Here is a 128,967-nt window from a genome sequence, read left to right as displayed (position 1 = left end):
GTCTAGGAGATATTTACCGTGGAGCAGTAACAGAAAGCATTATCCTAGAGCAGATTTAGAGCAGTTTCAGGTGAGGACACTCAATTTCTATGTAGCTTTCTCAAAGCAGATGCTGAAACGTTTCCTGTCCTCTAATCTGCTTCATAACTTACAACTACTTGAAGCACTAGATCCATCTAATGTGCAGCAAGGAAATCCCCCATATCCTTGGCAATCAAATTTTCAAAGATAATTCAAGAAAGTGCCTATGAAGACCTGAACAAAGAATGGTGACAGCTGATTTCGTGTGAACTGCCAGGTCTGAGTGAAGCAGTGGAGGACCCTGAAACATTCTCGTATGCTGTTTCAACAGAAACAGGAGATTATTACTAAAATGAGTTGCAAGTGGGCACCACCAACAGAGGCACTGGAAGACGATGATTTGCATCTCTAGTCAAAGATAAGAAACCCTGTTCCACTGATATTGTAGATGCTGGATGCATGGGGGGGCCTCCTCCGTTTTGGAAATCGTCTGTTTAGAATTTTTTTGGCTCGTTTTTTTTTTTTTTTTTTTTTTTTGGCTCAAAGTCCCTTTGCACTAACCTTGTTTCTACTCATGCATTTGACGTAAATGTAATATTTGAAGATGTGTGTGTGTGTGTGTGTGTGTGTGTGTGTGTGTGTGTGTGTGTGTGTGTGTGTGCAACAAATTCTCTCTCTCTCTCTCTCTCTCTCTCTCTCTCTCTCTCTCTCTCTCTCTCTCTCTCTCTCTCTCTCTCTCTCTCTCTCTCTCTCTCTCTCTCTCTCTCTCTCTATATATATATATATATTTATCTTGTTCACTTTCCATTGGGTATATTTTGTCTGGATTTGGTATGTTTTGTTGGCCCGATTTGGTACGATCAACTAAATCCGATTGGTAACCCTAACCCTGGCGGCCCTCACTCGACAGCTCGTTATCCGCGTACATAAGTAGTTTCCCAAGTCCTCACCTCTTGTAGGCAGGGGGCGCAATCTTTTTGCAGTAGATTACTCCATACAAAACAAAGTTTGTAGGCACCGTATGTGTTGCTTTGGAGTGCCGTGGGCGGTAGGGCGGAGGTAAAGAAGCACTTAAGTGGAGAGTTTAAAGAATTAATCGCACCGAATTAATTACGAATATGTCACTGTGTTTTATTATCAGTTAAACAGCGACATCACTTCACTTAGTTTTAGAGTTTGTTTAGAGTTTGTGCGCACACTCATAGCTCTGAGTTCAACGGAAACCCTTCGGCAGGCTTGCTTGGTAGCACTCCTGCCTCACGCCCAGCCCGCTACTCAATCCTCGGGAAGGTGCTGCCGGCAAAAGCCAGCGGACCTAGACGTAACACCAGCTCCTCGTGATGAGTCTGTGTTAGGTGGCGACTTCTCAACAGATGTAAAACAATGGAAATTTCCACAATGGAAGTTCCTACACTACATGAACAAAAATTCTACCTATTCCTACCTTACCTACCTATCGGGTATATATATATATATATATACATATATATATATATATATATATATATATATATATATATATATATATATATATATATCAGGGTTGGAAAAACTCAGTTTTTTTTTTAGAATCGCCCGTTGGGTTTTATTATTATTCTTTTTTTTGAGGGTGGTATTTATTATTTTTTGGGGATTTTATTATTATTTTGTTTATTCTTCTTATTTATATGTAAATCAGTTTACATAAGCAATTAAAAAGTAGTTTAGAGTGAAACAAAAGATGCTAAGTGTTTTTTCTTATGTAGGAAGGGCATTAGCCAAAAGCAACAAAAATATGATACAAAAAAAAAAGGCCCACTGAGGTGCCAATCCCTATAAGTCAAAAGCGGTGAACTAAACTAAAGAATTATCTTGAAACCTCTCTTGAAAGAGTTCAAATCATAGGAATAAGGAAATACAAAAGCAGGAAAGGAGTTTACTAAAGAAAGGGATGAATGATTGAAAATATTGGTTAACTCTTGCGTTAGAGAGGTGGACAGAATAGGGGTGAGAGAAAGAAGAAAGTCTTGTGCAGCGAGGCCGCGGGAGGAGGGGAGGCATGCAGTTAGCAAGTTCAGAAGAGCAGTTAGCATGAAAATAGCGATAGTAGACAGCAAGAGATCCAACACTGCGGCGATTAGAGAGAGAGTCTGAAGACAGTCAGTTAGAGGAAATGAGTTCATAGCATGAAATGCTTTTCATTCCACCCTGTCGAGAAAAACGGTGAGTGGAGCTCCCCAAGACATGTGAAGCATACTCGATCCTTCGTGAATGGCTTCCTATAAGGCCCCTGTACAGAGTTAGAAGCTGGGGGGTGAGAAAACTGGCGGAGATGATTCAGAACCCTTAACTTCATAGAAATTGTTTCAGCTAGAGATGACATGTGAAGTTTCCAGTTTAGATTATAAATAAAGGACAGACCGAGGATGTTCATTGTAGAAGAGGGGGCAGTGGAGTGTCACTGAAGAAGGGATAGTTATCTGGAAGGTTGTGTTGAGTTGATAGATGAAGGAATTGAGTTTTTGAGGCATTGGATAATACTAGGTTTGCTCTGCCCCAATCAGAAATTTTAGAGATATCAGAAGTGAGGCGTTCTGTGGTTTCCCTGCGAGAAATATTTACTTCCTGAAAGATTGGACGACTACGAAAAGACGTGGAAAAGTGCAGGGTAGCATCATAAGCGTAGGAGTGAATAGGACAAGAAGTTTGGTTTAGAAGATCATTGATGAATAATGAGAAGAGAGTGGGTGACAGGACAGAACCCTGAGGAACACCACTATTAGTTGATTTAGAAGAACAGTGATTGTCTACCAGAGTAGCAAAAGAACGGTCAGAAAGGAAAGTTGGAATGAGGTTATAGAGAGAAGGATAGAAACCGTAGGAGGATAGTTTGAAAATCAAAGCTTTGCGCGAAACTCCATTAGAAGCTTTTGATATGCCTGAGCCAACAGCAAAAGTTTCACCAAAATCCCTAAAGGAAGATGACCAAGACTCAGTAAGGAAAGCCAGATCACCACGTAACCCATAATGGAGATCAGAGAGAAGGTTGTGAAGTGATGGATGTTAAAGAATCTTCCTGTTGAGGATAGACTTAAAACTTTATATAGGTAGGAAATCAAAGCAATTGGGCGATAGTTTGAGGGATTTGAACGCTCACCCTTTTTAGGAACAGGCTGAATGTAGGCGAACTTCAAGCAAACAAGGAAAGGTAGATGTTGACAGACAGAGTTGAAAGAATTTCACTAGGCAAGGTGCAAACATGGAGGTACAGTTTCGGAGAACAATAGGAGGTACCCCATCAGGTCCATAAGCTTTCCGAGGGTTTAGGCCAGCGAAGGCAAGGAAAACCACTGCGAAGGATTTTAATGGGTTGCATGAAGTACGAGTAGTTGGAGGATGGAGGAGAGGGAGCAACAAGTCCTGAATCATCCAAAGTAGAGTTTTTAACAAAGGTATGAGAAAAGAGTTCAGCTTTAGAAGTAGATGAGATGGCAGTGGTGCCATCTGTTTGAAATAAAAGAGAGGAAGATGAAGAAGCAACGTTATTGGAGATTTTTTGGCTAGGTGCCAGAAGTCACTAGGGAAGTTAGATCTCGAAAGATTTTGACCCGTTCTGTTACTGAAGAACAGGCACTTGTTTAGGTTATGCTGATACAGATTGGTCCGGTTGCACAAAGTCTGTGTTAACTTGTATTGTACAGGAAATTAACGGGTCAGGCTTGACTACTTTTACATTTTTTTATGTATATGTACATATATAGGGTTTATTTATCAATATGATATAGAATGAATTTTGATATGTATAATGTAAAAAAAAAAGTGTTTTTTTTATATGCCAATCCTGATATATATATATATATATATATATATATATATATATATATATATATATATATATATATATATATATATATATATATATATATATTTTTTTTTTTTCTTTCGACTCTTCGTCTAGTTTCCCTAGTCTGTCAGGGCTGAGACGGTGCCTCCTGACGAAGGACTTTGGATTTGGCATTTGGGAACAGTTACCCCGAGTGGATGCCCTTCCTACCCTCGGACCGTAGCCAGGATTCGAACCCGTGCGCCTGATGACCACTTGGCCCCCAAAGCGCGCGGTCCTACTGTACCATGGTGTCCCATATATATATATATATATATATATATATATATATATATATATATATATATATATATATATATATATATATATATATATATATATATATATATATATATATATATATATATATATATATATATATATATATATATATATATATATATATATATATATATATATATATATATATATATATATATATATATATATATATATATAGAGAGAGAGAGAGAGAGAGAGAGAGAGAGAGAGAGAGAGAGAGAGAGAGAGAGAGAGAGAGAGAGAGAGAGAGAGAGAGAGAGAGAGAGAGAGAGAGAGAGAGAGAGAGAGAGAGTAAAACAGGTTCCGAGTTATAGATGAAGTAAGCAGTGAATTAACTTCGTGAGTCTTTTCCTTGCCTTTGAACAATTTATCAGTACATTTAAATACCCGCCATATAACCCCAAGGAATGGGGAATTTTAATTAAGGACATCTCTTCAGTTGCTCACTTCTCATTCCTGATTTCAACACAGTTAAACGTTCTTTACTGAAATTACCACAAGCTCTGTATGATTCTCTAATCAAATTAAAATCCGATGACTTCATTATTATCGCTAAACCAGACAAGTGTCGTGGCACAGTTGTTATGAATAAAAAAGATTACCGCATGGAAGTTTAATAAATTTTAATAATATAATTAAGATAATCTTTCCATTACATTACCAAATTTGAAGACAAGCTAACTAGGCTTCTGAGACATCTCCTTAAACTGAAGGTTATCACTAAAGATATTTTTAACCACCTTTTCACGATTGGCTCGTCTGCAGGCATCATTTATGGCCTTCCGAAAACTCACAAAGTCGGCAACCCTATTAGACCCATTCTCAGCAGCATTAACACACTTAATTATTAATTAGCTAAATATTTCATGCCCATACTAGAACCACTAACGTCAAATAAGTTTAACTTTAAAAAAATCTCATGATTTCGTTAAAGAAATGAATAAATTAGAAGCTCATAATACTGCCATGGCTAGTTTTGATATTATCACTTTTCACTAATATTCCCCTTGATGAAACCATTCAAATCATTTGTGGTGAACTATTTAAGAACCATGACACCTTAATTATAATAGAAAAAAAATTAGCCTTGGCAATTAAAGACTCTCCCTTCTTTTTCAACAATAAACTATATGTCCAAGTTGACGGTGTGGCTATGGGTTCTTGCCTTGGCCCCACTCTTGTTAATGCTTTTTTGTCATCATGAAACCAAGTGAATTTAAATCTGTTTTACAGAAGATATGTTGATGACCCCTTTCTTCTATTTACACACTCTCAACACATCCCTAAATCTCTAAGTTATGTATTTAAACTCCAAACACCCTAATTTTGAATTAACGTGTGACACGGAAAACAATGATTTTATCCCGTTTCTGGATGCATTCGTTTCTGCTTTGCACTTCACATAACACTCCTCTAAATTGTCATATAACCGTTCTAAGTACTGTTCGCTGTTCACTGACTCTCTTTTCAAAAAAGACCAAATTGCCAACACCAAAGTACGAGTATGTAAATGCTCCCCAAACCATAACTGAATCTGGATGTTTTGCCGTTTTTACCGTGTATTTTTGGTCGTACCGGTCAGATCCTTTTGGTCTACGCACTCCTGCAAACTGTGTCCCAGATACTGTGAAAACACTTTCATCACTACACAGGACACAACGTATTTTCTCTATGGGCCACTAAATGTATTTCTTGGCAAAACTGAGCCTGTTTTCAATGTGCGTGAAAAGTGAAAAGTGAAAAGTGAGCAAAGGTTTCCTCGCGGGAGTGCGGGAAGGGAGATCAAGCTCTTTTCTACGGTAACGTGATACTGTCCTGCGAGACACATTACCCAGTAGACCTGAATTATTTTCTTTAGCTCACGTGCTGTACTTACAGGTCTAATACTAAAGTCACACTTCAACACAGTTAGTCCTTTTATTTACTTTTTTTTAGGCCAACCAGGTTTTGATAAGTGGGCTGGTACTGTATAATTTTTGGCGGCCCGGCATCGCTGCAGCCAGCGTTCAACAGTACTTTGACCACACCAGTCTGTTGTTGAATAACATTTGCGCCAATTCCGGCCTTATGTAAGGCGTAAATACGACTGATTTTGTCTTGAGTGATTTGTGATCGCATCGTCTCCAAGACAATGTCACTACCCACGACACACAGATCCCTGACCGTTAATCTGCAATGCCCCGCTGATGGCTCACGGAGCAAGCTGCCAAATAGGTGATTTTTTTTAAATAAGTTCCCGTTAGCCAGACAGGAGGGGTGAAATGACCTTGATCAAATGTTGCCACGCTGTGTGATAGCCGTCACTTTATAACTGATTTGAAAGATGAACACCTACGTCAAATGTTGACCAGCTGCCCCATGTCTAACCAAATAATTAAACCCACAAATCTACAGATGTGCGGCAAAGCACCACAGAGGCACTTGCAACCACATCCTTATACAATATTATAGTGTTTTCTTTCATGAAGGAATATTTTAAGTACCAACTCTGAAAAGACCTTATCAGACGAGCAGCTCAATCTCATGAAATAATAGCGTATATATCTCCCTTTACTATAGCAGACAGAGAGAGAGAGAGAGAGAGAGAGAGAGAGAGAGAGAGAGAGAGAGAGAGAGAGAGAGAGAGAGAGAGAGAGAGAGAGAGAGAGAGAGAGAGAGAGAGAAAACACTTGTACATTTAATGATATCCCTGAGCGGATTGATTAACATAAGAACATAAGAAATAAGGGAAGCTGCAAGAAGCGACCAGGCTTATACGTAGAAATATACCTACCTATTTCCATCTATTATCCCTATCCATAAACCCGTCTAATCTCTTAAAGCTCCCTAATGTCTCAGCACTAACAACATGATTACCGAGTCCGTTCCACTCATCTTTCACTCTATCTGAGAACCAGTTTCTTCTTGTCTCCTTCTTAAACCTAAATTTTTCAAGCTTGAACCCGTTATTTCTTGTTCTATCCTGGTTGCTGCTCCTAAGAATTTTGCTTACATCCCCCTTGTTATAACCCTTATACCACTTAAAGACTTCTATCAGGTCCCCTCTTAACATACGTCTCTAAAAAATATAGATTTATGAGCTTTTTAACAGCTTTAACAGCTTTTAACAGCTTTTTTTAACAGGCTTTCTCGTATCCTGTACCTACCAGAGTTTCATTGTTTAATGAGTACCTACTGTGTGTTTTCTCTACCTACGCTAAGTACTTTGCATTTGTTGATATTAAACTGCACTTGCCATCTGTCCGTCCATTCATTCATCCTATCTAAATTTGCCTGTAAGGCAATGGCATCCGATTCGGCAATGGCGATCCGAATGGCAGCTCTAATAACAGACTAGTTGTCAACAGCGCTGTACGATGGCAATATCTACACGCTGATAGGCTACTCTACACTAAAATCTGGCAGTCACTTGAGCGCCCTAATCCACCGCAGTCAGTCAGAGACGGACTGCAATAGAAGTGTCTGCGGTAAGCTCCACTGGCTTGTGTTCGCTTTGTGTCTGTCCCGCGTTGTTGCGTCTCACCCAGCTGGGGAACTGTGTGCCTGGACAGTGAGCTTGTGGTGATGCTGTGCCGTTTAAGAGATAGTCATATATATATATATATATATATATATATATATATATATATATATATATATATATATATATATATATATATATATATATATATATATATATATATATATATATATATATATATATATGAAAAGAATCATAACAAACACTTAATTGCTAAAGATGAGACGGTTGTGCCTACTGGAGGAGGCAGTAGACACCTGCCGAAACGATAATTACTCCCAGTCAGGTCTAAAGCACTGTTCAAGGGATGCTGTGAACTTATCATTAAACCCAGCTGTGACCTCACTGAACGTTTACCTTTGTGTCTCACAACACAAGGGGGCAGTCACAGCCAACTCTCTTCCTCCACACAAAACTACAAGCTCCTAATAACACACACACCCTACACTCAAAAATTTCAAAATTATCATGGCAACTCCTATACCAGCCTCGGAGTCCCCATCTGGGGAGGGGACCATAAATGTCTCCAGATCGGACTGCCTTTCTGTCGACGACTCTAAGTGTCTTGACATCCCCCTCAACTTTTTCTTCATTAACTTCCGCAACATTCGCGGTCTAAGATCTAATTTTCAATCTGTAGAACACCACCTCTCCTCTTCTAAACTTCATCTTCTTTTCCTCACTGAAACTCAGGTGTCTGAGGCAACTGACAGTAGCCCCTTTTCTGTTCCCTCCTACTTTCTCTATCCTCATTTTCGATCCAAAGCTGGATGCTGCGTTTATGTGCGCAATGACTTAACCTGCTCTCGTGCCCACGCTCTTGAATCTTCCGAGTTTTTCACCATCTGGCTACGACGACAGAGTCACTCTCAAACTAAATTTATCTGTGCTGTATACCTTTCACCTAACTCCACTGACTATAAGAAATTCTTTGACTACTTAACTTCCAAAGTGGAGCACATTCTGACCCTCGTCCCTTTTGCAGAGATCTCCATTATTAGAGACTTAAATGTTCACCACCAGCTTTGGCTTTCCTCTCCCTTCACTGACCATCCTGGTGAACTAGCCTTCAACTTTGCTATCCTCCACGACCTAGCGCTATTGGTGCAACACCCTACTCGTATTCCTGACCGTCTTGGAGATACGCCCAACATTCTTGACCTTTTCCTGGCCTCTAATCCTGCTTATGCTGTCACCCTTTCTTCTCCGTTGGGCTCCTCCGATCAAAATTTCTTATCTGTATCTTGTCCTATCGCTCCAATCCTTCCTCAGGATCCCACTACGCGAAAGTGCCTCTGGCATTGTGCCTCTGCTAGTTGGGGGGACCTGAGGAGGTATTTTGCTGATTTTCCTTGGAATGACTAGTGCTTCCGTGTCGGAGACCAGTCTTGGTGTGCTGAGCGCATAACAGAGGTGATACTGTCTGGCATGGAGGCGTACATTCCTCACTCTTTTTCTCGACCTAAACCTTCTAAACCTTGGTTTAACACAGCTTGTTCTCGTGCTATACATGATAGAGAGGTGGCCCACAAAAGGTACTTAAGCCTTCCATCACCAGAACCTCATTTACTTTATATTTCTGCCCGGAACCATGCGAAGTCTGTTCTCCAACTAGCCAAAAACTCCTTCAACATCTAACTCCCCTCGTGACTTCTGGCATCTAGCCAAAAATATCTCCAATAACTTTGCTTCTTCTTCTTTCCCTCCTTTATTTCAACCAGATGGCACCAGATGGCTGTCACATCTATTTCTAAAGCTGAACTCTTCGCTCAAACCTTAGCTAAAAACTCTACCTTGGACGATTCTGGGCTTATTCCTCCATCTCCTCCACCCTCTGACTACTTCATGCTACCTATTAAAATTCTTTGCAATGATGTTTTCCATGCCCTCGCTGGCCTAAACCCTCGGAAGGCTTATGGACCTGATGGGGGTTCCTCCTATTATTCTCCGAAACTGTGCCTCCGTGCTTGCACCTTGCCTAGTCAAACTCTTTCAGCTCTGTCTGTCAACATCTACCTTTCCTTCTTGCTGGAAGTTTGTCTACATTCAGCCTGTTCCTAAAAAGGGTGACGGTTCTAATTCCTCAAACTACCATCCTATTGCTTTAATGTCCAGTCTATCTAAAGTTTTTGAATCTATCCTCAACAGGAAGATTCTTAAACATCTATCACTTCACAACCTTCTATCTGATCGCCAGTATGGGTTCCGTCAAGGCCGCTCTACTGGTGATCTTCTGGCTTTCCTTACTGAGTCTTGGTCATCCTCTTTTAGAGATTTTGGTGAAACTTTTGCTGTTGCCTTGGACATATCAAAAGCTTTTGATAGAGTCTGGCACAAAACTTTGATTTCCAAACTACCCTCCTACGGTTTCTATCCTTCTCTCTGTAACTTCATCTCAAGTTTCCTTTCTGACCGTTCTATTGCTGGTGTGGTAGACGGTCACTGTTCTTCTCCTAAATCTATTGACAGTGGTGTTCCTCATGTTTCTGTCCTGTCACTCATTATCTTCTTATTATTCATTAATAATCTTTTAAACCAAACTTCTTGTCCTATCCACTCCTACGCTGGTGATACCACCCTACACTTTTCCACGTCTTTTCATAGACATCCAAACCTTCAGGAGATAAGCATTTCACTCAGGGAAGCCTCAGAACGCTTGACTTCTGATTTTTCTAAAATTTCTGATTGGAGCAGAGCAAACTTGGTATTGTTAAATGCCTCAAAAACTCAATTCCTCCATCTATCAAATCAACACAACCTTCCAGACAACTATCCCCTCTTCTTCAATGACACTCAACTGTCCCCCTCTTCTGCACTGAACATCCTCGGTCTGTCCTTTACTTATAATCTGAACTGGAAACTTCACATCTCATCTCTAGCTAAAACAGCTTCTATGAAGTTAGGTGTTCTGAGACGTCTCCGCCAGTTTTTCTCACGCCCCCCAGCTGCTAATTCTGTACAACGGCCTTATCCGTCCATGTATGGAGTATGCTTCACATGTCTGGGGGGGTTCCACTCATACTGCTCTTCTAGACCGTGGAATCAAAAGCTTTTCCTCTCATCAACTCCTCTCCTCTAACTGACTGTCTTGAGCCCCTCTCTCACCGCCGCAATGTTGCATATCTAGCTGTCTTCTACCGCTATTTTCATGCTAACTGTTCTTCTGATCTTGCTAACTGCATGCCTCCCCTCCTCCCGCGGCCTCACTTCTTTTTTCTCACTCCTATTCTGTCCACCTCTCTAACGCAAGAGTTAACCAGTAATCTCAATCATTCATCCCTTTCTCTGGTAAACTCTGGAACTCCCTGCCTGCTTCTGTATTTCCACCTTCCTATGACTTGAATTACTTCAAGAGGGAGGTTTCAAGACACTTACCCATCAGTTTTTGACCCTTTTATGGGACTGGAATTTCAGTGAGCATTTTTTTAATTGGATTTTTGTTGCCCTTGGCCAATGTTCCTCGTACTTAAAAAAAAAATATATATATATATATATATATATATATATATATATATATATATATATATATATATATATATATATATATATATATATATATATATATATATATATATATATATATATATATATATTAATGTTTTAATTAACTAGCGAGGGGCTACTGACCCCAGTGATTCAGATATCTGGCGTTGTTCGTTACGTGCCCAAGACACTGACCCTGTAGACTCAAAACATATAATGGTGATCTACGAATCTTGAAATATATTTTCCTTACCAGCTACATTTGTATTGTTTACATAATACCATAATCATTATTAATTTAGGCCTAATTCATTTTACAGATGAATACCAGCAAAAATGAGTTGGGGAAGGAACAGGTAGTTTTGAGCTGGCAAGGTTGTAAACCCTTGCCAACAATACCAGACAAGAACTTCGCTGTCTTCATGTTGGAAGCGATGGCGAAGGTAGTCGAGGGAGATGACGAAGCCATTGCCGTGGTGAGAATTTCAAACAGTTGGCTTATGTTATAATTGTACTGGTAAGAAAAACACGTAAGGTAAGGTAGTGTAAACATGACATTCAGTACTCTGCTTTTTCAGAGAGAATGATAATGTCAAGCTTCACAGGTTTTATTTTTGCCATGTTCTACCTTACCATTTCTGATAGAGGAGCTAGGTGAGGGGTATACAACATAGATAAATTTTGTTTGAGAAAGAGTCTGTAGTCGTAGCCAGATGGTGGAAAATTCGGAAGATTCAAGAGTGTGGGCACGAGAGCAGGTTAAGTGGTTGCGGACATAGACGCAACATGCAGCATTTGATTGCAAATGAGGATAGAGAAAGGAGGGAACAGAAAAGGCGCTACTGTCAGTTGCCTCAAACACCTGTGTTTCAGTGAGGAAAAGATGAGGTTTAGTAGATGAGAGGTGGTGTTCTAGAGATTTAAAATTAGATCGTAGATCGCGAATGTTGCAGAAGTTAATGAAAAGTTAAGGGGAATGTCAAGACACTTTTTTTTTTTTTTTTTTTATGTAGGAAGGATACTGGCCAAGGGCAACAAAAATCTAATAAAAAAAATGCCCACTGAAATGCCAGTCCCTAAAAGGGTCAAAGCAGTGGTCAAAAATTGGTGGATAAGTGTCTTGAAACCTCCCTCTTGAAGGAATTCAAGTCATAGGAAGGTGGAAATATAGAAGCAGGCAAGGAGTTCCAGAGTTTACCAGAGAAAGGGATGAATGATTGAGAATACTGGTTAACTCTTGCGTTAGAGAGGTGGACAGAATAGGAGTGAGAGAAAGAAGAAAGTCTTGTGCAGCGAGGCCGCGGAAGGAGGGGAGGCATGCAGTTAGCAAGATCAGAAGAGCAGTTAGCATGAAAATAGCGGTAGAAGACAGCTAGAGATGCAACATTGCGGCGGTGAGAAAGAGGCTGAAGACAGTCAGTTAGAGGAGAGGAGTTGATGAGAGGAAAAGCTTTTGATTCCACCCTGTCTAGAACAGCAGTATGAGTGGAACCCCCCCAGACATGTGAAGCATACTCCATACATGGACGGATAAGGCCCTTGTACAGAGTTAGCAGCTGCGGGGGTGAGAAAAACTGGCGGAGACGTCTCAGAACACCTAACTTCATGGAAGCTGTTTTAGCTAGAGATGAGATGTGAAGTTTCCAGTTCAGATTATAAGTAAAGGACAGACCGAGGATGTTCAGTGTAGAAGAGGGGGATAGTTGAGTGTCATTGAAGAAGAGGGGATAGTTGTCTGGAAGATTGTGTCGAGTTGATAGATGGAGGAATTGAGTTTTTGAGGCATTGAACAATACCAAGTTTGCTCTGCCCCAATCAGAAATTTTAGAAAGATCAGAAGTCAGGCGTTCTGTGGCTTCCCTGCGTGATATGTTTACCTCCTGAAGGGTTGGACGTCTATGAAAAGACGTGGAAAAGTGCAGGGTGGTATCATCAGCATAGGAGTGGATAGGACAAGAAGTTTGTTTTAGAAGATCATTAATGAATAATAAGAAGAGAGTGGGTGACAGGACAGAACCCTGAGGAACACCACTGTTAATAGATTTAGGAGAAGAACAGTGACCGTCTACCACAGCAGCAATAGAACGGTCAGAAAGGAAACTTGAGATGAAGTTACAGAGAGAAGGATAGAAACCGTAGGAGGGTAGTTTGGAAATCAAAGCTTTGTGCCAGACTCTATCAAAGGCTTTTGATATGTCCAAGGCAACAGCAAAAGTTTCACCAAAGTCTCTAAAAGAGGATGACCAAGACTCAGTAAGGAAAGCCAGAAGATCACCAGTCGAGCGGCCTTGACGGAACCCATACTGGCGATCAGATAGAAGGTTGTGAAGTGATAGATGTTTAAGAATCTTCCTGTTGAGGATAGATTCAAAAACTTTAGATAAGCAGGAAATTAAAGCAATAGAACGGTAGTTTGAGGGATTAGAGCGGTTGTTACCAGAAGAGCAGTCCTCAAATGAGGATTCCTAGTCTGGTGTAGGAATCGCCATGATGATTTTGAATTTTTGAGTAAAGGGTGTGTGTGTGTAATTAGTTTTGTGTGAAAGAAGAGAGTTGTCTTTAGATTGATTGATTTAATATATTTCGCCGCAACATCACGGTCATATGGCACCACTACAAACCTTTAAAAGTGACAAAGATTGCAGTTTTTAAAATATGGGTATTAAAAACTTATATTATAGGTATGGTAAAAGTGTTAAAAGACCACTATGAAAGAAAATATACAAAAAAGGAAATGGAAAAAGCCATATAAAAGTTTGTGATAAAAATGAGAGGGTTGGTATAGTAATGCTTTAGTTACTTTATTTCATTCAATTTAAATTTAGAGGGCACTGATGCCAATGACCCTGACCACTGTGTCTGGCATTGTTCGTTCCGTGCCCAAGACACTGACCCCACTGACCCAGATATTTGGCGCTGTTCGTTACATGCCCAAGACACTGACCCTGCTGACTCAGATATCTGGAAGGTCTCTTCCTCATCACGACAGCGGAAAAGATATCGCTCCTGCAACTCCACCAGACTGGGACACTCCACTAGAAAGTGTCGCACTGTAAGGGTAACTAATAAACAGTTATCACAAAATGGACTTCCCGGGACGTGAGGTAACCGTGAATGAGAGGTGTGTGACCCGTCCGGAGAGAGGCCAGTGCAGTCTCAGCGGCGCTCCTGCACATGGACATATGTCCATGAACGGAAAGTTACTTAAGTTATCTCACCCGTCTTAGTGGTGGCAATCAAATCTTCCTACCTGCCCTGCCAACATGAAAGAACTGCCATCCTCATACTGGAGAATAAGTCATGTAAGAGAATGGGGGTGGAAGCAGGAATTCGAGTTGCTGCCTCTTTAGCCAGTCTTCTCATTCCCCGGAACTCCAACTCCAATTTGCAGGGACCCAGGAAAATTTGACGTGGTAGCCTCTACGCTGTAAAAGGTAAAGCAACTAAAAAATCAATAAAACAAGTGGATGAAGGGAAGAAGGGCTAAAATGTTGAATAGCGGAAAGAATAGTGCGAGAGTCGCTAAAAAAAAAAAACAGTAAAATATGAGACGAGAATATTAAAAATAATTCTTAAGGCTTGGATAATTGTAGAAAGCCCTGCCATAAAAAGAGAACCAACACCGAGGAGGCTAGCGCCTCGAGTAAAGGAAGGAAAGAACACCAAATCCGATTTCATTGTCGGATTTTGATCCGTCCGTAAATACAGGAATTGAGTCAATGTGTGGAATAGTGTTCCAAGGATAGTGCACGAGGCTCAAAATCTGGTAAATTGTTCTTATAAAGAATAGATATCAGGGCCACAGAGAGAAATGTCTGGGAATTGTCAATAACCAACTCTAGGATATCTACATATCCTGTCAAATATAAGTCCCAAGAAACGAGTTTCCTCCACACAAATTCTTCTGTCATATAAATGGAAATCTGAACACCACAAAGGTGGTATGAATGTAAGACTATAGTTTCCGAAGCCGAGAAACGAAATCCCCGAGTTGCAGGCGAAATGCAACTTCCTCGCAATCAAAGGCATTCGGGCCACAGAAAGGGATTGACAAGTCATCGACATACAAGCTACCACAAACTCCTTCTGGAAGCACATCAGTGACACTTTTTATACTTACAGAAAAAAGGGCAACACTGAGTATACTTCCCTGTGGCACACCTCAAGTGGGAGAACTTCAGACAGAACGGCCCCAATCAATACCCTTAAAAAAAACGATGAGATAAAAACTACTGTATAAAAATAGGGAGTCGGCCACGGAGATCGAACTAGAACAGACAGTAAAATCCCGTGGCACCAACATGTGTCATATGCTTTCTCCAAATAAAAAAAATACTGTGATATCATAGTGCTTACTGGCGAATGCTTCATATATAGAAGATACTAGAGATAAAAGAGCATCAGACAAAGACAGCACATTTTCCTAAAAATATATTGAACAGGTGATAAGTAAGTCCCTCTCTCCAAATACCACATAAACGTGACATTTACCATCCTTGCCAGCAACATATAAATCCATGAAGTAAAGGAAATTGGACGCTAATTAGTGGCTAACTGATGATCTTTTCCAATCTTTATAATGGGAATAATTACATCTCAAGAGGATGAAAAATCGCCGATATTCCAAATAAAGTTATAGACGTCAAGTAAAAAGGTAAAAGCTTCATCGAACATGTGGGGTGAAAAAGGAATAATGGATGAATCATGGCACTAGGAAAAAGTTATGCGTAAAGAAAAATGGGACATTATAAGACTCTCCACCATGGGAGGCAAAATTGACGCCAAGCGATTTGCAACGTCAAAGATGAAGTGCCATAGGTGCAGTTGGATCCTTTCTGGAGACACTAGCAAAGAGCTCAGCAAGCAGTCGGACAGATGCAACTGTCGTAGCATCTGTCACCGTCCCTCAGTCATGGAACACAACAGCTGGAGGTGTAGAATACCCCCCACATATCTTGTGGACCCCATTGAAGACCTTGGTCATTGGAGAGTAAACTGTGATGGAGAAGACATAACTTCCAAGAATCCTGCCAAGACCTCTTTAAGGTGCGACGGGCACGGGCACGCGCTTGTCGAAAAGCCTCCAAGCAGTGGATATCTCCACGATGCCGTCAAAGGTGAGAAAAGGCAGCACGCTCTTCTCGAACAGCGCCTGTACAATCCCCATTCCACCAGGGAACAAAACGTTTAGGAAACCATTCAGAGGTCTTGGAGACGGACTGAAGAGCAGCGGAGTGTAAAAACATCAGTAAAGTATGTTGCAGCCTCATCACAATTTCTTATCTTACATACTGAGAGAGAGAGAGAGAGAGAGAGAGAGAGAGAGAGAGAGAGAGAGAGAGAGAGAGAGAGAGAGAGAGAGAGAGAGAGAGAGAGAGAGAGAGAGAGAGAGAGAGAGAATCTATTGTTGTGAAAGTACCGGTTTGACTATGGAAATGGGTCATGTCCCCCGAACTTAAAATCTCTAATCCTGTATCCTGGTGGATTAAGAGGAAAGTAAAAAAACTACGAGGGTTGACAGCGTCATCATCCCACAAAGGATTGTGACCACTGATTGAGTGATTGATTAATTAATTAAAGTTGGGGCGCCAGAACATCACGGTAATATGGCACCGCTACAAACCTTTAAAAGCAACAAAGATTACAGTTTAAAATGCTGATATTAAAAAGAAACAAAATTGTATAGTAAAAATGTTAAAACTACTAAAACAACATTGAAAAAGGAAATGGGAAGAAACTTAAAAAGCTTAATCGCTAAAAATGAGAGGGTTGGTATAGTAATGTTTCAATTAATTAGTTTGATTTTAAGGGGGTACTGACCGCAGTGACTCAGACCATTTTGTCTAGCAGTTGTTCGTCCCTTTCCCAAGACACTGACCCCATTGACCCAGGTATCTGGTGTTGTTCATTACCTGCCCAAGATACTGACCCAGGCCCCAAGATCCAGTGTTATTCGTTACGTGTTTTCCTCACTTGCCTCCATGTTTTGCCAGTGCAAGGATAAAGTTCTGCCCAATACTATATTACTGATAAAATTAATAGATTGATTGATTTAGCTTATGGCGCTGCAACATCCCAATATCGCGGTCATATGGCGCAGATACAAAAATAAAATAAACAAAAGTCAAAGTAAAAGACCAGCCGCAACATCGCAACATCGCGGTCATATGGCGCAGATACAAATATAAAATAAATAGAACAGTCAAAATTTGTTTAAAAGACCAGCCTTCTCCACAAACTTAAGAACCTCATGCCCAGGAAAAGAGCCCTCTCTCTCTAAGAATCAGTAACAACTGGAAAGTCCCACCCCCATTCAGACAACGGAGAAGATATCGCTCCCTCAGCTCCACCAGAGTGGGAAACTCCACTAGAAAGTGTCGCACTGTAAGGAGAACTAAGCAGTCATTACAAAATGGTTGGGTTTCCCAGGACACGGGGTAACCATGGGTGAGATGCGTTTGACCCGTCTGGAGACGAGCTAGTGCAGTCTTTGAGCGATGCTCCCGCACATGGACATACATCAATGGAGAAGTAAGAGAAGTAACCTCCCCCTTCTTCGTAGTGACAACCAAAGCTTCCCATCTGCTCTGCCAACTGGCATGAACTGCCACCCTTATGCTGGAATATAAGTCGTGAAATGGGATGGAGTTGAATTTTAAAGATTTTAAACTCTGGAGACGACCCATTTCCATAGTCAAACCTTTATAATATTAGATTTTTCTCTCTCAGTATCTCTAGTTCCTTTCTTGATGGGATGTTTTACCAGTTGGTGCTTCCTTAGCCAGCCTATCTGCTTTCTCGTTCTCCGGAATTCAACGTGTGCAAGGACCCAACAAAATCTGATGTGGTCACCCAGACGCTGCAAAAAGCAGAGCCACTCAAGAACCGGTAAAACAAGTGGATGAAGAGAAGAGGAACTAAAATGTTGAAAGGCAGAGAGAAAACTGCGGGAGTCACAAAAAATTGTAAAAGATGGGTTGTGAAGAACAAAATTAATCCTTAAAGCTAGGATAATGGCAGACAGCTCTTTTGTAAAACCTGGATCAACATTGGGGTGCCCAGCACCTTGACAGAATGATGAAGAATGATAACACCAAATCCGACCCCTGCATCAGATTGTGAGTCTAAATACAGGGACGGAGTCAGAATGTGCAAAACAGTGTTCTAAGAATAGTGCAAAAGAGTCACAATCCGGAAGCAAGTTCTTATTAGGAATAGCGCCACAGACAGAAACGTGGGAAAATTGCTGGTAACAAACTTTAGGAAATCGAGAGGAACATACAGAAAGGGAAGGCACATTTAATGCCACCATAACAGAAGCATCCCTGAAACCGAAAGGTGTAGGGAAACTTAAGCGAGAAACATATAGCTGAGAACGTTAATCGTGGGAATTTAATATACAAGAGACTGATTCAGGAAGACGTTGGACACGATACCAGCACCTCAACAAAAAGAACTGGCGACGCAAATCCAATGCAAGGACACCAGCATCCAGCTGTAAGCTAGAGATTGGGGATGAGCGGAACGCAACAGTTGCCAGGCGAATACCAGCGTGTTGCACCGAATCCAACACATGAAACCGAGCCTCAGTCTTAGACAAATGAGTTTAACAACCGTACTCCAATCTAGAAAGAACTGTAAGGAGTAACAGCACCTTCATACATGCTGCCTTTGTAGGGAGGACTCTAATCTCCATTTCTAGATACTTGGTAACGTGAATAAAATTTCGTCGACCTTTCCTACAGTATTCTACAAACCAGTAAGTGTAGGTAGGTGGCGAGCTTTGGAAGCACGTTCCTCAGCATCATCAAAGACATTAGGACAATAGTCATTTTCGCTGTCAGTTACATTGCTTAATCGAATGACTTAAGTAGTCAAGTTGTCTCTAAGATGCAGGTAATGTACTGCCTCAAGAGCATCTTTGGCAGCAATGTCAGAAGTAAATGTCACATAGCATCAATAAGACAATCGTATTTCAAACGGATACGGAGAACCGTTCCAAGGCTTGAGTGGATAGCACGATATGACATGGAAGCATAGACATTGATGATCACAAGAGGTCAAAACAAGAGTCAACAGCAGGTGGAGTACGAGCTCCTGCCTCCACATCACCATTATGAGCAGAGGGTGACATCTCAAGGGCCTTGTCGACCGCCCCTCGAGTTTTTATTTTTGTCCACATGTATATTATAAAAATAACGTGGCTCCAGGAGCCAAGTGAAATCGCCAACTGGGATTACGAGGGGAGCGGACGCTGGCTACTGTGAACAGGGTACCTCGTCCCCATGGGAGCCACTCACTTTAATAAAAAGTGGCCCCTCATGATTTGAATGTTTGTCCACGATGGAGCTAAGACCTCTCCCCCAACAACGCATCCCAGCCCAAACACCCAACCATCCAACACAGACTTCAAAAGGTGATCCTTTGGGTGAGTGGCACCGTCAACCCATACTGGGAGCCTAACCTTGGGAATCATTTAGTCTGGTCCCTCAGTGGCAACTTTGCTGGCATGTGTAGCCCTCTCCCCCTAAGGGCGGAGCAGGGGCCGAAGCCCCCTCTAGCCTCGTTCGCCAGGTCATAGGGACACGCAACCGCCTCCCCCCCCCACCACGACAAGGCGGTTTCCACTGGGAGGGATTGCAAACAGATGCAAACAGGAGTAAACCTAGAGATCAACACCCGGAGTTCCTCCCAGGAGGCACACAAACCGTGACAATTCCACTGCAGAATCTTGAATATTGTTATTTTGAAGGGATTTTCTGGGAGACCCTATAGAGAAGCTTTTCTTTGCCAACCTGACTAGATATCTTATTTGGGCGGCAAGGTTTATCTAGTCCTGCATTACTTGTAGGTGCAGAAACCTGGCATTGAGCAATCGGTGTGGGGATAGCTACCTGCTACCTGAAAAGACTGGAGGAGGAGGATTCCTCGACGAAGACGGTATGGTATCGCTCTTGGAAGAGAACATATTTGGAAGACGGGAAGACAAAACCTCTGGCAACCATTGAAGTCTCTCAATAAAAGAAGAGGGGAAAGAAGAGTATCTAAAAGGTTGTCATGTTCATTCCCTTTGATAGAAACACTGGGAGGCAAATACAAACTGTACAACGATTTAAAAACGATTTATAAAAACCTTAACAGTGACAACCTGCAGCAGCACGTGGATCTGTAAGTGGATAAAAAGAATATCATTGCGAACAAAGATGGCAGTGCCACCATGGTGGCCCTGACCAGGAATAGGAGTTGGGGAGAACGCACATACCCAGGACTAAAGTTAGTGGATTCTCCAAGGATTGTCTCTTGCAAATACAAATGGGAGAAAACCCAGGGATAAATACATGGAGTTCTTTCCAGAAGGCACACAAACCACGACAGTTCTACTGCAGAATCTTGAATATTACCCCCAGAGAAAAGCTTCACTTTGCCAATCTCACTATGTATCTTTCTTGGGCAGCAAGAGTTATTTGGACCTACATTGCTTGTAGCCACAGAAAGCTGAGATTGAGTAGCTTGTGTAGAGATAGCTACCCACAAATGAGTTTCTGAAACTCCTGAAAAGACCGGAGGAGGAGGAATCCTTGGCCTAGACGAATTGGTATCATTCCTGGAGGAGGACTGATTGGTAATATAGGTAGAGAAATCCTCCATATCCATTTTGGATGTAGAGAAATCACTTTGATTAATAACGTCATCTGAAGTTCCCAAAGGGATCTTTCTAGGGACTCAACAGGTCCCCGGGAACGTTTCTGGTGGGAGTGAGAAGGAAGCATGGAAAAGTTGTCAGTATGTGTCTGTGGAGGCTTAAGGTCTTGGGAGTCGTTCGTGTTTGGGAAGGTGTGGACTTCTGCAATGTGAGCTTTTGTACGAGGAGTCTGTAAGATATAGCTGGTGAAGATGCAGTGGAGGGCTTTGCTGAACACGAAGTGGAGGGCTTGGCGGAAGATGAAATGGAGGGCTCGTCTGAAGATGCAGAGGAGATAACACTTTCCAAAACAGGAAACTTGTTGCAGACGGAAACTGAAGGGAAGATATTCTCACAAAAACAGGATTGATTGATTTATGGCTGAAGAAGGCGGGAAGGTGTTACAGCCTTATTACCTGCAGTAGAGATAGAACTAAGATGGAGTGAGGAGGCGTATGTTTTTTTTCCACTATCCTTCCTGCCTGGCACTTCCTAGACTAATGAATTGAGAATTAGCCAATTTAAGGATGTCCTGTTCAAGACGGCACCTCCAACATAGTAGAGAACGTAGTGGATGAGCTTCCCAGCAGAAGAAGAAATCGCATTCATGAGTATGGTGTGAGTCAAAGGCAGAGCAGTGACCGAACAGGGGACTATTTGTACAGATGCTCCTCCCATGACCGAACTCGTAACATCGGTAACACTGCAATGGACAATCGATGAAAGCCTTTAATGGGAAAGAAAGTGGACCGATCTTGACATTCTCTGGGAGAGAAAAAAAAAAAAAAAACTGTCAGCATTGCCTCTGTCTAATCTTGGCCACTTGCTGAACATTATCAGGACGTAACTGAAGGATGTAATCTTCTGATAATTCGTACAGGTCCTGTTTGTAAATATGTCCTTAACAGTAACTGAATGTTCGCTGTGGCTTGAGGGATTCAAAGATCTCATCAGAAGAGCAAAGTAGATGGAGGAATATCATCGCCTGCGTGAAATATTCAGCCAGGATCGACACACCTTTATGGCATTTCTTAATGCTATTTGTAGGGAGCACTCCTATCTCCTTTTATAGATATTTAGCAGCGTGAATAAAGCTTCTTCGACCTTCTCTATAATACTCGGGAAACCAGCAAGGTGTTGGTGGGTGGTGAACATTGGGAGCACATTCTTCAGTATCATCAAAGACATTAGGACAATAATCATTTTCGCACTTAGGAGGAGGAAGTAGGCACCTGCCGAAACGAAAATTACTCCCCACTGAGGTCCAAAGCACTGGATCAGAAGGTTCTGTGAACTTATCATTAAAACAAGCTGTGACCTCACTGAACGTTTCCCTTTGTGTTTCACAACACAAGGGAGCAGTCACAGCCTGCCCTCTAATGAAAACTCTCTTCCTCCACACAAAACTACAAGCACCTAATAACACACACACACACACACACACACACACACACACACACACACACACACACCCTTCACTGAAAAATTCAAAATTATCATGGCGACTCCTACAACAGCCTCGGAGTCCCCATCTGGGAAGGGGACCACAAATGTCTCCACGTCGGACTGCTCTTCTGATAACGACCCTGTCTTGACAACTCCCTTTATTTTTTCTTCATTAATTACTGCAATATTCACGGTCTAAGATCTTATTTTCAGTCTGTAGAACACCACCTCTCCTCTTTTAAATCTCATCTTTTCCTCACTGAAACTCGCTACTAAATGAAACAACTACAGAGTCACTCTCAAACTAAACTTATCTGTGCTGTATACCTCTCATCTAACTCCTCTGACTATAAGAAATTTTTTGACTGCTTAACTTCCAAAATGAAGGATATTCTGACTCTCTTCTCTTTTGCAGAAATTCAATTTCAATCTCTTTTGCAGACTTCAATGCTCACCACCGGCTTTGGCTTTCCTCTCCCTTTATTGACCATCCTGGTGAACTAGCCTTCAACTTTGCTTTCCTCCACGACCTAGCGCAATTTGTGCAACACCCTACTCGTATTCCTGACAGTCTTTGAGATACGCCCAACATTCTTGAGCTTTTCCTGACCACTAATCCTTCTGCTTATGCTGTCACCCTCTCTTCTCCGTTGGGCTCCTCCGACCACAATCTCATATCTGTATCTTGTCCTATCGCTCCAATCCCTCCTCAAGTTCCCCCTAAGCGAAGGTGCCTCTGGCGTTTTGCCTCTGCTAGTTGGGGGACCTGAGGATGTATTTTTGCTGATTTTCCTTGGAATGACAACTGCTTCCGTGTCAGAGACTTGTCTTTATAACATAAACAGAGGTGATAGTGTCTGGCATGGAGGCGTACATTCCTCACTCTTTTTCTGGACCTAAATCTTCCAAACCTTGATTTAACACAGCTTGTTCTCGTGCTATACATGATAAAGAGGTGGTCCACAAAAGTTACTTAGACCTTCCATCACCAGAATATCAAGCACTTTATATTTCTGCCCGAAACCATGCCAAGTCTGTTTTCTTTTTCTTTCCCTCCTTTATTTCAACCAGATGGCATCACTCCTGGAAAATTATAGTTTGGGACCAAGGACAAGGCAAAAGTGAAATTTTTCTACTTAGTGTAATTATTCCCAATGAGGTCTCAAAAACTTTAGATAAGCAGGAAATTAAAGCAATAGGACGGTAGTTTGAGGGATTAGAGCGGTCACCCTTTTTAGGAACAGGTTGAATGTAGGCAAACTTCAAGCAAGAAGGAAAGGTAGATGTTGACAGACAGAGCTGAAAGAGTTTGACTAGGCAAGGTGCAAGCACGGAGGCACAGTTTCGGAGAACAATAGGAGGGACCCCATCAGGTCCAGAAGCCTTCCGAGGATTTAGGGTCAGCGAGGGCATGGAAAATATCATTACGAAGAATTTTAATAGGTAGCATGAAGTAGTCAGAGGGTGGAGGAGAGGGAGGAACAAGATCACAATCGTCCAAGGTAAAGTTTTTAGCAAAGATTTGAGCGAAGACTTCAGCTTTAGAAATAGATGTGATAGCAGCGGTGCCATCTGGTTGAAATAAAGGAGGGAAAGAAGAAGCAAAGTTATTGGAGATATTTTGGCTAGATGCCGGAACTCACGAGGGCAGTTAGATCTTGAAAGATTTTGACACTTTCTGTTAATGAAGGAGTTTTTTGCTTGTTGCAGAACAGACTTGGCATGGTTTTGGGCAGAAATATAAAGTGCATAAGATTCTGGTGATGGAAGGCTTAAGTACCTCTTGTGGGCCACCTCTCTGTCATCTATAGCAGGAGAACGAGCTGTGTAAAATCAAGGTTTGGAAGGTTTAGGTCGAGAAAAAGAATGAGGAATGTACGCCTCTGTGCCAGACACTATCACCTTTGTTATGCGTTCAGCACACAAAGACGGGTCTCTGACACGGAAGCAGTAGTCATTCCAAGGAAAATCAGCAAAATACCTCCTCAGGTCCCCCCAGCTAGCAGAAACAAAACGCCAGAGGCACCTTCGCTTAGGGGATCCTGAGGAGGGATTGGAGCGATGGAACAAGATACAGATATGAGATTGTGGTCGGAGGAGCCCAACGGAGAAAAGAGGGTGACAGCATAAGCAGAAGACTTAGAGGTCAGGAAAAGGTCAAGAATGTTGGGCGTATCTCTAAGACGGTCAGGAATACGAGTAGGATGATGCACCAATTGCTCTAGGTCATGGAGGTTGCAAAGTTGAAGGCTAGTTCACCAGGATGGTCAGTGAAACGTCATGTGTGGATAAGATCTGCATGGTGGTTTGGCTACGGTTTTACGCTGCTACCCATTCCTAACGCAATCCTCCCCATTCATCCGGAAAAATAAATAAATAAACAAATAAATAAATAAATAAATACATAAATAAATAAATAAATAAATAAATAAATAAATAAAATTATATATATATATATATATATATATATATATATATATATATATATATATATATATATATATATATATATATATATATATATATATATATATATATAATATATTTTTGTTGGAGATCCAAGCAAATAAAATGGCAGGCACACTTCGCTAGGAGTGGAAGACCTCGAAAAAAGTTCCAGACGTCAGTCACAAACCTAGGCGTAGAAAAAAATAAAATAAATTGCAAGCACCCTAGGTAAAAGGTAACCCTAGGTAACCTAAGGTAAAAAATATCTGCAAAATCCTAGATAACATCAAGGTGAATTCCTTTAATAGCAATCAAAATAATCTCAGGTAACTCAGCAATCTCAGGTAACTCAGGTAATTCAGTTTCTCAACGCCACACAACCGTGTAGCCAAAACAACAGCAAAAATAACACTGATATGTACTTAACACAAGTAAATAAATCAAAGAAGAATCCCTCCTATGAATACGGAACAACGAAAATATAAAACAATGTCAAGAAAAAAAAAATCGTTCACCTGGTTATCAAATAATCATCGCAGTGCAACATAGCTCAGCAAAATACAAAATTCAATAAAAAGAAAAAAATCACCCAAAATACTCTTAGAGGCAACAGAGGCAACTAGCAGAAAAAGTAAGTAGCCTATCAAATACTCATCCCAGCTATGGGTGCAACATAGCTCAGCAAAAAAAATAAAAAAAAATAAATAAAATAAATAAAAAAAATCGGTTAGTAATTACCTGAAGAACCCTCAGACAACACAAAAGCAGGTAGCAAAATAGGCAGCCTATTAAATACTCATCCCAACTATGGGTGCAACATAGCTCAGCAAAAATTTAAAAGTACCGTTAATAATCACCCAAAGAACCCTCAGCCTCAGATATTACAGAAGCAGGTAGCAAAAAGTGAATAGCCTATCCAAATATGGGTGCAACATAGCTCAGAAAAAAATAAAAAAAGTTGTCATCCAAAAGCACTCTCAGGTAACACAGAGGCAGGTAGCAAGAAACTAGGTAGCCTAAGATAGAATAACTGAGGCATTCCCTCGCCCCTAAATATAAATCCAGTGTAAATATATATATATATATATATATATATATATATATATATATATATATATATATATATATATATATATATATATATATATATATATATATATATATATATATATATATATATATATATATATATATATATATATATATATATATATATATATATATATATATATATATATATATATATATATATATATATATATATATATATATATATATATATATATATATATATATATATATATATATATATATATATATATATATATATATATATATATATATATATATATATATATATATATATATATATATATATATATATATATATATATATAAAATGGAGCAAGACCCTACTTTCAACTTCTATGAAAAAGTGACAGATTTATTTTTTGCTACAAAGAAAGAGAGAAGAATGCATTTCCTGTACAAATAGGCTAATATAATAAATGTTATTTTTATTTATTTATTTACTTTTTTAATATTTGTCCTTTTATATACTGCTAGGGCACATACGAGTATATTATATATATATATATATATATATATATATATATATATATATATATATATATATATATATATATATATATATATATATATATATATATTATACTCGTATGTGCCCTAGCAGTATATAAAAGGACAAATATTAAAAAAGTAAATAAATAAATAAAAATAACATTTATTATATTAGCCTATTTGTACAGGAAATGCATTCTTCTCTCTTTCTTTGTAGCAAAAAATAAATCTGTCACTTTTTCATAGAAGTTGAAAGTAGGGTCTTGCTCCATTTTGATGTCTTTCCTTTTCAATGGATATTAAAGCAAGTGACGAAAGTCTTTGATTTGTCATTCTATTTCTAGTGTAGGTCTTAATTCTTTTCAAAGCAGAAAATGACCTCTCCACAGAAACAGTTGTAGCAGGAACTGTCAAAATTATTTGCAACAACTTCACAGCTTCTGGGAATGTTGGAGTCAGTTCATTTTCAAATATAAAATCAAGCAAATTTGTAGCGGACTTATCTTGAAGCACCTGTGCATCGTAAGTTCCAGCTAAATCCGCTTTTGGTCTTATAATGTCGAAAAAGTTTCCGTAGTGCTTTTCTAAACATTCAAATGTATCTGAATCAACTTGACAAACAAGATTTTGAGACTTGTTTTTGTGAACTAATGAAATGAACTTCAAGTTTCTGAAATCAGCAAATCTTGCCTTCATGTTCTTCAGTATGTCATCCAAAATTACACCAAATAGTCTCATTTTTTTTCTTCTTTAGCGAAACTTGTCTTTCTTTCTTTCTTTCAGATTTTGACTTTTTCTCTACATTTTTTTTTCAAACTTTACGTACAATTCCTCGAAATTTTTGTGCATATCCTCCAGTAAATTTATCGTTTCATTAATCGTCTCATTGCAGTATGGAATATCTATCATATTGGTTTGTAAAACATTGAAGACTGTCAGTTTTTAATGAAATTTCATTATAAACCATCAGAAAATAGTATGTTGAGTCTTTTGTTAGACACTCATAAAACCCATTGCTTCTCACGAAAGTATCTGGATCCCACAAGACAGGATTACTGTTCATACTGTTGAATAGCTTGCAAAGGTCATCATGGTATTGTAAAATTGTTTGGATTAGTACTGAATTTGAACTCCATCTCGTTGGTGCTGCCTTTGGAATGCGTTTTCTCACTACCTCATCAAGAAATTGCGTTCGTTTTGTAGTGATGGAAGAAAAAGGCTAGTGCCTCACTGGTCTTGAAAAAGCTTGTACATTCAGGTATGAATTTTGCTGATTGAGATAGAAAAAAAAAAAACTTATGAGCATAGCAGTGGGTAAATAAAGCAGCTGGTGCCTTTTCTCTTACTTTAATTTTAACACCATTTAAATGGGATGCCATCAACATTGCCCCATCGTACGTCTGAGCTACAAGTTTCTCAACACAGTCGTACTTATCCAAATTTTTAAATATGCACTCTGTTACACCTGCAACAATTCTGTCTTTCAGAATGTCAAATCCTATAAATACTTCTTTGATATCAGAATCTAACACGTACCTCAATACTGTAGAGCACTGTGCTGTACATGAAATGTCTGTTGTTTCATCCACTATTATAGCAATGAATGAGGCTAGTGAGATTTCTTCTCTACTATTTTCTACAATCATGCCTACTGCTTCAATGAATCATTTTGTATCTTATTAGAAAGGCCAGAAAAAAAAAAAAAACATGAATTCTGTAAATGTTATGCCAATTTTTCATCAAATTTTGCAGTATAGTTCAGTAACTCAACATAGTTTCCACGATTTAATGATGATTTTTGTTCATTATCCCCTCGAAAAACAAGTTCTTGTTTAATCTGAGAACAAGTAGCACAAATCTTTTTTTTTTTTTATTATATCTCTGTTCTCTTTAATCTTTTCATAGTAAATTTCACTACTAACAGACTTCTGTTTATCTAAGAGCAAGTCAACTCGTGTAGTTCCAAATGTCTTCAGTGATATTTGGTTTTCGTAATGTGTAGCTGATCGTTAATGTTTATTTAAAGCATTGGGCAAATTATTCAAATCACGATATCCTTCTTTTACCCATACACTTCCACTAGATACAGAAAATAGCAAACAAAAGAGCCTTTTTGTAGTAGTGCAGCCACACAACCACTCTTTCTTACTGTACCAAGCAGTTTGAAACAGTTTAATAACTTTTGTCCCTTTCTGCTGTTTTAGCTCCTTAAGCTCTGGTGTTGGTCTGCCGTTTTTTTTTTTTTTTAATGTCTCTTCTCCATAAGTTAGTTTTCAAAAGGTCTTCAGATATTCAATATCCATTGTTGAAAGGGGGAAAAAAAGGTGTATAAATTTAAATGAGCTAGAACTAAAGACGAGAGAGAAAAAAAAAAAAAACATAAGAAAATAAGAACAGCAAAGGCACGCTACATAACTCTACGGGAGAAGGCAAGCGACTGAATGGAAGGCAGATTTGATTCTGCCTATATAGGGCATAAAGAAAACGGCATTGAAGGGGTGCATGCAGCACGTGGGCGACCCCACTACTAAGCGTAGCTTACATACTGAGATTTAAAGGCAGGGACGAATGATGCCTACCTAATCTTCAGGAAATATGAAATATTTTGCATTTATGCATAATAATTAGACAAACCGTCATAACTTTGCTGAAAAGATGCATATTGTGGCACAGAAGGAGAATGTAGCTGATCTATTTTATTCAGGTTAGGCACTGCCTGCCTTGCCTACCCAGACAACGTGCCTGATATATATATATATATATATATATATATATATATATATATATATATATATATATATATATATATATATATATATATATATATATATATATATATATATATATATATATTCAAACTTCTTAATAGTATTTGAGTCATCCTGGTTTGGGAGCGGCACCGAGTCACTAGCTCGTGCTTACAATGGCTGGAAAGCGACAAGGTCCCCGGGAAAAACCCCGAGTAGAAGTCAGGACATCGGTACTATATTTAAACACACTTATTTCTTATTCATGAATAACAGTTTATTTATTATCGGTAATGATTCTTTATGCTTAATTGTTGGTAAGGTTTCATTGAAACGCAAACCCATCTTTGTAAATAAGTTCCTCAAATAATGTTTTCCAGGTTTACTGGAAAGTCGAGATGAAATTTACAACATTCTTAATTTTCATATTAGAAGCAGAAACACTGAAAACGGATTTTGTACCACTCACATCTGAGACACGACAAATACAATACCACTGTGTGTGTGCCAGATGATGGACTTATCGAAGCCAAAGTCCGGGAATACCGAAAAGTAACTCATTTGTAGTAACCTCTTAAAAGTTGTTAATTTTTTTTCATGTTTTGCCGTTTTTCATGACAGACTAATATATTTTTATAGAACATGTTATAACCGACCTATTACCTACAAATATACCATATACATTATATCATACTGATGTCATATTATTTTTCATTGTATATAATTATTTGAATAGTGTATATATTCTATACATTGTTGTTTTCATTAAAATTATTCTTTTACCAATACATTATAAACAGGAATCAATTCTTACTATTACTTCCCATTATTATTATAACTTTTACTTACATTGCTTGCGTCAGCAAGTTTCCATTCCTTATTCTACATGTATAACTTGTAATTGCACAACAACGTATCTATGCATTCCATACAAAAGAATAATGCTGTTGACGTACTTAGTCATGTGAAAGTAGTAACATTTTTTTGTGAATACAAGAAATGAGACAGAAGATGCCCGCTTTAAGCAGTGAAGGAGTGACATGGGTGAGTGGTCCTAGCGGGCCCGACGGCGGGCACCATGGACACTCGCCGCGTGAAACATGTGGCTGAAACAAGCAATAAGACACACCAAACATCAGAATACCAACAAGACAACGGGGGAAAAGTAACAAGATAGCAAGACAGCTTGCCTACTTTTATTCTTCAATCTATATTTTGTACTTCTAAAAGTAATCCCCACCCCCATGCCAATGCCAAAAAGCAATCTTCTTCACTTTACCAAGAGATGCCATCATTACCAACAAGTGCCAGGAGGGCCGCCAAGATTCCTGCACTACAATCAAAAACCAAGAGGACCAGCAGCAGAACCAACGGCAGCAACAGCAGTGGCCTACAAATTAAGCATTTATTTATTTCCTTTTATTAGGAGGATTATATATAATTACGCGATACTCTAGCAATGTAACGGTTTGTTGAGTAATAAATCTACTCACATAGAGGGCATGATGCACGCCATGCGGCTAAGCGGTGCTAGTTGGGCAATAGTACACGCTGAGCTGCTAGACCAGGCTGAAGCCGTCTTTTCCCTCCTGCCACCAAATACCCTGAAGAAGGTGTGGGTGATTGGCGGCGCCGTGGACAAGCCAGCCATTGAAGACCTTGTGGGCCATGCTCCGATACCTCCAGTCACTCAGGTACTGTGGAAACAAAGTGAAGCTTCCATATACTGGAGCAGGTTGTAATTGGTGCATTTTATTTTTTTTATTGTTTTTGTCATGACAGAATTTGAATCCCAAAAACCTGAATTATGCTAATTAGGAAAATACTTTTAACAAAGCTTTTTTCAAAATTATGTTTCATTGAAATGTATTTCGTGTTACATATACGATTGCAATTAACTGGCAAGCGATAATAATTATCTTATAATATGTACTGCACCGCCTGTCTGAACGACTTTCTTTTTCTTACAAACATGAAGCAGTTAAAACAATAAAAGTTCCCTTTCTTTTATTAAAAGATATATGAAAAATATGCTTCCTTTATGCAAAGAGGTAGAAAAAATATATGTATATACATTTTTTTTTTTCATAATCAAAAGAACGTATTTACATTGCTTGTGTTACTAATGGTATAAATGTTTTCCACACAAGTTTTTCTCTGTACTTCATCTTTCCTCACACGTAACTCGAACTTACTCCACGTATGCCCTCAGAGGCCTCATTTCTTTTACATTAAGTTACCGCTTCTCTTCTGCTCCCATATTCCGTTTGAGGTTCCACACTCTACTATCATAATACATCATGCTCTTCCATGGAACTTCCACATAACTTTCCTTTTCATTTAAACTTACTGCATCATCCATAGACTTAAACAACCATGCAGGTGTCATTCCTGTCTCACACCTTGACCCACCGAAGCATTTCGTTACCTCTCAGCTTAGTAAGAAGACCTGAGACGGTATATTTTTTTTTCTTATGACTGTCAGTTATGAGAAAAAATTATACCGTCTCAGGTCTTCTTACTTCCATATCAGAGATCCATCTCTGTGCGGAACACACAACATGTGGTTGTCCTTGGTAAAGAGACATACATTCTGCACCCTCTAATCCCAAAACTCGTAAATTTTGGTTCATTTAATCCTGCTCTTCAGGACAGAGAAGGCACACAAACGGTACCATAAGCTAACACCTGAAATTGATGCCATTTCATTTTTATGTCCAAAATCACACCAGGCCTGGCCTTGTAATTAATGCAACATCCTCCTCATTTTTCTGATCGTCTTGAAGATAGTCCCAACATTCTTGACCGCTTCCCAACCTTTTATCCTTCTGCTAATGTTGTCACACTGTCTTCTCCATGGGGCTCCTCCGATCACGATCTCGATAGTCCTGTCGTTGCAATTCCTCCTCAGGATTCCTCAAAGCGGAGGTGCCTCTGTAGTTTTGATTGTGCTATTTAGGCAATCCGAGAAGGTATTCTGATTTTCCTTGGAATGATTACTGCTTCTGTTTCAGAGACCCTTTTCTGTGTGCTGAACAAATAACAGAAGTGATGGTGTCTGGCATGGAAGCGTACCTACATTCCTCACTCTTCCTTTCCCTCTATACCTTCCAGCATTGGTTTAACTCAATACTCAATCTGTTGTCGTGCTGTATGTGATGGAGAGGCGGCCCAAAAACAGTATTTCAGCTTTCCATTACCTGAAATTCATGCGCTTCCTAAATCATACCAAGTGTGTTCTTCAAGTAGCCAAACACTCCTTCATCGATAGAATATGTCAAAATACCAACCAGGGGTAAATTTACCTTTTGGGGTTAAAAAAAAAAAATTTTGTAAAATGAGAGAGAGAGAGAGAGAGAGAGAGAGAGAGAGAGAGAGAGAGAGAGAGAGAGAGAGAGAGAATGTTAATAATGTGTGTGTGTGTGTGTGTGTGTGTGTGTGTGTGTGTGTGTGTGTGTGTGTGTGTGTGTGTGTGTGTGTGTGTGTGTGTGTGTGTGTGTGTGTGTTACGAAGAGGAATGTTTTTTTTTTTTTTTTTTTTTTTGTATGTAATGGAGAAATACATCAAGCCGAGGGGGCTAATGACGGAGGAAAGGTTGAGAATCCTTGCTCTATTTCAACCTGATAGTACCACTGCCATCTCATCTATCTCTAAAGCTGAGCTCTTTGCTCAAACCTTTGCTTAAAAAAAAAAAAAAAAAAAACTGCCCTGAATGATTCAAGGCATGTTCCTCCCTCTCTTATATCCTTTGATTACTTTACGTCTCCCATTAATATTTTCCATGCCCTCGCTAGCCTTAAACCTCGGACGGCTTACTCGTATGTACCTGATGGAGTTCCTCTAATTGTCCTTCGAACTGTGCCTCCATGCTTGTACCTTGCTTAGTCAAACTCTTCCAACTATGTCAAGATCTACCTTTCTTTCTAGCAGGAAGTTTGCCTACATTCAGCTTGTTCCAAAAAAGGGTGACCGCTTTAATCCCTCAAATTAGCGTCCTATTGCCTGTTACTATTATTGCCTATTACTGCCTATTCATGCCTGTCAAGTTTTTAATCTATCCTCGGCAGTAAGATTCTTAAATATTGGTTAGTTCACGATCTTATATCTGATCGCCGGCATGGGTTCTCTTGAGACCGCTCTACTCGTGAATTTTGATCAGCGAAACTTTCGCTGTTGCCTTAAACATAAAGGCATTTGGTAGTCTAGTACAAAGCTTTGAATTCCAAACTACCCTCCTACGGCTTCTATTCTTCTCTCTGTAACTTGACCTCAAGTTCCCTTTCTGACCGTTCTGTTGCTGGTGTGCTTACTGTCCTTGACTCTATTGACGAGTGTTGTTCCTCAGGGCTCTATTCTTTCTATTCTCTGTTCCATTCTATTATTATTAAGCCAATTTTTTTGTCCTATCCACTCCTATGCTGATGATACCACCCTGCTCTTTTCAAGTCTTTACATAGACATCCAAGCCATCAGAAATAATAATAAAAAAAAAAAACACTCAAGGAAGTCAGAGAACGCCTGACTTTAAAGCTCTCTATAATTTCTGGCTGAGGTAGGGCAAATGTTTTGTTGTTTAATGCTCCAAAAACTCAGTTCTTTCATCAATCACCTCGACACAACTTTCCATGTAACTATTCCCTCTTCAATGACACTCAACTGTTCCCCATTCTAAACTGAACATCATACATCTGTCCTTTGCTAGTAATCTCAACTAGAAACATCACAACTCCATGTCTGCTCAAAGCTTCTTCTATGAAATTAGCTTTTCTGAGTCATCTGCACCAGTTTTTTTTTTTTTTTTTTAATCCCCTTATCTGCTAATTTTGTGGAGGAGCTTTATCTGGCCATGTATGGAGCACACTTCACATATTTAGGGGATGCCCTCTCATACCTCTCTTCTAGACAGGGTGGAATCAAAAGCTTTTCCTTTTATCAACTCCTCTTCTATAAGTGACAGTCTTCAGCCTCTCTCTCATCGCGGCAATGTTGCATACCTTGCTATCTTCTACCGCCATTTTCACACTAACTGCTCTTCTGACATTGCCAACTGCATGCCTCCCCTCTTCTCGTGATCTCGCCGCGCAAGATGTCCTACGCTTACTCCCATTCTGTCCATCTCTCTCTTATGCAAAAGTTAACTATGGTTTGAAAATTTTGAATTGAGCGTTTAGGCGTTGTCCTTTCTGGGGATTCTCCAGCTTGCGATGTCGCCAGACCTTGTACTGGGCAATTATCAGATTAGAGCTTATGTGTTGCTAATAACCTCACTCCCCCCGCACCATCTCTCTCTCTCTCTCTCTCTCTCTCTCTCTCTCTCTCTCTCTCTCTCTCTCTCTCTCTCTCTCTCTCTCTCTCTCTCTCTCTCTCTCTCTCTTTCTACATGTACAATTTACATTTCATGCAAATTTCTTTCTTTCGGAGATCTATACTTACCTATGAATCATCAGAATTTGAGAAAAAATCTGACTGTCAGTTAGTCAGTCAAAACTGTTCTCTCTCTCTCTCTCTCTCTCTCTCTCTCTCTCTCTCTCTCTCTCTCTCTCTCTCTCTCTCTCTCTCTCTCTCTCTCTCTCTCTCTCTCTCTCTCTCTCTCTCTCTCTCTCTCTCTCTCTCCATTGTTAATTTCGTTTAAATGTGATAGATTTCCTTTAAGACACGATATTTCCCTTAAACTACGATGTTATATTTTTATTCTTTAGTTAACACTTTTTTCCACACCACCATCGAGGTAACAGTCAAGGAACGTTGGTGGTTTTAGCTGTTCAGGCAACAGTTCTTGAAGGGTCATGTAATGACCCGCTATTAGCTTTTTCTTCCAAAAAATACTTATTTACTGAATAAGTAAGCTCTTTTTCTCGGCTGTGGAGGTAACAAGAGAGAGAACGGGAGAGGTAGCTTCCATCCTGGCTGGCAGGGTGAGAGGAAGTGACCATGGATTAACACGCTCACTCTGACCATGTGACATGTACTCGGTCACATGGTCAGGCGTTGTCACATAGAGACGTGACAACGCCTGGAGGAAACGTTGCCAAGCATCGTGGTGTTTGCAAAAAAAAAAAAAATATATATATATATATATATATATATATATATATATATATATATATATATATATATATATATATATATATATATATATATATATATATATATATATATATATATAACACTAACTTGCCTTTTCTAGAGTATCACAGTGTATATATACACGATTTAATTTTGAGGTACGAAATATCTGACTTGAGGTGTGTCTTGATATAAGTGTGGCAACGCCGCAGCCCGGGGAATCCCCAGAAAATACAACGCCTAAACGCTCAATTCAAAATGGTCATAACATAGTATTCCCAATCATTCAATAATTTTTCTGGTATAATGTGAAACTTCCTGTCTGTTTTTTTATTTCATCCTTTTTATGACCTGAAGTCTTTCAAGAGGGAGGTTTCAAAACAATTATCCTCCAATTTTGGATGAACCTTTTCAAATTTGAGGATTGGCACTTTTTTTCTTTTGTGTTATCTGTTGCTTTGGGGCAGTGACTCATAAAAAAAAAATCTATATTGTCTTTTTTGTGATTTCTGTCCTCTAACGAAACATTCCTTTAATAAGTCTACTTCCACGACGTTCACAATTATAAAATGGGAACACAAGTGCTTTATATATATATATATATATATATATATATATATATATATATATATATATATATATATATATATATATATATATATATATATATATATATATATATATATATATATATATAAACTTCAATTTTAGTTTTGAGTTGAGATTTGAGTTGGAATGAGTGAGATTTGAGATTTGAGAGTTGAGATTTGAGTTGGAATGGTGCCAGCGGCACCATTCCAACTCAAATCTCAATGGGGGACGGTGAGGTAACAGCAGATGAGCGGGCGACAACAACAGTCTTTCCACCCTCACGACTAAACACACACACTAAATCAAGACCACTGGCTTCTGGGGCGTCTTGGAAGCTGTAGCGGTTATCAATTTGGGACAATTAAATTTGAAGTGTTTCGTACTTCTACAATAATAACACATGGGCTGCGCAGTATACCTGGGAGTGCTGTGTTGCATGCTTCCGTCTACATCGTGAGCTGGTTGGAGACTTATTACCTGCAGGGCTGACTCGCCCCGACTTATTACTGGAGCCACTACTATAATGTGGACTCCTAGACAAACTGGCGCCGGCCGCGCCACCAGACACATCACTAGCTGCACCTTGGCACAGGCCGGTGCACCAACACGTGGTCATCTGTCCACGTAGCCGCCTCCTCAAGGCTTTTCAAATCTTTTCTCTCGGAGCAGCGGCACTAATTCCTTCTCGGCCACATTATTAAACTGGTCCATTACCATGAGTTCCTTTAACTCACTTTAAGAGGTGACCTGCTCGCTAGCAATCCATTTCTCGAACGTTTCCTCCAGGAAGCGAGCGCACACTAAATAGGAGTCACTAGGCCTCTTCTTTCCTCCGTGGAACTGTAGCCTATACGTCTCTGGCCGCACTTCATATGCTCTCAGGATGTCAGCCTTAAACTCGTCAAAATCCTCCAAATTTTCTACTGACATCCTATCATAAACTTCCAAGGCCTTACCCTTCAACATATTAGCCACCAGGACAACCCACCTATCCTATGGCCAATCAAATTCTGAAGCTTTCTTCTCAAATCTCCTAAACTACTCCGTTACCTTCTTTTCATCGAACTCAAGAATCAACTTCAAGCTCCTCACCATCTGGCTTTCTACTGTATCCTCCTTAACTCCTTCTCTCCTCAAGCCATGAGGTGTATTAACTTCTATTCAACTCTTCTCCAACTCAAATATTCTATTTTTTCAGCGTCCTCCCTCTCATACATCTTCGTCTCCTTCTCCTCCTCAAGTAATCTGGCCTTCTCAATCTGAAGCCCCTTAACTTCCCTCTCGACTTCAAGCCTCCTGGCTTCTCTAGCCTCCTCAGTCATCAAATCTCCTTCAATCGGCTTGAGCTTCCAACTGGAGCCTTCTTAATTCTCTCTCCTTTTTCTCTCTAGCCTCCTGCACCTCCATTCTTCTCATTTCCAACTTGAATTTCATTTCCTCAGACATACCTTCGGTCTGGGAGAAGCCACCAACGCTGCGGTCAGGAATAACACGTTCGTGGACGCTGTGTGTGGGACTAGGTGTCCTCACACCGAACTGGGTCAAATTTACACACATACGAGTATATACGTATACCCGCCCACACTCTGCTCCCTGCACGCAAACTGAACACTTTACTTCTGAAAATTCTAATGACCAAACTGGGGGGGCTCGATGAATAATGACTATTGTCAAAAGCAACTCTTCTACTAAATACTGAGCGAGACTTAAATTGAATGGATAAGGGAAAGTAAGGAAATTTACGTAAGGAATATGAGTAACTGCGTGTATATTATCTTAGGAGCTTCAGGCTACAGGTAAAGAACTCGTATTAAGTCTCATCATCCTTGGGGTTGTCTCCCTTCTCATCTCTCTCTCTCTCTCTCTCTCTCTCTCTCTCTCTCTCTCTCTCTCTCTCTCTCTCTCTCTCTCTCTCTCCGTTCATTATGCTTTTCTCATTCATTCTTACTACTTTCTTCATTTTATATTGCATTATCTCGCTGAAGATAAAATATATATATATATATATATATATATATATATATATATATATATATATATATATATATATATATATATATATATATATATATATATATATATATATACGCAGTAGACACCTGCCGAAACGATAATTACTCCCAGTGAGGTCTAAAGCACTGTTCAAGGGGTGCTGTGAACTTATCATTAAACCCAGCTGTGACCTCACTGAACGTTTCCCTTTGTGTCTCACAACACAAGGGGACAGTCACAGCCTGCCCTCTAAAGACAACTCTCTTCCCCCACACAAAACTACAAGCACCTAATAACACACACACCCTTCACTCAAAAATCATCATGGCGACTCCTACACCAGCCTCGGAGTCCCCATCTGGGGAGGGGACCATAAATGTCCCCAGGTCGGACTGCCTTTCCGTCGACGACCCTAAGTGTCTTGACACCCCCCTCAACTTTTTCTTCATTAACTTCTGCAACATTCGCGGTCTAAGATCTAATTTTCAATCTGTAGAACACCACCTCTCCTCTTCTAAACCTCATCTTTTCCTCACTGAAACTCAGGTGTCTGAGGCAACTGACAGTAGCCCCTTTTCTGTTCCCTCCTACTTTCTCTATCCTCATTTTCGATCCAAAGCTGGATGCTGCGTTTATGTGCGCAATGACTTAACCTGCTCTCGTGCCCACGCTCTTGAATCTTCCGAGTTTTCCACCATCTGGCTACGACTACAGAGTCATTCTCATACTAAATTTATCTGTGCTGTATACCTCTCTCCTAACTCCTCTGACTATAAGAAATTCTTTGACTACTTAACTTCCAAAGTGGAGCACATTCTGACCCTCTTCCCTTTTGCAGAGATCTCCATTCTTGGAGACTTCAATGTTCACCACCAGCTTTGGCTTTCCTCTCCCTTCACTGACCATCCTGGTGAACTAGCCTACAACTTTGCTATCCTCCATGACCTAGAGCAATTGGTGCAACACCCTACTCGTATTCCTGACCGTCTTGGAGATACGCCCAACATTCTTGACCTTTTCCTGACCTCTAATCCTTCTGCTTATGCTGTCACCCTTTCTTCTCCGTTGGGCTCCTCCGATCACAATCTCATATCTTTATCTTGTCCTATCACTCCAATCCCTCCTCAGGATCCCCCTAAGCGAAGGTGCCTCTGGCGTTTTGCCTCTGCTAGTTGGGGGGACCTGAGGCGGTATTTTGCTGATTTTCCTTGGAATGACTACTGCTTCCGTGTCAGAGACCCGTCTTTGTGTGCTGAGCGCATAACAGGTGATAGTGTCTGGCAGGGAGACGTACATTCCTCACTCTTTTTCTCGTCCTAAACCTTCTAAACCTTGGTTTAACACAGCTTGTTCTCGTGCTATACATGATAGAGAGGTGGCCCACAAAAGGTACTTAAGCCTTCCATCACCAGAATCTCATGCACTTTATATTTCTGCCCGGAACCATGCCAAGTCTGTTCTCCAACTAGCCAAAAACTCCTTCATTAACAGAAAATGTCAAAACCTTTCAAGATCTAACTCCCCTCGTGATTTCTAGCATCTAGCCAAAAACATCTCCAATAACTTTGCTTCTTCTTCTTTCCCTCCTCTGCTTCAACCAGATGGCACCACTGCTATCACATCTATTTTTAAAGCTGAACTCTTTGCTCAAACCTTTGCTAAAAACCCTACCTTGGACGATTCTGGGCTTGTTCCTCCCTCTCCTCCCCCCTCTGACTACTTCATGCCACGTATTCAAATTCTTCGCAATGATGTTTTCCATGCCCTCGCTGGCCTAAACCCTCGGAAGGCTTATGGACCTGATGGGGTCCCTCCTATTGTTCTCCGAAACTGTGCCTCCGTGCTTGCACCTTGCCTAGTCAAACTCTTTCAGCTGTGTCTGTCAACATCTACCTTTCCTTCTTGCTGGAAGTTTGCCTACATTCAACCTGTTCCTAAAAAGGGTGACCGCTGTAATCCCTCAAACTACCGTCCTATTGCTTTAATTTCCTGCTTATCTAAAGTTTTTAAATCTATCCTCAACAGGAAGATTCTTAAACATCTATCACTTTACAACCTTCTATCTGATCACCAGTATGGGTTCCGTCAAGGCCGCTCTACTGGTGATCTTCTGGCTTTCCTTACTGCGTCTTGGTCATCCTCTTTCAGAGATTTTGGTGAAACTTTTGCTGTTGCCTTGGACATATCAAAAGCCTTTCATAGAGTCTGGCACAAAGTTTTGATTTCCAAACTACCCTCCTACGGTTTCTATCCTTCTCTCTGTAACTTCATCTCAAGTTTCCTTTCTGACCGTTCTATTGCTGCTGTGGTAGACGGTCACTGTTCTTCTCCTAAATCTATTAACAGTGGTGTTCCTCAGGGTTCTGTCCTGTCACCCACTCTCTTCTTATTATTCATTAATGATCTTCTAAACCAAACTTCTTGTCCTATCCACTCCTACGCTGATGATACCACCCTGCACTTTTCCACGTCTTTTCATAGACGTCCAACCCTTCAGGAGGTAAACATACCACGCAGGGAAGCCACAGAACGCCTGACTTCTGATCTTTCTAAAATTTCTGATTGGGGCAGAGCAAACTTGGTATTGTTCAATGCCTCAAAAACTCAATTCCTCCATCTATCAACTCGACACAACCTTCCAGACAACTATCCCCTCTTCTTCAATGACACTCAGCTGTCCCCCTCTTCTACACTGAACATCCTCGGTCTGTCCTTTACTTATAATCTGAACTGGAAACTTCACATCTCATCTCTAGCTAAAACAGCTTCTATGAAGTTAGGTGTTCTGTGACGTCTCCGCCAGTTTTTCTCACCCCCCAGCTGCTTACTCTTTACAAGGGCCTTATCCGTCCATGTATGGAGTATGCTTCACATGTCTGGGGGGGTTCCACTCATACTGCTCTTCTAGACAGGGTGGAATCAAAAGCTTTTCGTCTCATCAACTCCTCTCCTCTAACTGACTGTCTTCAGCCCCTCTCTCACCGCCGCAATTTTGCATATCTAGCTGTCTTCTACCGCTATTTTCATGGTAACTGCTCTTTTGATCTTGCTAACTGCATGCCTCCCATTCTTCCACGGCGTCGCTGCACAAGACTTTCTTCTTTCTCTCACCCCTATTCTGTCCACCTCTCTAACGCAAGAGTTAACCAGTATTCTCAATCATTCTTCCCTTTCTCTGGTAAACTCTGGAACTCCCTGCCTGCTTCTGTATTTCCACCTTCCTATGACTTGAATTCCTTCAAGAGGGAGGTTTCAAGACACTTATCCACCAATTTTTGACCACTGCTTTGACCCTTTTATGGGACTGGCATTTCAGTGGGCATTTTTTTTATTAGATTTTTGTTGCCCTTGGCCAATATCCTTCCTACATAAAAAAAAAAACATATAATATATATATATATATATATATATATATATATATATATATATATATATATATATATATATATATATATATATATATATATATATATATATATATATATATATATATATATATATATATATATATATATATATATATATATATATATATATATATATATATATATATATATATATATATATATATGCAATCTGAAATTTTGTTTTCATTAATATTATTTCACCTGAACCACTAAGCATTAATCCTTAATAGCCAACTTGATCTTTCCTCAGCTTGATGGTCTACATCCGGCCAGTGCTGTGGCACAAATGCCCTTCTCTTCTGGCACAACAGGATCACGGAAGGGAGTGATGATCTCACACTCCAACGAAGTTTCCAGGATGATAATGTTCAAGTAGGTTGTTGTGAAAGCGAAAATTAGAAATTGATTCAGTTCAGCAAAAAGCTGTTGCCAAAACTATGGTCTGGTAAGCATTTAGAGGGGCGTGGGTCAAGAGGAAATATGATAAAAAAAATCTTCAGATGGTAGCAAGGGATATAATAAGGGTGAAATAATCTTAGGGTAAATAATCCGGTTTACACTCATTTGGTACCGAGGCAGATGATATGTCATATACTTGTAGGCCTCAGATCAGATGATCCTCAAAACAGATCAGCCTAAGACCAAATAGTCCTCAGAATGTTTGGTACTCGAGATAGTTGTTACCCAGACCACATGGGACCCAAAATGTCTCTAGATCATTACCCGTTTACTGACATTCGTTCGTTATTCACATCAAGTGCAAGTACAGTAGTATACAAGTGTCCTGCGAGTTAAGGTGCATACTTCGGGATATGATTGTTCAAGTAATTGTAAGTCGAAAATACTCTATACACATATGCTGTGTTTCGCTTTATTTTGTGAAAAGTTAACGTGTAAGTTGTGTGTTGCGGGAACAGCTCGCTTGGGTGGGCCTCCGCCTCCTTCCCTTTCTTCTCGGTTCGCAACGTATTCAGCAGCGCAGGGCGACATTAAGTGATCATTATAACAGTATTATACACCAGGGGGTATTATATCTCAGATATATATGTGTTACTATTCATTATAATTGTTTTTCCCTAGACGTGGTTGTCGATCCTTTCACAGCTGAGAGTTAATTGTTAGACTATTTCCCTTGTCTGTGGATGAAACAAACTGGCAACCCCATTGTGACCTGGCATTACGGCCGTTGTTAAAAAGGGTGCATGAGTGAAAAGTGAACCTTGTAACCCATATTAATAAGCCCTGCACTCAGTCACAAGGTGACTATGGTCTGACCAGTTTGAATTAAGCGTTTAGGCGTTGTCCTTTCTGGGATTTCCCCTGCCTGCAGACCTGCCAAACGTTGTACTGGGCCAATATTAGTTTAGAGCGTATGTGTGGCTGATACCTCGGTCCCCACAGCTCTCTCTCTCTCTCTCTCTCTCTCTCTCTCTCTCTCTCTCTCTCTCTCTCTACATTGTCAGTTTCGTTTAAATGTGATAGGTTTCTATTTAGATATTATATTTCCCTTAGGTTTCCTTTTAGACTCACTGGAGGAAGCAGTAGACACCTGCCGAAACGATAATTACTGCCAGTGAGGTCTAAAGCACTGTTCAGGGGGTGCTGTGAACTTATCATTAAACCCAGCTGTGACCTCACTGAACGTTTCCCTTTGTGTCTCACAACACAAGGGGGCAGTCACAGCCTGCCCTCTAAAGACAACTCTCTTCCTCCACACAAAACTACAAGCACCTAATAACACACACACCCTTCACTCAAAAATCATCATGGCGACTCCTACACCAGCCTCGGAGTCCCCATCTGGGGAGGGGACCATAAATGTCCCCAGGCCGGACTGCCTTTCTGTCGACGACCCTAAGTGTCTTGACACCCCCCCTCAACTTTTTCTTCATTAACTTCTGCAACATTCGCGGTCTAAGATCTAATTTTCAATCTGTAGAACACCACCTCTCCTCTTCTAAACCTCATCTTCTTTTCCTCACTGAAACTCAGGTGTCTGAGCAACTGACAGTAGCCCCTTTTCTGTTCCCTCCTACTTTCTCTATCCTCATTTTCGATCCAAAGCTAGATGTTGCGTTTATGTGCGCAATGACTTAACCTGCTCTCGTGCCCACGCTCTTGAATCTTCCGAGTTTTCCACCATCTGGCTACGACTACAGAGTCACTCTCATACTAAATTTATCTGTGCTGTATACCTCTCACCTAACTCTTCTGACTATAAGAAATTCTTTGACTACTTAACTTCCAAAGTGGAGCACATTCTGACCCTCTTCCCTTTTGCAGAGATCTCCATTCTTGGAGACTTCAATGTTCACCACCAGCTTTGGCTTTCCTCTCCCTTCACTGACCATCCTGGTGAACTAGCCTACAACTTTGCTATCCTCCATGACCTAGAGCAATTGGTGCAACACCCTACTCGTATTCCTGACCGTCTTGGAGATACGCCCAACATTCTTGACCTTTTCCTGACCTCTAATCCTTCTGCTTATGCTGTCACCCTTTCTTCTCCGTTGGGCTCCTCCGATCACAATCTCATATCTTTATCTTGTCCTATCACTCCAATCCCTCCTCAGGATCCCCCTAAGCGAAGGTGCCTCTGGCGTTTTGCCTCTGCTAGTTGGGGGGACCTGAGGAGGTATTTTACTGATTTTCCTTGGAATGACTACTGCTTCCGTGTCAGAGACCCGTCTTTGTGTGCTGAGCGCATAACAGAGGTGATAGTGTCTGGCATGGAGGCATACATTCCTCACTCTTTTTCTCGTCCTAAACCTTCTAAACCTTGGTTTAACACAGCTTGTTCTCGTGCTATACATGATAGAGAGGTGGCCCAGAAGAGGTACTTAAGCCTTCCATCACCAGAATCTCATGCACTTTATATTTCTGCCCGGAACCATGCCAAGTCTGTTCTCCAACTAGCCAAAAACTCTTTCATTAACAGAAAATGTCAAAACCTTTCAAGATCTAACTCCCCTCGTGATTTCTGGCATCTAGCCAAAAACATCTCCAATAACTTTGCTTCTTCTTCTTTCCCTCCTCTATTTCAACCAGATGGCACCACTGCTATCACATCTATTTCTAAAGCTGAACTCTTCGCTCAAACCCTTGCTAAAAACTCTACCTTGGACGATTTTGGGCTTGTTCCTCCCTCTCCTCCCCCCTCTGACTACTTCATGCCACGTATTCAAATTCTTCGCAATGATGTTTTCCATGCCCTCGCTGGCCTAAACCCTTGGAAGGCTTATGGACCTGATGGGGTCCCTCCTATTGTTCTCCGAAACTGGGCCTCCATGCTTGCACCTTGCCTAGTCAAACTCTTTCAGCTCTGTCTGTCAACATCTACCTTTCCTTCTTGCTGGAAGTTTGCCTACATTCAATCTGTTCCTAAAAAGGGTGACCTTTCTAAGCCCTCAAACTACCGTCCTATTGCTTTAATTTCCTGCCTATCTAAAGTTTTTGAATCTATCCTCAACAGGAAGATTCTTAAACATCTATCACTTCATAACCTTCTATCTGATCGCCATTATGGGTTCCGTCAAGGCCGCTCTACTGGTGATCTTCTGGCTTTCCTTACTGCGTCTTGGTCATCCTCTTTTAGAGATTTTGGTGAAACTTTTGCTGTTGCCTTGGACATATCAAAAGCTTTTGATAGAGTCTGGCACAAAGCTTTGATTTCCAAACTACCCTCCTACGGTTTCTATCCTTCTCTCTGTAACTTTATCTCAAGTTTCCTTTCTGACCTTTCTATTGCTGCTGTGGTAAACGGTCACTGTTCTTCTCCTAAATCTATTAACAGTGGTGTTCCTCAGGGTTCTGTCCTGTCACCCACTCTCTTCTTATTATTCATTAATGATCTTCTAAACCAAACTTCTTGTCCTATCCACTCCTACGCTGATGATACCACCCTGCACTTTTCCACGTCTTTTCATAGACGTCCGACCCTTCAGGAGGTAAACATATCACGCAGGGAAGCCACAGAACGCCTGACTTCTGATCTTTCTAAAATTTCTGTTTGGGGCAGAGCAAACTTGGTATTGTTCAATGCCTCAAAAACTCAATTCCTCCATCTATCAACTCGACACAACCTTCCAGACAACTATCCCCTCTTCTTCAATGACACTCAGCTGTCCCCCTCTTCTACACTGAACATCCTCGGTCTGTCCTTTACTTATAATCTGAACTGGAAACTTCACATCTCATCTCTAGCTAAAACAGCTTCTATGAAGTTAGGTGTTCTGAGACGTCTCCGCCAGTTTTTCTCACCCCCCCAGCTGCTAACAATGTACAATTGCCTTATCCGTCCATGTATGGAGTATGCTTAATATGTCTGGGGGTTTCCACTCATACTGCTCTTCTAGACAGGGTGGAATCAAAAGCTTTTCGTCTCATCAACTCCTCTCCTCTAACTGACTGTCTTCAGCCTCTCTCTCACCGCCACAGTCTTGCATATCTAGCTGTCTTCTACCGCTATTTTCATGGTAACTGCTCTTCTGAACTTGCTAACTGCATTCCTCCCCTCCTTCCGCTGCCTCGCTACACAAGACTTTCTTCTTTCTCTCACCCCTATTCTGTCCACCTCTCTAACGCAAGAGTTAACCAGTATTCTCAATCATTCATCCCTTTCTCTGGTAAACTCTGGACCTCCCTGCCTGCTTCTGTATTTCCACCTTCCTATGACTTGAATTCCTTGAAGAGGGAGGTTTCAAGACACTTATTCATCAATTTTTGACCACTGCTTTGACCCTTTTGTGGGACTGGCATTTCAGTGGGCATTTTTTTTTTTGGATTTTTGTTGCCCTTGGCCAGTGTCCTTCCTACATAAAAAAAAAAAAGACATTACATTTCCCTTAAACTGTGAGATTATATTTTTATTCTTTAGTTACGACTTTTTTTTCCAAACCAACATCGAGGTAAAAGTCAAAACACGTTGGTGGCTTTTGTTGAGGGATTAAATAATGACCCCCCATTAGCCTTTTCATCCCCTGTGGAGGACTTGTGTGGACGAGAGCAAATGGAGAGGTAGCTTCCACCCAGGTTGGCGGCGCGAGAGGAAGTAACCATGGAATAACGCGGTCACTCTAACCATCTGTCTTCACTTGGTCACCCATGGAGATGTGACAACGCCTAGAGGAAACGTTGCCAAGTATTGTGGTGTTTGCCAAAAGACAATGCAAGTATAATTAAAAAAAAAATATTACACTAACTTGCCTTTTGCTTAGCATCACAGTATATATATTCTACAACTTTTAATTTTGAGGTAGGAAGTACCTGACATGATGAGTGACTTGACATAAGTGTGGGAGCGCCACAGGCCGGGAAATCCCCAGAAAGGACAATGCCTACATGCTCTTTTTAAAATGGAAGCTAGTCCAGGTGTGGAAGGTTTGTGAAGGGGCTGGGAACTGTGATCGTAACATTATATATATATATATATATATATATATATATATATATATATATATATATATATATATATATATATATATATATATATATATATATATATATATATATATATATATATATATATATATATATATATATATATATATATATATATATATATATATACACACACACACACACACACACACACACACACACACACACACATACTTATTATTTTAATGACATGCAGTGCTCTTTCTGTGTTGCAATATTTTGTCACTTTCCCTTCACCCCGTTACGAAATGCTGCAGGGATTACACTATTGGATTTTGCTGTGTGCCATCCCATGTAAGGATTATGGAACAAATAGCCTAGAGATGCAGCCGCATAGGTTGCTCATTCCAGTCTTAATACTTCACACAACTTATTTTCTACTATTAAGATGGCAAACCTTTCTAGTTGACAGAGTAGGTGTAGCAATCTTAACAATTATTAACATACTCGTATATATATATATATATATATATATATATATATATATATATATATATATATATATATATATATATATATATATATATATATATATATATATATATATATATATATATGAATATTCATCATTTAATACATCCATTCCAATGCGATGTGTTCACATATTCATCCCACGTGTGCCCATGGCCAGCCAGCCTATTCTATTTTTAACCCTTCTTCTTTACCTCTCAAGAGATTTCACACCCATTTCTAGTCCTTAGAGAAAATACCTGCGTTCGCTTCTGAGTAATTCCTTCTGATCATTGGCTAAAATATCTAGCTATCCCACTGGCTCCTCCACTTCATTTCTTGGCATTTCATTGGTCATTTATTCACCCCAAAACCTAAAATATGATCCACTTAGCTCAGATAGATATTGCCACATGGTGGCTAGCTCAGTCAGTCAGTCCCTATCTGGGAGTCAGTCACAAGAGCATTAGTTCCTCTCAGTTCAGTCATGAGTGATCAGTCTTGGTCTTTCACTCAGTTCCTGTCTGAGTCAGTCTTGAGAGACGCTGCTCAGTCATTACGTGCAGAAGTTCACATCACTTCAGAGAGAGTGTGTACTTTCTATTATTAAATCAAGAAGAATTCTCATCATTGTGTCTTTTACTTGCACACATCAACTACATCAACTTACTACCCACGACCTCAAAGCTACCAAAATACCAAGCTCACTACCCAGTGTTCCATGCTACGAACACAACAAGTATCTCATCTAAACCAGAAACAGTAGTGAAGTAATATCTAATCTCAGAACAAAGTGGTAATCACACAAATCCAGAACAGCAGTGAGCAGACAGATACCCAATACATAGGTAGGAAGCTAAACTGCCACCACGTTACTTCCTCGGGTGTCCGCCCTTGGACATATGTCCAGAAGCGCTCAGAGGCTGCATTGGCTTGTTTATAGTGTATGCAACCACTGTGTGATGACTTGTTCCCTTTCACTATGATACATTTCCTCATTATTATTATTAGTTTCTACTATTATTTCTATTATCATTATCATTATTATTATCATAATTACTCTTTTTTTTTCTTTTTTTTTCTTAGTTGCTTATAAGATTTTGTAGCTGAATTTCCTTCAACATTTTGTAGCTGCGCATTATGGCTGCGTTGTTGTGCTCTCTCTCTCTCTCTTTCTCTCTCTCTCTCTCTCTCTCTCTCTCTCTCTCTCTCTCTCTCTCTCTCTCTCTCCACAAAATTCTCTGGCACTGCTTTCATTCCTAAAACAGTTCCAACCTGTTGCTGGCTGCTGGCAACGATTACAAAGTCACTTTGAAATTAAATTTATCTATGCTGTATACCTCTCGCCTAACTCCTCTGACAATAAGAAATTCTATGACTACTTAACAGAGATCTGTCTCTGTGTGCCGAGCGCAAAACAGAAGTAACAGTGTCTTGCATGGAGGCGTACATTCCTCACTCTTTTTCTCGACCTAAACCTTCTAAACCTTGGTTTAACACAGCCTGTTATACACGATAACAAGACAAACTGTGCTACACATGATAGAGAGGTGGCCCACAAGAGGTACTTGAGCCTTCCATTACCAGAATCTCTTGCACTTTATAGTTCTGCCCGGAGCCATGCCAAGTATGTTCTCCAAATAACCAGAAACTCCTTCATTAACAGAAAGTGTCAAGATCTTTCAAGATCCAACTCCCCTCGTGACTTCTAGCATCTAGGCAAAAATATCTCCAATAACTTTGCTTCTTCTTCTTTCCTTCTTTTATTTCAACCAGATGGCACCACTGCTATCACATCTATCTCTAAAGCTGATCTCTTCGCTCAAACCTCTGCTAAAAACTCTACCTTGGACGATTCAGGGCTTGTTCTTCCCTCTTCTCCACCCTCTGACTACTTCATGCTACCTATTAAAATTCTACGCAATGATGTTTTTCATGCCCTAGCTGGCCTAAAAACTCAGAAGGCTTATGGACCTAATGGGATCCCTCCCATTGTTCTACGGAACTGCGGCTCCGTGCTTGCATCTAGCCTAATCAAACTCTTGCAACTGTCCGTCAACATCTACCTTTCTTTCTTCCTGGAAGTTTGCTTACATTCAGCCTGTTCCTAAAAATAATGACCGTTCTAATCCCTCAAACTACCGCTTTAATTTTCTGCCTATCTAACCTTTTTTTTTTTTTTTTTATTTATCCTCAACAGGAAGATTCTTAAACATCCATCACTTCACAAGCTTCTATCTGATCGTCAGTATGGGTTTCGTCAAGGACGCTCTACTGGTGATCTTCTGGCTTGCCTTACTGGGTCTTTGTCATTCTCTGTTGCCTAAGACATATCAAAAGTTTTTGGTAGAGTCTGGCACAAAGCTTTGATTTCCAAACTACCCTCCTACAGCTTTTAACCTTCTCTCTGTAACTTAATCTCAAGTTTCCTTTCTGATCGGTCTAATGCTGCTGTGGTAGACGGTCACTGTTCTCCTAAATCCATTAACAGTGGTGTTCTGTCTTGCCACTCACTCTCTCCCTATTATTCACCAGTGATCTAAACCAAACTTCTTGTACTACCCACTCCTACGCTGATGATACCACCCTGCACTTTTCCACGTCTTTTCATAGATGTCCAACTCTTCAGGAAGTAAACAGTTCATGCAGGGAAGCCATAGAACGCCTGACTTCTGTTCTCTCTAAACTTTCTGATTGGGGCCGAGCAAACTTGGTATAGTTCGATACCTTAAAAACTCAATTCCTCCATCTGTCAACTCAACACAACCTACCAGACAACCATCCCTTCTTCTTCATTGGCACTCAACTTTCCTCCTCTTCTACATTGAACATTCTCGGTCTATCCTTTAACTGGAAACTTCACATCTCATCTCAAGGTAAAACGGTTTCTATGAAGTTAGGCGTTATGAGACATCTCCGCCAGTTTTTCTCACCTCCCCTGCTGCTAACTCTGTACAAGGGTCTTATCCGTCTATGTATGGAGTGTGCTTCACATGTCTTGGGGGTTTCTCTCATACTGCTCTTTTAGACAGAGTTGAATAAAATTTTTTCCGTCTTATCAACTCCTCTCTTTTAAATGACTTTTCAGCCTCTATCCGAAATGCATGCCCCTCCCCCTCCTCCCATGGCATCGCTCCACAAGACTTTTTTCTTTCACCCCTATCCTGTCCACCTCTCTAATGCAAGAGTTAATCAGTATTCTCAATTATTTATTCCTTTCTTTGGTAAACTCTGGAACTCCCTGCATGCTTCTGTATTGACACATTCCTATGACTTAAATTCCTTGAAGAGGGAGGTTTCAGGACACTTATCCTTCATTTCTTGATTATCGCTTCGGACCCTATTCAGGGACTGGCATCTCAGTGGGCCTTTTTTTTTATTGTATTTTTGTTGCCCTTGGCCAGTGTATCTCCTGCATAAAAAAAAAAAAAAAAAACATGGTAGAATCAAAAGCTTTTCGTCTCATGAACTCTCCTCTAACTGATTGTCTTCAGCCTCTTTCTCATCGTCGCAATGTTGCATCTCTAGCTATGTTTTACCGCTATTTTCATGCTAACTGCTCTTCTGATCTTGCCAACTGCATGCCTCCCTCCTCCCGCGGCCTTGCTGCACAAGGCCTTCTTTCTCTCACTCCTATTCTGTCCAAGTCTCTAATACAAGAGTTATTCAGTATTGACAATCATTCATCCATTTCTCTAGTAAACTCTGGAACTGCTTCTGTATTTCCACCTTCCTATGACTTGAATTCCTTCAAGAGGGAGGTTTCAAGACACTTATCCTTCAATTTTTTTGCTACCGCTTCGGACACTGTGGGCTTTATTTTTATACTTAATTTTTACTGCCCTTGGCCGGTGTCCCTCCTACATAGAGAGAAAAAAAAAATCCTAAATGGCCTAAAAGGGCAATCTGGTGTAACATTTTTTTTTAATCGTTTTTTTTTTTTTGCAAACACGACAATACTTGGCAATGTTTCCTCCAGGCTTTGTCACGTCTCCATGGGTGAAACAATGAGTTCACACGGTCAGTAATCGTGTTAATCCACGGTCACTTCCTCTCGCCCCGCCAGCCAGGATGGAAGCTCGCTCTCGTCACCATAGCTGAGAAAAAGGGCTTACTTACTTTAGTAAATAAGTATTTTTTGCATAAAAAGGATAATAGGGGATCATTACTTGACCCCTCAAGAGCTGTTACCCGAACAGCGAAAACCACCAACGTGCTTTGACTTTTATTTTGATGGTGATGTGGAAAAAAACTCGTAACTAAAGAATAAAAACATAACATTATAGTTTAAGGAAAATATCATATCTAAAAGGAAACCAATCATAATTAAACTAAATTCACGAGAGACAGAGAGAGAGAGAGAGAGAGAGAGAGAGAGAGAGAGAGAGAGAGAGAGAGAGAGAGAGAGTAGTGTATGGGGAGAGTGGTTATCAGCGACACATAGCCTCTAATCTGATAACACTACGTAGCAAAATTTCACTTTTTCTTGTCCTTGGTCTCACACCATAATTTTCCAGTTATTTCCATCTAAACAAAATAGAAAAAAAGTTAATTTGATCCTAAAACTTTGCTTTTGTGTTTAGAACAATGAATTTACATTTTTGCCTTATTTCATTATAGTATGGGTTACTATTCGTTTTGATGTCAGGTAAAGACCTTTGCAAAATCTCAATTGCTTATCTAATTGCTTTTTAAATGTTGCTTGTAAGTTAAAACTGAAAAAAAAAAATATAAAGTGTTCGAAAGTTTTTAATTTTTATTTTAATAAGATCATTCTTGAACTGACCAGATCTAGCAAGAAATTTATTATATTTAGAAGAATTTGCTTATATTTCAGAAATGTTTTCATATCTTCCAGAATATTCTACCAGACACTTTTAGAAGTTTCTAGAACATTTTAGAACATTCTATTCAATGTAAATATTTCCAGAATATTCTAGAACTTCCCAGAATACATATGTAGAAGTATTAAAAATTTTCTAGAATCTACAAGAATTTTTTAGAATGATTCAGAATATTCTAAAGTAGGTTCATGAATATTCTAGAAAGACTGAGAACATTCTGAAACACATTCTAGAAAGACTTAAGAATATTCTAGAGTACTGATTGACAATATAAAAGTAGGGGCTTCTAGACCACCAATCAGTTCTGCTTTTGCTGCCTGAGAAGACACATCACAACAGGTGAAATGGCATCAAGAGGCTGCAATCACTCTCCAGATGCATTCTGCTACATATTTGATCAATTCGTCAAGACAAGAGTTCTCTGTGACAGCATTTGGAAAAATGGTGAAATTAAGCTATTCTAAAAGCAACAAAAACAAAGTTTGACAGGAATAATTGACATTTCCTATTGTTTTGTAATAAAAAGAGTTGGAAAGTAACACTTGCTTGTCAAAGACAAAAATCGTGTTACATAGTGTAATTGCCTAATACAAGGTTTGGCAGCGCCATAGGCCGGGAAATCACCGGAAAGAACAACGCCTAAACGCTCAATTCAAAATGGTCTGACCTTATCCCTGTCTTAGTCTGGCAAACCCTTGAACACTTTGCTTTATTGGGCTTTAATATCTACTGATGGAATGAGCTCCTCTTATAAGAAAAAAAACAAAAATCATATTAGTGACTCAAGCTTTCGGAACATGTATCAAGTAACTACCAGAGTGCCTATTATTTCGTTTGTTTGCGGCTGGATATTCTTCTATGCTTCTATGATTTTTTTTTTTTTTTCTAGAGAAAGTTTGGGTATAACATAAGCCATAGCATACTCGGATGTTTCGTGACAGGAGACGGAATATCCAAAACACTCTGTATTAGTGATCGAGGATTCTTGGCTTTCCGTTTTTGAGGACTTGCTACTTTTCAATCACATTATATACATACATACATATATATATATATATATATATATATATATATATATATATATATATATATATATATATATATATATATATATATATATATATATATATATATATATATATATATATTTTTTTTTTACGGCAACTGCAGTTATCTTGTGTATACATTTACGATCATCAACATTTGTTCTCCACAGATACTTGGCAGACGTTCAAGAGTGGTTGGGTACATCGGAGTCTACTAATTCAACTTGTCTTTTGGTGACGTCATTGAGCCACATATACTCGCACTACTTTCTTTTCGCCTCCTTGATGTTTGGCGGGAAGGTTGTCCTTTTACCTCATGTTAGCAACAACGCCATGTTGAGGACAATACAGGAACACCAGGTATGAAAATTACAATCCATTTATGAATCTTTACACAAACACGTCAACAATCAAAGCACAGTGTTTCTCTACATTGCAGAAACGCAGAACATAATATATCTAAGCAAATCCGATACATTTCGTCTACATATCAATATTATGATTTTGTTGTCTGGCTTGAAACAGAATACAGTAATAATCAGTTTCCTATTATAATGAACTCAAACAAAAACGTGGTGCCAGGAGAGCTGTCCACCACTCTCTTCACCCACACTAACCTTGCCAGAACACACTGTAAGCTTTATGACTTTACTCTTGAATTTTATGAATAAAAGACAATCTTGAATAATATTTTACTTTAAGATAATAAGGCAGTAAATATAACAAGATAAAATAATAATGAAGAAAACTTAATAAGGAGAGAAACACAGAATCAAGCAGGAAACTTTAGTTTATCAGTGGAAGGAATGAAAGACTGTAAATACTGGTTAACTCTTGCATTAGGGAGGAGACAGAACAGTGGTGAGAGAAGGTAGTCTTGTGGAGCGAGGTCGTGGGAGAAGGGAAGGCATATAATTAGACAGATCGGAAGAACAGTTACCGTGAAAATTCCGGTAGAACACACACACACACAAATAGATGCGACCTGTTAACATTTCATCCTCGCTCGTTTGGTATTGATCAACCATCATTTCGCTTTCTCGGCAGAGAACTCTTGTTTGGTTATCGACTGTTAGCTAGGTATGACGAAATCTGCTCTCAACCTCCGGGTACACTCCAGCAAGGGAGGAAACTCTTACCTCTCCAGCATTAGGAGCCTGCCCGCCCTTGGCAGTAACTCCTAGCATACCAGACACATCAGAAAAGGGATTAGACTGACAGCTCCTCTCAAGGTTGCCACTGACTGGAAACTGCTTATCCATACGTTATGTTCCTCATGGCCTATTGCAGGGCGTGAACACTACGAATCCAGGCACCTACTAGTCGCCAACAAATATCCAGAACCAATAGATCGTCACCCTGTTTAACCCACCTACAGGCAAGGGAGTATATCGAACGCCAACTGAATTCCTTAAGCTGAGAAAGAACTAATTAGCTTTGTGCTAGGGAGACAGTATAAACAACACACAGATTACGGTACAATACCCTGTTTTACAACCGCCCACAATAAAAAAAAATAATAAAATCACGTCCAATAAAGGACGTCCAATAAATACGCCCATGTCAGAAAACAGTTCACACGACACAGCCGGCGGAGCACAGGGAGAGGGCAGATAGCTGCAGTCTTGCCCCACTCAAGGATGTGGGTCTCAAGACCAGTAGCAGTTAATGAGGACACAACGTTCACAACACCTAGACACACAAAACCCACAACAGTACGCTGCAATTAAGGCCTGTCCAGACTGGGGTTCATGTTGCGCAACACATTGCCGCAACTTAATTTTCGTGTTGCATGTTGCTCGTGAGTGTTGCCCAAGGGAGTTGCTGCTTTTTGGCATTTTTGCATCACGATGTGCGCAACAGTAGCTACCAGGATGTAATCAAAGAAGGATTGCTGCTTGCTTTCACACAAGCATAGGATAATTATGTACTTAATATTCGGAATACTGCCTTAATATATTATATTATTTACTAGAAAAATAAGATTGATATATAATTATAAGCTTAATCTAATTGATAACGTAAGTTTTCTGCAGTAATTTACAACAAATACTTACTTTTTTTTTATGAATGTTGACTGAGTGGCACTTTCCATGAAGTACTGAAGAATTCTACGAAAACCCAAGTATACACCAAAGAAAATGTTGAATTACTGGGAAAAGATGTGGCGATTTACAAGTATGCGGTGGAGGTTCAGAATATATATGTTGTATTAGAGACAGAAGTAAGTGATGATGGTCCTGAGGAGCAGTGGAACTTTTTGACAGGCGATATGACAGGGAGCACAAGAGGTTCTTCAAGATACCCGGCGAAGAAAGAAGAATCCATGGGTGACAAAAATAATTTTGAAGATGATGGAAGAGAGAAGACAGCTAAAAGGCCGAGACAAAGTCCAGTATGGGATTAAAAATAGAGATACATAGAAAATATAATAGAAAAAAGGAGCGGCTGGATGAACAGTGTGAGGAGGTGGAGGAACTATGCAGAATGCATCAACATTCGAGCTATGGGAAGATAAGGAAACTGACTCAAAGACGGAAAGGCGGTGCTGCAAAAAAGAAAGATGGAACAGAAGTGATGGAATCGGAGGAAGTTGGAAAAAAAAAAAAAAAGAGCGAATACGTAGGAGAGCTGTTTGATGATGAGACACTAGAGATGGATATGCATGGTGCGGCCAATGAAAAAGAAAGCCTACAAATTTTGGAGAGCGAATATGGGTAATGAAATATATGAAGAGAGGAAAGGCAGCAGGAAGCGATGGCTTTATGATTGAAATATTGAGAGCGGTTGGAGATATTGCATTACACAGTCCTGCCTGACACCTCTTCTAAACCAAACTTCTTGTCCTATCCACTCCTACGCTGATGATACCACCATGCACTTTTCCACGTCTTTTCATAGACGTCCAATCCTTCAGGAAATAAACATTTCACGCAGGAAAGCCTGACTTCTGATCTTTCTAAAATTTCTGATTGGGGCAGAGCAAGCTTGGTATTGTTCAATACCTCAAAAACTCAATTCCTCCATCTATCAATTCGACACAACCTTCCAGATAACTATCCCCTCTTCTTCAATGACACTCAACTGTCCCCCACTCTTCTACACTGAACATCCTCGGTCTGTTCTTTACTTATAATCTAAACTGGAAACTTCACATCTCATCTCTAGCTAAAACAGCTTCTATGAAGTTAGGTGTTCTGAGACGTCTCCTCCAGTTTTTCTCACTTTACTTGCCAAGTCTAATAGGCTAGCAGTTTTTTTTTTTTTTTTTTTTTTGTATAATTAAAGTAAATAGTTCCCCATAAATGATCTTAATGATTTCATCAAAGAGAATATTTGTGAAAAGTGACTTAATATCAAAACTAGCCATGACATTATATATGAGCTTCTAAATTATATATTTCTCTGACGAAATCATATTTTTTAAGGTAAACTTATTTGACGTTAGTGGTTCTAGCATGAGGACGAAATATTTATCTAATTTATAATTAAATGTATTAATGGTGCTAAGAATGGGCCTAATAGGGTTGCCGACTTCATGAGTTTTTCTAAGGCCATAAAGTGGTTCGTCTCCAGGCATCCTTTATCTCCTTCCGAAAACTCACAAAATCGGCAACCCTATTAGGTCTATTGTTTGCACCATTAATAAATTAGCTAAATATTTCGTCCTCATGTTAGAACTACTAACGTCAAATAAGTTTACCTTAAAAAAATCTTATGACTTCGTTGATGAAGCATCATCAATAATACTATCTACTATTTTTTAGAAAGCAAATTTAGTCACCCTTCCTCTAATGACACACAACAAATACATAAAATTACCTTACTATGATCATCTTAGTTCTACTATTTGAGACTCACAACCATACTTAAAGCACAATATCCTCACACCATTTAATTCAGACAGTATTCTTATTGGACTTATCTCTAACATCATTTATGAATTTATTTGTTCGAGTTGCAAGACTCAATATATTGGGGATACCATGAGGAAACTAACACATAAGTGAACATAAAGTGAACGGTGAACAAAAGTGAACATAAAGGTTCTTCAATACGTATACAGAAACAGCTCATCCACCTTCTTCACCAATAAAAAAACATTCACATACAAAGGATCATCCGTTTTCGGAGGATTTTAGTATATTACATAAAGCTGACGCACATCCAGACGTTAAAATATTAGAAGCTATTTACATTAAACACCTGAAACCTGAATCAAATAACCACCTATCATGATCATAATTATATAATTTATAAACTCTGCTCGGAGCTTTGGGGATCCGGGTTCATAACTAATCTAATTCTTACACCGCCACTCTGTCGGTCCTCAACACAACACACGCGAGGGAACACAGTTTGTATACCTTTATTTTGCTTTATTTATTTATTTTTTTATTTATTTATGTTTATTTATTTATTTTATTTATTTATTTTTTTTTTTGTCAAGTATAAGTTGCTGCCGATAGGTTATTTTTTTTTTTTTTTTTTTTTTTTTTTTAATGCTTGCCTGCGTGTCCCCTTTTGCTTGGTATTTTATTTTTTATTTTGCCCCAAGTGTAATATTTTATGATTTTGTCTTTGTACTTATTTTTATTATTCTTTTCCTTTGTTTTTAGCCTGATGATGCCTTCTGTGAAGGTGATACGTTGCAGTTCTATAACTCGGAACTGTTCTAATATATATATATATATATATATATATATATATATATATATATATATATATATATATATATATATATATATATATATATATATATATATATATATATATATATATATATATATATATATATATATATATATATATATATATATATATATATATATATATATATATATATATATATATATATATATATATATATATATATATATATATATTTATTTATTTATTTATTTATTTATTTATTTATTTATTTATACTGTATTTGAGGGCATATAGGAAGCACCTTTTTCCCTAATTTTTGGCAAAAAAAAAAAAATACCCCTACATCCAATATGTAAAATTAAGACCCGTAGGCTAATCATCTCCCTGACGCTCACTAACCTAGCTTACGATCAGTACTTCTACCTAACCTTACTCCATGTATCATTATTTTATTCCTGGTATTATCATTATTATTATTATTATTATTATTATTATTATTATTATTATTATTATTACCAGTATTATTACTTTAAAACAAATTATCGTAAAAATGAAAGCAATCTAACCTGTGAGGCTGTGACACATGTTTATAAATATCAGCTGATCGGAACCCTGACGATGCTAGCAGCCATTTCACGATGATCATAACAAAACACACCAACACCCTCACCGTTATGGTAGCAGGAAGAAAAATATCGAGCTACACAATCTCCTACAAACTACAAGTGGTAGATTATGCCGAGGAGCATGGCAATAGAGCAGCAGCAAGGGTTTTTGGGCCACCACCTACGGAAAAAAAATATCCGTATCTGGAGACAGCAACACCAACTGAAGGGCGCAAAGAAAAGGTAAACATAACCTTCGTTGCCTAGCCCCACATTGAGGTTGACATAAAAACGTGGCTGATAAATGAGACAATTTCAAGAAGTGTTTCTATCAAAATGATAATTCATGAGGCCAGGAAAGTAGCAGAACAACGAGGAATACAGAACTTTGCAGGAACAGAAGGTTGGTGTTATAGGTTTATGAAACGGCAGGGTTTATCAATGCCTACAAAAACATCTGTTGCACAGCAAATACCTGCTGATTATGCGTTATTTGAAGTCAATGATTCCAGAAGTAGTGACGATGATGATAAAGACTTTTTTTGGGGTTTGAAGGTGATGAAGACTTTTCTGGTTATGAAGATGATTAAAGTGTTTCCGTATTTTCTTACTGTGTTTTGGTTTATGTTCAATTAGAGTGGTAGATTGTTTTTATGAGATGGATTCTGCTTTATTTATTGCTTTATGCATTGCTGGCTTTATTTTAGGTTTCAATGTTTTATTACTATTGTGATTGCTTTGTATGTCTGTACTACCAGCTTGTTTTTTTTAGGCTACACCAATAGCTAAGCTGTTTTTACAGTGTTTTCTGCTTTAGTTATTTTCATTTTTCTATTTGTTTTTATTTTTTTCATTTGGAATGTTTTACAATTACAATACTAATGAGATATTTTGCTTATGCTTGTTGCTTGTCTGTACTACCAACTTGTTTTTATACAGAAATGTTTTGTGCTTGTGTAATGTGCTGCTAAATTGCTTTCAACAATATGTGCTTAAATACACTGAAACATTTTTTTTTTTTTTTTCTGAATCTGACCTGTTGAGATAGGGATACGTCTTATATGTCCGTGCGTCCTATATGCCGTCAAATACAGTTTGTGTGCGTGTGTGTGTGTGTGTGTGTGTGTGTTATATATATATATATATATATATATATATATATATATATATATATATATATATATATATATATATATATATATATATATATATATATAAATATATATATTCTTTGATTATTAAATGTGAACCACAATGACCAGCAATGACTTTTCTACAGGTGACTTTGGCAATCTTTACACCACACCATCTGAAAATGATCGTAGAATCACCGGCCTGCCAGGAACATGACTTATCCTCCCTGAAACTCGTCACCAGTGCTGGAGCTTCCCTTTCAGAGTACGTTGTGAAGAATTTCAAAAACAAGGTGAGAAAAGACATAATAAATAATCTGCATTACATCAAGTGGGGCCGCTGTGTTATAGAGGGAGCACGAGGTATTTGGAGGCGAGGTGTTCTCAGGTGCACGGGTTCGAATCCTGACCACACTCAGAAGATTAGGGCATCCACTCAGGGTGCTCTCAAATGGAAAATCAAAAGTCCTTCTTCAAGAGGCACCATACTAGAATAGAGAAACTGGATGTAAAACCGAAAAAAATAGTAATAATATCAAGTAGATGCCCTATTAATATGTATGCTTCATTGCAAAACTTTGCTTTAATTTCCACATATATATATATATATATATATATATATATATATATATATATATATATATATATATATATATATATATATATATATATATATATATATATATATATATATATATATATATATATATATATATATATATATATATATATATATATATATATATATATATATATATATATAGGACCAGATACTGCCACCCCTCTTCCCCTCACAGCTGCCATTACAATCGGATCAGTTTTCCTAGATTAGCTTCTTCTAATGTGGGGCCCAAATCTAGGTACCTACTGGTCGCCAACAACTATCACCAACAGGGAAGCTGAGAAAGAATTAGACAAATGTTAGGAAGCACAGATAACACAGCAATCCACATATTGTGGTATAATATCCCATCGGACCACCACCCTCAGTAAGAAAACCATCTACACCCAATAAGATTATACACTCTTGCCATATAATAACCTATATATAATCTTAATGATTTCCCAGACAGACTTCCCCCTCCAAAATCCAGGGAGAAGCTAAACAACTGTAACCTGGTTCAAATATTATACAGTCGTCTAATGCCAGATGCGAGCCCAGACATTAGTAGCATTTAACAAGGACAACATACACGAACGCTCACACACACACACACACACACACACACACACACACACACACACACACACACACACACACATTGCACTTATGCGGAAAGGGAGAGAGATCAGGGGTTTGTTCCCATCCATACTCTGTACAAAGACAAAAAAGACGCCAAGACAAACATGAGACAAACTTATCTGCACATGGGAGTGACCGCTCACACAAGGTAGGAGTAAGGAGTTACTGGGCAGCTCACACCCTCTTAAACAATATGTAGACCCGCCCAGATTATGGCCTACCGTAGTGCCAAATAATAATAACTAATATAGTAAAGCACAGCACTTGTTATCCCACTCGTATGTATACCACAAGTATCACTCCCGATGGTATCCAATTCTGTCTCAATCGGTGGCTAGCTCGCTATTGGCTCCAACCGTCGCGCCGCACAGCCAGGGTTGCCAGACGTATGAGTAGCGAACTTGTTACGAAAAAGACAGAAAAGGACAAACGTAAATTATTCGGCTTGCAGTAAGTTTCCCTATCCTCTAATCCTTCTCCTTATTCTTTTCTCCATTGGTTTCCTCCAATTATTTGTATCTTGTCCTATCGCTCCAATCCCTACTCCGGATTCCCCCTAAGCGGAGATGCCTCTGGCATTTTGCCTCTGTTAATTGGGGGGACCTGAAGAGCTTTTTTGCTGATTTTTCCTTGGAATGACTACTGCTTCCGTGTCAGAAACCCGTCTCTGTGTGCTGAGCACATAATAAGAGGCCATAATGTCTGGCATGGAGGCATTCATTCCTCTTTTCTTTTTCTTTTTTTCTCGACCTACCTAAACCTTCCAAACCTTGGTTTAATACAGCTTGTGTTCGTGCTATACATGATAGAGAGGTGGCCTACAAAAGGTACTTGAGCCTTCCATCACCAGAATATCATGTGCTTTATATTTCTGTCCGGAACAATGCCAAGTTTGTTCTCCAACTACCCAAAACTCCTTCATTAGTAGAAAGTGTGAAAATCTTTCAAGATCTAACCCTCCTTGTGACTTCTGGCACCTAGCCAAAAAAACATCTCCAATAACTTTGCTTCTTCTGTTCCTCCTTTATTTCAAGCAGATGGCACCATTGTTATCTCATCTATCTCTAAAGCTGAACTCTTCGCTCAAACCTTTGCTGAAAACTCTACCTTGGACGATTCAGGGCTTGTCCCTCCTCCTCCACCCTCTGATTACTTTATGCTACCTATTAAAATTCTTCACAATGATGTTTTCTATGGCCTAAACTCTCGGAAGGCTTACGGACCTGATGGGGTCCCTCCGTGCTTGCACCTTGCCTAGTCATACTCAGTCTGTCAATATCTACCTTTCCTTCTTACTGTAAGTTTGCCTACATTCAGCCTATTCTTAAAAATGGTGCCCGTTTTAATGCCTCAAACTACCGTCCTTTAATCTCCTGTCTATCTAAAGTTTATTAATATATCCTCAACAGGAAGATTCTTAAACATCTATCACTTGACAACCTTCTATCTGATCGCCAGTATGGGTTCCGTCAAGGCCGCTCTACTGGTGATCTTCTGGCTTTCCTTACTGAGTCTTGGTTATCCTCTTTTAGAGATTTTGCTGTTGCCTAAGACATATCAAAAGCTATTGATGGAGTTTGGCACAAAGCTTTGATTTCCAAACTACCCTCGTATGGCTTCTATCCTTCTCTCTGCAACTTCATCTTAAGTTTCCTTTCTGACCGTTCTCTTGCTGCTATGTTAGACGGTCACTGTTCTTCTATCAAATCTATGAACAGTGCTGTCCTTCAGGGTTCTGTCCTGTCACCCACTCTTTTCCTGTTATTCATCAATGACCTAAACCAAACTTCTTGTCCTATCCACTCCGACGTTGATTATACAACACTGCACTTTTTCACACAGACATCCAACCCTTCAGGAAGAAAACAGTTCACACAGGGAAGCCACAGAAACGCCTACTTCTAATCTCTCTAAATTTTCTGATTGGGGCAGACCAAACTATGGTATTGTATGCTTCACATGTCTAGGCGAAGGTTCCACTCATATGCCACCTTGCTCTTCCTCTCCCATTACCTCTTACCATTCCTTTCCCACGCCTCTTTCCCCTTAATTTTCTCTATTTTCATCAACTTACTTTCCTGTTAATTACCTCTTCCATGTTCCTGGAACCCTGCGTTCTTTATTAGTTTCTACAAAGATTAAGTTTGTTTATAGAGTACTTGAGATTTCTGCTAGTGTACGTAAAAAATACAAGCTCTAAAGCAGACTATATCATCTATTAAATCAATAGAATTTTGTCCCAAAACTTGCTGCAAAATAATGAATATGACAACATATAGGGGCGCCAGCAGCAGCCCTGCTAAGGTCGATATACAGGCTAGAGCCAGCTCTTCCCCTTCTCTTGCTAATCTTACTAGTGGAAGATCATACTTTTCAGGTATGAGATACTTTACATAGTTCATTTTCATTGTTGTTTGGTCAATCCTTTAATCAATCTGGTTTATGGCCTCATGCAAGAGGTCACAACAGCTCTGTTTAATTGCTACTCTCCTTTCAGAATTGATGGTGCTAGATTTCAGATCATACTCAAATTTGTCTCCAAGTTTCTCATTGCTGAGTAACCTAATGCAGCTGCCGCTGGCGGTAATCTCTGTAAACTTTTTGGAGCAAAAACTTCCGTATTTCCTTCAGTTCTGCAAATAATTTTGTGGGATTTGGATGTGAAGCTTGAAAAGCAGCATTAATAATTTCAAAATTTAGAAGATAGGGCAGGCAAAAAAAGTTTGGTAAAGTCTGTTACTTTTATCAAGAAGCATTTTTTTCAGTAGTCTGGCAGTATAGTTTTGTCAACCACTGAGGAAAAATATGCCTTCATTTCTTCCCATCCAATTAAAATCTGTTAAATGCATTTTTCTCTTAAAAGCCCATGTGTTTTACCTGGGTTGACAAACTGCTCATGATTTGTTACTATTTTTTTTTATAGTTGCATAGATGTTCTTGTAATCTTCTCTGCAAAAACCTTACACTGAACCAGTGTGATATTTCAGTTATCACGTAGCTCTGGTTATATGGCCAAGAGTTAAACACTTTTCAACACACAAGGCCAGACTGTGACGTGCATTTAATGGATTTGATATCTCGATTGATATATTTGAATTGTGCTCACCAGCTAGATTATTTGCACTATCTGTTATGTGGGGTAGCGCTTGGAACAGGACAGCCAGGAAGTTGTAGGTTCTTTATAGAAACACGTACAGATTGTGGTTTCTATAATAAGGCCAGGAACAAACGAATAATACAATGACAGACCCTGAGGGCATGGCTATCTCGGAAGCACCAGCCAGACTGAGGATTACAGGGTTGCCAAGCGTACAATAAATGGAGGTACAATATGAAAGATGGTACGGCACTTTACATATCAACAACTCCCTCCACTCTTGTAGCACTGTCTCAAGCGGAACTCTTTTCTCTGAGCCCCTGGGAACGACGTGGAATTACTGGGGTAGTAACTGAACTGGACATACTTTTCTCGTCCAAGCAAGGGACCACAGGGATGTGGGGGAAGGGGTCGTCACTGCTGGGTGTCACTGGTCGCAGGAAACGGCGGTTGCGTTGCCAGACGCGTCCGCTAGGGAGACGTACCTCGTAGTCCCTGTTCCTGCTGCAGCTCATGACCACGCCAACCTTGTCCCAGCGGAGAAACGTCGGGTCCAGGATACGGACTGTGGCCCCAATTCTTTGCTTAGGGAGGATTCGGGCGTGCTGGTCATAGAAAGCCTGCACCTGGGCAGCTCGGGCGGCAGGGCGACGGTCGCAGATCTCCCGTCTTAGCCTGCCAGTCCGCGGAGGATTCCGGGTGGGCAGGGACGCAGGAGCGAAGAGGGCGGCCATACATATGTTGCGCAGGGGATCATCCTGTGAAGTTGGGAGCGTTGCGTGGCTCCAGAAGACCTCTGGCGAACTCTTCTGTGTCGATGTTGCCGGAGGGGGCTGTCTTCAGGATAAGGTGCTTCACTGACTTGACACCCGCCTCAGCGTGGCCGTTAGACTGGGGATAGTGCGGCGAGTTCACTACGTGGTGGACACCCCAGCGCTCCATGAAATTCTGGAAGTCGGCGCTGGCGGAATGGGAACCGCCATCGGTACGTAGGCGGAGGAGAACACCCACCTTCCGGAAGTAGTGGCAGAACATCTGGATGATGCGCGAGGCGGTGGTGTCCCCCCACACTGGACAACTGGAGTCCAGAGTGACGAGGAAGAACTTCCCAGCGAGTGTGAAGTTTGCGGAGACGGACTCAAAGGGCCTGGAGGGGTTGTCGTCACACCGGTTAACATGCTTGACCTTGTGAATTGGCTTCGGGAACTCCTGTGAGATGATAGCCAGTTCCTTGCAGTGGCCATAGGAGAGGAGTGGGATCTGGACGCCTTCGTGTACTTGAATCCGGACGACACAAGACCTCTGTCCGAGCCGTAAGATGGCTTGGAAGCATCCCAGGGCAGGTGCCATCTCTGAACCATCCGCCGTCAACGTGTGCACGGGAGGTAGAGGTTGTAGCCTGCTCCTGGGGATCTGTAGCATGCCGAGGTGTCGCTGGCCGATAACGGTGACGTCCGCGCCAGTGTCTGGCGGCATCTGGAGATGTGAAGTGGATCCTCCATGCGTTAGGTAAATACACACGGGCTTGGGAATCATGGCGTTAGACGCTCGACCGGGAGTCACACGGCGGCAGGAACTAGTTTTCTGGCTGTGATCCGTCTTTTTCGCTCGGCAGCACCTGTCGTAATGTCCAGTCTTCTTGAAGGAGCGACACTGGACTTCCTTGGCAGGGCACCTGGAAGTCCTTGCCCAATGACCCTTGCGTCCTCAGTTGTTGCAGGTACCGTCGGCGGCAGGGCACTGATCAGGCGCGTGCCGGCGGGAGCAACACTGGCAGGACTGGGTCGCCTCAACGGCTGGGGGCTTCCCTCGCTGTCCTAAAGGCACCTGCTGAAGTGAGGAGATGGCCTTGTCGCGTCGTTTCCCTTGCTTGTAAGCGGAGATGGAGCACAGCTAACTTGGCGACGACTGGATGGCGGATTTTGTGTTCCGGGGAGCTTCATATGAGCGGCAGCAGGTAACCACGTCCTGGAGAGGTGCTCCTGTGTCCAGAGAGATGAGACGTTGAATTAGTTCCTCCTCTCTGATGCCCATAAGCAAAACCATCTTCAGCTGGGTCTAAGCACAAGTCACTAGATCGCCTGAGCAAAAGTCGACCTCTTCAGCTAGGTTCTTCAGACGGACATAGAAGTCAGAAAAAGACTTGCCGGCCGCCTGTTTGCAACACGGGAGTTCACGGCGGCGTAGATCCTCGTTTCGTTGAGTTTTGAAGTGGGACTGCAACACGTCGAAGACATCTTTCACCGCTAACTGGGTGTTAGGTGCGATCCCGAGAATGTGTTCTAGAGTCCTTTGGACCTCCAAGAAAACGGACATCCGTAGCTGGATCAGTTGCTTTTCCCTGGGGAGTCGCTACAGGTCGATCATGACTGAGAAATCATGCCACCGGCGGCGCCATTGCCTGAACGTCTGGTAGGTGGCGTCGCCTTGCAGGATGGACGGACTCTGAGCCACAGGTTTGCCCGTAGGGGGCCGAACTGTAGACGTAGGAGTTACAGTCATGATGGTGGGTAGTGTAGCGGCTGTAGTGGCAACCGTGGCGGCAGCTGGAGTAACGACTGTAGTAACAACTGTGGCAGTGGGTAGAGTTGCGACTGTAGCGGCCGCTGTAACGGCAGCTGCAGTGACAGGTGTCGTAGCGACTATAACAACAGCTGTCACGGCGGGCGGAGTCGCTGCGAGACCGGCGAATGCAGGGTGATAGGCTGGGGCGAGAGGGCTGAGTGTTGACAAGTGGGTCAGGTGAGTAGGATGAAGACGGCAGGTGTTGAGTGGGAGAGAACAGTTGAGAACAGTCATCCCGACATGCGTGAGGAGCTGGGTGGGAGAGAGGCAGGAAAGAGTGGGGCAGGTGGGGGGTGAGTAGCGATGGCTCCAAGGGGAAGCCTTCCCGCGTGCCGTGGTCGTCTGATGACTCAATGCTGTTGTTTGGTGTCTCCGCACTCGGACGAAAGACGCGAATCCGACATAGTAATCTATGAGATCCGTGAACAGGCAGAAAGTGCCCCCACAAGCAAAAGAAAAACCCATGAGAGGCTGGGTCTTAGAGAAAAGGACAGTGTGTGTGTGTGTGTGTGTGATAGTACCTGGTAACTCGTTCGTCGGCAGCGCGGCCAGCGCCAGAGTATACTGCAGTCACCCGCTTAGAGCTTAACCTTGTGACATAACACTGGAGGCACACCAGGAATAGGGAGCGCTGCAGTCCGCGAGGCTGTGGCAAAAAAAAAAAGAAAAGTTCCTTGGCTCATAATACTCACTGTGCCATGTTATGTGGAGTAGCTGTCGGGACAGGACAGCCAGGAAGTTGCAGATTCTTTATAGAAACATGTACAGACTGTGATTTCTATATTAAGGTCAGGAACAAACGAATAATGCCGTGGCAGACCCTGAGCAGGTGGCTACCTCGGAAGCACCAGCCAGACTGAGGATTACAGGGTTGCCAAGCGTACAGTACGAGTAAATGGAGGTACAGTATGAAGCATGATACATTACATATCCACACCATCCAATCCCAACCAAACCAATGTTAATGTTGTTTGATTTGAAAAAATCGCTAATTGCATCAAACTCTGGCCAACAGGTATAATACCTAAGAAAGCAGTGAAAACTGTTCTTTCTTGGAAAAATACTTGGCATCCAAACATAAATATAAATATAATGTTGATGTACAGAAAAATAAATATCTTTAAAGAAAGGAAACGATAGAAGGAACGACGATTTATCTAAAGACAAAAAGGAAAAGAAGGAAGCACAGTGGGTCACATATGATATAAAGAAAGAATAAGCAAATAATTAAAATAGAGGGATGTATCAGACTACTAGATTCATATGGCACAAGGAAGGAATAAGAAAAACAAAAACAAAATTGAGAACACTGGATCTGCAGTAGCCGATTCATGCACAAAAAGCTTGTTGCAGTTTTATTATTATTATTATTATTATTATTATTATTATTATTATTATTATTGTTATTATTATTATTATTTATTTTGTTTTTTATTTATTATTATTTTTTTCATTTTATTTATTAATTAATTAATTAATTAATTAATTAATTAATTAATTAATTATTATTTTTTTTTTTTTGACGCGCGCTTTGCACTTTCATCGCCAAGGTTTGTGTTTAATAAACGGAAACGACACACGTTTGAAGATATTTCCCGCATCGAGACCCAATGATCAAACAATGACACCAAAATGCACCAAGTTACTTGATGTGGCTTACAGTTCACTGAGATGCGGTTGGCGGCGGGGCTTCTTTATTTCCATCGTTAACGTTTGTGGTCAATATATGAAGATTACACAAAATCACACACTCTTGTTTGGATAATTCTTTCGCATCAGGATCCGATGGCCAGACAAGGGGGAATCTCGACACTGCCTGAGCTTCGCCGCTAAAGTGATACGCGAGGGCCTGCTGACATATCTGGCTGGTACCCGAGGGACGAGTTTTAAACGCACCTATCTTGTTTTGGGCCATTTACACATACTCTACGCAGATCATGTATGGTTTAATACTGAAATGTTTATTTCATATTAAATAATCTAGCACACATTGTGTAAATAGGACAGAAAAGGACAGATTTCACTTTTTTTTTTCTTTGTGTGTGTGTGTGTGTGTGTGTGTGTGTGTGTGTGTGTGTGTGTGTGTGTGTGTGTGTGTGTGTGTGTGTGAAAACTCGAGGATAGCCGGATCTCAAAAAAGGGACAGAACTGGCAACCATGCGCCGCACACAAAAAACAGACGCGTCAGCCAACCTGATGTGGCAGAATAAAATGTCCGGGGTGTCCGAATCCCGTGTTGATTGCCAGACGTGCGTTGCATCACCCATTTACACCTGGCCGGTGTCCGACTCTTGAACACGCTAAACTGGTTTAGGCTAGGTTAAGTTAGGTTAGGATTAGGTTGGGCCAGGTTTAGACTCTCATGAATAGGAAAAATGAGTCTTAAAAATTGTTTGAAATCGTTACAATAATAATAATAATAGATAAATAACTTTGTAACATTAGACTAGGTTAAATTAGAACTAGGTTTGGTTAGGTTTATACCCTCATGAATAGGAAAGGTGTCTTAAAAACTGTTTGAAATCAATACAATGGTAATATTTAAGAAGTGAAAAAGAGAAATGATAATTAGCTACAACCGAACGATGACGAACATCAGCCGCAATCTTTTAATATTTCCTTAATAGCATCGAAATATTTCTGGTACTCAGTGATCTTGTAACATTATAATATTTGTGATACACTATTATTAGCGTTAACGTAAATGTTTGAGTATTAGGATAACGTGTAATTATAAAATCGAACTTCATACAAGGCATCGTGCTGAGTGATTCAAAATATCATAGTTTATCATACTGAACAACATCGCCCGCTTACATACAACCTTCCACTCGGACGCTTTTAGACCTCCTCACTGCATTCCGCTCCATGAACAAGTGTCACGGACATTTTATACTGCCACACAGGCCGTATTACTTCGAAAAGTACTTGATTCCGTCCTGGGAAGGCTAGCTCTGCCCCTTGCAGTGACATCGCATGTGACTGACTCCTCATTAACTGCTACCAATACTAATACTAATGCTTTTTTTTTTTTATTTATTTAGGAGGGACACCGGCCAACGGCATCAAAAAAAAAAAAAAAAAAAAAAAAAAAACACCTAGATGTCGGTCCCCGAATAGGGTCCGAACCGGTAGTAGAAAATTGAATGATAATTGTCTTGAAATTGAAAGAGTTTAAATCATAAGAAGGTGAAAATACAGAAGCAGGCAGGGCGTTCCAGAGTTTACCAAAGAAAGAGACGAATGACTGAGAATACCGGTTAACTCTTGCATTAGAGAGATGGACAGAATAAGGATGAGAGAAAGAAGAAAATCTTGTGCAGCGAGGCCGTGGGAGGAGAGGAGGCATGCAATTAGCAAAATCAGAAGAGCAGTTAGCATGAAAATAACAGTAAAAGATATTAAGAGATATAATATTACGGTGATGAGAAAGAGGCTGAAGACAATCAGTTGGAGAAGAGCAGTTGATGAGACGAAAAGCTTTAGATTCCACCCTGTCTAAAAGAGCGGTATGAATGGAACCCCCCAGACATGTGAAGCATACTCCATACATACACGGATAAGGCTCTTGTACAGAGTTAGGAGCTTGGGGGATGAGAAAAACTGGAGGAGATGTCTCAGAACCTCCTAACTTCATGGAAGCTGTTTTAGCTAGAGATGAGATGTGAAGTTTCCAGTTTAGATTATAAGGAAAGGACAGACCGAGGATGTTCAATGTAGAAAAGAGGGACAGTTGAGTGTCGTTTAAGAAGAGAGGATAATTGTCTGGAAGGTTGTGTTGAATTGGTGGAGGAATTCAGTTTTTGAGGCATTGAACAATACCAAGTTTGCTCTATCCAATCAAAAATTTTAAAGAGATCAGAACTTATGCGTTTTGTAGCTTCCTTGCATGAACTGTTTACTTCCTGAAGGGTTGGACGTCTAGGAAAAGATGTGGAGAAATGCAGGATGGTATCACCGGCATAGGAGTCGATAGGACAAGAAGTTTGGTTTAGAAGATCATTGATGAATGACCGTCTACCACAGCTAACAGCAATAGAACGGTCAGAAAGGAAACTTGAGATGAAGTTTCGGAGAGAAGGAGAGATAGAAGCCGTAGGAGGGTAGTTTGGAAATCAAAGCTTTGTGCCAGATTCTATCAAAAGTTTTTGATGTCTAAGGCAACAGCAAAAGTTTCACCAAAATCTCTAAAAGAGGATGAACAAGATTCAGTAAAGAAAGCCAGATCACCAGTAGAGCAGCCTTGATGGAACGCATACTGATGATCAGATAGAAGGTTATGAAGTGATAGATATTTAAAAATCTTCCTGTTGAGGATAGATTAAAAAACGTTAGATAGGCAGAAAATTAAAGCAATAGCACGGTAGTTTGAGAGATTAGTTTTAGGAACAGGCTGAATGTAGGCAAACTTCCAACAAGAAGGTAAATGTTGACTGACAGAGTTGAAAGAGTTTGAGTAGGCAAGGTGCAAGCACGAAGGCGCAGTTTCAGAGAATAATATGAGGGACCCCATCAGGTCCATACGCCTTCCGAGGATTTAGGCCAGCGAGGGCATGGAAAATAATATTGCGAAGAATTTTAATAGGTAGCATAAAGTAGTCAGAGGGTGGAGAGGGAGGAACAAGCCCTGAATCGTCCAAGGTAGAGCTTTTAGCAAAGGTTTGAGCGAAGAGTTCAGCTTTATAAATAGATGTGAAAGCAGCGGTGCAATCTGGTTGAAATAAAGAAGCAAAGTTATTGGAAATGTTTTTGGCTTGGTGCCAGAAGTCACGAGATGAGTTAGATCTTGAAAGATTTTGACACTTTCTATTAATGAAGGAATTTTTGGCTAGTTGGAGAACAGACTTGGCATAGTTCTGGGCAGAAATATAAAGTTCAAGTACCTTTTGTGGACCACCTCTCTATCATGTATAGCACGAGCATAGGCTGTGTTAAACCAAAGTTTGGAATGTTTAAGTCGAGAAAAAGAGTGAGGAATGTACGCCTCCATTTCCGACCCTATCACCTTTGTTATGCACTCGGCACACAGAGATGTGTCTCTGACATGGAAGCAGTAGTCATTCCAAGGAAAATAAGCAAAATACCTCCTCAGGTCCCCCCAACTAGCAGAGGCTAAACACCAGAGGCACCTCCATTTAGAAAAATCTTGAGGAGGGATTCGAGCAATAGGACGAGATACAGATATGAGATTGTGATCAGAGACACCCAATAGAGAAAATAGGGTAACAGCATAAGCAGAATGATTAGAGATTATGAAAAGGTCAAGAATGTTGGGCGTATGTCCAAGACGGTCAGGAATACGAGTAGGATGTTGCACCAATTGCTCTAGGTCGTGGAGGATAGCAAAGTTAAAGGCTAGTTCACCAGGATGGTCAATAAAGAGAGAGGAAAGCCAAAGCTGGTGGTGAACATTGAAGTCTTCAAGAAAGGATAGCTCAGCAAAATGGAATGTGCTCCACTCTGTAAGTTAACCAGTTAAAGAATTTCTTATTATCAGAGGAGTTAGGTGAGAGGTATAAAGCACAGATAAATTTAGTTTGAGAGAGACTTGAGTTTGAGAGTGAATTAAAAATGAGGATAGAGAAAGTAGGAGGAAACAGGAAAGGAGCTACTGTCGGTTGCCTCAGACACATGCGTTTCAGTAAGGAAAAGAAGATGAGGTGTAGTATAGGAAAGGTGGTTTTCTACAGGTTGAAAATTAGATCTAAGACCACGAATGTTACAGAAATTAATAAAGGAAAAGTTGACGGGGGTGTCAAGACACTTAAAGTCGATACCAGAAGAGCAGTCCGATCTCAGAGCAGTTCCGAGGCTGGTGTAGGAATCGCCATGATAATTCTGATTTTTGAGTGAAGGGTGTGTGTCTAATTAGGTACTTGTAGTTTTGTGTGAAGGGAGAGAGTTGTATTTAGAGGGCAGACTGTGACTACCCCCTTGTGTTGTGAGACATATAAAGAGAAACAAACGTTCAGTGAGATCACAGCTGGGTTTAATGATAAGTTCACAGCTCCCCCTGATCCAGTGCTTTAGACTTCACAGGAGGTAATTATCGTTTCGGCAGATGCCTACTGCTACTGTCTGCCTCTCTCTCTCTCTCTCTCTCTCTCTCTCTCTCTCTCTCTCTCTCTCTCTCTCTCTCTCTCTCTTTCTCCATGTCACACAGGCCCGCTCACTATGCGACAATAACATTTTAATAAGGAAAATTATATATATATATATATATATATATATATATATATATATATATATATATATATATATATATATATATATATATATATATATATATATATATATATATATATATATATATATATATATATATATATATATATATATATATATATATATATTAGCCTACAGAACTTTGTGGCCACAGACGCGCCAGGCTTAGCAGTCTCTCGCTTTCTTTTCTCTCTTTTTCTCGCTATTTCTCTGCTCTTTATTCTCGCTGTATGTACAGGGTGCAACACGAGTTTCTGGAAATACTGAAAGAGGTGAAAGAACGTGTAATTCTAAGTAGAAAATATTCTATACACAAATGCATTTTAAGGCTTTGTTTACTCGTCAGAGTTGAAAATGTATGGGACTCGCGGTGTAGCTATGAGGTGACGGACAGACAGTTGCGATGTCGCGGCCTCGGAGGTGCCACTTGGTCAAATTACGAATGGTTTAATCTTATTTTTTGAAAGCTGTGGAATATTACAGTATCTTATAACAAGACAAATGGTATTAAAAAGCATGTAATTTACCGATAAGCATTACACGCGGTAATTAGAAGTACTCCTGTAAAATGATACGTGGCATCATCACTCAGCTGTTTCCAAGATCGCTCGGACTCATTTTCTGTCCCCCCACCATCTCCTCCCTCAGTTCAGTGATATCAAATAGCATTTTACAGGAGTATTTTTAATCACCGCAATAATGTTGTCATTTAATGAACTCAGAAAGGTTGTGGTGGGGTGGTAACTTCACAACCCTTTGTTAAGGAGGAGAACACAGGATGTGTTGGTGGCCTCTGTGTCATGTGAGCTTCATTGGCAGATGAACAAATTCTTCTAACTGTTGCCTCACTCACGTTGGTGGCTTTTGCTGTTCGGGCAGCAGCTCTTGAGGGATCAAGTAATGGCCCCCTATTAGCCCTTTCTTTCAAAAAATACTCATTTACAGAGTAAATAAGCTCTTTTTCTCGGCTGTGGAGGTGACGAAAACGAGCAGGAGATGTAGTTTCCATCCTCGCTGGCGGCGCGAGAGGAAATGACCTATGGATTAACATGGTCAGTCTGATCGTGTGACCTCACTCGATCACCCATGAGAAGTGACAACGGTAGGAGGAAACGTTGTAGTGTCTGCCAAAAAAAAAAAAAAAAAAAAAAAAAAAAAAAAATTATGCAGGTATCATTAAAAAAAAAAAAAAAACATATATTACACTAACTTGCCTTTTTAGAGCATCACAATGTATATATATACTACGACATCATATAATTCTGAGGTAGGAAGCACCTGACATAAATTGTGTCTTGGTGTAAGTGTTGCAGCGTCACAGGCCGGGGAACCCCTGGAAAGGGCAACGCGCAAACGCTCAATTCAAAATGGTCAGACCATACCCAAAAACGTCTACCACAACTATTTCAACCTAATGGCACCACTGACATTTCATTTACCTCTAAAGCTGAAGTCTTCGTTCAAAACTTTGGTAAAAACTCTACCTTGGTTAATTCAGGGCTTCCTTCTCTCTTTCTATTATCATGGCTCCCAATAAGGTCGTTCACAATGATGTTTTCCAAGCCCTCGCTCTTAAGTCTTAACTCTTGGAAGGATTACCGTGGATATCATTGAATTGCGCGTTCCAGAATAAATGTCAGAGTACACTACCTTAAGGGATGCCTGCATTCCTTCAGGGTGTTCTTCAGATGTGTGGTCATTGACTACCACGCGCTGTGTTTTGTCGTGAAGGTAATCTTGGAGATGTAGTTGATCGCCACAGATCCCCAGGCTTCTACGCTTTGGAATGGTGTCTTGATGCCACACCTTACCAACTTGTTATGTTTAAAGTATGTGTTCTTGCAAATTTACATAGTTTACAAATTGGATCGTAGGGATAAATATCCTTGCTGATATCTATGTTTGATGGTGAAATGCAATTCTGTATTGTTGGAATCAACAATTTGACAGCAAAGAATTGTACGAGTGAACTGACAAATGTACTGTGGGGCAACACCACAGACATTTAATGAACGTGTTTACAAAGAAACGCCTGGAACTGGAAGATGCTTCGGTTCGGTGTTTTGGTGAATAATTTTTTCCTGCTACATAAAGAAATGTTATTTTTGTTATCGAAAGCAATAAAGAAGTGAGTATCTCCATGAGTGGGCTGCAGGCGTGGATTACTATAATGGGCTGGGTTACGTGAATGTGCAGATCGCTTAGCTTCTTATCAGTTTAATCAGCGAAGCAACAGCTTAACCAGGATGCTGGAACTGAAATAAGGTTGAAGATCGGTGGGTAGAATGTGACAGGAAATGATAATCCTGTACTAGACATATGATGAAGATAAACAACAGTTAATAAGCATTCTGTTAACTTTTATTTTTACTTCAGGTGGAGGCATTAGTATACAACTTATGGGGAATGACGGAAGTTGCCTGCTTTGGTATCGGCTGCATTGTTACACAGGACTGGAAAAGCCTTTGTATTGGAAAAGTCTTGCCCTTCTTCGAAGTTAAGGTATACAGTTTTTTCCATATTCAATAGATTGTTGAAAAGATCTTACAGTTAAATAAGTGAAATGATTATTGAATACTGTGTGTGTGTGTGTGTGTGTGTGTGTGTGTGTGTGTGTGTGTGTGTGTGTGTGTATGTGTGTGTGTGTGTGAGTTGTTCATCAGAATGATTGAATGACTGAATGTTTAAGAAAAAAAGGGAAGGCACCGCAACGTCATGGTCATATGGCGCCGCTACAAAATGTTCAAAACAACTAAAATGATATCAGAATAGAATTAATGAAGTTAACACCTGCAGGTAGTGGACCCAAGTAGCGGGCAGCTCTTGGGGACTGATGAGCCTGGAGAAATATGTGTGCGGAGCCCCACCACAATGATCGGCTACGCTAACAACTCGGCTGCTACCTCCTCCATGATAGATGCCGAAGGTTGGGTTCACACGGGTGATTACGGCTATTACGACAGCCAGGGATTGATCTACTTGACCGACAGAATTAAAGACCTCATCAAGGCTAAGTCATCTTTCCAGGTGAGGAAAAAATAAATGAATAAATAAATAAAATGAAAGTGATAATTTTTTTTATTTTTATTTTATCAACCAAGTTTATTTTTGTGTATGTGTTATTTTCATCATAAAATTTTCTTTTAAGAGAGAGAGAGAGAGAAAGAGAGAGAGAGAGAGAGAGAGAGAGAGAGAGAGAGAGAGAGAGAGAGAGAGAGAGAGAGAGAGAGAGAGATTCCAACCTCTTAGCAATAATTTGCAGGTACAGCCGTCTGAACTGGAGGATTTGCTGCTACAACACCCACATGTGGCTGAAGCTGCAGTGATTGGCGTGTGTCAGGATGACTTTGAGGAGGTGCCGCGGGCATTCGTGGTGCTGGAGCCTGAAGCTCCCGTCCAACCTGAGGTCCTCCATCGGTTTGTCAATGGTGAGGCAAGACATATCATTGATGTTTATAATGGCGCATGTAAAATATTCAATGAATTTTCATTTGTATAGAAAAAGGCAGTTGCAGAAAATACGAAATGAAATTATGTTACAAATGTTTTAAAAATTCATCAGCTATGTATCATTCATAATGGTGTATTAAGATAATGCATATTAGTGAACCACCAGTTAATGCTTAAGAAATCAGTAGATTCAGGAAAAGTGCCAGTAATGTGGAGGCAAACGAATGTAAACCTCATCTTTAAGAAAGGAGATAAAACGTCAATAGTGAACTACTGACCTGTTAGCTTTACCTAAATTTTAGGATAAATAATGCAGTCAGTAATTGCGAGGAATATTAGGGATCATTTACTTGAAGATAAGCTTGAGTCACAGCATGGCTTCATGAAGGGGGAAGTTATGCTTTTATGAACCTGTTGTTTTGTTTTTTTTATGGTAAAGTAGATGAGAATAGTTATGATATACTTTAGTAAGGCTTTCGACAAGGTAGCCTATCAAAGGCTCTTGAGGAAGGTTAGAACGCATGTGATAGATGGACAAGTGTTAAGCTAGATATGATCACCATAGCCAAGTAATAAAAGCAGATAAGAAAGGGATTCACCTTGTGTAAATTTACGCGTGTATGACCTATTCAACTCCCGGACGCATCATTGTGACGTCACGATAGGTTTCAAGGCTCCGCCCCAATGTTATGCTTTCTACTACTGAGAGATGATGTCACCGCGCGACATGTAGCACAACATAAGCTTATAATGTTTACATTAAGCTGATTTTTTTTTTCATTTCTTTATTGAAAATTCCTATTTATATTAATAACTTTTATTATGCTGTAATCCTATTATAAGTTTAGTTTACTGTACGTACTACTATCGTAGTCAAAATTTCTGAAACACTACGTCATTCCCAGGCATGTATCGTACATGTAAGGAAAGAAAACATGATAGGTGTGCAAATCATGTAAACATATTACTCAGCACGCATATTTCTCATCACTATTAAGAAACGAATCCTCATCATCATCGCTATCGTGGTTGGTAATGACAGCTTCTACAGTCTCGTGTATGTTGTTCACGGAAGTGACGTCATAACGACGTCCTGACACCTTCATACAGTGTCCCCATGAAAAATTAATTTCTTAATTACTTATTACATGAAAACTATGAAATGCTGAAGAATGAAATTTAGATGACAAATTAACAAAATATGGAAGTCTTTTTCAATATCTGATTTTTAACAGTAACATAATTACCAAGGTTGCTGTGTAGCTCGAATGATATGCTCATTATGAGCGCCGGCAGATTTTCTTTCAGAATTTCCACGATCTAAGTTCTAGCGAGTTCACTGTCTTTGAAATTGTTTGAAAATTTTCTTGATTGCTGGTATGGATGAGACATTTCTAAGACTAAAGTGTTTCCCATATTTTCGCTGAGTGTGTACTAATGATTTCGTCTCTGGATGCAATTTTACGATTTTCGAGCGTTGCTTGACTGAGAGTGTCAAAGTTGAGCCAAACTGATAATACTCATCGGGAAAAAAGAAAAAAAAAACGCTTCTCGATCCTAACCAGAAAGAAACAGACATCTTGTGAAACAACGTAAGAAGTGAATAAATAAAAAAATATATTTATTTATTTATTTATTTACTTTATTTATTTATTTATTTATTTTATTTATTTTTTTATTTATTTTTTTTGTGGGGGCACCCCGTATGTCCGGTGTGGGTTTCCTCGAGGTCTATCCAGAACTCGGGATCAGCGTATGCGTGAACAGCATGCCAGATGTATGGTTTGATACCTCATTTGCGCCCTGCCGTCACGGAGTGAGTATCCCCTCGATGCTCTGAGGATGAATTTGGTAGATGATATATTCAGATCATGGTTTCTTGCGACGGTTTGAATACTCAGATTCATTATTTTCGTGTCTGATGCTATTGTTCTTAAATTTTATGTCAGCTTTGTTGCCTCAATCTTCACCCTCTATTTGAGATCCAATTCCTTCCTATCTTTTTCTCAAACCTAAATTTTTCAAGCTTGAACCCTTTATTTCTTTTTCTATCCTGTTTACTAGTCCTAAGATCGCACGGGCTCGCTCCCCCCGCCTTCCTCGCTTCGATGGTGCCACGTAGTATTTTACAGGTGTACTTTTAATCACCGCAATAATGTTGCTGTATAATGTTTATCGGTGAATTACATGCTTTTAATACCATTTGTCTTGTTATAAGATATTGCAATATTCCACAGTTTGCAAAAAGTAAGATTAAATCATTTATAATTTGACCAAGTGGCACCTCCGAGGCTGCGACAATACAACTGTCTGTCTGTCACCTCATAGCTACACTCACAACACACCCACGAGTCCCATACATTTTCAACTCCTGACGGGTAAACAAAGCCTTGAAAATTCATATGTGTATATAACATTTTCTACATAGAATTACACGTTCTTTCACCTCTTTCAGTATTTGCAGAAACTCGCGTTACACCCTGTGTGTGTGTATATATATATATATATATATATATATATATATATATATATATATATATATATATATATATATATATATATATATATATATATATATATATATATATATATATATATATATGAGAGAGAGAGAGAGAGAGAGAGAGAGAGAGAGAGAGAGAGAGAGAGAGAGAGAGAGAGAGAGAGAGAGAGAGAGAGAGAATGTCAGTACCCCCACAGTCAGTATTTCTATTATATTTTTGCTTTTTTTCATCCCACAATTAACTGCAATTAACGTCGCCAGATTGCGTTCCTGACTTCAAGCAGCTGACCGGCGGGGTGTGGGTGGTGGAGGAGATCCCCAAAAACAGCACTGGCAAACCTCTGAAGCGACAACTCAAGGCTGGTCAAGTTACACAACTGGCATCCTGCTGATGATTACTACGCAATACCTTTGCTTTCGTGGAACTAAAAGTGAGGGTACGTGGGTGTTGCCAATTTCAATGACAAAATATTTTGTCTGTGTTTATCAATGTCCACTTTCTTACTTATTGAGTTTGTTCTTTAAAAAAAAAAAAAAAAAAAAAAAAAAAAAAAAAAAAAAAAAAAAAAAAAAAACTTTACTTCATTTATTTCAACTTCTAAATCATTTACGTCTAACTACAACATAAATATATTTTCAAATCTGTTCACAATCTTATCAATATAGGTTCTACAAAGTTCATTATCCACGTAATTCGATAGCTTAGATAGTATTTAGCATAGTTAATAGCAGTACATTGTATAAATATATACATAGTAATATGAGTAATTAATACACTAATATATTAAACATCTTTATATTAGTCAGCTGAATTGCACCATTACTTTAATCCCCACACTTACTTTTACAATCGTTTGTGTAAATGTTGAAAAGAACAGGTGACAACACATATCCCTGGGGAGCTCCTGTGCTTGTAACTATGATGTCAAAATTGATGTTAGATATGCTGACAAACTGTTCCCAATTTAAGAGGCAGTCTAGTATCCACAATATGAGATTACTGTTAACATTCACGGTTAACAATTTGTCAATTAGTAGGTGAGATTGAATGGTGTTGAAAGCGATAATGAATTACACGAATGTAAGAATGAAGTTTTTTAAGCTGGCTCGTTATTTCGTGACAGCATTTGTACACTTCTCCCAGATGAATAAACTGGTGTGGATCATTATACTCACTAACAAACCTCCACAAAATATGCTTAATGATTCCCCGAGCGGAGAAAGAGGATTCTAATTTTGTTACTGCACATCTTTACAACCCAATGTTTCGGCTGGCCCCTGGAGGGTACAACGATGATTTGGTCAGGAGCTCTTTTTGGTGTCCATCTCATATAAAAACTGCTATTTTAAGCTCGAAAATACCTACTACGTAACTTTTGACGGCTCATCTTTCTTATTTCATGACATTTCTTCGTCAGACCTACCTTTTTTGCCGTATTTTGCATATTTCGATTTTTTGGCATGTGAGCAGAAATTTCTGTCTAACAACTCTCGCCACTATCACCTCCTCACTACAGCTGGAGCTCGAGTTCGGAAAATGCACGAATTATTTGCCATAACTCATTTAATATACGGGATATATATATCAGACTCAGCAGTGACTATAGAATCAAGATACATATTGTAAAAACTTGACAAAACAAAAAAGAAATTGGTATTACGACGAATTAAACTATAAAGATGTAAAAAAATGTACGTAACATGTTTACTTATGCTCGCTATTTTCGAAAGTTAATCATTGAATGCTGAAATATATTATTACATTAAGTAGGAAAACTCGTGAACACGACAGTGTGATCAGAACGGAGATAAAGCTCCACATATTGAAAACACAGAGCCATTTATAGCAACATACCACACGCCGCAACCATCACGGCGACGCGACACTTGCCGTGATGGTTGGTGGTAGGGGAGGGTCCTTGGTAAGGGGGACGTGGCAGCGGCGACACAGCGGAAACCTTCCAGAACTGTATATACAGGGTGTAACGCGAGTTTCTGCAAATACTGAAAGAGGCGAAAGAACGTGTAATTCTAAGTAGAAAATGTTCTAGAGAGAGAGAGAGAGAGAGAGAGAGAGAGAGAGAGAGAGAGAGAGAGAGAGAGAGAGAGAGAGAGAGATGGTATAGATATAATTAGCTAGATAGATAGATGTGCATTTATGGGCAGGCTGGGATTAAAAAAATTGGTAGGCAAAATTCGTCTCACAATACCTCAGATTCCATCAATTAATTCCATTCAAACTTGTAATAAAAGTTTGTTGAAGAGAAGTGTATCAGAACAACCTCCATTACATGAAACACCTTTGCTTTTCTGAAGAAAAGTTACATATTTTCATTGTTCAGTTCTTTTCCTGGGTTTTTTTATTTGTTTATTTTATTTTTTTTATTTATTTACCAACATAACCCAGCCTCTCTAACCAAATTGGGGGTTTAAAAAGGACTAAGACAATCCTTTGTTGTAACATAACCCAACCTTCCTAGCCAAATTAGGCTTTAATCTTTTCACTGCGATATGCAACAATTCACAACACTAGAAACAATGTATGAAATCTTTATAAACATCTACAAGGAAAAGAAAAGAAAGGAAAATAGATTACGCAATTTGTAGCCTGTTTAATGGTTACAGATGGCAGCAGAGCAAGAAAACATGTCTCCCAATAGTTAACGAGCGAGGAAGGATCCACCAAATAGCAGTGAAAGGATTAAAGAGGACTAAGGCGATCTTTTGTTGTAACATTACAACGTTCGACCCGGTCTGCGACGAGTCTAACTAAACCCACCCTCACTCGCCATGTCAATGGTCGGGAAACGAGTACCTTGGGGGCAGGTGAATACAACCCTGACTTTCTAATATATGATCTAATCGTTGGCCCTGGCCATCGGTGTGTAAGACAACAGTCATCACATACTACCATTATAGGCATTGTTTCCAGGTGTGAGAGTCCGTTGACTATCCTGATTCATGACAATACAGAATATGCAGCCCTCCTTCAGCAATTTCCTACGCTCACAGAGCCTCTCCAGCAGCGAGAAACCACTTCCCACGCCGTACACCACCACACTGAGACAACTGGCCCATCAGTCTTCGCTCGGCAGCCTCCGTGCCGCAAAGGCAGAGTTCGATTCCCTACTAAAGGATGGAATTATACAAGCATCCGAGAGTTGTTGGGCGTCTCCTCCTCATATGGTGCCAAAGCCTTCAGGTAAGGAGTGGCGTGCATGTGGGGACTACAGAGCACTGAACAAAGTCACGGTGCCAGATAGATATCCAATCCCACATATTCAAGATTTCCATCTGAAGTTAAAAGGACAAACTATTTTTTTTTTTTCAAAAATTGATTTAGTGAGGGCCTTCCATCAGATACCAGTGCACCCACCAGACATACCTAAAACAGCTGACGCCACAACATTTGGATTATTTATTTATGAATTTTGGTTTACGTAATGCTGCACAGACCTTCCAACGACACATGGATCATATTTTGCGCGACATGAGATTTGCAACGGTGTGCATCGACGACATTCTTGTGGCATCAAACAGTAGGAAGAAACATCGCACTAACCTTCGGCATCTGCTGACACGCCTTTGAGACAACAATATCAAGATTCATCCAGCTAAGTGTGTTTTTGGAGTAGGGGCAGTGGATTTTCTTGGACATGAAATTAGTAAGGAAGTTATTTCCCCTGCTACAAAAAGTAGAAATTATTCGTCAGATTCCACAGCTAACTTCAGCGAGAAAGCTTCATCCCCAAAGCTGCAGAGAAGTCACACCTATTCCATAATCTCCTGAAAGGTCTTCCCCACAGATCTACATTTATGCTTAAATGGACGCAAGAGGCTGCAGCTACTTTCGCTACCATTAAAGAAGAAATAGCTCGGTTTCCTCACCTTACTTATCCGGATCCTGAAGCACAACTGTTTCTGACCACTGACGCCTCTTCTACAGCTGTCGGCGCGGTACTGCAGCAGACCAGCAAAGGCGAGGTATCTCCAATCGGTTTCTACTCTAAACGCCACCATGCTGCCCAAATCAAATATGCTGCGTTTGACCGAGAGCTGCTGGCAATATACATAGCTGTGCAACACTTAAAACACCTTCTGAAGGGTAGGCAGTTTTACATCCTCTGTGATAATAAATCCTGAACATTTGCTATGACACGCCCTTCAGACACCTACACTCCACGAGTGCAGCGACAGCTTTCATATATCTCTGAATTCACGACTGACATTTGTCATATTAGGGGAGTGGAGAATCCTGTGGTCGACGCTCTGTTGCGCTCCATCACTGCCATGACTCATTACCCACCGCTGCTTGAGTACCAACAAATCACTAACGCGCAAGAGACCGACGACGACCTAGTTGAGTTTAGAAGAAATCCTATGTCTTTAGAGCTTCATCCCTTCCAGGTTTCTGGTACATCCCTTCAGGTGTGGTGCGAAGTGTCAGGAAGAGTCATCCTGGAGTCAAAGCCACACGACGACTCAACTCGTCCTGTGGTGCGACCTCAGATTCGCTCTTGGACCCAGCAATGTATCTCCTGTTAGGCATTAAAGGTTCATCGTCATGTGAAGGCTCCATTGCAACCCTTTCCTTTACCAAGATGTAGGTTTCAGACGGTTCATGTGGATATTCTAGGTCCTTGGCCTCCATCTAGAGGACACAGGTATTTGCTAACTAGCACTGATTATTTCAGGCATTGCAACTCCAATGCCTGACATCTCTGCAGAATCGACAGCTTCAGCATGTCTCTGAGGATGGGTCTCTCACTTTGGCGCACCTAACACAGTCATAACTGACCGCGGTGCCCAGTTCGAATCCCACCTATGGCAGGAGGACTGCTTACCATCCACAGGCTAAAGATATGGTTGAAGGCTTTCATCGCCACCTCAAGGACGCCCTGAAAACTCATCCTTAACCGTTGACTCTTGTGATGCTCGCCCTTCGAATCACAACAAAATAAGATTTGCAAGTCCAGTAGAACTTAACTTCGGCCAGATCCTACCAGGGCAGTTCTCTGCAGCGATGAACAAAGAATAGTAATGACAAGTACGCATTTCTGGACTCTAAACGTCAGATCACTTCATAGATGTTCCCTACTCCACCTCGCCAGTCTGTATGTGAGAATAAAATGTAACATGTTATGATCAGAACTTCCAAGTGGGGTTTTCTTCACAACAGGGTAGGTGTCTTTTACATGCAAAACATAAGGTCTAGTGTGTTCTTTCCTCGGGTCGTGCATTTAATGTATTGCTCGTAGGAAGTTATTTGGTCGTGAAAATTACAGCCAGTAATTTAAACACTTTCATGGCTACTATTTTCAAATTTCTTGAAGCGGTTTGACAACAGTTCATCTGCTACTTCCATATTAATAGATGGAGGTACATATACACTGAAAATTAACAGGTACAGTATGAAACTCCCTGGGTAAATAACACGGTCGAAAGGACACAGCAATGTATTCTAGATCATCACATTAATGATACACACACACACACACACACACACACACACACACACACACACACACACACACACACACACACACACACACACACTTTTATATCTTGACACCTGGTTCAGGCCAATGAGCTTAGAGCCCAAAGTTTATTAACACAAGAATTACACACAGATGAAATAGTGACCTGAAACTTTCACACTAGCAAGATTGATGTCTATTTTACCACTCAGAGGGCATCTTAAAAATTCATTGTATGGTTTAATCATATCCACAATTCTAATTTAAGATTAAGAAATTTCGTGATATAAAAACTTTATTATGCAACAGACTTAATGTTCACTAAGTTTCATGTCTGGCAGACACACTCTTCATAAAAGTTGTGGATGATTCCCAGATGGTTCAGTAGGTGAATGGTACAGCTACGACCTATCCTGATACAAAGATTTATTGGTCAGTAATGTATAATAAGCTACCCTCTTAAAACTATTGAGCGTTTTACATAAAACCTTCCTTGGGTTCCTCCTTAACGCCTGTAGGATCAGTAAATTTCCAATAAAGCACAGGCAGAGATGACTTTGTGAACACACATTGCACTAATCTAGCATTAATCTACTGATTGATTTAAGCTGAGGCCGCAACATCGCGGTCATCTCGCGCCGCTGCAAACAACCAAGATTGATTGATTGGTTTAGGTTATGACATCGCTACAAAACTTTAAAAGCAACAAAGAGTGTAGATTAGAATAATTATATTAAAACAAAATTACAGGTACGGTAATAATGTTAAGAGATCACTAAAAGTAAACATAAAAAAGGAAATGGGATGAACCATCAAAACCTTAAGTGTTAAAAATGAGAAGGTAGGTATTTTAATGTATTAATTCAATTAATTTACAGAGCGTACTGACTTGACCCCACTGACCCAGACCACTGTGTCTAGCATTGTTCGTTGACATTGACCCCACTGACCCAGATATCTGGCGGTGTTCGTTTTATGCTTAAGTTTTATGCTACTGACCCAGATATCTGCCATTGTTCGTTAGTGGTATAGTAAAAACAGTCACTAAAATTCAAGCATATAAAAGGAAATAGGATTAATTAGTGAAAAATGAGGTTCTACAAATGGAGAAGGTTGGTATTTGAATATATTAATTTCAAGTGAGCGGTATTTGGAGTGGAAGCGCTGTATCAAGGAATTAATGCTGTGGAGAGCTGTGCCACAGCCGAAGTCAAGCTCGAATGCCCGCCAGTGACTGCGGAGGCGCTGGTGAGCGGAGGACCTGCCAGTGACGAGAGTAAATTTCCCCCTCGGAAATTAATTAGAATGACCTGGCAGGTGGTGTGACCCCCGTGCTGCAAATTAAGAAGGTTTCTATTTGAATATATTAATTTCAAGTGAGGGGTATGTGGAGTAGAAGTGATGTGCCCAGGGATTAGATTAACGCTTTGCCACGATAGTGAGATGTTCACTCCTTAACGGCAGAGCGCAAAAGAGACAACGAACCGTACATCTGGCATACTGTTCATGCATGCGCTGATCCCGTGTTCTGAATAAACATCAAGTGAACTTATACCGGTGTAGCGTCAAACACGGGACCTTTACAAATCCAGGAACAAAAGGGATCCCACGTGCATGCGTGGAATATTGCTGCCCTGCCAGTCGCTAGACCACAGAGCAGTGCGCTCGTCACTGTTGGTGAGTTTTCAGTTGCTCTCATCCTTTGGGGTGTACAAGCATCTCTACTGCGGTTAGGTTAGGTCAGGTCAGTTTAGGTTAGGTTAGTTTAGGTTAGGTTGGGTTAGGTTAATTTAGTTCTCTCTCTCTCTCTCTCTCTCTCTCTCTCTCTCTCTCTCTCTCTCTCTCTCTCTCTCTCTCTCTCTCTCTCTCTCTCTCTCTCTCTCTCTCTCTCTCTCTCTCTTATACTGATTCACATTCACTCATTCGCTCTCTCGCGCATTTTTTGCGCGAGAGAGCGAATCTTGACAGACAGAGCGAATGTTGACAGACAGAGCTGAAAAAGTTGGACTAGGCAAGGTGCAAGCACGGAGGCACAGTTTCGGAGAACAATAAGAGGGACCCCATCAGGTCCATAAGCCTTTCGAGGGCTTAGGCCAGCGAGGGCATGGAAAACATCATTGCGAAGAATTTTAATACGTGGCATGAAATAGTCGGAGGGTGGAGGAGAGGAAGGAACAAGCCCAGAATCGTCCAAGGTAGTGTTTTTAGCAAAGGTTTGAGCGAAGAGTTCAGCTTTAGAAATAGATGTGATAGCAGTGGTGCCATCTGGTTGAAATTGAGGAGGGAAAGAAGAAGCAAAGTTATTGGCTAGATGCCAGAAATCACGAGGGGAGTTAGATCTTGAAAGGTTTTGACATTTTCTGTTAATGAAAGAGTTTTTGGCTAGTTGGAGAACAGACTTGGCATGGTTCCGAGCAGAAATATAAAGTGCATGAGATTCTGGTGATGAAAGGCTTAAGTACCTTTTGTGGTCCACCTCTCTATCATGTATAGCACGAGAACAAGCTGTGTTAAACCAAGGTTTAGAAGGTTTAGGATGAGAAAAAGAGTGAGGAATGTACGCCTCCATGCCAGACACTATCACCTCTGGTATGCGCTCAGCACACAAAGACGGGTCTCTGACACGGAAGCAGTAGTCATTCCAAGGAAAATCAGCAAAATACCTCCTCAGGTCCCCCCAACTAGCAGAGGCAAAACGCCAGAGGCACCTTGGCTTAGGGGGATCCTGAGGAGGGATTCGAACGAGAGGACAAGATAAAGATATGAGATTGTGATCGGAGGAGCCCAACGGAGAAGAAAGGGTGACAGCATAAGCAGAAGGATTAGAGGTCAGGAAAAGGTCAAGAATGTTGGGCGTATCTCCAAGACGGTCAGGAATACGAGTAGGGTGTTGCACCAATTGCTCTAGGTCATGGAGGATAGCAAAGTTGTAGGCTAGTTCACCAGGATGACCAGTGAAGGGAGAGGAAAGCCAAAGCTGGTGGTGAACATTGAAGTCTCCAAGAATGGAGATTTCTGCAAAAGGGAAGAGGGTCAGAATGTGCTCCACTTTCGAAGTTAAGTAGTCAAAGAATTTCTTATAGTCAGAGGAGTTAGGTGAGAGGTACACAGCACAGATAAATTTAGTTTGAGAGTGACTCTGTAGTCGTAGCCAGATGGTGGAAAACTCGGAAGATTCAAGAGCGTGGGCACGGGAGCAGGTTAAGTCATTGCGCACATAAACGCAGCATCCAGCTTTGGATCGAAATTAGGATAGAGAAAGTAGGAGGGAACAGAAAAGCGGCTACTGTCAGTTGCCTCAGACACCTGAGTTTCAGTGAGGAAAAGAAGATGAGGTTTAAAAGGGGAGAGGTGGTTTTCTACAGATTGAAAATTAGATCTTGGGCCGCGAATGTTGCAGAAGTTAATGAAGAAAAAGTTGAGGGGGGTGTCAAGACACTTAGGGTCGTCGACAGAAAGGCAGTCCGACCTGGGAACATTTATGGTCCCCTCCCCAGATGGGGACTCCGAGGCTGGTGTAGGAGTCGCCATGATGATTTTAAATTTTTTAAGTGAAGGGTGTGTGTGTTATTAGGTGCTTGTAGTTTTGTGTGAGGGAAGAGCGTTGTCTTTAGAGGGCAGGCTGTGACTGCCCCCTTGTGTTGTGAGACACAAAGGGAAACGTTCAGTGAGGTCACAGCTGGGTTTAATGATAAGTTCACAGCAACCCCTGAACAGTGCTTTAGACCTCACTGGGAGTAATTATCGTTTCGTCAGGTGTCTACTGCCTCCTCCTCTTCATTGACTCCTTGAATGTCAACTACTTGTATCAATGTGGTAGAGAAGAGCTTGGTGTGCTAGCAGATAGATTTGGTGTTAAGTTGACTGCTAGGCTCAAGGATGACATGCAGAAAGAGTTCGTTACAATGTTGACAGAGAAAGGTTTGTTGTGTGTAGAGGAACAGCACGTCCATGAAAGTGGACAAAGTGAATTGGAAACAAATAGTACAGGAGTACGGTGGGAAATGTCCGGCAGTGAAAGGTACATATTGGACAAAATTAAATTAGAGGTGGAACTAAAGAAGGCAGAAGTGGAAACGAAAAGGTTAGAGAAGGGAGACGGTGATTTGAGACGGTGATTTGAGAGGTGAATCGGGGGATAAAAAGGCTTCACTTGTCCCTGGTTTTGTTGAAAGTGAGGCAGAGGACTTCTTTCTCCAATTCGAGAAGGTAGCAGAGTTGAGAGGTAGGCCAGTGGAAGAGTGGGCACTCTTAGTACAGATAAAATTGAAAGGAAAAGCCAGGGAAGCTTATAAGAACATAAGAACATAAGAAATAAGGGAAGCTGCAAGAAGCGACCAGGCTTACACGTGGCAGTCCCTGTATGAAACACTCCTACCTATTTCCATCTGTTATCCCCATCCATAAACTTGTCTAATCTTCTCTTAAAGCTCTCTAGTGTCCTAGCACTAACTACATGATTACTGAGTCCGTTCCACTCATCTACCACTCTATTCGAGAACCAATTTTTTCCTATCTCCTTCCTAAACCTAAATTTTTCAAGCTTGAACCCGTTATTTCTTGTTCTACCCTGGTTGCTGATCCTAAGAATTTTGCTTACATCTCCCTTGTTATAACCCTTATACCACTTAAAGACTTCTATCAGGTCCCCTCTTAACCTACGTCTCTCTAGAGAATGTAAATTTAACCGCTTCAACCTCGCTTCGTAAGGAATACTCCTCATCCCCTGTATCCTTTTAGTCATTCTCCTCTGTACTGATTCTAATAGACCTATATCTTTCCTGTAATGTGGGGACCAGAACTGCACAGCGTAGTCTAGATGAGGTCTGACCAGCGCCAAGTATAACTTTAATATTACTTCCGGCCTTCTACTTTTAACACTCCTAAAAATGAATCCTAGTACCCTATTTGCCTTGTTTCTGGCTTCTATGCATTGTTTCCCTAGACGGAGTTCAGAGCTTATATAATGGTCTAACTGTTGATGAGTGTAGAGACTATGCCGCTGTTAAGGAAGCAGTGTTATCAGCTGTACGTGTGGCTCCTGAGGTACATGGATTAAAGTTTAGGGCGGTAAATAAATAAATAAATTAATTAATAAAAATAAATAAATAAATAATTTAATTAATTAAATAAAAATAAAAATAGGAATAAAAAAGTAATTAATTGCACATCCCTGGAAATGGCTAGAAAGTACTCTGAAGTTGGATAAGTGACTCAAATCTGAGGATGTTAAAAATGTGGAGGACATGAAAGAGGTGATTTTGTTAGAGCATTTTAGGAACCAAATACATCCTAACATGAAGTATTAAATCATGAAAGCTGATATAAAGACCGTAATGGAAGGAGGACGTAAAGCTGACCAGCTTGAAGCAGCATATGGGGTATGTAGGAGGGATGTGGGAATCAAGGTAAATACGTCAAGTCAAAACTATTTCAAGGGAAGGTTTAATAGTGCACATGTGGCAGTGCAGCCAAATATAAATGCTAAGTTTGAAAGTAGTAACTGTTCTGTAAATTCAAGCAATATGCAAGGGCAAATACTGCGTCCTTCTTCCAAGCCGAGCAGCATTGTTGAGCACAACGTATAATGATTTACAAGGTAAAGCATCAATTAGGTGCTTTAACTGTGGGCATCCTGGTCACTTCAGTAGGGATTGTCAACAATCAAGTAAGGAAGCAAAATTTTCCTATTGTGGTCGTTTTGGCCATAAAGGATTTCATTGTCAGAACAGTAGTTTGGCAGGTAAGCCAAAGGAAGTGGCACTGAGTGTAATGAGGGAACCATGTTCAAGTGCTCCGGTTGATGTCAAAGTAGTGGGGAAATGTACTGCTGCTGTGGATTTTGAACCATTTATTACTCAAGGAATGATAAAAATTAGAGGGTGGTTCAGAGAAGGAAATAGCCATTTTAAGAGATACTCGTACAGCTGCAAATGTGAGTTTAGTGCTTCGAGATGTATTGGAATGGACAGAGATCTCTTTCACGGTAGAACAAATAGAGGTGAGATGCATTAACTCTATTGGTGTTGTGCTGGTCCATGGTTAGAGAACGGATTTGTCAGTGGAAGAGTTAAAGCAAGAGTTAAAGCAGGAGTGAGTAATAAGTTAGCGGTCAGTGGTGTACAAATGTTTCTAGGAAATGACCTAGCAGGTAAGAAAGTTGTTCCTGAAACAGGAGAGAGTCTACTGGTAAATGATAATTTTTGCCCTGAGATAAGTGAGGAGGACAAACTTGAGGAAAATGCTATATATCCAGCACGTGTTGTGACTAGAGCTAAGACTAGAAATAGAGACATGAAAGTGGCTAATGGTGAGGGAGAGGATAATGGTGATCTGGAGGAGAGCTTAGGTGTGTTGTTTGATCAGAAAGATGTGGATATGAAGGAGGTGGAAGATGTGAATGTGAAAGAGATGGAAAATAAGAGTCATTACGAGGTAGAGGTGTTGCCTGACGTGAGCAAAGGAGGAGTTGATTCAGGAGCAGAAACGGTACAGTAGCTTACAATCTCTGTGGAGCAGAGCTAAGATAGATAAAATAACTGCTTATTATGTCGGATATTATATAAAGAATGGAATGTTAATGAGAAATTGGAGGCCTATTGACAGTCCAACTGACAATATGTGGATGGTGAAAAGCAAATTATTGTACCTAAGGAGTATAGGACGAGGCTGATGGAGCTCGCTCATAGAAATGTTTGGTCTCGTCACCTGGGAGTGGCAAAAACATTAAAGAAAATTATTTGTCATTTCGGATCATCTGAAGATCCGCCACCCCACAGGGATCACCTGAAGATCCGCCACCCCAGATTGTCTCATCTGAAGATCCGCCACCCCAGACTCTCACTTGGTTAGGTTAGGTTAGGTTAGGTTAGGTTAGCCTAACCTAACCTAACCTAACCTAACAACATGAACGCATTAAAAAAACTGAGTGGATATAAAAAATGCAGAAAAAAGTTTACTTCATTAAAAGTATGGGATCACCTGAAGATCCGCCACCCCAGATTGTCTCACCTGAAGGTCTGCCACCCCGAGTGCGGCTGGGGTGGCGGATCTTCATGTGATCCGTCATTTCTTTTGGCCAGGAATAAACAAAGATATAGCAAACTATTGTAGAACGTGTCACACTTCCCAAATTACAGGGAAACCTAATCAGACAATTCCCCGAGCTCCGTTGCTCCCCGTGCCAGTAATGACTGACCCATTCAGCAAGGTGGTAATTGATTGTGTGGGGCCGTTACTTCGTACACGAAAAGGTAACCAGTATATACTGACAATCGTGTGCACAGCTACAAAATTTCCTGGGGCTATTCCTTTGAGAAGCATAAATAGTAATTGAGTAATTGTAAGGGAGCTGGTGAATTTTTTTTCTTGGGTTGGATTGCCATGTCATCCAGTCAGACCAGGGGAGTAATTTTACATCAAGGTTATTCAGGAATGTATTGAAAGCATTAAGCATCAACCAACAATTATCTAGTATTTATCCTTAATGGCAAGGATGCATAGAAAGATTTCACCACACTCAAAAAATGTACTGTGACGAGATGGATGGAGAGTGGGGTGAGGCATCACCGTTAGTTTAATTTGCTTTAGGGGATGCTGTAAATGAATCGACGGGATTTAGTCCTTTCGATCTGGTATATGGACACGAGGTGCGCGGTCCATTAATGATGTTAAAGGAAAAGTGGTTGGAAAATAATAAAGTATTCAGTGTATCCCGATATGTGAAAACTTTTAAGGAGAAACTAATGAAAGCAAACGAAATTGCTAGGAAGAACTTGCATGAGGTTCAGAATGAAATGAAGGGGTGGTACGACAGAAAGGCTAAAAAAAAGAGTATTTCAACCAGTTGACAGGGTATTAGTACAATTTCGTGTGTAGGGTAATCATCTGAAGGCTAGATACAGTGGACCCTGGATAGTGGAAAAGAAAATAAGCAATGCAAATTACTTGGTAAAAGAGCTCAAGATAGGCGGAAAAGTAATCAATTGTATCACATAAATATGATAAAGCCATATTATTGTCAGTGAGAAGAGAAACGAATGGAGGGTAATGAAAGACTTTGTGTAAGTGCAGTACAGTGTAGAGATGTAAATTATGATGAGGAATTTCTGATGAGTAAATGTGAAGGTCAAAGCCTGGAGAACTCGCAAGTCCTAGGTGACCTAACTGAGAAGTTAAAACACTTGAATCAGGATCAGATGTATGAAGTAGTGAAGATCATTAATGAGTTTAAATCTTTATTCGGTGATGTACCTAGAAGAACTGATATGATTGTTCATGATATAGAGGTAAATGATGCAAAGCCAGTTAAACAACATCCATACAGAGTAAACCCAGTTAAGAGATAGGATCATGAGGAGAGAGGTACAGTATATGCTTGATAATGACGTGATAGAGCCTAGCACCAGCCCTTGGAGCTCGCCCTGTGTTTTGGTGCCGAAGCCTGGAGGTGATGGTTACAGGTTTTGCACTGATTTTAGAAAAGTCAATGCTTTGATAAAAAGCGATTCGTATCCTATTCCACGAATCGATGATTGTATAGATCAGTTAGGAAATGCTAGGTTTGACAAAAAAAAAAAAAAAAAAATTGCTGAAAGGTTTCTGGCAGGTAGTAAAGATTATAGTAGTATTTGTTACAATGGACGGATTTCTTCAGTACAGGATCCTTCCGTTCGGGATGAAGAACAGTTCTAGTTCCTTTCAGAGATTTGTCAGTAATGTATTAAAGGATGTAGAGGAATGTGCTGTTTATATTCATGACAATTTTGTATTCTGATGATTGGGAAGAACATCTAGTTTTATTGAGGAAAGTGTTCCAGAAACTTGACAATGCAAATCTCTCTGTAAACTCAATTAAAACTGACTTTGTTAAAGCATATGTAGATTTCACTCCACGACTATTTACGAGTAACTGACGTCACCGGTAGCCAACGAGATGCCCGCGTCGCCAGTTCCACGTCAGTTCGCTGCTAGTCTCCACACAGTCCACACGACCTGCTGCTGCTGCTCTACACTGTGCGCAATTACTGCCGCTCGTTGATCAACTTGACTACTTTTCACCGGCTTTCTCCAAGGAGTCAGCCCGGTAAGCTACGGCAAGCTGTTAGCGCTATGGTGAATACACATATATGATCCAAGGACGTATATGTTGGCCTTTGTGTTAACCGGTTTTTCTCCGTTTTTCTAAACGAGTTATGTCGGATCGGGATAAGGCCCTGGGAACGCCACGGCGTCCCTCCTCGCCTGCTTCGGGAGGGAAACGATGTGAGAGGGACCCTCTGGAAGGCGATGTGTAGGAAGGTCTCCCGAGATAGTTGCAGTACGCAACCACCGGCCGCTGGTGCTTCACAGCAGTCAGTTGCTGGCCCGAGCCACGTCAACGATACGGCTGTCTCTCCATCGAGTGAAGGCAATTTAGACCGATTATCTACCCTGCTGAGTGCCCTGATTGACAAATTAAGACAAGCTTACAGCTCCTCCAGTGTCATCGGGGGCCGATTATAGCGGGTTCCTCGACTTCTCCCCCTTCTGATGACGAAGCAGCTGAAGCTTTCCCGTGTTTGCCCTATCCTGATCGCTAGACAACCTCGACCGGCTCACCGCCGCACAGCCAACAGGTGATACTGTGGTTGATACTGGCTTCCAGAAGGCTCTTTATGAGTTTGCTGGCCATGGTGAGGCTGGCTTCCATGGTGAGGAAGAAACAGGTGACCGCCTGGCTGGCATTCTTATTGGGAGTCTGCGACGTCGGCCTTCAGCTGACTGCGTGAGGCTCACATGTGATAAGATCAAGCTCCCGGGTAATGTACCCAACTTAAAGGTCCCAGCGACCAATCCTGCCATCACCAAGGCAATGAGTGTTGGTGGAAAACTGGTCGACACACTTCCTAATAAATTATTGACAAAGACACTGGTCCCAATTGCCTGTTGCATTAATGATATTGGAGATAAGGAAGATAAGCCCTTAACCTCCTACCTTGATGGTCTTAATAGTAGCCTGAGGCTGATATTGGAGATAAGAAAGATAAGCCCTTAACCTCCTACCTTGATGGTCTTAACAGCCTGAGGCTGCTAACTTCCGCTATTAACTTCATCAATCAGCTACGGAAAGAGGTTGCGCAGGCTCACGTGCATGACTCTGCCTTGGCAGAGCTCTGTAATTGGGACTGTGAAGTCGGCAAGGATTATTTGTTCACCTTTGATATCATAAAGAAACGTGAGGAAAACTTGGGAGGCCCAACTTCCCTCCTTACAAAGCTCCTGGGACCTCACCAGTTACCTAGACGACCTTACCCTCAGCAGTCAAGGCCACGTTACCAGGCAAGGCCATTTTTAGGCCAGAGGCCTCCCTAGGGGAGGGGGATGCCGAGACACAGAACTCCCCAGTGAGACTACCGTCGGTAACTCCCTTGTTAATGCCTTTGGTTAATACTCCTAATAATTTTTGTGGAGGAAAAATTTTTGTTGCTAGGTCGCAGTGGTATTGTCTCTCCTTAGATTAATGGATTCATGATGTGGTACATGGAAAATTTTTAGTTTTTGTGAATGTTCCCATACAGAGGATTTCACCGGTTCCTCTAAACTTGTCTCTTGCAGATCAAAAAGCCCTGGACTCTGCCATGTTGATGTTCTTGAGCACAAAATAGTAGAATTATGTGCCCCAGGGGATCGTGGTTTCCTTTCTAACCCTTTTCCTACCATTAAGAGAGATGGCACGCTAGAGTTCTTCTGAATTTGAAAGAACTTAATGATTATGTTGACCATGTACATTTTAAGATGGACACCCTTAAAGATCCTTTGATACCCTTTATCTACTAAGTTTCGCTTCACTTGTCTTCCACAGGGCTTGATCTCAGCGCCTCGCATTTTCACTAAACTGTTGAAACCTGTCCTCTCGCATCTTCGTAAACTTGGGATATTCGTGTCATGCTACTTGGATGATTGCATTTTCATTGCTGACTCTGCTGTTGCTTTACGATCTGATGTGTCTTACGCCCTGCATCTTTTTGACTCCTTAGGGCTCAGTCAATCCACACAAATCAGTACTAGAGCCTACCCAAGAGATTGAATTCCTTGGTGTGATATTAAACTCTGTTGACATGACTGCCACTTTGACACCCAGGAGAAAAGAGCACATTAATGCACAGGGTTTACTACAATTGAACAAAGATGTAGTTTCTTTGCTTGAGCTATCCTCTTTTATTGGTATGGCTGTAGCCTCTGACACCACTGTGAAGTTCGCCCCACTCAGGTATAAGTACTTAGAAATAACTCGTAACAGAGAACTCGCTCCCCATCATGGGAATTATAGTTCACCTGTTCTCTTGGACAATCATGCTCGGGACTTAACTGGTGGGTTAATAATATTGCTTCACAAACAAAGTCGTTTCGATCCTGTCCCCACTAACTAGAATTGTTTTGTGATGTTTCTCTGACTGGTTGGGTTGCAGTACTGGGGGATACCAGGACTGGTGGTCACTGGGCTCATGATGAATTGGATCACATCAATTGTTTGGAAATGAAAGCCATCCTAATGGATCTACAGTCCCTTTGCAAGGATTACAGGGGAACTCGTGTCCGCCTCCGTTCTGACAATGTCACTGCAATTGCCTGTTTAAATCGTTGTGGCAGAACTAAACTTAACCTTCATGTGATAGTAGAACAGATTTTTGAATGGGCTGTGTCAAGGGGTATTACTTCAACACAACATATACGTGGTCTACATAATATAGAGGCAGACAAAGAATCCCGAGTGAAAAACATGGATGCAGAATGGATGTTATGGCCCCATATTTTTCAAAGTCTTTCTCAACTCTATTACACACCTGAAGTTGATCTGTTTGCCACTCGCATAAATACTTAATTACCTGATTGTTTCCTTGAGGACTGATCCTTGTGCCATTCATACTAATGCTTTCACAATGACCTGGTCAAGTAAGAACTTTTACGCTTTCCCACCTTTCAGTATTATATTAAGAGTTCTCCAGAAAATCTGGGAAGACAAAGCTACAGTCATGATGATTCTACCACTATGGCCAACACAAGTCTGGTTCCCGACAGCCCTTCAGTTACTAGCTGCACCTCCTGTTCTCCTTCCCCGTCTTCCTCTAGTGCTGCCACAAAATCCCACTCTCGCACACCCTCGGGTTCGAGGGTTAATTTTAACAGCGATGATGGTATCAGGGAGTCGTACACAAGTCAAGGCCTTTCGTCAGAAGTTGCCAGCTTTCTGCTTAACTCCTGGAGGCCAAGCACAAGGATGCAGTATGGGTCGCATATCAGGAAATGGTTGTCTTTTTGTCTCTGCAGGAAAAACGAATATCTTTCAGTCATCTGTAACTGACTTTTTAGGATTTCTTTTTTTGCTGAATTTAAGAAGGAAACAGGTTGGACCTATAGTTCCATCAACACGATACGATCAGCCCGATCAGCTATCTCGGCAGTAACAAGTATTAATGGCCAACGGCAGGACAACATCCCTTGGTTGCCAGGTTTATGAAAGCGGTTTCCCAGGAGAGACCATCCTTGCCCCGCCACCACCTTGGATCATCTTAGATTACATAGTAGGCCTTAGGGCCAATGGGGAGATTTGTCTCTATTTCAGTTATCAAGGAAATTAACAATTCTTATTTATGTTACTGCTCTTCGGCCAAAGCGGCCAGACTTTGTATATGTTAGACATCAGGAGCATGACTGTTTCGGACAGTCGGGTCTCTTTCAGGATTGGCGATCCTCTTAAAAACTTCTAGGCCAGGGGAACATTTATCATAATTAGTTTTTGTAGCCTATCCCCCAGACAGAAGGTTGTGTGTTGTCACTTCGGTGGTGAGCTATCTCGAACGCACAAACAACAAGTGGGGTTCACTCACAGGTTTCGTTAGCATTGATTTTATGTCTAAGGCATTTTGACGTTTATGTAAGAGAAGCAGTGCATCCTGTGAAAGTATTTATTGATATAACCCTTTAGTCTTCTTAAGTAGGATGAAAAACTAGTCTTCTTAAGTAGGATGAAAACTCCAACTAGAGACTCGTGAGATGGTGCCTTTTGTTGCAGGAATATGATATTCTTGTTACGCATGTGAGAGGAAAGGAGAATGTAATCGCGGACGCCTTATCTGGTGTTCCGTGAAGCTGAAGACTCACACCTTTGTTTGGGAGAAGGTGTTACCACTAGGTCACCGTTCTTCCTAAATTGATGATGGTTATTTAGATTCAAGGACTCATGGTAAATTAACGAGGGTTCTCCTTATCAGTATTATCATTATTATAATTATCGGTATTAATTATAATTATCGGTATTAATTAAAGTGTCTGGTAATTAAAGTGTCTGGAATTAAAATTGTAATGGGCCATTTGGTGTTGTACTTGTTCTTTTACCTATGCTTCTGTTTGCACATTTTTGTATATTCAATATGTTCATTGTAGTGTATTTACTTTCTTCTGCGTGTCATTTGATAAAGGATTTTTTGGATTTTTTTTTTTTTTTATGTAGGAGGGACACTGGCCAAGGGCAACAAAAATCCAATAAAAAAAAAAAAGCCCACTGAGATGCCAGTCCCAGAATGGGGTCCAAAGCGGTAGTCAAAAATTGAAGGATAAGTGTCTCAAAACCTCCCTCTTGAAGGAATTCAAGTCATAGGAAGGTGGAAATACAAAAGCAGACAGGGAGTTCCAGAGTTTACCAGAGAAAGGAATGAATGATTGAGAATACTGGTTAACTCTTGCATTAGAGAGGTGGACAGAATAAGGGTGAGAGAAAGAAGAAAGCCTAAGTGCAGCGAAGCCTTGGGAGGAGGGGAGGCATGCAGTTAGTATGAAAATAGCGGTAGAAGACAGCTAGAGAAGCAACATTCCGGCGATGAGAGAGAGGTTGAAGACAGTCAATTAGAGGACAGGAGTCAATTACAGGAGAGGAGTTTGAGACGAAAAGCTTTTGATTCCACCCTGTCTAGAAGAGCGGTATGAGTGGAACCCCCAGACATGTGAAGCATACTCCATACATGGAGTACAGAGTTAGAAGCTGGTACAACTGGCGGAGACTTCTCAGAACGACTAACTTCATAGAAGCTGCTTTAGCTAGGGATGAGATGTTAAGTTTCCAGTTAAGATTATAAGTAAATTACAGACCGAGGATGTTCAGTGTAGAAGAGGGGGACAGTTGAATGTCATTGAAGAAGAAGGGATAGTTGTCTGGAAAGTTGTGTCGAGTTGATAGATGGAGGAATTGCGTTTTTGAGGCATTGAACAATACTAAGTTTGCTATGCCCTATCATCTATCAGAAATTTTAGAGAGATCAGAAGTCAGGCGTTCTGTGGCTTTCCTGCGTGAAATGTTTACTTCCTGAAGGGTTGGACGTCTATGAAATGATGTGGAAAAGTGCAGGGTGGTATCATCAGCGTAGGAGTGGGTGACAGGACAGAACCCTGAGGAACACCACTGTTCATAGATTTAGGAGAAGAACAGTGACCGTCTACCACAGCAGTAATAGAGCGGTCAGAAAGAAAACTTTTGGATGAAGTTACAGAGAGAAGAATAGAAGACGTAGGAGGGTAGTTTGGAAATCAAAGCTTTGTGACACTATCAAAAAAAGTTTTTGATATAACCAAAGTAATAGCAAAAGTTTTACCAAAATCTCTAAAAGAGGATGACCAAGACTCGGTAAGAAAAGCCATATCACCAGTAGAGCGGCCTTGACGGAACCCATACTGGCAATCAGATAGAAGGTTGTTTAAGAATCTTCCTGCTGAGGATAGATTCAAAAGCTTTAGATAAGCAGGAAATTAAAGCAATAGGATTCAAAAGCTTTAGATAGGCAGGAAATTAAAGCATTAGGACGGTAGTTTGAGGAATTAGAATGGTCATAGGAAATTAAAGCAATAGGACGGTAGTTTGAGGGATTAGAATGGTCACCCTTTTTAGGGACAGGCTGAATGTAGGCAAACTTCCAGCAAGAAGGAAAGGTAGAGATGTTGACAGACAGAGCTGACTTTGACTAGGCAAGGTGCAAGCACGGAGGCACAGTTTTGGAGAACAGTAGGAGGGTCCCCATCAGGTCCATAAGCCTTCCGAGGGTTTAGGCCAGCGAGGTCATGGAAAACAACATTGCGAAGAATTTTAATAGGTAGCATGAAAATAGTCCGAGGGTGGAGGAGAGGAACAACCCCAGAATCGTCCAAGGTAGAAAGAAGAAATAAAAGTTATTGGAGATCTTTTTGGCTAGATGCCAGAAGTCACGAGGGGAGCTAGATCTTGAAAGATTTTGACACTAATTACTAATAAAGGACTTTTTGGTTAGTTGGAGAACAGACTTGGCATGGTTCTGGGCAGAAATATAAAGTGCATGAGATTCTGGTGATGGAAGGCTTATTAATTACCTTTTGTGGGCCACCTCTCTATTATGTATAGCACAAGAACAAGCTGTATTAAAACCAAGGTTTGGAAGGTTTAGGTCGAGAAAAAGAGTGGGGAATGTACGCCTCCATGCCAGACATTATCACCTCTGTTATGCGCTCGGCACACAAAGACGGGTCTCTGACACGGAAGCAGTAGTCATTCGAAGGAAAAATCGGCAAAATACCTCCTCAGGTCCTCCCAAAGAGCAGAGGCAAAATGCTAGAGGTACCTTCGCTTAAGGGGATCCTGAGGAGGGATTGGAGCTATAGGACAAGATACAGATATGAGACTGTGATCGGAGGAGCCCAATGGAGAAGAGAGACTGACAGCAAAAGCAGAAGGATTAGAGGTCAGGAAAAGGTCAAGAATGTTGGAAGTATCTCCAAGACGGTCAGGAATACGAGTAGGGTGATGCACCAATTGCTCTTGGTCGTGGAGGATAGCAAAGTTGAAGGCTAGTTCACCAGGATGTTCAGTGAAAGGAGAGGAAAGCCAAAGCTGGTGGTGAACATTAAAGTCTCCAAGAATGGAGATCTCTGCAAAAGGGAAGAGTCAGAATGTGCTCCACTTTGGAAATCAAGTAGTCAAAGAATTTCTTATAGTCAGAGGAGTTAGGTGAGAAGTATACAGCACAGATAAATTTAGTTTGAGAGTGACTCTGTAGTCGTAGCTAAACAGTGGAAAACTCGGAAGATTCAAGATCACAGGCACGAGAGCAGGTTAAGTCGTTGCGCACATAAATTGTAAGATTAAGCGAGTACTTAACGGTACGAAGGTTGATCGTAATTTCTTGAAAGTCATTTAACTGCATCACTGAGGTAGTAAACGAGATGCATGTGGCGCCAGTTTCCCGCCAGTTTTTCAGAGGAGGTTTAAGGAAACAGGAATCATAATGCAGGAGTACAACAGAACAGGGCGTTTACTACCTCAGTGGCGCAGTTAAATGACTTTCGTGAAATTACGATCAACCTTCGTTCCGGTAAGTACTCGCTTAATCTTACAATTTCACTCCAACAAATCATTTAACTGACGTCACAAAGGTAGGCAACGAGAGTTTGAGTAATTCCTCAAACCTACGAAACCATACTACATGGGAAAAGAAATTAGAGTATATTTTCAATCCCAACAATTAGTACTTTTATCTTGAAACAAGCAGAAAGCGAGGAAGGGAAGGCGTCTCCTGAAAAACTGCCTTCATAAACCTGCTAATTAATGGATGTTGGCCTGCAGGTTTGCCGTCAACAAAGGTTACAGCAGAGATGGATGAGCGAATGGAATTAATAGTACTGTAACTACGTCCCTTCCCCGTATTCAATTCCTGTAAAAGAAAGTCTTATAGGAAACTGACGGATGGTCGAAATGGATCAATTTCCCTGCCGATACAAACTGACATCTATCTCAGGAGATGTGACTCATATTGTGAAATTGTATCCCTCCTCCAAGATTTAAGGAGGAATCTGGCAACATCCGGTGAAAGGCCTCGGTTCTCGAGAGATTTCCCGATAACAGCCGTTAACTTTACAGCTCGCGGATGTGTGCGGGACGGGTCATGCGGTAAAACCAAAGGACTGTGGGGGAGGAGTAGCGGAGTGTCTGCCAGCAGAAGAAGAGCTGTTGGAAACCACACCTGGGTTGGCCAGAGTGGTAAGATCGCCAGCAGTGTTGCCTTGTCCTCCTGAATTTTCTTCAACAGTTTGCCTATGATCCTGAAGGGTGGAAAGGCATAGGAATTTTTATTAGCCCAATTAATATCAAAGGCATTAGTACTGAAAGCAGAAGGGTCATGTTTCCAAGACACATATTTAGGTAACTGAACATTGATTTGCGATGCAAAGAGATCTATATCTCTTGTGTGTAAAACACACGACAAAGTACCCGAAAAATGTAAGGTTTTAGCATCCATTCACTATCTAAATTCTTTACTCTTGATACACTATCGGCCTCCACATTAGCGAGTCCTTTTACATATTGTGCTGATAGAGTAATCTCTCTCGACTCGACCCAAGCAAAAATGTCTTTTACAACTGAATTAAGCGAAACGTTTGTGCTACCGCATCTGTCGATGCAGGCAACAACAGTTGTGTTGTCAGACCTCAGACGGATGTGAGTTTGACTATACTCCTTGCAAAGAGATTTTAATCCAAATAAGATTGCCTTCAATTCCAGACAGTAATATATGGTCAAGTTCCTCCTGTGCTCAATGGCCACGAGTCGTCAGGTCACCGACTGTCGCCCCCCATCCAGTGAGGCAGGCTTCAGTATGTATCTCAATTTGCCGGGGACAAGAAAGCAATGACTTTGAGAGAGAGAATCGACGTTCCGAATCCACCAAGTTATTAACTCCTTGGAAAGGAACATCTAAAATGATTTTAGAATTGTAGTCACCAAAGTTCTGAGAGAGTCCTTGATTTCTAATCTCGAGATATTTATACCTGAGAGGGGCTAAGTTCACGGCAGGAGCAGAGGCCACGGCAAGGCCGATGAAAGAGGCTAGGTCATATAAAAAAAATAAAAGCAAACTTTGTTCCTTGATTCATTTTCTTTTTTGAAGGGGCAGCGTTGCCGTCATGTTCACAGAATTGAAAATAATCCCCAGGAATTCCACCTCATGACAGATTTATTAACATTAACTGTGAGCCCCAAAGAGTCAAAAAATTCAAAGCATATCTCACGTTTGCCTCCAATTCTTCCTTTGATGTAGCAAGGAAGAGACAGTCATCCAAATAACAAAACACAGTGATACCAAGCTTCCTCAAACGAGATAATGCTGGTTTGAGTAACTTAGTAAAAATACATGGGGCAGACATTAGTCCTTGGGGAAGGCATGTAAATTGAAAATGTTTCATGAAAGCAAGTAAAGCATTGTCCAAGAAATTCTGGTCAGTCTCAGATAATCTTAGCGGTGTAGGAATAACTCTCTGAATAGGCAAACAATCAAACTCTAAAACATAACCATTCACCACCGCATGAATCCATTTGTCAGTGGATAGTGCTTGCCACAAGTGATTGGAAGCATGAATCTTACCACCCACAAAATTTTCTGTAGTGTTGAGGAGGGACAACACTTTATTTCCTACCGGATGAGCTGCAGTGTTGAGGAGAGACAACACTTTGTTACCTACCGGATGAGGAGTTACTGGGGAGCTCTGTAGCCCTGGGTCCCCATCCCCTGGGACGCCCTGTAGCCTAAAAAAAGGCCTCTGAGTTCCTTTGCCTGGATTGGTAGTGGTGCTTCCTTGTGCCCTGCCTGGGAGCAAACTTCCTGGTCCTGCCGTACCTGTAGGGTCGGAAAGCAGGTTTGCCCATTCTCCTGGCCTTAAGAATATCATGACACTTTTTTACTACATCAAAGGGGAACAGGTCTTCCTGCCCCACCTCGCATTCCCATTTGCACAACTCTGCCAAAGCAGAGTCACTGATATGAATACGTGCAACTTCTTTCCGATATTGGTTCAAATAATTCACTGCAGAAGTCAAAAGTCGAAGACTGTCATTCAAATCGTTCAAATACGAGGTGATGGGTTTCCTTGTCTTCTGTCCAATATCGCTAATACACCGTGCAATGGGAATCCTAAGCCTTGACTAGCACGCCGTTGGTATGGCAGAGCCTTGTGTCTAGAAGTTTACCACCACAGGAAGTCATATTAGGCACATTGCTGGGAATCTTTATCCCGCTGCATGCCGTTTTCACGCCTTCAGTAGAAGGGCAGCGTCTCAAGCTGGCACTGAGAATAGAGGCAAGGCGGGGGTGACAACGGCTCGCCTTTCTTCTCCTCCCCGTGAAAAAAGTCAGAAAACTCATTTAAGGCCTGAAGAAACTGCGCTGTCGTCCTCTGCACCACCCGTGTGTGCAGGACGGAAGGTGTCCAGATCATCCAAGGGGTCTGGTAAACACTCTGGAATCTCGCCATCCTCGCCTCCAGATGATGAAAGGTCATGAAAGCCACTAACTCCGCACTCAGCAGACTGTCCTTTTCTCTAGTTTATCTATTAAACTAGTCAACAAGCAGCTCAAACGGTCTTATCCTTCACCCGTGGAACTGTTTACACTGTTGCTAGGCCCCGCAACAGCTGGCGGCGGCGCACCATCGTCACCCTGTTGTTGAACAAGGCTAACGTCCTCCTTCCGCTTTTTCGTTTCCCCACGAGGAAGATCGTCCTCATGTCTATGATGTTTTTTTTTTTTTGTCCGATGTGGAGGATGAAGAGAAACGCCTCGGTGTCTCCTGACTAAGGTCCCGGTCCGCCATGACGGAACAACACGGTGTCTGGAGGCGAGAACCACAATTAGGACGCAAGGTCACGTACGATCCTCGGATCGTAACAAATTAATGCCATGCCTCAAGGCGAACTGTAGGGCAGGCAAGCTTACCAGGGCAACTCCTTGGAGAAGCCGGTAACAAAGGAAAACTCCGTGAAGGAACAGCTGCAGATCCCAGACTGCGATGGAGTCGAGTAGACTGAACGAGAGATGGCAGCACACTGACGGAAAACTGGCGCCGCATGCATCTCGTCGACTACCTTTGTGACGTCAGTTAAATGACTTGTTGAAGTAAAATGCAACATCCAGCTTTGGATTGAAAATGAGGATAGAGAAAGCAGGATCGAACAGAAAAGGAGCTACTGTCAGTTGCCTCAGACACCTGAGTTTCAGTGAGGAAAAGATGAGGTTTTGAAGAGGAGAGGTGGTGTTCTACAGGTCGAAAATTAGATCTTAGACCGCGAATGTTGCAGAAGTTAATGAAGAGAACGCTGAGGGGGGTGTCAAGACACTTAGGGTCGTAGTCAGAAGGGTAGTCCGACTAGGGGACATTTGTGGTCCCCTCCCCAGATGGGGACTTCGAGGCTGGTGTAGGAGTCGCCATGATAATTTTGAAATTTTGAGTGAAGGGTGTGTGTGTTATTAGGTCTGGCTGAACGGTGGTGTCACGGGTCGTGCTGTACTGATTGCTGGAGTGGTGACAGTGTTTGCTGCACGTGTATTGGTGGTGGTGTGTTAAATGGTATGTGTTGACATGATTGGGTTTCAAATGTTTTCTTGTTTTGGTGTAATACATTAGTCTGTAAAATACGTTCAATCTTGATGATATTGCATTTAATTATCCAGAGAAGGAGAGTGGAATTGTATGTATGTGTATGTGTGCCCGTGTGTCTGTGTTGTGTGTTGGATGAAACTAGTCCCCCACGTTAGCTGTGTGTGATAGTGTGTGAACAGCTATTTACTTTCCTTGGTGTTGCAGTGAGTGGGCAGACATCGAGGAAAACTGGAGGTGATAATAGCCTATGTCACTCCCCGGATCAAGGGAGACCTCCCGCCGTACCAAATTTCATCACAATCAGTTCAAAGTTTTTTTTTTTTTTTTTTTGTGAAAAGCGGACACACCATCACATTGACAGACGGACAGTATGTATTATTATATAAGATAAAAAATCCAAGCTAACAATAAATTTTTGGTGGCACCATCTAAAATTAATAGATTTGTTATAGACAGATTTGGCACGGTTTCGAAGTGGAAGTAGTTAAGACGTAGCCTATGTTACTCCCCGGATCAAGGGAGACCCCTCACCAAATTTCATCATTATCGAATTTTTTTTTTTTTTTTTTTGCTTTTTTTTTTTTTTTTTTTTGGCAAAAAGTGGACACACCCACCAACACAAAGACAGACTGTGTTTTATTGTATACGATGATAGGTTATTGTATCGAGACCTGTCATCTCTTGCATGGTTGACTGGATCTCTTGGTTTTATTGAACCATAATAGGCTATTACATGGAGACGTATGTCTGTACTTTTTTTTTATATATATACCTAGGAGAGGGTATATACCTATACCAAGTTTTTATTATACCTAGTCCAAGGGTAAAAAAAATTGCAAAAAAAAAAAAAATGCCCACTTAGGTGCCAATCCCCAAACACTGTCGAAAGTGTTTGTCATAAATACAGGATAAGTGTCTTGAGACTTCCCTTTTGAACGAGTTCAAGTCATAGGAAGGTGGATATACAGAAGCAGGCAGAGAGTTACAGAGTTTACCAGAGAAAGAGATGAATGACTGAGAATACTGGTTAACTCCTGCATTAGAGAGGTGGATACAATAGGAGTGAGAGAAAGAAGAGGAGGAACAGAGATTTGCAGTCAGTAAAATCAGTAGAGCAGTTAGCATGAAAATAGAGGTAGAAAATAGCAAGAGATGCAACATTGCGGTTATGAGAAAGACTGAAGACAGTTAGAGAAGAGGAGTTGAAAAGACGAAAAGCTTTTGATTTCATCCTGTCTAAAAGAACGATATAAGTGGAACCTCCACCCGCCCTTACATGTGAAGCATACAACATACATGGACAGATAAAGCCCCTGTACGTAGTTAGCAGCTGGAGGTAGTGAGAAAAAGTGGCGGAGACGACTCAGAACACCTAACTTCTTACAAGCTGTTTTAACTAGAAATGAGATGTGAAGTTTCCAGTTTAGATTATAAGTAAAGAACAGACCGAAGATGTTCAGTATAGAAGAAAGGAACAGTTGAGTGTCGATGAAGAAGAGGGGATAGTTGTCTGGAAGGTTATTTAAAAATGGCCCCTCATGATTCGAAAATTTGTGCACGACGGACAAACGCATCCCAGACTAAACACCAAACCATCCAACACAGGACGACCTCAAAAGGTGGCCCCTCGGGTGAGCAGCATCGTTGACCCATACCTGACCCCCAGGAACCATTTAGTCTGGAATCTCATTGGCGCCCTTGCTAGCATAGGTAGCCTTGTAGCGGGACACAAGTCACCGCTCCTTGCACTCCGTTTTCTGTTATATTATCACCCTTCCGTTTTCACTCTCTCTACTGCACAGACTTTTGTCTTTCATCTCTTCTTTCCTCACTTTATACATATCTCTTACTGTACACATTATGTGCACGCTCTTTAACACATGTGTTACACATCTTCTCAATACATCTTATTACTCCTTTCTTCACACAGACATACACACACACATACGAGTACACTCTCTTTTTCTATAATTTTGTATATATCATTTATTATGTTAAGTAATTTTTATATATATTGTTCATGTTTTTGCTGAATAAACAGAGAATACCCAGGCTAAATTTCCTTTGCCAGAACTACACTGTTATGACACTGGAAATTGTTACCCTTCAAGGACTAAACACTGCTATGACCAAGAGTCATGGTTGGGAGCCTACACTTCTCGCTTGAGCAACTTCCGGGCGGCCAAGTAGCACCTCACCTTCGCTACAATTGGTGACCCCGTTGTTTTTCCGGAGTGAGCAGCCAAGTCCACCCTGCTGCTATCCTCCAACCACCCGGCCAAGGCGACGCGGTCGGCTACGGGCGAATCTTCCGGCAGCTGCCCCTTCGCCGGTGTCGCCGCCTCCAGCAGCAGACCCCGGCCCCTGCCTCGACGCTGCCCGGCCGCCACCCCGCCGGCCGCCGCCCCCAGCCGCCCGTGCGCCGCCCCCAGCCGCCCGTATGCCGCCCCCAGCCGCCCGTACGCCGCCCCCCGCCGCCCGGCCGCCCTCACGGCGCCTCCCCCCCGCGGCACTCTCCAGCTGGCCCTCGCCACTGGCCAGCAGTCTCTCCCAGTCGCGGACGCTCCTCCACGTAACTTCTGCCGGCCCCTCCAGTTTCCTGCTGTTACCTGGAGCCCTCCCACTGGCCTCGTCCCGCCTCCATCTACAGCTCTTCATTGGGGATTACCTACGGTCCATCGCCCAGGATTAACACTGTCATCCGTGGATTACTTACAGTGCGGTGCCAAGGATAACGTACAGTTCGTTCAGTGGTGAGTGCAGTGCCAAGGATAACGTACAGTTCGTTCAGTGGTGAGTGAAATGACATTGCCCCAATTCGGCATCTCTCACCGCTGTGGCACCCGGTCACACCGGCGCCTCACGCCTTCACTCCTCACCGCTGTGGCTCCCGGACTTTCCGGCGCCTGTAGTGTACTTTACACAGTCATGTGGTGGTCCACTCAGCACAATGCCTGATGACGTCGACTCCGTAGCCTCCATCTCAGCAGAAGACAGTACCAAGCAACTTGTTGAGCTCGTCTCCCAGCTTAGACTTGAAGTGAGAGATCTTCGGAGAGAGCTCAGAGAACGCTCATGCTCATGTTCGCGTTCTTCCTCCAGACACCACTTCCGGCGCCGCCAGCGTTCAAAGAGTAAGACGTCGGAGACTTCTAGTTTCTGCTACTACCATGAACAGTTCGGGAAAGACGCAAGAAATTGTAAGGCTCCCTGTACCTTCGCCAAGTCTTTAAACCCCAACAGCGAGCACTAGCGGCACATAGTGTTCGCGACACCTCGTTTGCGCTACTGAAGTTGTATGACCCTCTCTCCCGGACCAAGTTCCTCATCGACTCTGGTGCAGACGTCAGTATTCTCCCTGCCTCTGGTGTACACCGGACGTTGCCTCCCCTCCTTCACCTTCACGCCGCCAATGGTACGGAGATTCCTGTGTACACGCGACGCACCTTGCAACTTCACCTGAACCTCCGCCGTACCTTCGAGTGGACGTTCTACGTAGCAGCTGTCACGCAACCAATTCTAGGTGCTGACTTCCTCCGACACTTCGGTCTCCTAGTGGACATCAAGGGTCGGAAGCTGCTTGATCCTCTCACCTCAGTCACAACAAAGGGACAGGTCACTCATGGTGATAGCACACAGATCTCCCTCGTCAAGGCAGACCACCAGTTCTCCTCCCTGCTGAAGTCCTTCCCTGCGCTGACGCAGCCGTACTCAGCCAGCAAGCCGGTCACACACCACGTCTCGCACCACATCGAGACCAAGGGACCTCCTACCCACGCCAAGGCCCGCCGCCTAGCTCCAGAGCGCGCCAGACAAGCCAAGGCAGAGTTCAAGTCCCTCATTCAGCAAGGCATCATACGGCTCCAGCAACTGGTCTTCCGCTCTCCACATCGTGCCTAAGAAAAATGGCGAACTACGACTATGTGGGGACTACCGCGCTCTCAACTCGCGCACCGTCGAGGACAGGTACCCAGTGCCTAACATCCAGGAGTTCTCTTCTCAGCTCTCCGGATGCACCTACTTCTCGAGGATCGACCTTGTGAAAGCTTTTCACCACATCCCCGTCCATCCAGCGGGCATTCCGAAGACTGCTCTCATCACACCCTTCGGATTGTTCGAGTACGTCAAGATGCCCTTTGGTTTGAGGAATGCCGCTCAAACCTTCCAACGCTTCATTGACGAAGTCCTTCGAGGTCTCCCCTTCTGCTTCGCGTACATCGACGACCTCCTCATCGCCAGTCATGACGCAGAGACGCACCAACAGCACCTCCAGCAAGTACTCACCCGTTTGCAAGACTACGGGGTGCAAGTCAACGTCGACAAGTCTGTGTTTGGGGTCCCCTCCATCACCTTCCTTGGCCACACTGTCTCCTTGGAAGGCATCACTCCACTGCAAGAAAAGTGCGAGTCCATCCAGAACTTCCCCAAGCCTACAACACAGCGCCAACTCAAGCAATTCCTGGGGATGCTGAACTACTACAACCGCTTCATCCCCAGCTACTCACTACTTCTTCAGCCGCTCTACACGATGATCAAGCCTTGCAAGAGAGGACAGTCCATCTCCTTAGTCTGGACTCCAGCCACTGAGGAAGCTTTCACAGCAGCAAAACAAGCTCTCAGCTCCGTCTCACCTCTCAGCTTCCCTGCCCCAGATGGCATCATCTCTATCGCCACAGACGCTTCTGACATCGGCATCGGAGCAGTTCTACAGCAGTATGTTGACGGAGGTTGGAAACCGCTCTCTTTCTTCTTAAAGAAATTTAACAAGGCGGAATCCAAGTACAGTACTTACGACAGGGAACTTCTCGCCGTCTACAAGGCCATCAAGCGTTTCCGGTACTTCGTGGAAGGTCGCAACTTCCATGTATACACCGACCACAAGCCACTCACTTCGAAGTCCCTGCACATCAAGACCTCCTGTTCACCGCGACAACTGCGTCACATCGACTTCATCTCGCAGTTCACCACGGATTTGGTCAAAGGTGAACACAACGCCCCAGCTGATGCTCTCTCGCGCAACATCTCTGCTGTGTCATCTTCTCCCATCGACTACACTGCCATCGCTGCTGACCAGGCCAACGATGAAGAGCTGCGGCAACTCCAAGACAACCCCGCACTACAGATGAAGAAGATACAACTCCCAGGAACCACAGTGCACGTTTACGCTGACACTTCCACCGATTCCTGTCGGCCCTACCTGCCGAAGACCCACCGGTATCGTGTTTTTCGTTAGCTGCACGACCTCTCCCACCCTGGCATCCGAGCATCTCAGCAGATGATGACCTCACGCTTCATCTGGTCCGGCATCAACAAAGACATCAGGCTGTGGACCTGCACATGTGTCAAGTGCCAAGCCTCCAAGGTGTGGCGACACACACGCTCTCCTGCGGCCGCCTTCACTCCAGTCTCTTCACGGTTCGACCACGTGCATGTCGACCTCGTTGGACCACTACCCTACTCTGACGGTTACCGGTACCTTCTCACCTGCGTCGACCGCTTCACACGCTGGCCGGAAGCTGCACCTTTGGCTGACATCACTACGGACTCCGTCGCACGTGCCTTCATCACTACTTGGATCTCCAGGTTCGGTGTCCCTCTCAGCCTCACTTCTGACCGTGGCAGCCAGTTCGAGTCCAGTATGTGGAACAAGGTGATGTCACTACTAGGTATCCAACGCTTCAGGACAACCAGTTACCACCCGCAGGCAAACGGCACCGTTGAGAGATTCCACCGTCAGCTGAAGTCTTCCTTAGCTGCCTCTGCCACACGTGCAGACTGGTCCCAGGCACTTCCTCTCGTCCTCCTTGGCATACGGACATCACTAAAGGAAGACCTACACCACTCCTTCGCCGAGCTCGTTTATGGTACCAAGCTCAGGTTACCTGGCGAACTCCTAACTCCTGCACCTCGCTCTACTCCTTGCAGCGTTCAGGACTTTGCTGCCAACTTCTCTGACTTCATGCAGCGTCTGCAGCCTGTCCAGTCTCGCACGTCTCCCTCCAAGACTTTTGTCAGCCAGGATCTGGACACTTGCACGCACGTGTTCGCCAGGGTTGACGCTGTGAAGAAGCCCCTGCAGCAGCCCTACCAAGGCCCCTTCAAAGTCCTGAGCAGGAGGAGAAAGACGGTCACTGTGGACAAGGATGGTAAGGCTGACACCATCTCCATCGACCGAGTCAAGCCTGCCTACCTCCTTCACAGTGACCCGGCCGTCATCAACACCATCGGTCAGAACGTCGCCACCAACACCACTCGGCACCAGAAGACGGTTACGTTCCTCCTCCCTCGTCACTAGGGGGGAATACTGTAGCGGGACACAAGTCACCGCTCCTTGCACTCCGTTTTCTGTTATATTATCACCCTTCCGTTTTCCCTCTCTCTACTGCACAGACTTTTGTCTTTCATCTCTTCTTTCCTCACTTTATACATATCTCTTACTGTACACATTCTGTGCACGCTCTTTAATACATGTGTTACACATCTTCTCAATACATCTTATTACTCCTTTCTTCACACAGACATACACACACACACACATACACTCTCTTTTTCTATAATTTTGTATATATCATTTATTATGTTAAGTAATTTTTATATATATTGTTCATGTTTTTGCTGAATAAACAGAGAATACCCAGGCTAAATTTTCTTTGCCAGAACTACACTGTTATGACACTGGAAATTGTTACCCTTCAAGGACTAAACACTGCTATGACCAAGAGTCATGGTTGGGAGCCTACACTTCTCGCTTGAGCAACTTCCGGGCGGCCAAGTAGCACCTCACCTTCGCTACAGCCTCCTCCCCTTAAGTAGGGCATAGCAGGAGGATGGAGGAATTGATTTTTTGAAGCATTGAATAATACTGAATTTCCTCTTCCTTAATCAGAAATATTAGAAAGATCTGAAGTCAGGCGTTCTGTGGCTTCTTTGTATGAAGCGTTTTCTGTCTGAATTTGGTGCTGCTGTCATATAATTCTGCTTGCTGTTGTACCGAGGGGAGCCTTCCCACCGGTTTTTATCCCATGGAATAGCAGAGAGGCGTCACGACGTATGTGAAGTGGTGGAATGTTGGCTTCTATTTCCATCTGCGCTATTGCCCCCATAGTGAGAACCGTCTTCTCGTGGTGGGGATGGGCTTGTGTGTCTGGCGAGCAAGGCTAGAAGGGGCTTCGGCCCCTGCTCTTCCCTACTTACGGGGAGAGGACTACCCATGCTAGCAAGGGCGCCAGTGATGTACCAGACTAAATGGTTCCCAGAGTTAAGTTGCCCGTACGGGTCAACGGTGCTGCTCACCACCTTTTGAGGTCGTCCTGTGTTGGATGGTTTGGTGTCTGACCTGGGATGTGTTGTTGGAGAAGGTCTAAGTTCCGTCGTGGATAAGGGGCCACTTTTTAAAACCAATGGGATGAGGTACCCTGTTCGCGGTAGCCAGCGCTCGCCCACTTCCTCATAGTCCCAATAGGCGGTTTCCCTTGGACCCTGAAATCATTTCATTTCTATGGTATCCAAATAGGTAAATACAAAAATTTTTTTCTGGTCCTCGAGGGGTAGTCAACCAAGTCCTCGAGACGTCACCCTCTGGGCGTGACGTTGATGTGCAGGCAGCAGCTAATATCTCTCCCTGCTGTTGCTTCTCATGGTGGAAGACCCCTTGGGACAGTTGTTGAGTCTTGTCTTGACACTCTTAGAATCATCAGTATCTATGAATCATACCGTGCTATCTACTCGGTTTTCAAGCCTTTTGGAATAGTTTCTGCATCTGTCTCAAATACAATGGCAATTGCCTCTCTAATCGGTGCTATGTGACATTTACATATGACATTGCTGCCAAAGCTGCTCTTGAGGCAATAAATTCTTTGCTTATTGGAGACAACAGCTCAACTGCTAAGATCATTTGCTGAAGCAATGTATTTGACAGCAAGTGCTTATTGTCCTAATGTCTTTGATGATGCTGAAGAACGTGCTCCAAAAGTTCACCAACCTACACCTTACTGGTTTGTAGCTTATTATAGGGAAGGTCGAGGTAACTTTATTCACTCTGCTATCTAGAAAAGGAGATAGGAGTGCTCCCTACAAATAACATCAAGAAGTATGGTAAAGGTGTGTTGATCTGGGCTAAAGATTTAACGCAGGTGATGATGCTTCTCCATATACCTTGCCCTTCTGATTGGAATCTTTGGAAAATTTTAAGAACAACGCACCCAAGATTATTTTCAATAAGGTGAGCTTTCAAGAAGTGTAAGTAGTATAGCTACATGTCTGTAAAGGTTTTACTGATCGCTCGTTGATATTAAGGTTACAATACAATGTTAAATTTTCTCCAGTATTCCCGAGATCCGTCCTGCTTACCTGTCCGTGCTGAAATTACACTGCGTGCGTTCGTGCGTTGGTTTACACGCAGGGTGCTTTTGCGCATGTTCCTAAGTCTATGGGGGGGTCCAGGAGGGGCGCAGCCCCCCCACGGTTAGGTTAGGTTAGGTTAAAAGCATAAGTTAGGTTAGTAACCTTAGGGGGGTCCAGGGGGGGCTCAGCCCCCCCGGTTAGGTTAGGTTAGGTATATAACTATTCTGGCGTATTGGTTAAAACTTAAATTTTACCCCAAATTTTATTCTAGGGAAATTTCCCTAGATTTTCAAAGTCCATTTATCGGTCTTTTTTGTCCCCCCTCAAAAAAAAAACCCGATTCCCCACGTGCCCCGAAGCTTGTTGGGGGAGAGGGGAAAAGATTAATAAGATATGTGTGGAGGTGTATTTCTTAAGAATTACCGAATCTTTGAATCCATTAAGCCACACGGAAATTATTGTATAATTACTGCAAAGCCAGGACAACTACAATCAGGACGTGTACGAATTATCAGAAGAAGGCATCCTTCAGTTATGTCCTGATAATGTCCAACGAGTGACCAAGATTAGAGGAAATAGTAATATGATCATGCTCACTTTTTTTTTTTTTTTTTCCATTACCTGAGCGTGTTAAGATTGGTCCTCTCTCTCTCTCTCTCTCTCTCTCTCTCTCTCTCTCTCTCTCTCTCTCTCTCTCTCTCTCTCTCTCAGCAAAGGCTTTTATCGATCGTCCTTTTCAATATTACTGGTGTTATGAGTTCGGTTACGGTAGAAAGAACTGTACAAATCGTCCCTAGTGCGGTCGCTGCTCTGTCCTTGACTCGCCCTACTCCTGAATGCGAATCGGAACCTTATGGCTTCTACTGCAGGGTACCTCATCCGCTACGTTCTCGACAATGCAAGAGATACCGTCTTGAGCAGGACATCCTTCAGCTGCCTAATTCTCAGTTCATTAGTCGCGGTAGTGTAAGGCAGAAACTTCTTTTTTGACAGAAGGATTGTTGGGCGAAGACCCACGCCTCTTCCTTGCTCTCTAGTTCTTCCACCTCTACTACAGGTAATAGGCTTGTAACACATTCCCGATTTTTTTCATCCATCAGTTGTTTCTTACCGTTCTTGTTAGAATGTCGCTCCTTCAGTTTGTCTCCAAAAAATTCTCCGTTTCGGAATATATAAAAAATAAGCTCTCCTCTGCATCATCAGCAAAGCCCTCCTCTACTTATTTAGCATAACCCTCCACTGCATATTCGTCTACACAGACTCTTCGTACAGGAGTTCATATTGTATAAGCCCACGCCCCCATGGATTCCTAACGAGGAACACCTCCCAAGGTTTTTGAGCCTCCACACACATATACAAGCAAATTTCACAAGGTTCCTCCTCAGTCCAACAAAAAACGTTGCCGGGGATCTCCCGAGTCCCTAGACTCAGCGGACGTTCACCTTAGAAAGATCCCTTTGGGAGCATCAGATCACCTTGGGACAGATGTCATTAATCAGAGGGATTCATCTACATCTGATATAGATGTAGAAGGTTTCTCTCCCCGTCTTCTCAATACATCTTCCTCCAGGAGCGATACCAATCCGTCTTTGTGTTGGAATCCTCCTCCCCCCGTTTTTTTCAGGGAGTTTCAGAGACTTGTGTGTGGGTAGCTGTCTCTCCACCAGTTACTCAATTTCAGGTTTCTGCGCCTACAACCAGATAGGTCTAGATAAGCCTCGCTGCCCAACTATGCTTGGAGAATCAACTCACTTTGGTCCTCCTGGATGTTGTGCTTTCTTCTCCACTCCATTTCCTGGTCAGGGCCACCACGGTGGCACTGCCTTCTTTATTCGCAATGATATTCCTTTTTATCTACCTGCAGATTCACTCGCCGCTGCAGGTTGGTGCTATTAAGGCCCTTATAAACCGTTTTTATTCCGTATGCAGTCGGTATCTACCTCTGTGCTCGATCTCGATGGAGAGATCTTTACATCCTCTGGAAGATCGAGGAGACTTGTCTCTCCTGGGATGGCAGGAAAGATGAGAGTCCTCTCAAGAGAACCGACATTCGGTAGCAGCTTTCCCAGCTCTTCCTCCACCCGTCCTTGCTGCTGGTCTTCTCATCTCTCTTGCTGATGAGCTTCCTCAGCTTCAGCTCGTTGGTGTGGAGCTAACACACGATCCAGAACAATCTTCTAAGTATTCTTCAAAGAAGTGGAACATCCTGCCCTTGTATCTTGTATTGGCTCATGGGTTCTCCTGTGGACCTGTCACATCTTTTGTCTCTGGTTTAGGACATCCAAATACAAGTCATATCTTGATACAACCTAATGTTAAAGTCTTTAGAGGGCAGGCTGTACCTGCCACCTTGTGTTGTGAGACACAAAGGGAAACATTCTTTCACGTCACAGCTGGGTTTAATGATAAGTTCACACCACCCCCTGATCCAATGCTTTAGATCTCACTGGGAGTAATTATCGTTTCGGCAAAGGGAAGCTCCTCTTCTCTCAACATTCAAGATCCTGCTGTGGAATTGTCGCGGTCTGCGTGCCCCTTGGGAGAGGTACTGATCTCGGTTTTCTCCTGCTCGGAGAATACACTCACTTTAGTCCTCCTGGGTATCGTGCTTTCTTCTCCACTCCTGTTCCTGGTTAGGGCCACCATGACGGACGGCACTGCCTGCTTTGTTCGCACAGATGTGCCTTTAATCATCCTAAAGATTCATACGCCGCTGCAGGTTGTTGTTGTTAAGGTTTTTATAAATAATTTTTATACAGTGTGCATGCAGTCTGTATCTGTGTCCCAGTATAGCTATTGACAAGAATGAACTTAACTTTTTAAATACTCTTCCTTCTCGTTTTTATTTTTTTACTTTTTTATATTTTTTATGTTATGAGAGTTCAATAATCGCCATCCTGTGTGGGATGATGACGCTGTCAACCCTTCGTATTTTTTATTTATTTATTTATTTTATTTTATTTATTTATTTTTTTATTTTATTTTATTTTTTTTTTTACTTTTATCGAGGAAACGGGATTAGAGATTTCAAACTCTGGGGACATGACAAATTTCCATATTCAAAGATACTTTTACAGCAATCTCTCTCTCTCTCTCTCTCCCTCTCTCTCTCTCTCTCTCTCTCTCTCTCTCTCTCTCTCTCTCTCTCTCTAGCTTCTTTCTTGATTTTGATTTAAATGTTTTTTTTTTCTTTTTTTTCAGATTTATATGGAAGCGATCACTTCCTAATTTTATTAGAGTCAACTGATTCTGCACCACTGTCCCGTCTTCTCCGATGGTGTCTAGATAAGGTGGATCGGCAACTATTCACGGAAATCTGCACCCCTGCTCCTTCAGTAGATGAGAGAGGAAATTGGGATGAGGCTGCCACATATTTCACTGATGTCTTGCACTCCGCTCTTCTTCAATCCGTCCCTAACAACTGTGGCCAGTTTCCTGAATTTCCTGTTCCCTGGTGGAATACGAATTGCACAGCCGCTGTTCGAGAAAAGCGCCCTGCCTTCTCTCGCTTTCAGCGACATCGTGGGGACATCCACTGCTTGGAGACTTTTCAACAAGCGCGCGGCGCATCTTAAAGAGGTCTCAACGGGAAACTTGGAAGAGTTAAGTCTCCTCCATCACAATTTGCACAAAATTCAAAGGATAAGTTTCTTGAAACCTCCCTCTTGAAAAAGTTTGTCATAGGAAGAAGGAAATGCAGAAACAGGCAGGGAGTTCCAGAGTTTACCACAGAAACGAATGAATGATTGAGAAAACTGGTTAACTCTTGCATTTAGAGAGGTGGACAGAATAGGGATCAGAGAAAGAAGAAAGTCTTGTGCAGCGAGGCCGTGGTAAGAGGGGAGGCATGCAATTAGCAACATCAGAAGAGCAATTTGCGTGAAAATAGCGGAAGAAAATAGCAAGAGATGAAACACTACGGCGACGAGAAAAAGGCTGAAGACATTGTTAAAGGAGAGAGAGAAGAGGAGTTGGTAAGACGAAAAGCTTTTGGTTCCGCCCTGTCTAAAAGAAAGGTGAAGCATACTTCATGCATGGACGGATGAGGCCCCTGTACAGAGTTAGCAGTTTGGGGGTGTGAAAAACTGGCGGAGACAACTCAGAACGCCTAACTTCATAGAAGCCGTTTTAATAAGTATTGAGATTGTATTGTGAAGTTTTCGGTTTATATTACATGTAAAGGACAGACCGAGGATGTTGAATATAGAAGAGAGGAACAATTGTGTCACTGAAGAAGAGGGGATAGTTATCTGGAAGGTTATATCGAATTGATTGATGGAGAAGTTGAGTTTTTAACAATACTAAGTTTGCTCGGAAATTTTAGATCAGAAGTCTAGCATTCTGTGGCTTCCCTGCGTGAACTGGATGGACGGCTAGGACGTCCAATAAAGGGTAAAAACAATTACGAATAAGGTAGCCAGCCAGGCGGAGACTGATCCCAAGGGCTTTTATCAGGTATATTGGACGAAGAATAGAGGAAAAATAGATCCATTAAAGGCAGCTCATGAGGAATTAGCTCTGGGGATATGATGAGTAAAATTCTGAACGAGTATTTTCTTACAGTTTTCATCCAAGAAAATATGCAGGAAATGCAGGATAGTGAACGGACGTTTAGAGCAGAAAAGAATGAGAAGCTGATATATATTTCCATAACTAAGGAGATAGTGGAACTGGAGATAGGCTGAAAAAAATTCGTCATCAGACTCGGGGGAGGTACTGATAATGTGGAGGCAGGCGAATGTAGTACTCATCTTCAAGAAAGGAGATAAAATGTTAACGTTTAATCATAGACATGATGAATAATGGAGTCAGTAATCGCGAGGAACATTAAGCATTTAGATAAGCCTAAATCAGTAAAAGTTTGCCTTCAAGGAGGGGAAGTCTTGCCTTACGAGTTTTTACAGTAAAGTTTACGAGGCAGCAGAAAATAGAGATAGTTATAACATCCTATACCTAGGCCCGTATTAATAAACACTTTGAAAGCTAAAAGTTGCTCTCAAAGTAAAGATTACTTTCAAAGATCTTAAACAAGTTACTGATTTTAATCAAACTTAACAACTTTAAAAATACGGTCTCATGTTTATACTTTAATTGTCTTTATATTAGATTAAAACGTAGCAATAGCTAAATTAAAACACGATAAAATCACTTATAATAAAAAAAAAAATAGAAACTTTAGGCAATCCTATCAACAATGCTGTCAACAAGAACAAAACAGTTATCAGTCTTTCAAACAGAATACTTACTAATTCAGAACTGGATGTAATTTCGCTGGGAGTTTCGTATTCCCTCCGTAAACGTAAATTTAACTTCGTGAATCATTTTCTTCCCATGAACAGTTAATCAATACACTTAAATACCTGCCATATAAGCCCAAGGAATGGGGAAGTGACATCTCTTCTGTTGCTCACTCCTCATTCCAAGATTTCAGTTAAACGGTCGTTAACTGAAACTGAAACGATAACTCCATCATTGTCACTAAACCAGACGAGGGCCGTGGTACAGTTATTATGAATAAAAAAAAAAAGATTACCTTATGAAAGTTGAACATATTTTAAGTGACTCTTCCAAGTTTAATTTAATTAAAGATAAACCTTTTCATTACATTACTAAACTTGAAGACAAGCTAACTAGGCTTCTGAGGCAACTCCTTAAATTGAAGGTTATCACTAAAGATGTTTTTAGCTATTTGTTCATAAGTGGTTCGTCTCCAGGTGTCCTCTATGGTCTTCTGAAAAGGTACAAAGTCGGCAACCCTATTAGGTCCATGATGAGCACCATTAATACATTCATTTATAAATTAAGTAAATATTTCGTCCCCATACGTTCTATAGAACCACTAACGAATGTATTTACCCCAAAAAATTCTTATGATATTGTTAAAGAAATATACAAATTAGAAGCTCACAATACGGTCATGACTAGTTTTGATATTAAGTCACTTTTAACTAATATTCCCTTTGATGAAACCATTCAAATAATTTGTGATGAACTGTTTAAGGACCATGACACTTACCTTAAGTATACTAAAAAACAATTTAATAGCCTATTAGACTTGGCAATTAAAGACTCCCCCTTCTTGTTCAACAATAAATTATATGTCCAACTTGATGGTGTGGCTGTGGGTTCTTGCTTTGGCTCCACTCTTGCTAATGTTTGTTTTTTTTTTTTTTTTTTTTTTTATGTAGGAAGGATACTGGCCAAGGGCAACAAAAATCTAATAAAAAAAATGCCCACTGAAATGCCAGTCCCTAAAAGGGTCAAAGCAGTGGTCAAAAATTGGTGGATAAGTGTCTTGAAACCTCCCTCTTGAAGGAATTCAAGTCATAGGAAGGTGGAAATACAGAAGCAGGCAAGGAGTTCCAGAGTTTACCAGAGAAAGGGATGAATGATTGAGAATACTGGTTAACTCTTGCGTTAGAGAGGTGGACAGAATAGGAGTGAGAGAAAGAAGAAAGTCTTGTGCAGCGAGGCCGCGGAAGGAGGGGAGGCATGCAGTTAGCAAGATCAGAAGAGCAGTTAGCATGAAAATAGCGGTAGAAGACAGCAAGAGATGCAACATTGCGGCGGTGAGAGAGAGGCTGAAGACAGTCAGTTAGAGGAGAGGAGTTGATGAGACGAAAAGCTTTTGATTCCACCCTGTCTAGAACAGCAGTATGAGTGGAACCCCCCCAGACATGTGAAGCATACTCCATACATGGACGGATAAGGCCCTTGTACAGAGTTAGCAGCTGGGGGGGTGAGAAAAACTGGCGGAGACGTCTCAGAACACCTAACTTCATAGAAGCCGTTTTAGCTAGAGATGAGATGTGAAGTTTCCAGTTCAGATTATAAGTAAAGGACAGACCGAGGATGTTCAGTGTAGAAGAGGGGGACAGTTGAGTGTCATTGAAGAAGAGGGGATAGTTGTCTGGAAGATTGTGTCGAGTTGATAGATGGAGGAATTGAGTTTTTGAGGCATTGAACAATACCAAGTTTGCTCTGCCCCAATCAGAAATTTTAGAAAGATCAGAAGTCAGGCGTTCTGTGGCTTCCCTGCGTGATATGTTTACCTCCTGAAGGGTTGGACGTCTATGAAAAGACGTGGAAAAGTGCAGGGTGGTATCATCAGCATAGGAGTGGATAGGACAAGAAGTTTGGTTTAGAAGATCATTAATGAATAATAAGAAGAGAGTGGATGACAGGACAGAACCCTGAGGAACACCACAGTTAATAGATTTAGGAGAAGAACAGTGACCGTCTACCACAGCAGCAATAGAACGGTCAGAAAGGAAACTTGAGATGAAGTTACAGAGAGAAGGATAGAAACCGTAGGAGGGTAGTTTGGAAATCAAAGCTTTGTGCCAGACTCTATCAAAGGCTTTTGATATGTCCAAGGCAACAGCAAAAGTTTCACCAAAGTCTCTAAAAGAGGATGACCAAGACTCAGTAAGGAAAGCCAGAAGATCACCAGTAGAGCGTCCTTGACGGAACCCATACTGGCGATCAGATAGAAGGTTGTGAAGTGATAGATGTTTAAGAATCTTCCTGTTGAGGATAGATTCAAAAACTTTAGATAAGCAGGAAATTAAAGCAATAGGACGGTAGTTTGAGGGATTAGAGCGGTCACCCTTTTTAGGAACAGGTTGAATGTAGGCAAACTTCCAGCAAGAAGGAAAGGTAGATGTTGACAGACAGAGCTGAAAGAGTTTGACTAGGCAAGGTGCAAGCACGGAGGCACAGTTTCGGAGAACAATAGGAGGGACCCCATCAGGTCCATAAGCCTTCTGAGGGTTTAGGCCAGCGAGGGCATGGAAAACATCATTACGAAGAATTTTAATACGAGGCATGAAGTAGTCAGAGGGTGGAGGAGAGGGAGGAACAAGCCCAGAATCGTCCAAGGTAGAGTTTTTAGCAAAGGTTTGAGCAAAGAGTTCAGCTTTAGAAATAGATGTGATAGCAGTGGTGCCATCTGGTTGAAGTAGAGGAGGGAAAGAAGAAGAAGCAAAGTTATTGGAGATATTTTTGGCTAGATGCCAGAAATCACGAGGGGAGTTAGATCTTGAAAGGTTTTGACATTTTCTGTTAATGAAGGAGTTTTTGGCTAGTTGGAGAACAGACTTGGCATGGTTCCGGGCAGAAATATAAAGTGCATGAGATTCTGGTGAAGGAAGGCTTAAGTACCTTTTGTGGGCCACCTCTCTATCATGTATAGCACGAGAACAAGCTGTGTTAAACCAAGGTTTAGAAGGTTTAGGATGAGAAAAAGAGTGAGGAATGTACGCCTCCATGCCAGACACTATCACCTCTGTTATGCGCTCAGCACACAAAGACGGGTCTCTGACACGGAAGCAGTAGTCATTCCAAGGAAAATCAGCAAAATACCGCCTCAGGTCCCCCCAACTAGCAGAGGCAAAACGCCAGAGGCACCTTCGCTTAGGGGGATCCTGAGGAGGGATTGGAGTGATAGGACAAGATAAAGATATGAGATTGTGATCGGAGGAGCCCAACGGAGAAGAAAGGGTGACAGCATAAGCAGAAGGATTAGAGGTCAGGAAAAGGTCAAGAATGTTGGGCGTATCTCCAAGACGGTCAGGAATACGAGTAGGGTGTTGCACCAATTGCTCTAGGTCATGGAGGATAGCAAAGTTGTAGGCTAGTTCACCAGGATGGTCAGTGAAGGGAGAGGAAAGCCAAAGCTGGTGGTGAACATTGAAGTCTCCAAGAATGGAGATCTCTGCAAAAGGGAAGAGGGTCAGAATGTGCTCCACTTTGGAAGTTAAGTAGTCAAAGAATTTCTTATAGTCAGAGGAGTTAGGAGAGAGGTATACAGCACAGATAAATTTAGTATGAGAATGACTCTGTAGTCGAAGCCAGATGGTGGAAAACTCGGAAGATTCAAGAGCGTGGGCACGAGAGCAGGTTAAGTCATTGCGCACATAAACGCAGCATCCAGCTTTGGATCGAAAATGAGGATAGAGAAAGTAGGAGGGAACAGAAAAGGGGCTACTGTCAGTTGCCTCAGACACCTGAGTTTCAGTGAGGAAAAGAAGATGAGGTTTAGAAGAGGAGAGGTGGTGTTCTACAGATTGAAAATTAGATCTTAGACCGCGAATGTTGCAGAAAATAATGAAGAAAAAGTTGAGGGGGGTGTCAAGACACTTACGGTCGTCGACGGAAAGGCAGTCTGACCTGGGGACATTTATGGTCCCCTCCCCAGATGGGGACTCCGAGGCTGGTGTAGGAGTCGCCATGATTTTAAAATTTTTTGAGTGAAGGGTGTGTGTGTTATTAGGTGCTTGTAGTTTTGTGTGGAGGAAGAGAGTTGTCTTTAGAGGGCAGGCTGTGACTACCCCCTTGTGTTGTGAGACACAAAGGGAAACGTTCAGTGAGGTCACAGCTGGGTTTAATGATAAGTTCACAGCACCCCCTGAACAGTGCTTTAGACCTCACTGGGAGTAATTATCGTTTCGTTTGTTTGTTTTATTATGGCATCATGAAACCGAGTAGTTAAACGAATGTCCTAGTGAATTTAAACCTATGTTCTACAGAAGATATCATTAATAATACATACCATTTACTATTTTTTAGAAAGCAAATTTAGTCAGCCTGCCTCCAATAACACAGATGACACGTAAGAAATACATAAAATTACCTTGATATGGCCATCTTAGCTACACTATCAGAGAGGTTCACTAACATACTTAAAACACAATATCCAGACACCCAAGTTCATATATATTTTTTATTTTCTTTTATTAACACTTTTGCTCTTTTTTTTTATTATTATTGAAAGACACTGTTCCTATTGAAAATATTTCAACCATCATTTATGAATTTACTTGTTCGAGTTGCAAGACTCGATATATTCGAGAAACCAAGAGGAATCTAACACACAGAATCAGTGAACATGAAGTTACTTCAATACCTACACAGAAACAGTTGGCTCATGTCCATTTTTCAGCAGTAAGAATACATTCACACACACATGATCATCCGTTTTCGGAAGATTTTAGTATACTACATAAATCTAATGCACATTCAGACACTGAAACACTAAAAGCTAATTACATTAAACACCTGAAACTGTCTTCATCACAATTATATCTCATAAACTCTGCTCGGAGCTTTGGGGTTCCGGATTCGTAACCTTGCTCTCACTCAGCCACTCTGTCAGTCCTCACCACACAACATCCGAGAACACTCAAGGTTTGTCCATAGTTTCAGATCTTTATTCTGCTTGATTTTTTTTTTTTTTCTGTCATATTAAGCTACTGCCGATTTTAAGTTACTGGCGATAGGTTATCTTGTCATTTTTTTTTTTTCCTTGCCTCCTTGTACCCCTTTGGGTTACCGTTTTGTTTTTTGCCCTTATTGTAATGTGAGTGACATATTTGTCTTTGTGCTTATTTTTTATCAATCTTTTTTAGTCTGATGATGTCTTCTGTGAAGGTGAAACGTTACAGTGAATTGAAGAAGGAAGTCTGGTGTATCCCTGTTTATTTTATAACTCGAGACCTGTTATATATATATATATATATATATATATATATATATATATATATATATATATATATATATATATATATATATATATATATATATATATATATATATAATTGATGATTTGAATAGTTGGGTTAATAGTGATGTTAGTAAATTTACTAACACTGACACGGATAGGTAGGTTAATTAGAAAAAGATTTGGATGCCATCGCCTTGCATGTAGATTTGGATAGAATGATTGAATGGATAGACAGATAGCAAATGCAGTTTAATATTAACAAATGCAAAGTACTTAGCGTAGTTAGAAGCCCAAACAGTAGGTACACAAACAGCGAAGCTCTGGTAAGGTCAGGGAACGAAAAAAAGATTTAGGAGTTATAGTCAATTCTGATTTCCGTCTAAGAAAGCAATGCATAAAGGGCAGAAATAGGGCAAATCGAGTATTGGGATTCATTTTTAGAAGTGTTAAGAGTAGAAGTCCCGAAGTAACATGAAAGTTGTATATAGCCCTAGTGAGACCTCATCTAGACTGTGCTGTGCGGTTCTTGTTACCCTCTTACAGGAACGATATAGATCTATTAGAATCAGTACAAGGGAGAATGACTAAAAGGATACAGGGGATGATGGTTATTCTTTAGGACAATAGAATGAAGCTATTAAATTTACATTCCTTAGAAAGACGTAGATTAAGAGGGGATCTGGTGGTATAGGAGTTATAAGAAGGATATGATAAATAATGGATTCAAGCTTGAAAAAAATTTGGTTCAAGAAAGAGAGAGGAAGAAATTAGTTCTCAAACAGAGTGGGAGAGAAGTATAACGGACTCAGTTATCAGGTTATTAGAGCCGAGTCATTAGGGAAATTAGTGGAAATAGGTTGGTATGGTGGCTTCTTGCAGCTTCCCTTGTTTTCTTATGTTCTGATGTTATTATGAACAAGATTTTTACATTATTAAAAGGCGAAAAGGACTTGAGAACCCAGCCAACCATCTGCGGCCTTAAAAAAAATATAAAAAAACGTGGAGAGCAAAGCGTTTTTAAGGATGTTTCCATTCTCCTAGTGAAAAGCTGACAAGATTTCTACATTATTAACAGGATAAGCTTTCTTGAGAACACGACTTATCATCTATGTGGCATTGGAAAATAGTTGTGGCGAAATAGGAAAGCGTTTTAAAGTGTGCTTTTTTACGGTTCTAGTGACAGATTAACAAGATTCCTACATTGTTAACAGGAGACACTTGAGAATCCGGCTACTCAGCCTTGTGACCTTTGAAAATAGTCGTGGTAAGAGAACAAAGCGCTTCAGAAATACGAGCCAAGCAATGTTGAAAGAATACTCGAGATGAAGGAAGTTCAGTTATGACGAATCAACGAAAGTACCGCGTTTGTCCTCTTGAAACACACCAAGTTGTATGTAGGAGGATGAACAAACACCAAAGGAGTTCCAGAGTTTACAAAAAATTACAATGCACATTTTCTATAACCCTTACTGAAAGTAACAAGAATTTACTCTGTCAAGTATTTATTTAAAAGATGGCTTTGCAAGGAGTACTTTCTCTTGGCGTGGGTGGTGTCGCCTTCCCAGGGCAGAAGAAGAGTCTGGAAAGAGCGAGGAGGGACGAGGGAGAGGGTGAAATCTCCTCCTTCCCACTCCACTCTCACCTCCGTCTCTGTGTCATTCCTGCAGGTGGAGAAAGAGATGAGATTCTGTTAAGGAAAGAGAAAGAAGAGAGAGATTTTGTTGAGGAAAGAGAACGAAGAGAGTGAAAGTTCGTTTTGGAAAGAAGAGAGGAAATGTTTTTGTCTAGGAGAAAGGAAAAGAATGAAATCTGCCTAGGAAAGAGGAGAAAGAAAATTAAATTTTGTCTAGTACAGAGGAGGAAGATAAGAACGGGGGAGAAAATATGTCTATGATAGAGGTGGAAGTGAAGAAGAAAAGAGAGGAAATGTCACAAAGAAAGACGAGGGAGAGGAGAGTAAAATTTGCCTTGGAAAAATGAGGTAGAGAACATGCGGTGAAGATAGAAATCTGTGTAAGGAAAAGGAGGAAAAGAAGAAGAGAAGAAATGAAATATTGTCAAGGAAAAGAATAAATTCGTTTAAGAAAGAGGAGAAGAGGTGGAGAGAAATTTATGTAAAAAAAGAGGAAGAAAATATTAAGAAGAATGGAGAACTCTTGACAGCGTTGTTACTACTACTACTACTACTAATAATAATAATAATAATAATAATAATAATAATAATAATTACTACTACCACTCCTACTACTACTACTACTACTACTACTACTAGAAATAAACAGTACTTGTTAAGGAGCTGAAGTACAACATAACCGTCTGGATGTACGAAAGCGGCGGTGTGGAACAGACCAGCAGTGCTTCCCCGGACCCAGGAAGGAATAGACACGCTCCCCGCGGGCACGAACTTACTAAAGTGGCCCATCACGTAGAATATTGGCTGCTTGTAGAACTCGTCTTTTTCCTGAATGGGAGAGAAAAAAGGAGAGGTAAAGGAATTACAATAATTAGCTGTTTGTAGAATTCGTCTTTATCCTGGACGAAAAAATAAATAAATGGCACCAATAATGTTAAAAACAATAACCATATCAGGAGGAGGCAGTAGACACCTGCCGAAACGATAATTTCTCCCAGTGAGGTCTAAAGCACTGTTCAGGGGGTGCTGTGAACTTATCATTAAACCCAGCTGTGACCTCACTGAACGTTTCCCTTTGTGTCTCACAGCACAAGGGGGCAGTCACAGCCTGCCCTCTAAAGACAACTCTCTTCCTCCTCACAAAACTACAAGCACCTAATAACACACACACCCTTCAATCAATCATGGCGACTCCTACACCAGCCTCGGAGTCCCCATCTGGGGAGGGGACCTTAAATGTCCCCAGGTCGGACTGCCTTTCTGTCGACGACCCTAAGTGTCTTGAAACCCCCCTCAACTTTTTCTTCATTAACTTCTGCAACATTCGCGGTCTAAGATCTAATTTTCAATCTGTAGAACACCACCTCTCCTCTTCTAAACCTCATCTTCTTTTCCTCACTGAAACTCAGGTGTCTGAGGCAACTGACAGTAGCCCCTTTTCTGTTCCCTCCTACTTTCTCTATCCTCATTTTCGATCCAAAGCTGGATGCTGCGTTTATGTGCGGAATGACTTAACCTGCTCTCGTGCCCACGCTCTTGAATCTTCCGATTTTTCCACCATCTGGCTACGACTACGGAGTCACTCTCATACTAAATTTTTCTGTGCTGTATACCTCTCACCTAACTCCTCTGACTATAAGAAATTCTTTGACTACTTAACTTCCAAAGTGGAGCACATTCTGACCCTCTTCCCTTTTGCAGAGATCTCCATTCTTGGAGACTTCAATGTTCACCACCAGCTTTGGCTTTCCTCTCCCTTCACTGACCATCCTGGTGAACTAGCCTACAACTTTGCTATCCTCCATGACCTAGAGCAATTGGTGCAACACCCTACTCGTATTCCTGACCGTCTTGGAGATACGCCCAACATTCTTGACCTTTTCCTGACCTCTAATCCTTCTGCTTATGCTGTCACCCTTTCTTCTCCGTTGGGCTCCTCCGATCACAATCTCATATCTTTATCTTGTCCTATCACTCCAATCCCTCCTCAGGATCCCTCTAAGCGAAGGTGCCTCTGGCGTTTTGCCTCTGCTAGTTGGGGGGACCTGAGGAGTTATTTTGCTGATTTTCCTTAGAATGACTACTGCTTCCGTGTCAGAGACCCGTCTTTGTGTGCTGAGCGCATAACAGAGGTGATAGTGTCTGGCATGGAGGCGTACATTCCTCACTCTTTTTCTCGTCCTAAACCTTCTAAACCTTGGTTTAACACAGCTTGGTCTCGTGCTATACATGATAGAGAGGTGGCCCACAAAAGGTACTTAAGCCTTCCATCACCAGTATCTCATGCACTTTATATTTCTGCCCGGAACCATGCCAAGTCTGTTCTCCAACCAGCCAAAAACTCCTTCATTAACAGAAAATGTCAAAACCTTTCAAGATCTAACTCCCCTCGTGATTTCTGGCATCTAGCCAAAAATATCTCCAATAACTTTGCTTCTTCTTTCCCTCCTCTACTTCAACGAGATGGCACCACTGCTATCACATCTATTTCTAAAGCTGAACTCTTTGCTCAAACCTTTGCTAAAAACTCTACCTTGGACGATTCTGGGCTTGTTCCTCCCTCTGCTCCACCCTCTGACTACTTCATGCCACGTATTAAAATTCTTCGCAATGATGTTTTCCATGCCCTCGCTGGCCTAAACCCTCGGAAGGCTTATGGACCTGATGGGGTCCCTCCTATTGTTCTCCGAAACTGTGCCTCCGTGCTTGCACCTTGCCTAGTCAAACTCTTTCAGCTCTGTCTGTCAACATCTACGAGTACCTTTCCTTCTTGCTGGAAGTTTGCCTACATTCAACCTGTTCCTAAAAAGGGTGATCGCTCTAATCCCTCAAACTACCGTCCTATTGCTTTAATTTCCTGCTTATCTAAAGTTTTTGAATCTATCCTCAACAGGAAGATTCTTAAACATCTATCACTTCACAACCTTCTATCTGATCGCCAGTATGGGTTCCGTCAAGGCCGCTCTACTGGTGATCTTCTGGCTTTCCTTACTGAGTCTTGGTCATCCTCTTTTAGAGATTTTGGTGAAACTTTTGCTGTTGCCTTGGACATATCAAAAGCCTTTGATAGAGTCTGGCACAAAGCTTTGATTTCCAAACTACCCTCCTACGGTTTCTATCCTTCTCTCTGTAACTTCATCTCAAGTTTCCTTTCTGACCGTTCTATTGCTGCTGTGGTAGAAGGTCACTGTTCTTCTCCTAAATCTATTAACAGTGGTGTTCCTCAGGGTTCTGTCCTATCACCCACTCTCTTCTTATTATTCATTAATATCAGGAGGTAAACATATCACGCAGGGAAGCCACAGAACGCCTGACTTCTGATCTTTCTAAAATTTCTGATTGGGGCAGAGCAAACTTGGTATTGTTCAATGCCTCAAAAACTCAATTCCTCCATCTATCAACTCGACACAACCTTCCAGACAACTATCCCCTCTTCTTCAATGACACTCAACTGTCCCCCTCTTCTACACTGAACATACTCGGTCTGTCCTTTACTTATAATCTGAACTGGAAACTTCACATCTCATCTCTAGCTAAAACAGCTTCTATGAAATTAGGTGTTCTGAGACGTCTCCGCCAGTTTTTCTCACCCCCCCAGCTGCTAACTCTGTACAAGGGCCTTATCCGTCCATGTATGGAGTATGCTTCACATGTCTGGGGGAGTTCCACTCATATTGCTCTTATAGACAGGGTGGAATCAAAAGCTTTTCGTCTCATCAACTCCTCTCCTCTAACTGACTGTCTTCAGCCTCTCTCTCACCGCCGCAATGTTGCATATCTAGCTGTCTTCTACCGCTATTTTCATGCTAACTGCTCTTCTGATCTTGCTAACTGCATGCCTCCCCTCCTTCCACGGCCTCGCTGCACAAGACTTTCTTCTTTCTCTCACCCCTATTCTGTCCACCTCTCTAACGCAAGAGTTAACCAGTATTCTCAGTCATTCATCCCTTTCTCTGGTAAACTCTGGAACTCCCTGCCTGCTTCTGTATTTCCACCTTCCTACGACTTGAATTCCTTCAAGAGGGAGGTTTCAAGACACTTATCCACCAATTTTTGACCACTGCTTTGACCCTTTTATGGGACTGGCATTTCAGTGGGCATTTTTTTATTAGATTTTTGTTGCCCTTGGCCAGTATCCTTCCTACATAAAGAAAAAAAATGATACAGATAAAGGATAAATTCATGAAATTATTAATAAT

The 128,967-nt window shown here is 41.3% G+C and overlaps 2 protein-coding genes across 4 annotated transcripts in view; one reads left to right on the top strand and one right to left on the bottom strand.

The window, feature by feature from the left end:
* The first annotated feature begins 7,564 nt into the window (after positions 1-7,564).
* Positions 7,565-78,891, top strand: LOC135092588 (uncharacterized). 2 transcript variants are annotated; one of them, XM_063991200.1, is made up of 9 exons: positions 7,565-7,632; positions 11,489-11,644; positions 41,379-41,500; positions 53,078-53,267; positions 59,445-59,591; positions 74,805-74,930; positions 75,225-75,455; positions 75,691-75,856; positions 78,643-78,891. In XM_063991200.1, the coding sequence occupies exons 2-9, from the start codon at positions 11,489-11,491 to the stop codon at positions 78,771-78,773; spliced, it is 1,269 nt and encodes a 422-aa protein (XP_063847270.1). In that variant the 5' UTR covers positions 7,565-7,632; the 3' UTR covers positions 78,774-78,891. The 2 variants fall into 2 exon arrangements, with proteins under 2 accessions (XP_063847270.1, XP_063847269.1); XM_063991199.1 differs by lacking the exons at positions 7,565-7,632; positions 11,489-11,644 and adding an exon at positions 30,574-30,766.
* A 45,662-nt stretch (positions 78,892-124,553) lies between these two features.
* LOC135092762 (lysosomal acid glucosylceramidase-like) overlaps positions 124,554-128,967 on the bottom strand; it is a 55,905-nt gene continuing 51,491 nt past the window's right edge. The window contains exons 11-12 of one of the 2 annotated variants that reach the window (XM_063991447.1): positions 125,421-125,596; positions 124,554-124,796 (exon numbers count right to left, since the gene is read on the bottom strand). In XM_063991447.1, coding sequence (XP_063847517.1) covers positions 124,622-124,796; positions 125,421-125,596 — 351 coding nt within the window. In that variant the 3' untranslated portion in view covers positions 124,554-124,621. The remainder of the gene's footprint in view (positions 124,797-125,420; positions 125,597-128,967) is intronic. The other variant, XM_063991448.1, reaches the window with a different exon arrangement.

Source organism: Scylla paramamosain, chromosome 40 (genome assembly GCF_035594125.1).
Source record: "Scylla paramamosain isolate STU-SP2022 chromosome 40, ASM3559412v1, whole genome shotgun sequence".
NCBI lineage: Eukaryota > Metazoa > Arthropoda > Malacostraca > Decapoda > Portunidae > Scylla > Scylla paramamosain.
Note: the sequence above shows the minus strand (reverse complement) of the source record. Positions and strands in the feature narration are given on the sequence as shown.

Bases quoted from the DNA above. Each gene is read 5' to 3' on its own strand.
- LOC135092588 (XM_063991199.1), top strand. From the start codon at position 30,575: ATGATGCACGCCATGCGGCTAAGCGGTGCTAGTTGGGCAATAGTACAC. The intron at 74,931-75,224 runs GTATACAGTTTT...TAACACCTGCAG, and splicing joins TGCCCTTCTTCGAAGTTAAG to GTAGTGGACCCAAGTAGCGG. The intron at 75,857-78,642 runs GTGAGGCAAGAC...TAACGTCGCCAG, and splicing joins CCTCCATCGGTTTGTCAATG to ATTGCGTTCCTGACTTCAAG.